The sequence below is a fragment of the Mytilus trossulus genome, chromosome 1 (genome assembly GCF_036588685.1).
Source record: "Mytilus trossulus isolate FHL-02 chromosome 1, PNRI_Mtr1.1.1.hap1, whole genome shotgun sequence".
Taxonomy (NCBI): domain Eukaryota; kingdom Metazoa; phylum Mollusca; class Bivalvia; order Mytilida; family Mytilidae; genus Mytilus; species Mytilus trossulus.
Window position 1 is genome coordinate 59646791 of NC_086373.1, and position 130949 is coordinate 59777739.

The 130949-nt window shown below is 31.5% G+C and overlaps 1 protein-coding gene across 1 annotated transcript; it reads left to right on the plus strand.

Annotated features, from left to right (window-relative positions):
• The first annotated feature begins 23371 nt into the window (after positions 1 to 23371).
• On the plus strand, positions 23372 to 117520 carry LOC134680775 (receptor-type tyrosine-protein phosphatase epsilon-like). Its single transcript, XM_063540008.1, has 19 exons — positions 23372 to 23492; positions 26493 to 26610; positions 27795 to 27862; positions 28748 to 28989; positions 30461 to 30548; positions 32216 to 32283; positions 34095 to 34131; positions 35081 to 35178; positions 36071 to 36208; positions 36712 to 36857; positions 37094 to 37229; positions 39796 to 39945; positions 40612 to 40711; positions 41290 to 41363; positions 41817 to 41942; positions 44456 to 44566; positions 45594 to 45742; positions 115219 to 115354; positions 116767 to 117520. The coding sequence occupies exons 2-19, from the start codon at positions 26564 to 26566 to the stop codon at positions 116836 to 116838; spliced, it is 1986 nt and encodes a 661-aa protein (XP_063396078.1). The 5' UTR covers positions 23372 to 23492; positions 26493 to 26563; the 3' UTR covers positions 116839 to 117520.
• Positions 117521 to 130949: the final 13429 nt, after the last annotated feature.

The following is a 130949-nucleotide window of genomic DNA, read 5'->3' on the forward strand; positions in this document are numbered from 1 at the left end:
GATGGAATATGATAAAATAATTGTAAAGCAATGTTGAAACATAGTTAATGATTACATTCAATTTGGCATTTTAACGAACAAAAAATGTTTGAAACAAAAAAGATTTATATAACCACAATTTTAATAACAAAATGAAGTGTTTTTTGTGCAAAAAACAGCATTTTACAACTTTTACTGTAGTCAAACTTTACAATGTACAAAATTAATCTTAAGATGATTGTTCACATCATGCTAGATAGTTATACGCCAAAGAATAAGTTCTTTGTCATGTTTGTGCTCAGACTCAATTCAAACGGTTAACCGCCACTTAACGTCTTCTGATTCCTGCCATAAATCGACTAATTTGTTGCTAAGGTAGCAGCAATCATTTCTGATGAAGAGCATTGTTTATTTGACCACGTGTTTGGGCTGGGGTGTCCTTTCACGCACATTAATATGTCCAAAATATGCTAAATATTGTTCAAATCCGGGCTACGATCGGGCCAAGGAAAATAAACCGAACTTCATTGGAACAACGGATCTTTCTCCACGATGCTAATTTCAATCTTTGGCGAGCTCTGCACTACATTGGATACGGACAAAAAGCTCCTGTATTCCCACCAATCTGTTTTTAGGATTGTATTGTATGCAATAGGTTTCTTTCTGACCAAGCTTCATTATGCTTGATTTTCCCAAGCAGATGGCATAGGGGGTCTTTTTGATTTCGGATAGTCTTTAACATCGTTTATTGGCTGATTTTTATTCTCAAAACGACTAATAGTGGAATGGTGAATACGTGCGGTTGTCACAGAGACATTCCTGCTTCTCCCATGATGATAATCTGCCATATTGCTGCAGTTAAGAGTTGTAGAGAACCCATTAGAAGGTGTCAATCACATAACTTTATAAACTTGGTTATTTAAAGTGTTGAAAACAATGAGGATAAAAAAAAAACTGTTTTGCTGTTTACGGGTACAGTAGCTGCATGTGCAGATAAGAACTTATCGAGTCGATATTTATTGATCAAACTCAGGTGATATTTAAATAATGTTTAACTGGTTCTATTTGGACAAATCACATCACAAAAAATAGAGAGTGTTTTTTTAATTTCAATTTCAATTTGGTGTTGCAATACTTTTTTCCATGTGTATATATACCACGACTTCAGATTTTACCAATTTATAATGAACGAACAAACGTCACATGACTAATCAGTATAGTGGCTTTAGTTAGAGTTGCAAAGACAATCATTGAAAAAAAAGTTTATCAGGAAGAGAAGAAAGTGTTGCAGAGATACAGTAAAAATGAATACAAATAACAGTCGCATGTTGGTGAGCAGAAATGCTGCACGTAAAAAGTGTGCGGTAAAGATTACAAGATGAGGTCAGCAATGACGTTAGGTAAGGGGAATATAACTATTCCTTCAGTTTCAACGACAGAGGGCAAAGAGACAATCATTGAAAAAAAGTTTATCAGGAAGAGAAGAAAGTGTTGCAGAGATACAGTCAAAAACGAATACAAATAAAGGACAGCAAACCAGCATAGAAGAAACATAGAACGTTGTCTCGGCCAACTAATTGACTTTTTGGTTGGAACAAGGCGATTTATATGTAGGAGTATGATAAGTTAAAAGAAGCAAAATAAAAAGAAACATAGGTAGGAGAAAAGATGAGACGATAAAAACAAACGAAAAGAAGCATGAATTATCTACAGACGACAAAAAGAAAAAGAGCAGGGGAATTAATCACGGCTAACAAGAACAGAAAGAGAATATACAAGATGATTAAGGAAGGAGAATAAATTTGATAAAAAGGAAAGGAAAATGAAATACAAAGGAGAAAGAAGAAAGAGGACACGAAAGCTATGTGTATACTAAGAATTCTCTTCAAATAAGGTGGATGTAAGTAACTTAAGGCAAAATTACGGCCTTCGAGAATCATTTTTTAGAAAGAAAAACAAATTACGTCTGTATAGTCGGTTATAAAAGGCCCTGACATGAAAAATATGAAACAGTTCAAATGAGAAAAGTAACAACCTAATTTATATTATAATTTGTTTCATTAACCAATCATTGCTTGTCGATTGTATCAGATATAAAAGACGTGTGGTACACCTTACAATTTTAATTGAAGAGTAGGTTACTTTGTCGGGAGAGATCAACACTTTACCCTTACATTGAATGATCTTAGAAATTAAGTCATATGAATATATGTATATATTATTAATTCGTATATTTTAACAAAGGAGTAGGTCCGATTTTGGCCACACATTTCAGGTTCATCAACGAAAGTTTTTAAACACTTTTTAAACACTTACGTGTCTATTTCAAGTGATTCGATTAGTTTATGTGAAAGATTTTAACTAATTTAATCACTAAAAAAGCTCTGATTCAAGCTTAATTGTGAAAAATTTATCAAAAATGCCAAAAAAACGTCACTTTTCAGATGGTTTTTGTCAAAAATTAAAGTGGCCGCATCCGTGTTCATCCTCAACCCTTATATATGTTTTTTATGATCATCAAATACAATTTACATTTCAATATTAAGAATGAACACGAATGCGGCCACTTTCATTTTAGACGGAAACTGTCTAAAATTAACCAAAATGTTAAAATTTTGAAGATTTCAGTAATTTAGCATGACTTAATGATGCTAGAACGCGATAATTGTGCACTGTATTGTCAAAAACAACTCATATTTATGTAGCAGAACAATTTTACTTTCCAAAATATAGCTTAATGATAACATGTCCACAATTTTCCAAAACTGCTATATTTTGGGGCCAAAAAAGGGTCTTACTGAACCTACTCCTTTGATTCGTTTAGGGATCATAGTCAAAAGTAAAACTATATTTTCGAAAGTAGAAAGAAAACAGCTAAAAGCATATTGCAAGGATATTTAATAGTTATCCCACAAGGACGCGGTGCGTCAGTGTAAGATCATCCGATGGCCGGAGGCCAGAGGGTGATCTAACACTGACACACCAAGTCCGACTGGGATAACTATTTTACATCCCAGCTGTTTTAGATTAGACGAAAAACCATTTACAATTCATAAAATCTAGTTTAGAATGCCACAGAACCATAACAATATACTTTATATATTACTATATGACTATATGATGTATACCTTTTTTGACCCCCAAACACGATGAGTAGATATCAAACAATGTCAACTCGCCCCACTTGCCAATCGGCCCACACTATATCGCCACTTTATAAAAATATCGTCCCACACTATATCGCCACTTTATAAAAATATCGTCCCACTCTTGTTTACCAACTTGCTTCACTTTGAAAAAGTGTAAAATCAAATTGAACAATCAGTCTGAAAACTCACTAATTAACGAAAAAGGTTAAAACCCCACTAAAATTAAGGTCTGACAACTTGCCCCACTTATAAAAAGATCTTGCTTCCTTCAAGTATGTCAAATTACTATCATTTCGTATTGAGTCGTCCTGGTGTAGTGGTATAAGTCGTGGCTTGATATACTAAAGGTTTTGAGTTCGAATCCCAGCATATACACTGGATTTTTTCTACGTGAATTTTGATAGATAGTCTTTTCCGTGTAATAAATTGTAAGTTTTTAGTGGATTTGACATTCCCGCCAAAATGTTACAGAACAAAGGAACGCATGCACAACAAAGAAACTCAAACTGGGGTGATCTGGTAGGGGTCCTGTTAGAACAAAGGAGCTGGGGTGTAATTATAGAATATCTAAAAACCGATATATTTGTGACGTCATGTAATGAATGTCATGATAGCCGTGTTAAACGATCTTAAAAAATTTAAAACAACACGTGAAATAATAAATGCAGCATATATTTCCTTTTAAAGTAGTCACCCATGGGGGGTCTGTATTCGAGAAACATTTCACAAAGTTAAATTACTGTCAAAAGTTTTCTGAAAATAAAAAGCACAAACGAAACAAAAAATAGTGTCTGTTGTCTCTGTGTCCATTTTAAAAATTCGTGAGATTACGTTTACTTTTTTTAAGAGTTATCCTGAGATATTCAAATTAATGTCGGAGATTTTTAAATTGGCTAATCAAGAGACGGATTTTCGTTAAAAAATTTATTAATCATTTTTCTAAAAAATATTTTTTTATCGAAATATAATTGTTAGCGGCAATAAGTAAAATTAGACATTAAGCTTAAATCCTAGGCAATTAGCTAACGCCTAGGCATTAAGTTATTGCCTGAAATTTTTAGGCATTAAGCTTATTGCCTGAAATCTGATGATGATTATTCATCATATTGCCGAACATAATTTTAGGCAATAAGTAAACTCTGGAATTTATGCATGTTGGGTGATTTATTCTTGATAAAGAGTCGTTTATAAATATACATTCATTTGACAGATCTTCAAATTTAAGTTTATTTAGTAATTTTAGCAGTTGAAAAACAGAATTAACTCATACTTTTTTCATGTTTGTGCTCCGCAGGGCGCAGCTTTATACGACTGCAGAGGTTGAACCCTGAACGGTTGGGGCAAGTATGGACACAACATTCAAACTGGATTCAGCTCTAAATTTAGATTGTGATTAAATAGTTGACACAGCATAGGTTTCTGACACAGAATGAATGTGGTCTAATGAACTTAATTTTTTTTAGCCTTTGAGCAATTCACTATGACGTTACGCACGGTACTGGTGCCACTTAGCGTTACACGACGTTCCTAATAAAACAACGATTTTCACCGCGTTGTTCCACGGAAAGTTTCAAACGTTGACCGTAAATTCTACTCATGTGAAAGTGCCGTTTGAAGTAAAGAGATGTTTGAAGTTGCTTCTTTATATGGTTTTATTTTTTCAAGCCGGTGCAAATACAAAATTCCATCGAATTAAAACAAAATTTTAGATACATGAACACTTTTTATTTTTGCGAAGAATTGTCTGCAACAATAACACAAAATGACAATTTGATGTCTTGTAAAATGATTTAAATACATAAAAAGAAGATGTGGTATGTTTGCCAATCTCCACAACAGATCAAAATGACACAGAAATTGACAACTATAGGTCACTGTACGGCCTTCAACAATCATTTTCTTCTATTTTTTAGAATTAAGCAATGTTCTCTCTGTCAGAAGACGTCTCCTATCTTTGCTAGTGAAACTGTAAATATTTCGTTTCTTTTTTCTGTCTCTTTTCCCCAATTACATGTTGATATATGTTTCTTGTAATATGATAATTTCATTCCCTCAATTTACGTTAATGTTCAAATGCTCCTGATTTGTCTTTGATTATGTGAAAGATGTAGGTTGTATATTGCAAGCTAAAAAAAATTCATGATTTTATTTAATCAACTGTTACACTTTGATCCTAGGACTATTATACCAACGTTAATATAAAAGTCCTCGAATTTGGTTTTATTTAATTCTTATTAAACAGTGACTAATAATTAGATTATAATTCATATTATTCATTTTAACGTATAAGTAAGTCCACAATTTTAACATCAATCCCAATTTTATGGAAAATGTTAAATATATCATTATTTCAAAAATCTCTAACAAAAAACTTTATAAAATGTGCATCATGTTTGAAAAAGAAATACGCGCTCTTATGCTGCCGTTGCCAAATTTTAATTATTTAAAGTTGGTCGGGGTCTAAATTATATTTTTTAAAAAGAAAATGTTTTCATTGATTTTTTTTTTTTAATCAGGATTGTTTTACCAGGCAAATAATTAAGAAAATTCATGTGATGTAGGTATTTACAAATTTTGTACATAAATCGGACCGTTAGTTTTCTAGTTTTAACTGTTTTACATTTGTCATTTCGGGGCTTTTTATAGCTGACTAATTGTTGTTTGCATATAGAAATTATTAATTGGTCTTATACGGCGGCATCTTCTACTTTATTTTGAAAATGAGAACCGTGAATCTGTATTGTTTTGTTTTTGCTTTCGGAAACATATTTTACAAGCTATCATTTCATCTGATATTTTTTCACAAACTCAAACTTCAAAAAAAGGTCGGCAATCAATACTTTTTTAAAATGTTTGAAATTATAGAATTTGGCAAAGTATGGAAAACTCTCACACAGATCAATACTTACCTCACAAATTAACAGTAGGTCGAAATTCGATTTTGAATAATACACTTTTTTTACTAGATGTGATTTTTTGAGCAACTGCTATATGTGCATGTTTACATAGATCAGTGTTTTCTCAGGCGAACAACTATGGACCAGGAATGCATTTCATGCATTTTTTATACTATACAATATTTTTATTTCAGAGCTTCCATTTTCAACATATAACTGAGTATCGGTTTACACTAAATCTGACATTCATCTGATTATTCTTATGTTTTCGGTTTCAATCTTTTTGGTTTCGTTTTTACATTGTTTTAAAAGTATAATCAAAGTACTGAAGTACTGAACCTCGGATGACCGCAGTTCTTGTGGATGGTCACAAGCACTTGTCTAAAATCACATTTCTAAACCAGAAAACTGTGGTTTATGTACAGAGATATATTTTTTCTGAGACAAGTTCGTGTGTGGATGATGAATAAATGACAAGGAATGCAACTTCACTGCTTTAATATCTATTATATTGTAGTGATACAAAAACGTATACTCTGGTTTGTTGTTATATATTATATTAATAATTGTATATAGGAGTTAGTAATTAGGTCTTTCCACCTTTCTGTGGAAAGACCTATTGTATTTCTTTTTTTTTTTTTTCTTCCGCCTAATTTTGATATTGCGACAAATGTTTGTTTTCGCAATATGTCGCTTAGATATTTCCTATATTGTATCGTACAGTTTATGCGCTTTTACATTTCACCCTGCTAAGCCGAACACTTTTCTTTGTAAGAGTTATCTCCCTATTCACTGTTTATCATCAGAGTGCATCTCCTTCGTAACAAAAAAAGATAGCGACAAAATTCTTTTTACAAATTATTCGTTACATCCTAAGGAAAATTTGGCTTATTTGGATCGAAGCGATTCGATGAAATTTTATAGGAGTTATCTACCTTTACAAAATTATTTTCTCAATATGTGTTATTAACTAATAAACCGTCAACCGTATAACCCTGGAATGTATTTATTTGATATCCCTAGGCCCTTTATTAGAAAATGGGGTCAAGGTCAAAGGTCAAGGTCAAGTTCTAAATTCGGAATTTTCCATGTTTTTGCATTTTCTCCAACCCTTCAAAAGGTACATATTAAAGAACAAGTGCAAAATGATTGTTATATAGTTATGAAGATATTTTACATTTGGTCTGATACAATTAAATAGCATCTAATAGGAGTTAGTGCCCCTGAAATGTCTTGATATGAGGTTATTTAATTATAACTTCAACTAAGTCATTTTAATGGCATTTGACCTTGTGCAAAAGTTTGGATGACAGATGACCTTGAAAAATGACTATCGGAAGTGACCTTGAGAAAACCGGCAGTAACCTTTTTTGCAATTTTTTCGTATAAAAGTACTCAGAATCCATATATTTTGTCATATAGATACAACAACTGATTACTGAAGACTAAAAATGACTTCCAACAAACCGGAAGTGACCTTGTATCTCCCATTCTAAATACAAAAGTATATAGAAACTATATATTTTTGGAATCAGTGTGAAAGAAGCTATCATATTAGACCGGAAGTGACATTCATTTCACCGGAAGTAGCATATTATCTCCTTTATATCACTTAAAAATATGATTAAACCATTATTTATCGTATCAGTAGGAACAACTATCTTCTTATCAAAATTTCTTTGATATGGAAAGACCTTCAATTGTTCTCTGAACAATTGGTTTTTAATTTTATATCATTCTATTCTACGATTCTAATAAAAGTGCAGCACAAGTGCATGGATCACACTCTTTTATAACGATTTTTCTAATAGATTGGATTTGAGTAGACATTCATATTTTCCCAAACAACTTGTGATATTCTTCCGCATACGTTAACACAATTTTTCTGTACTTGTGCATATATTTTATTGCATATAAATATTTCTAATGACATAATATTTTCGTATTATCAATTTTTGTTATTATGAGTGTTAATTGAAGAAGTGAATTTATAACAAGCGATAAGAAATTTATTTTTTTACTCGATGATATCCGTGTATTTATACGATCATCGTGATGTAAAAATTAATATTCAAGCTATGTTTTGTGGCGTTCTGTGAAGATTAAAAAAAGATCTACTTTACATCGCAGGTTGATTTTTTTTCTAGAATGAGTTGGGAGTGTCTGTAAAATACCTTGGATCTAGCTGCTACATGTTTGTTTACAATCCGTCATATATGTCGGATAACTACTCTCTCACTCTCACTCTTTTGTTATTTCTCAAATTATGGTAAAAGAAAAGTTTCAATTTTAATATAATACTAGTTTCATCACATGCCTATGTACCAGGCATTTCTACCACACTACTTCTTAATGCCATAACCTTATTTTTCATACACATATTGCTAGGTAGATGACTAGGAATTGTTCTACTCAAAGGAGATAAAAAAAAATTATCGTTAGCTATACTGCAATGTTTATGACATACAAGTATTTCTCTGATAAAACTTTTTGTTAAATGAGTCGATGCGACAAAAAAAATTGATTGCACGTTTTACTGAAATATTCACGATTAAGGTGTAATTTTTCTCATCAAATTTTTGTGAGAATTTTCATTCATGTAATGTAGCTTCGAATCTTTTTATAGCAAAGCTAGGAACTACATATACTATCTGGCTTAGGAGGATAATAAAGACGATCTCACTTTTGATCGCATTTTCTTTTTCAATGTATCTTGCTTTTATAAAGTGGGAGTGTGGTCATTAGTAAGTTATCTCTTTGTTATACCTCCGAGGCCTTGTCTTTATGATATATCCGAGTTAAATATTTCGACATCTTATTTGCATGAATTAATGCATATCTGTATTTTTATGCATATTAAACGAGAACTTTATTTTATATAGATCAGACCATTTCATGAAATTATGTTTATAATAAATATGCAAGAAAATTCGTTTACAATTTAACGTTATGATAGCGCGAACGTTAAATTACGGTTACGGGGACATTTCATTGGACATCTTAGATCGTTTCGGATTTTCTACCTGCAACTCAAACAAAAGTTCGTATCATATCATATCAAAGGAAATCAAATGTATTTTCCATTCATATCAGTTAACAGTACGTGTTAAAAATTTGAGATATAGTAGAATTTCGTTTGATAAAAAGCCTCTGAATTATTTTTGGTGTTATTTTGTCCATCGGGACATTTGATTGGACACGGGAAAAATGACGATGTTTTTAAAATAAGACCGCACTTACATAATGATGACTTCAGATAGCTTCTTCGGGACATGTATAATTTTTCTGATATCATTAAAATCCATTTTCGTCCGTTCTATCTTATGAAAATGAAGACAGAAAGTTTTTTTACGAGTTGAGCAGCTAATTGGGACATTTTTTCACTTTTTTATTTAAACTCTTCTAACAATCTTCATTCTCTTTCAGTTAAAAACGTCTGTCACTTCAAATAACGTATAATGTAAACAATACATTTGTAAAATTCTAAACCATTCTACTTACTAATGAATCCGCACTGGGATTTCAAAGACGCACATAAAACAAAATTGTAACAGCGGGATACCCTTAAAATGATGTTATAGGCATCGAAATGAGCAAAGTTTTTCATTAGAAAATATCCGAAGCACAAAATCATCTATGTTATTGATTTCTATGGTTTATTTCCTTTCGAAGGATATGCATAACTTGGCTATTTGTTGTATATGATAAGAGATTTACTTTGATTAACCCGCCTTCTAATCCATATTTCCAAAGTGACACCAATATCGTGCGCAACGTCTATGCTGTTGAATATTAATCCTCTCAAAAAAATGTATGAAGAAATTTTCTTTTTATTTATGAAATCTGAAATGAGAAAAATTGAACCCCCCCCCCCCCCCCATTTTTTCACATCCCCCTTTCCCTTATTCCAAAACTGATCTCAATTCAAATTTCTAATGGAGTTTGCAACAATAACTGCTCATTTAAAAAAGTAATTGTATCCAATTGAAAAAGGGGTATGTATGTTATTTGCACTATATACTAATAAAATAAAATAGTTGAAGTAGTTCAATTCTAGTAATATAAAACGTAGTTATATTTTTTTTACTTATATTTTGTTTCAAAGAGTTTGGATCTACATTAATAATATAAAAATTATTTATAACCTTTCATTGAAAACTAATAATTATTTTCTAATGATTAATCGGCTTATGAATTAAAGTTTTTAGTTGAATTTGATACAATATTTCATTTTTTTTCATTTGCTATTTTCTTTTACGCCAATACTTAAAGACATCCTAGCTAATATAATCCTCAGATAGCTTCGATGTGCAGCATGCTGAGAAATGTCGTAAGTCGATCCTAACTAGATCATATTTTCTGTCCTAAGAATATTATCTTATAGGACTAATCTTAGGACAGTTTCGATAAACAGGCCACAGTTATCATAATGTTATTATGTAACAAATGTATTTTAATTTAAAAATGAATAAATGTCTTTTATTTACTTGCATTTACATGTTAGGTATTAAGCTTAATGCCTGCACACATTTTTCAGGATTTAAGCTTAAATCCTAGGATTTAAGACTAATGCCTGACATCATTTAGGCAATAGACTTACTGCCTAGGCGTTAGCTTATTGCCTAGGATTTAAGCTTAATGCCTAATTTCACTTATTGCCGCTAACATATATAACTCGTTAAGGTATTCGAATTTGTAAGGCATACCTTCCACTAAATACACAATAATTTAAATGTACTAAATTTAAAATTAGATTAATGAAATCTTTCCTCATAACGATAGATATCAGTTTACTACTAGGTTTGTGAAACTTTTAAAGTGTTTCTCAAAACTTAATTGATAAAAATCTTCCAGCTTCCCTTGAAATCAGTAATATTAAAAATATTTAGATGTTTGTCTGTAAATATAGAGATTTCCGTCAAAAAGTGACTCAAATGATGAAGTGGTTCTTGGTAGTAGTTAAAATACTTCCTTTTGTGATATTTATAATTAGTTGATGATAAAGTAACTAGTATTGATGCAAGGTAAATAATTATTTATATATCTTTGTTTAAGTCAAATTAATTCTCCAAATGAGAAAGAAAATGTGCCAAATTATGATATTTGTAAAATTTAGCGTTAATTGTATTTTTAGTAGTTTAGAATTCTTTCATGTTCCACTGTATAACAGAATTTTATATTGTTGCCTTTCATACACTGTGGGTCATATTTAGCTAAGTTCAATCACAGAGACCGGTTGTGGTCGTGGACAATCAAATTACAAACAGACCAAGCAAGTTTATTAACAGTGGTGGAGCTAAAGGTGGTACCGGTGATTTAACCCCCCTTTTGTCTGCCCAATCTCAAGAACCTGTAGTGAAGTAGTTGTCGCTGGTCCGTTGTCTGTCAAGATATTTGTTAAACGTATATCATTTTGTTATACATTAGGGCCTTAGTTCTTCACTTGAATTGTTTCATATTTTTATACGATTTTTTATCTTCATTGTTGCCTAATTTCTTACATCCATTGATCTGAATTTTGGTGGATAGTGGTCTCATTGGCGATCATACATCTTAATTGTCGAGTACTGGTATATCGAGCGATTGTATATTATCACTCACTTATTATAATAAGTTAAAAATATCTTTTTATTGATGACATCTTTTTTTCATCACATTTTATTTATTAGCAGATAGTAAGTTCTGTTTGCACGAGCGTTATCAGATTTGGTACTATGTTATGTGTGATACTTCAACACATGACAGTTGTATTGGCTGTCACAGCACAAAGTAAGTTTATCTAATTGTGAATTATATACCCTAATTTTTTTCAACATTTCACACAATCAAGCTTAACGAACGGAAACGAGGAGTTTGTTAATTTTAACCCAACCAAAAAAAAACAGATACATTTGTCTTCACCACAACATCCTTCTACCGCAGGCGGGCTTCATATTGCTCTAAACAAAATTGTGTACGTGTTCGGCGAAAATGAACGTCAAAATAAACTCCGTAATTCATAAATGAACCAAAATGATATAAAAAAAAACCCCAACGTAAAAGACATTATAGACTAACAATAGCAAGAGGCTGCTGACTTGGGACAGACGCAAAAATCCGGTTGGGTTAACAAAAAATATCTTCCGTTCTTTAGATTTTATGAGACACTGGTATGAATTTCTGTACATACTGATATACATCCGTTCAATGGGAAAATTATTTTATTTCTACTTACGTCTTATGTCCGGTTGATCTTTAATGTATGAATTACTGAAAACTGTTGTGTTTCTTGGATTATTGTATTTTGTATTTTCCCATTTGTTAGATGCGGTTAAATAACTGATGGATTTATTGGTGTTTGAGTAAAGTCCAGTGACAAATGTTTCATGTATTTTTAGGAAGAAAACAAATTAAATGACCGATAGGGGGTGTTGGTTTTGTGTTGTTTGTGATAACGTAAATGGCATCCTGTGTCCCAGTTCTTTTGCATATTTCTTTTCAATTAAATGAGAAAACTCTTTGTTAAAAAGGACTTTTATATATGAAAGTATCATGAGTATATGTATTTATAAATGTGTGATACATTTTGCCAATGAAAAAAAAGGGGGGGGACATTCCGTCATCACTGCCTATAAAGTATCTATCTCCCAGGCGATATGATACTCAAGTACTTGTCTTTGTATCTTTAATTATATTGATTGATTGAAAGCGTTTTGCACCAATAATTGTTTAATGGTTATTGTTGTGAAGTCAACCATTAAAATGTGTTACGGATCGGCGTTTTTTTTCCTATTCCGCAATTGCACTATGATGAAAACTATATATACACACAATTATATTTTCACTATTGTTAATTTTCAATCTTTTGACGGCAATGTACCTTTGGCCTTTCTTACGATGTTTTTATTACGCGACTTTCTCGCTTTGCCAATGTCCGTATATAAACAGGTGTGTCATGTACAAAGATCCGTTGTATTGTTTTGATTTAACATTTTTATATTTGTAAGATGTGACCATCTTTAAGATTGCTTGGTTGCTGTTTGGTTATTGTTAGATAAACGTCCAGTGACAAGTATTTCGTTCAAATTCAGAACGAAAACAACTTAACGAGATATTAGATAGATATAATATGTTATGTTCAGTGGAATGAGGGGCGGGAAATTTGAATTTGTCATTAGAAAAAAGCGGTATACATGTTGGGTATGGGAAAAAGTCGAACCTTTCAACACACTCGTCAGACATTTATTTAAAAGATTTTTTAACATCAAAAAGAAGATTGTAAACAAAAGGATGGACATTTGTAGTATATTATTTTGTAATAAAATTTCCAATGTTCCGTTCCATTTCGCTACATCTCATATCCCCAAATTCACTTGATAAAATTAAAATATTTTAAACAATTATTGATATCTCTTGTCTGAAAAAAAGCCCAAACACGTTAGAATTTGGGATAGTTTGTCCCTCATGAACGGGGTTTAATCCTATGCTTTTATAACATAGTAAGAAACCAGCATGCACTTCCACCAGAACCCTAGATCATTCGACTAATTAAGCTATATAAAATAAAGCTTTTGTTTGTCGATTGCGGTTTTTCCTCACGGCTTCACCTTTCAAAACGGCTTAAAGCCACAGTCCCACTAGACCACGATCGCACCACGCTCACCGCGATCTAAAATAAATTCAGATCGTGGTTCGGTCGCGGTATGAGCGGCATGAAAATGTTGATTTTCGTTGATTTCATGATGATACTACGTCCTCATTACGCTTTTACAACGATCCCGCTACGATTATACCACGTTCTCACCACGCTTTTTTTTACAATTATCGTGATCTTACAACGCTCACCACGTTCTCACTACGACTATACCACGAGTTATTCGATTGCAACACGATCTTACCACGCTTCTACTGCGATTATATCACGTTCTTACCACAAGTACACTACGTTGATACCGCGATCTTATTACGTTCTCATCAAAAACATTAATATCGTGTTCAATTTAGTGTTCAATTTAAATACTGTTCCATTCCTTACATGTTTATTTCTGATTAATACGTAGATTTCTCGGAAAAAAACACATTTATGCCACCAATCTACGAGAACACGTTGGCGTGGTTGTATGAGTAGATGTAGAGGCAGAGGGAGCTCTTAAAGTAACGAATCCTGATCTAGCAGAGATGTCGAACCGACCAATCCAACCTGGATCACAACCTCTTGCTGGTCGGTCAGGTTCAAATGACGATGGTGAACGATAGCAGGGATGACACAGATGTGTCAAGCACGGTTGATCCGTTGGAGAAAATGAACAAGAGGTCCAAATAACAAACAGACAAATAAAACCTTGAGAGTTTTTATAAATTTCATGTGAAAATGACATTGAGCATTATGAACGTAGTCAGTTTGTAAGAAGAGCGTGATGCGGACGGCATAGGCGTGCTAGAATCCTACTATGGTCTTGAAAAGCGTTGTGTAAACGTTGTGAAGTCGTAGTGGAAGCGTAGATGGCTCGTAGTGAGAACGTGATGGTCGTTATGTGGTCGTAGTAAGGTCGTTGTGAGATCGTGGAGCAGTCTCTCCGAATTGAATCACGCTTTCGCTACGCTCTCGCTACGATGGAACAGCGACCCTTGCGATCTTATCACGACCTTGCTGCGCTCTCACTACGCTTCTACTACTACCTGATTTCGCCACGACCGCATCACGATTGTTTTGAACATGTCCAAAGTTGGCCACGCTCATCACGATCTTGAAGGCCTCATCAAGACCGTATTACGACCTTACTGCGATCTACATGATCGCACCACGATCGTCACAATTTTCATTTTTTTCACAGATCGTAGTGCGCTCGTGGCCTATTGGGACTGCAGTATTACTATGTATATATATGCGGTGTGGGCTCTGCTCATAATTGAACGCCATACGGTGACCTATAGTTGTTGATTTCTGTGTCATTTTGTATATTGTAGAGAGTTGTCTCATTGGCAATCATACAACATCTTTTCATATATCTGAATGAGTGAATATGAATGTAAGGATCGAGTTGTGAGGTATACGTCAAAGAAACGGCCTTACGACTAATTAAAACATAATAAATTTTGAAAGGAACATACAGTCGTCAATAATGAACAGAAGTCAATATGTCGGACTCTAATACGTTCTGATTCGTTAGCAGTTGTAAACAAATTTACAAGAAACAATACAAATCATGCAACAACAAAAATAACGAAAATATTAAGATATGACATACGGGAACTACTAACGAGGTTCCTGGCTTTTGACAGCATGTATGTTATGCATTGCTAGATTCACAGTGAACTGCAACACTTTTCAGAAATTGCTCAGTTCTTCAATAAAACAAAGAATTGGTATAATTAAATACCCTCACATATGAGCTATTTTATTTTCATTATCAACAAAACATTCAAAACGATTATAATATTTTTGAAATTCACATGTTTTTGTTTTGTTTTAGAGAACCTTGCGCGATTTGGAAGTGCATCACAGAGTTCCCAATATAATAGTGCTGGTCCACAAAATGCAGTTAACCCACCTATATCAAATGAATGGGGTTTTACAAAATGTACACACACATCCCCTAATGAAACTCCAGCTTGGTGGATGTTCAATATTTCGTATGGAATTGTATTTATCGCAGATATAACTATATACTACAGAAAAAATTGTACGTATACATACAACTACATTATTTGGAAAGAACGTGTACGGATATTGTGTCATGAATTAATACACAATATCATCATGAACATTTATTTTCCATTCCAATTTATTTTTCCTAGTAATAGTATATTGGAGGAATTATATCGCTTGATTCAGATCTGTATATCTAGAAGAACTGATAATAATTACTACAACACATAGCATCTTTTTCCTTAAATAATGATTATTTACAGCTGTCACTCACCTCCAAACATATACATTGTTGTATCCATGCTACATACATCAATTCGCAAAAGCAAAAGTATGAAAATATTGACCGTCAATCAAAAGCGAATTTACAATCGGCAAACAATCGACGGTTTCGATTAAAGTTTTAAAATTTACGACTCGTGTTTTAAGTCATTATATCGAGGTAAACTGTTATTATCGAAACAATTCATATTTTCGATCATTAATGTCTTATCAAAAATATAAAATGATCGTATGTATACGTTACGCCGAGTATCTGTAATGATCGACCGTTAAACTATCACTACCCCTGTTAAACTGTTAGTATCTAATAATCTGATTTCCGCGTTCCATTATAATGGATTGTCGATCGTTAATACATTGATTTATGACTATGCGGTATTGACATAGTTCGTTGTTGAAGGCCATAATGTGACCTACAGACTGTTTATTTCTGTGTCATTTGGACTCTTGTGGAAAGTTGTTTATTAGTACATTGTAATCATACCACATCTTTTTTTTTTTATTGTACTGCATAATATTCTTCCAGATGCATCACGGATGAATGGATTTAAATTGTATATATCCAATACATCAATCACCCCTCCCTCTGCCTCTGATCAGTGCTACGAGGATCCCCTAGGTCGTCCTTATCCAGATAACACTCAAACTATTCCATGCTATCAACTTGGACAATATATCATCTATTATGACGATGTACCGAGACCAGTCGATCGTGGCAGTATTATTGAACTATGTTATGTTACTATTAACGGTAAGTTATATGTTACTGTACATATATTGAGAAATGTTCATCAACATAATGATATTATAAAAGTGGTGTAATCACAAATTGATAGAAAATATTGGTACCAGATACAAGAAGATGTGGTAAAGTGCCAATAAGACAACTTTTCATCCAAATCTGTAAAAGTAAACCATTATACGTCGAAGTAAGGTCTTTATCACAGATTTTTTTAGCTCCCAACGAACAGCAAGCTATACAGGGCCTTAAAATAACTAATGGAAAAACCAACAGTCTAATCTACATAAAAAAAGAGAAAGAGAAACACTTATGAACCCCATCAACGACGACTACTGAAGAGAAGATTCCTGACTTAGCACAGGGGCAAACAAATGCAGCGGTTAACCGTTTAAATAGGTACCAACCTTCACCCTTTTCTAAAACAATAGGGTTAAACCAGTATCAGAACATAGAACGACACACTATAAACTATCAACTAAAATGGCTTAACTCAGTCAAAAGACACAAGTTAACATACACTGAATGAATACAGCTGATGTATTCTACACTAATTCAATTTTGAATGTAACGCGACTTCTGATTGTCTGACGTTGTTTTGATTATCAGCTCATAGACATAGTTTTGTCATGTTACTGTGACGTCATCAACGTTTTTTTCATGGTTTACTCTGGTTTGAAATTGAATTTAGAATTTTTAAAAATTAAAAGAAATGACTGTAATATTTTTTCTGTCTATTCGAAATAAAACATAAAATATGTGGTGCACACTTTAAAATATTACACTTCGCTGGCTATTCACTATGCACCACATTATTTTATGTTATTTCTTCATAGACAGAACAAAATATTACAGTATTTCTTTAAATGTAATGAATAACAAAATCAATAAAACAAGGGGTGAAAATAAAGGTTACAGTAGTTCACCGCTGTGAGATATTAAGCAATTTAAAACAAACCGACAGTTATAAACAAAAGCCGCCCAATACAAAAATACACAGGTAAAACAAATGATTTTTGCTATAAAGCATACCGTTGAAATGGAGAAAGGAAATATTATATTCATAGAACGACAAATTGAACCTTGATAGTCATAAATAGTTATCAAAGCTACCAGGATTATAATTTGGTACGCCAGACGCGCGTTTCGTCTACATAAGACTCATCAGTGACAAACACTAATTAACGCAGTTATATAGACGAGTTATAACCCTAAATGAGTAAATATTTTATAACAAAAAGAATTACTTTTTGAGAGTACTTGCAGTTACTGATCGCTAGTTGAAATCCAAAAACAATTAATAATAAAAAAAAATCATGCCTTAACAACATAAAGCATTAAAAACACATCCCAGGGATTTAGAATATTAACGTCATGGACAGTCAAAGAAGACATGACATGTGCAATGACAAAACTAAATAAGTGTATCGACAGGCAGTAGAAGTTAATCTTTTTATAGAAAAAAATGTATCTTGTCCATTTGTTTGATGTGTTTTATCATTTGATTCCGGATTTTCCGTTTTGAATTGTTCTCCTTGTTCAGTATTTTTGTGATTTTACTTTTTTGTTATACATCTTATTTGAAAAGCATACATCACACCACATCTTCCTATATCTATATATTCACATATATCAGTTATGTTTTTATTTGTTGATGACAAAATTGGTCATTTAAAATTGATAGTTTAGCCGTATTGTTCAACGTCTTCTGTTTCCGACACAGTGCACATTTTAAGAATTTTCAGGCTTAAGTACATTTTTTGGTACTGTCACAAATAGAAACTGGGTGTGTCTGTCACTTGGAAGTGTGTTGCCCTGGAACAACACACACACACTAAACAATACGACAAGTCTGTACCGACTCTAACTCTGGGACTAGCTCTTGTAACGACTACATTACACAATGTATAAATTAATAAGTTCATGGCATACAATTGTACAGAGTTGGAACTGCTCAGTGTAATACTAATCTAATCTGCCACATTAAAATTATAACACAGTTAAATAACAAACAAAATACTACTTCAATTGACTTGACAAATATTTCTCTAAATGAATGAGTGAGAAATTCAATTAAGGGATTACAGAAAAATTAGCACATAGATAATAATAAACAATTGAACATACAGATTTATTTTTGGAATTAAAGTCTTGGCTTGTCATATACGAATAATAGATCATTTGAAGGAATTTCAAAATGTCGATAATTGAAAAACAAATTGAAACGTGAAATTAGATAAGCTGAATCCTCTACACTTGACCTAAACCTTCCACAATAAAAATAACAAAATCGCTTAGTAAAGTATTGCGAAATATAACAAGTACAGTGATTTTACAAAATCTTTTACAAAATTTCCGAAAAGTCTCAAAATCAATTTTGTCCATTTTTCTCGCTGTGACAGTACTTTGTGTTCTAAAAGAAGGCTGTTGAATAAAACATTCACAATACTCAACGTCATGTGTTCTCGCGTTATAAACGTTGAATCACTCATTTTTTAGGTTGTCAAAAGACTTTTTGGGGACATAATTGCATAAAGTCCTGTAGAGAAACATGTATAGACCAACATTGTTATCCTAAAAATGGTTCGTGCGTATGGGGATGTAATACTAAAAACTGCTTGAATGATACCTGCGATAAAAATACTGCAATTTGCACACATGGTTGTAAGGAAAAACGAACTGGACTATACTGCAACAAGTGTAAGTAATATTAAAAATAGACTTCGACAGAACATAGTACTTGTTACGAAACACGAGATGGTTTCAGCTGCCCAATTGTTAAATTTCCATTTCAATGTGGCAACATTTCAACAGCGGCTGCATACGGAGTTTATATATCTCCCAATTGATCCCATAAAATGGGACTTTTATTTCTTATCATGATTTCCTTGAACGAGTGTTTTTACACACAATGAAGCTATTTTAAACTAAGGGTTCCAAGTGGTGAACTTGAAATCATATCTTTGAAAGTTTTACAAACGCCATTATACAATTTTTGACTTTAGATGAGGTTGATACAATTCTTTAGCAACCTCAGACATATGACTTTCATTACGACCAACTGAAATCAAAAGTGAACAATTATTTAAATATTTTATTTTTTATTATTCTTAATTGTCTACAATTTTCTAGTATTTGCTCATTATCGCTTATTTGCGAAATTTTCCTGTGATCTTACTGACTGATAATTAATATAGATTATCATTGATAATCTCAACGAGATTGATTTCTTCGCTTGAGCCGGTACGGCACAAATGAGAAAAGTAATCGAGTTGAGACGACCAATGGTAATCTGTTTATCGCTATGCATTACCTGTGTCAACGTTGCTAGTTTCATTGACAATGGGCACATGCGCCTTTAGTCATTATATTTCATATTACTTTACTCTGTTGAAAAAGGAAATTACCAGTCAGTAAGATCAAAGGACAATTTTCGTAAAATGGCGATAATTTCCATCATCAGCATTATCGCTATTAATAACTAAGGGTGCATGTCATAATTAAAATAGCGATGAACATATCATTATTAGTCATCTCAACTCGATTGCTGTTGCTCTCCCAGCTCAAAAAATATTCTAATCGATTTGATGAAAACAAATATTTTGTTCAATAATGTTGATAAACAATTATCTGAATACTGATTTTTCCCATATCTTATAGTGTTCAATTTTGAAGAAAAAATATACTGTTCTATAAACCATAGTTTCTATATTATAGATAACATAGCAACAGACGCCTTAGTATCACAGAATCCTATTGGTAAAAAATCAGCAATTTTTTCTACAGATGGAGATAAGTCAACATGTTCCAAAACAAAGGGAACAGACGTATGGTTCCAGGTTGATATGACAGAAATAAGAATTGTAACAGAATTTTATATAACAGGCAAAGGTACGCCATTTGACAGAAGATTACGGATGTTTGCTACTCAATTTATAAAAAAAAACCAAGCTTTTAAATAAAACAAATAAGGGGTTATCGGGAAAATTTTCGTTTGTTTATACATAGATAAAACCAGATAATTCTAAATATCTGGCAAACATTGAAAAGCAAGAGGAGCAAGCATCTTTCAATATAAATTTAAGATAAAAAAAACCAATCAACTACCACTACAACATAGAAATCAACAACAATAGGTCACCGTACGGCCTCCAAGAATAAGCAAAGCTACTTCTTTAGTGATCTTTGACAGTAATGACACTTTTGAAGTATTATTGAATTGCTTTTAAAACAGCTAAGTGCATGTTTTTTTTTATTAAAATAATCGTTCAGATGTAAAGAAGTTACGACGGAAAGAAAAGGGTCCATCATACAGACTGTCAGCTTTAAATCTGATTTATTACTATAAAAATATTTGCCAACATATTATTTTTATATAATGTTTATTTAGAAGCAGAGTTTAAGTTACTTTAAATCACCTATAATGACATTTGTCTAGATAATTTTCTTTTAATTTTAATTATGTATCATGTTTTCAGTGAATACTACAACAAACGGCCTTGTGCATAAAATATACGCTTCAAATTCTAGTGCTGAACCGGAAAAGGGAACTGTTTTGTATCAAGGAATTTTTTTACCACATAATATCAAAACCGATGCCGCTTTCAGATACTTGACATATATGCCAGATATCAAGAGTGCATCGGTGGAACTTGACATGTGTGACATTGGGATCGTTGGTGAGTATCTAAATCGAGGTTGAACTCGTGAATATGTTACTAAAACATTCAACGTTTATATTCTTATGTTGTACGGTAACACCTCTGTCTCAGGTTAGGGGACGGTTGGGATCCTGCTAACATACTTACGCCCACCACATTCTGTATGCATGTGCCTGTCCCGAGTCAGGAGCATGTAATTCAGTGGTTGTTGATATGTTATACATATAAATGGTTTTTTTTTCGTTCATTTTTTGTACATAAATAAGGCCGTTAGTTTTCTCGTTTGAATTGTTTTACATTTGTCATTTCGGGACCTTTTATAGTTGACTATGCGAAGTTGGTTTTGCTCATTGTTGAAGGCCATATGGTAATCAAAGTCGTTTATTTCTGTGTCATTTGGTCTCTTGTGAAGATTGGCTCATTGACAATCAAACCATATCTTCTTTTTTATTTTTATAAATCAGACAAATAATTTAAAAACATATGAAATATACTATTTTGTGTAACCCATCGTGACAGTTTCAAAGAAAATCTTTTTTTTTTCTTTCTTGGAGTTCGGTATGATTTCGTATTCAACTTTTTGTTTCTCGACATCTTAAGTAGCTTAATATTTTGTAAGTCAAATATTTATTATCGAAACTAATGGACAAGAAATGCAAAAACTAATCGAAATATTGACGCTTTGATTCACACATACACAGTAGCTAGATGTACATGCACAAACCCCTTTGAATTTGTCCGAAAAAAGGTTGATATAAATGCTTATTATTAACACTGTTTGGCAGGAAAAAACGCGATGAGACACTTAAGACTATCTTAATTAGACGATATTTTTCTTTAAATAAGCATTTGTTTATATATATATGCGACACTATTATAACAGACGTAACCTTATGAGTAAATTGTATGTCATCAAACCAGTAGCCATATTAATTTAAACTTAATTTTGCCAAAATGTTAAATTTACTATTCTCGAAAAATATAAAAAATTACATTTTTAGATAATTTCGTACCTATCTCTAGGTTTTGTCAATTTTTATAAAGAAAATTTTCGATATATCGACCAAAAGAATTATATCGACTGCAGACTTTGTACTCAGTCGATATACTTGTACTACTTTCAGACTGATTAACCTCATATGAATGCTATTATTGTAAAGTATTGTCCTGAAAAGATTTGTATATACTCTTTCAATTCATTTCCATTCTATAGTTTCTAATTTTTGTATTTGTCTTTACATTGTATTTAAAAAAAACAAGATGTGTTTCTTTATCGAGCAACATTTATTGCGGATAAAGAACACTTTTTTACAACCTCTCATTTAAATGATCAAATGAATGATGCCATATGATACCATATTATGTCTGATTTTGTTAAAGGATGTCCTTCTACACAGCATGGTCCACTTTGTGAAAGACCATGTCCAGCACAATGTCGTGGACCGTGTCACCTGGATACTGGAAGATGCCTATCTGGCTGTGCAAATGGATGGGTTGGTGAAAAATGTGATCAAGGTATAATAGACATTACACATGATTGATTTTCTTTTGTAATTTAATTTTTTTTTTATTTTAAACTGTGAGAGTGTATATCGTAGACATAGTTTTAAAATTGGATACTTAAAGTAATGCCAACCTATAATACAGGATGAAAGACATCATTCTGATAACAATTTTACTTCTGTTTTGAACAACCGACGATATATATATCATATCGAACTAAAACATATCTAATATCTTAGATAAATTTAATGAACGGTTGCAGATGTAACAAATAAACTCATCATAGATACCAGGACTAAATTTAGTATACGCCAGACGCGCGTTTCGTCTACAACAGACTCATCAGTGAAGCTCGAATACTAAAAAGTTAAAAAGGCCAATTAAAGAACGAAGCAATTGTTAATAGGTCTACAGATCAGAAAAAAAAAGACAACACAGTTTTTTTCAAATTATTTTTACTGAAATAAACTTATTTTTGTGTCACTCGGTCAAACACTTTGTACTTAAATTTTACAGCTTGTAGTTCTGGCTTTTATGGAAGTGGATGTCTTCAAAACTGTTCATTAAATTGTGTAAGACCATCTTGTCATCATACGAATGGAAAATGCATTGATGGATGTAATAACGGATGGAAGGGATTCAATTGTACACAAGGTTTATATTTTTTTTTGTATATGTTTGTATAAGAATTGAACGATAAATAGACGCTTAGACAAATCAGTAACACATTTACCTTTCCAAAGCGATACCAGAAAACAGAATGCATTCCGCTTTCTTTTTAAAACTCTTACTGGTGAAAAGTTAGTCTTTAATTTATTTTTAATATAAACATGTTTGTAATTAGTAGGATTTTAGCTGATTATGCACATCACTCGAAACATGCACTTACATTGTTGAAAAATGAACTGTGTATAATAAGGGATTTTTTAGATTAGGCTTTCCTATGCAGAATAAACAGATGTAGAAACGTCATTATTGTATCTAATGAACAGAAAAAGACAGATAATGAAAATAGCCATGCTAATTTTTCAATTAATAATATATCCATGTGACTTTATCCTTTATATTCCGGCGTGAATTTATTTCAATTGCTGTTCATAATACTAAATAAAAAAGGCAAAATTTTCTTTTGATTTGCTGTTTTAAGCACAATTTACAAATAAATATAAGGAAAACATATCTATAATACTAAAATTACGAGGTCCAATTTGTCAGCCGTCATCACGTAAAAACGACGAATCAAAGAATTCAACTTTATATATAACTAATATAGAACAAAGGTGTGGATTAAAAATTACACCACTCCAGGCCCTTTTGTTTTCCACGTAACTAATATTGCCAATAATTAAGAAGTTCCGGGTCGAGTCCGATACCGATACCAATAGTATATTCATCTGTTACCTATTACCTTATCTGTACGTTCCGCATTTGACAGGCGCACCACCAAACGGTGTATTCAGGATATGCTATATACACGGGTCATACTCACAGGGTTGACACTACTAAATTGTCAAATTGTTACCTATTGTAGTATTTTAATCAGTAAGACTTTATCAGATAACAATACGAATACTAAAAATAAGGCGTATAGGTACAGTTTTCAATTTGTTAGCGGGCATGACGTAAAACAGCCAATCAAAGAATTCAACTTTATTTATAACTAATATGGGACAATGCTGTTGATTTAAAAAATACTCCATCCCAGGACCTTTTGTTTTCCAAATAATTAATATAACCAATAATTGATAAGTTCCAGTTAGACGGGTTCAAACAGAAAGATTTGAAAGTAGAGAAAACTGTGATAACTATCTTATAATCGGCATGACTTTATCAGATGACAATACTAATACAAAAATAAGTCTTGCGCATAGTTATATACTTTAATTCAATCACGGACCCGCGATATCACGGGTGTGTTCTAGTATATTTAAATATATATATAGTACCCTTCTACAAATAGTAAGTTAAATCTGCCTCATATCTTGACTTGAACACGTAACTTTATGACAAAATCGATGATTTCAGCTGGCCAAATGTCAATTTTTTTTTTATTTACCAACATTCCAGTAGCGCTTGTATACGGAGTATATATATCCCCGATTTCCTACGATACTCCAGGGGTTACAACGAGTATTTCCTATCAGGATTTCCTTGATAGAGGGTTGCTACTAACAAGAAAGCTATCAAAGTTTGGCCAAGAGTTCCAAGTGGTGAAGTTAAAATCATCATTTCGTACATTTATCGACAGTCATCACCAGCTGAATGACCGTAACGGAATATCCATTTCCCAGATGATGGCAAACATGTTCCTAATGTCGAACTATAACCCCGTTTATTTCCCCCGAAAGTCACCTACCGAATTAAAGTTATTACTGGGCTTGTATTTACATAAGCAACACGAAAGGTGTCTCATGTGGAGCTGGATCTACTAGTATTATTCTGGGTCACTGAGATCCCCAATGTTTTGTGTGGTTCGTGTTACTCAGTTCCTATGTTGTGTTTTGTTTACTTAACTGTTCGTCTTTTGGTTGTTTTCGTTCTTAGCAATGCAGTTTTATTTTCAACTTATGATGAGAGTTGGAATATCTCCTTGGTATCTTTCGCCTTTCTTAAATTCTCCCTCGCCCTGCTCGTCCGAATCTAAAGCATTTAATCTCTAAATTCAATTGGATATTAACAAGACAAACACAGATCTAGGATTAGTTGCTCGCAGTAACATCGTATTTTCACTTGCGATACAATATTTTATTTTACTTTATTGTACATATTTCTTCGATTGAACCAATATATAAACACATGACATATAACATTGTTCCTCTTTCGCATCGTTTCTTTTCCCCGGCTAATACCTCAAACGCATGTACGTACAATAAATATAGCAGCAACTGCAAACATACCTATGTGACCTCCTTCAATTCGAAGTAACTGCGAGCACATTCGACACTTATACATTTAAATCCCAAACTTTATATAGTGCCTTTAAACCCCACCCATAAAATCCGCCAAAACTTTTCTCGTGCCTCCTGCACCTAACATCAAACTTAAAGGTAGTACATACTGTTACAAAACCAGTATCCGAACTAGTTATACCAGTTCCCATCTATACATAATAACTACAAATAGTAAACGGCAAAAACCCTATTCCAAACGAAATAAAATACATTTACGTACTATGACTGTATATATCGAATTTTATTATTTTTTATAGAGCAATTTGCGTTCAAATGGAGGTAAAATTTAAAAGATAAGAAAATTGTGAAATGATATTTTAAACATGTCATTCTTAAATGAGGAGTTCTATCTTAAATTGGTAATGAAATAGATAAAAAACAAAACGAATCACAGTTATTTCTTATCTTTTCTTTATATAGTATCATAAGTTCTGGGTTGAAATCGCCTCACTATATCAGTTTTAATTGTGTGCGCATTTCGACAATTTACAAAATGTATTTACTTTTCAATATCGAAATTAAATTATGACATACAAGGTAATATATATCATTTGTCACAACTCGACCGATTCCGTGCCTTCTTTTAAATAGAAGTAGAGTTGCGGATTCATCCGGGGATTGCTGATTGATACATATATTTGCTTATTGATTCTCTTCTTTCATCACAAGTCGTATGGGTTGAATGATTATGCTTTTACTGTAGGTTTTGTTTCGGTAAGATCTGAGTTGCAGGGAGAATTTTACGGGACAGCAATAGGCGGAGGCGTTGGTGCCATGATTGCAGTTGTTTTAATTATGTTAGCAGGATTTGTTATTTACAAGTCAGTTTATTATTTATAGAGAATTCTATCTTAAATCACATTTCTTGTTACAGTAATAAGACCATTTGTTAAATTAAATAAAAGTTTAAGTAAGTCATTTATTTATAAATTTTATTTTAATGGGCATCATCTTGTTAAGTTATGTTGAATAACACTTTGAACTTTACATTGTCTCTTTGGAAAATGCGCAAGCTATATGAAATTTGATAGTATAAAACCATTTGATGCCATTATTTAACATAAACAAAAAAAAATTACTGAAGCATTGCTCTGATTAAGTTCCAGTATACTCATAAATATGAGTGGCCGTTCGTGTAATTGGCGGTATGAACATACCGTATGAAATTTTCAACGCGTTGGATTTTACTTTCAACGCGTTGGTATTTACTTTCAACGCGTTGGTTTTTACTTTCAACGCGTTGGTTTTACTTCCAACAAGTTGGTTTTTACTATCAACGGGTTTTACTTCCAACGCGTTGGTTTTCACTTTTAACGAGTTGATTCGTAATTCATACGGTTTGAAAAACGAACGCGTTTATGATAAAACTAACGCGTTGAAAACTTCATACGGTATGTTCATTCCGCAAATGACACGAACGGCCACTCATACATATACAATGAACATATATACCGCTGATCCTTTGCGTTATGCTGTAGACCTAAATGCTCCACTATTTTGGCCTCTGGCGTCACTAAAAGACACGCAATATGCCGAAATGTGCACACCAAGTGCATTCATGTTACTAAATTTCGATGTAATTTCAGATCATTTAAACGAATGATTTTTTTATAGACTTTTCTTTTCATTTGCGCCTTTGGAAGTTTTAATTACGGCCTATGAATAAAAAATAATAAATGGTATTATATATGATCACCATAAACACAATGATTCCAAGTATATTGGCGAGTTTTATTGGATATCATGAGAACTCTTGTCAACTCGCTTATCAGAATGAACTAACATTTACTTGTAAAAACTATGAAACAGTCTAAGATTCATAAGTTCGATTGACTTATTAAGTGTATGCCAAGAAATCAATTTCAAACACCATGGCAATTAATAAAATATTAAATCAGTTTTAAGACAATCCATGATATTCCGAAAGTTAACAAAATCAAATTTTGGGGAAAAAAGTTATGGTTGTTCTTGGACATGTTGTATTGTATTATTTCCGTTTTTGTAGAGAAAAGAAACAATTAAGAAAAGATAAATGTTCAGATCAGTCAAAATCAAGTCAACGAAGTACCTTAAGTAAGTTAAAGTCTCACTACAGATATTTATTACATTTTTTTTTTGCATTTTACACACATTTTAGAGATATCTGTAATGTATTATACAACGATCCAAGGAGTGGGTGTTATACCGTTAATTAATTCCTTTAATGTTTTCTTTCCAGTATAATTTTCTTTAAAAGTCATATTGTTCTGATTCAAGAACATTGCGGATTGGATCTGTAATTCTTATTTGTACCTTGTTACCGATTTGCAGCTCTACCTATCAGATGGGTACAGTTCTAACCTGTACAGCAAGTTGACTTGATAACCTGTCATTTGAACTGGTCAATGTTAACCAGTGACAGTATTTAAGACTGCTCTGACTAGTCATAGGATCTCAATATAGTTAACTTCAAAAGTAAACTTGGTTCTAGAACTGTTTTTATGTCTACCGAAACAGTTTAATTGGCATCAGGTCCGCTACTGATACAAATTAACTTAGGGCCAGTCTTGCCACAGGACCACACCTATTTGTATTTTGCGATAATTTGAATTTTTCTAACAAACTAGACATGAATAATTGTTGTATCAAAGTTTTTTTTTTAATGAATAAGTTTATATTAACTATTATGCTGTACCGTGTTACTGTATGCAAGTTATGAATTAGTCAAACAATTCTTCTTTGATGTTATATCCCTTTTCAAACGTTCAAAGATTAAGACGTTTCCTAAATGTCTCAAAACGTATGGCGGAATAGTTTGCACTTCTTATTAAAATAAACTTTTCCATGCAATTGTGTATTTCTTGAACAAATCCAATATACGTGTTTTTTTATGAAAATATACGTCAATAATTTGAAGAGGGAAAATATAAATACATTTTCTAAATATGTGCAACGAAACTATTTAAATGCTATATATAGATAGGAATAGAGAAAGTAGTCATGTCCACGGATATGTGAATGCAGCCATTACATCGGATACAGGGGCGAGAACTGTTCGCCTTGAAGCCACCACAGAAGAATTTGAATTATTACCTGACAGAGATACTTTTAGGCACAGACAAATACTAATTGAACATTCTGTCAACAAGATACACATTGAAAAATTGAAAGAGGCTATTATTGAAAAACAGAAAGATGAAGGTTTCGAAAAGGAATACCAGGTTAGACATGCAATATCATATTTGAAATTATTTCTCATATTGTCATCGGCTTTAGTAGCACAAAGGACATGTGGTTGCTGCAAATATATGTTTTATTGGTTTCTATTCCAAATTGGCATATTTTAACGTTGTTTTAATTGCAAATAAACTTATCATAGATATTAGGATTAAAATTTTATATAAACGCCAGACGCGCGTCTCGTCTACAAAAGATTCATCAGTGACGTTCGAATTAAAAAAATGTTTAAAAGGCCAAAAATGTACGAAGTTGTAGAGCATTGAGGAGCAAGTAACTGGAAGATTAATAATTATGCGTTTATTCAACAACAGGCCATTCGTTGATTATCTACATCGTCCCTTTGTTGAAGTATATACAGACGCATGTAGTTGTTGACTTATGCCAACAAATGAGCTGAGGTATCTGTAATAATACTGTTTAATGCGCGATTTCATTTTTATTAAATGCATTGTAACATAAAGCAACAAAAAATCACAATAACGAATTTTCGTGACATGGCAATAGAAAATTCGGAGAAAAGAAAAAAAACATTGGCTAATAACGGAATGAAAACAAACAAACCACTCTTCGCTTTCATTAAATACAAATCAACAAATCAGGAAAAAAATAAATCGACTAACATTAAGGGATATTTGATTACCAATCGGTAGGTAGATACGACAAAAATAGATATGCTAATGAGAATCGTCGAAATTTAAACGACCTTTGTAACGATATATGCATCTAGTAAATTAAAAAAAGGTTAAATGTCAGGGATGACTTTGAGTGTTTAGAAACAGCGAATTTTCGTTGCGAAACAGGAATTAGGAAAGGTTTCATTAGAGGACTGATGTATAATTATGCACTTCAAGTGTATTCTTAAATGTGTGATACTTTAGCGAAATTAACCATACCGGTGCAAACCCTAATCCACAATTATGACTCATGATGATGATCATCATATTCTGGAGTTTACATGTTTTTTTGTTCTTTTATGTTATTCATTTATGTATTTTTCTGTCTCAGGTGTTCTTGCGTTTATTTGTACTGTACAATCATGTATAAATGTGGTAATTTCAGCGGTATTTTCAACATTACAATATAAGCGGTAGGTTTCACTAGCCATTATATCTGGTGGACCCCGCAATTTATTTTGCTTTAACTGTCCTAAACAAAGTCGGAAATATGGCAGTTGTTATCAAATAGTCCGTTTATATGTATGTTGGCAAACTACGGTTCCTTTGTTGAAAAGATGTAATACATGTACGGCTTGTATCGCTTACAAATCAGGGATTGTTGACCCTTACAGAGCATATGAGCTAACACCATACTTTTTAGGTGGGTTCATGCATCTTTATAACTAGTCAACTTTTTTGTGAAAATAATGTTGTATTAGTAACCTATAAGCTTCCTATTTTTATTAACAGTTTTCAATTATATTTTGAAATACTAACACTTCTTTTTTTGTTGCAGACATTACCTAAAGGGCTTATTCACGCACACGCAGAAGGTTCAAAAGAAGTTAATAAAGACAAAAATCGTTTCCGCGACTTATGGCCTTGTATGTTAAAATACTTTAATTTAATTTAAAACATTTCAAATTGAAATAATTGCAATACTTAAACAATGTATGTCTAATCAGATATAAGGATACAATACATTTTATACATACACGTTTGTAAAATCTCCGGTGTGTGGTTTTATTTTGTGTTACCACACTTTTGTGAGATTATCCAATCTATGAAGTCGGTCAAAAAGCACAAATGAATAAAATTGAGAATGGAAATGGGGAATGTGTCAAAGAGACAACAACCCGACCAAATAAAAAAACAACAGCAGAAGGTCACCAACAGGTCTTCAATGTAGCGAGAAATTCCCGCACCCGGAGGCGTCCTTCAGCTGGCCCCTAAACAAATATATACTAGTTCAGTGATAATGAACGCCATACTAGTTTCCAAATTGTACACAAGAAACTAAAATTAAAATAATACAAGACTAACAAAAGCCAGAGGCTCCTGACTTGGGACAGGCGCAAACATGCGGCGGGGTTAAACATGTTTGTGAGATCTCAACCCTCCCCCTATACCTCTAAACAATGTAGAAAAGTAAACGCATAACAATACGCACATTAAAATTCAGTTCAAGAGAAGTCCGAGTCTGATGTCAGAAGATATAACCAAAGAAAATAAACAAAATGACAATCATACATAAATAACAACAGACTACTAGCAGTTAACTGACATGCCAGCTCCAGACTTCAATTAAACTGACTTCAAGATTATGATTTCATCATTTGAACATCAGGCACAATCCTTGCCGTTAGGGGTTTAGTTTCATACCATCATAACATTTATGAAAAGAACATAACCCGTGTCATGCCAACAACTGTTTTTAGAATAAATGTGTTTAGTTCAGACGCAAAGACCTTATCAGTGACTCAATATTAACGCCAAAATATGCAATCTTTAATGACTTGACAACAGTATCGTAATTATATCCCTTCTTCATAAGTCTATTCAAAGGTTTTGTAAGTTTCTGAGGTGAATACTGACACCTTTGTGCTTTATAAAGAATATTTCCATAAAAAATTGGATGTGAAATACCTGAACGTAAAAGAAGTCTGCATGTTGAGCTATATTTACGAATGATGTCTTTATACCGATGATAAAATTTAGTAAATGTTTTGACTAGTTTTTGATATCGAAAACCCTGGTGTAATAATTTTTCAGTAATACATAAATTTCTCTCGTTAAAATCTAAAACATTGTTACATACACCAGCGAATCGTACAAGTTGAGATATATAAACACCGTAAGATGGTGACAAGGGAACGTCACCATCTAAAAACGGATAATTAACGATAGCAAATGAAAAATCATTTTATCATAAATTTTAGTATTCAGCTTTCCGTTAGTGATATAGATATCAAGATCGAGGAAAGGGCAGTGGTCATTGTTAGTATTAGCTTTATTTGAAGTAAGTTCAGTGGAATAAATTTTATTAATATACATACTGAATTCATGAACATGAAACATGAATTCACACGAATTGAAACATGAATTCACAGTTTATATCAACTTAATGAAATATGTAACAAAACTCACAAATTATTTTGAAGATGATAACATATTATTTGATCTAGAGTTAATGACTCGAATGACATCGATTCAAACATATTAATTTGCGTTCCCTGTTTTATTAAACTTACTGTAATTGTCTTTCTTGTAGATGACCATTCACGTATTATATTGAAAGGAAACAAAAAGACGGATTATATTAATGCTAACTACATTGATGTAGGTTTACGATGTTTTAATTCTACAATGTTAATACATATATATTTATATATATGTAACATTGTATTATATATATTTTCATTAAATTAAATATTGAAATAAGTAAAAAGTTAGCAGTTGCATTCTATCGATTTCATCCTTCTATTGGGACTCTTCAGGATAATAGATGTAGTTTCGCTATGGGCGACGTCGTTAAGGAGGTTTGTGACGTTCCAGCATTGTTCGTTTTTAAGATGTCTCTGGATCTAATTTCAATTGGAACGTTGGTTTGAAATAACGTTCCATCTCTTTTCTATATGCTTCATCCCGTCTACATTTAAAAATAGGCATTATTTGAAAATGCGTTTTACCACAAGTTTCAAGATGGGCACTAATTGGCGAATTTCTGTATTGTTGGTGTTTTATTTGTTCTTTGTAAACTCGCACCCATTCACAGAGGCTACTCCTGAAGGTTAGTGACTTTGAAATAAAGTCTTGCGGAGATCCAAGATGCGGTGTTTGCGTTTAAGATATAAAATATTTAGAAACAGGTACAATGAAATCATTTAAAGATGGGAAAAATTTCATGTGAACGCCAATATGACTTGTAAGACAACATATCTTTTTTACTGAGTCACATGTCCTGGTTGCCACGAAAATTATATTAAACAGACCGGGAATAGCCTCTGTGAACGGGTGCGAGTTCACAAAGAACAAATAAAACACCAACATTACAGAAATTTGTCAATTAGTGCCCATCTTGACATTTGTGTTCAAAAACATTTTCAAATAATGCCTATTTTTAAATGTAGACGGAATGAAGCATATATAAAAGAGATGTAGAGTTATTTCATAACGTTCCGATCGAAATTAAATCCAAAGAATGTTTAATAATGAACAATGCCGGAACGTCACACACCTCCATTACGACGTCGCCTATAGCGAAACTACATCAGTAATCCTGAAGAGTCCCAATGGAAGAATGAAATCGATAGAATTATGTGAAAGTATTAATATATTCATAACATTATTAGTAAAATAAGTAACAAGTTAACAGTTCCAGTTCAATCGATTTCATTCTGTCATTGGGACTCTTCGGGATAACTGATTTGGCGTCGTTATGGGCAACATGGTTAAGGTGATTTGTGACGTTTGGGCATTGTTCGTTATCAAACATTCTCGGAATCTAAATTTGATCGGAACGTTGTGATGAAATAACGTTCCATCTCTTTTCGATAAGCTGAAGAGTCCAAATGGAAGGATGCAATCGATTGAACTGAAACTGTTAACTTGTTACTTATTTCACTCATTATTTTCTGAATATATATATCTGCACATGTGAACATTTTTGTTTACGCCTATATATACATATATAGGCATATACCTCTAACTGACATAAAGATATCGTAATAGCAAATATAATAAGTATATTTAAAATCAATCAAGAAAATACAACTTCTTTCTAAAAAATGAAGTTTTGTCACATATTTATGTTTCGATTTGGCTTTTAAATTAATTTTTATTTCTTCTTCATCTTTTTGAAACTAGTCCAACGGGTTTAAAAGCTTTGTGTTGGGTAATATAATCATCCAATTATTTCGTTATTCATCTTCAGATATTGGAATATTTCGTTTATTGATCACCGAATTAACGGTCGTCTATTATCAATTAAAAAGTAACTGGAGTTGAAATAATTAATGTTTATCCATAAAATAAATTTTCCGTTGAGTTCTGTTTATTTTGTTATGTTATTTTAGTTGTTACATTAAATATATTTAGATTTTAATAACCAACAACAACATGTTTGATACTTATGAAAATATCAATTTCAGAGTTATGACAAAGAAAAGGCCTACATAGCAACCCAAGGTTTGTAAAAATTTAGTTAAAAATGTATAAAAGTCTTTAAAAAGGGTTTATTACACAAAGATCAAATGATGCTATTATTTCAGAACGGAAAGATGTCTAAGAATTATCTTGGCATTTTTTTTTTTTGGTTTTGCTGCATAGACATTTATCACGGTTTTTTAATTATACTCTAACGTCTTTTGTGTGTTTCGATTTTATTTTACTTCAATCATCATATATGTTTACATATTAAATATATAAATATACAACCAGTTTTTAAGTGTAAAACATCACAAAAAATAACAATAAAATGATCGAATGTAACTATAAATATTTTAGATGACAGATAAACTTCATCAGTATGATCACGACGAAAATGAATCATATCAAACTATTCTGATTGTAAAACTATCACAATCTTGAATTCTTTACAGTAAACAGGTAAAACAGTTTTAGCCGAGCATCATATATAGAGAGACGCTAGAACAATTACAAAATTTTACAAAACAAGACGCAAAGATATACCTTAAATAAAATAGTAATTTGCGATATGAACTGGCAGAACTCTTAAATTCAAAAATATATTTTATGAAAAAAAATCACATGTAAAACCAAATACTCCAAGTATATTTTTAATTCTTAAAATAATTATTTCATTTCATTCAAAGTGAAACTTAAAAAAATCATTTTGATGTAGGATAATATTGTATAAAAATTTCATGTGCTCTCCAAAAGGGTAAGGAATCATTTTCCGCGGATGCTACCGGTCATGCGTTGTATAATCAAAGGAAGGCATATAATTGTGTATGCTCTTCATGTTAAACTGTTGTTTATACTGCAAATCATGAAAATAAACCAAACTATAAGGGTTTGAAAGTTTAAAACCAATATTTATAATGGTTATGATATGGTAGTCTTTCAATGCTTGTCTTTTATATTAAAACTATAATTCGCGTTATCTACTTTAAAGGTCCCAAGAAAAACACCATCATAGATTTCTGGCATATGATATACCAAGAACACGTTAGTACAATTGTAATGGTCACACAGCTGAAAGAGGGAAGAAAGGTATCCATTTGCATTACCACATAAACTATATCCAATCAATTAAATACACTGTTATATGATTTGATTATAATAAAGTATTTTCATAATAATCCAATTTAGAACACTCGGTTTTTAGGGTAGTATACAACATGATTTTGGTATGTGTTGTGCTTAAACAACTGTTTAATCATGTCGTTCTCTACAAAACATAAAGCCTCAATGATCTCATGATATCGTTTAGACTAGAGTGCAGGAAATTGCTGCTTGGATTCCCAGTCGTGTAAGACCAGACCATAAAATTGATATTTTCTACTTTTCTGTTACTCATGTGTTAAGAAATAAAGACTTGTTGGCGTTGGCATAATGTGTCCTGGTAGGATAATATCTATTTGCGTCCTAAAAGTGAATTAGTGTTTTTATCTAGTATAGGGCAGATATATCATGAACATGTTTTTGTCTTAATAAACATGTGTATTTGACAGTGTCTGTTTTTAAACACAAACTCACCATCGTTTTCTGTGGAACACTTCAGAGAATACTCATGACTGTTCGAATTAAAAAAAAAGTCATTATACAAAGAAAAATTAACTCGTTATTGATATCAAGCACAGTTGTATTGATATGTTGTTACTAAAATCCAGAAAAATATCAAATTCCTTTTTGAATATAAGACAGAACAATAATGATGATTATAGTTAAAATGCCGTCATTTTGTTAAGAATAGTCTTCTGATACTACTTTATCAACTTCGTCTAATGTTTTTACCACTTTAAAATATGTGAATAATAAAAAAAAAAAAAAAATGTAACAATGCCTGTTTAATGCAAAATGAAAAATGTATGTAAATGTATGATTCATTTGTTTTGTACCGTTATAAATGTTATGTATATTCAACTTTACCAATTTTCTTCAGAACAAATGCGTACAATATTGGCCTGATGCAGTCAATGAACAAATGGTAGCAGAAAATTACCGACTGACATTGACAAAAGAAAAAGAGCATACACTTTATGTTTACAGACTTATAACGATATTGAACCATAATGATACGGTAATGAATAATGTTAGTCATATTATCTTTCAACTCTTTTTAAAAGAGAAACATGCTTAATATACTTTTAAAATTGGCGTAGGTTTGATAAAAAAAAAAACTCAACAATTGACTTTCGTTTAATTTTCTTTTTTTCTTTTTACCAAAATCTTACAATGTACGCCAGTGGTCTTCCCATCCTCTAATTCGCCGAAAGCTATTCATCAAATAGTGACTTTAAAACCATACATTTGAATGAACCGAGTGACTGGTTTTGAATAATATTAATCCAATTCTTGAACCAATGCATTCATACAACATAAACTTCGTCTTCTGTGCACGATCTTATAAAGTTTTATCAATCCATATAGTATATTCGTCAAAAGAAACACGGTCAGTGATGTTCAATCGTCATTTTTCTGTTAAGTCTTTTCATAATTAGTGATTTATTATGGTGTAGTCTCTTATTTTTCTCTTTTAACATATTCCTGAATATATCCTTATAAAATCAACCTTTATTTCAGAATCGAACAGAAAGAAAAGTTCACCAATTTCATTTCACTCAATGGCCAGATCATGGTGTTCCTGACAGCATCAAATTGGTTCATTTTTACAGGAATGTAAAAAGTGAGCATTGTGATCAAAATGGACCAATGGTTGTCCACTGCAGGTACGAATGTGACATTAAGTTTGAAGGATTCAGACCTGCGTAAAATATACTGCAATACTGAAATAGAAGCTAACGATTACACCATCATTTGTTCACGGCCTTTTTGAGTATCTAATACATCATTTTGGTAAATGAGTTTGATAAATTTGTAGAACAAGTATACGATGAGTAAATATTTGTACTTTTATCACTAACAGTTATTTCAATTTACTCATGTGTTTCAATAAATTTTTTAGCGCTGGAATTGGAAGGACGGGGACATTTATTGCTATTGATGCACTCTATGAGAACGGAAAGAAAACCAAATATGTTAATATTATGGAGTACGTTCAGATTATGAGGAAGGATAGAATGAATATGATTCAAACACATGTAAGTTGCCTTGTTTCTAGCCATACATATGTTGAGTATCTGTGTAAAAAATAAACAATAACACTTTGTACAGATTGCGGAAATCAGAAATTGTTTTCTATCTGAAGCTTACGTGTTTGTGTGTGTTGCATTATCGTTTTGTTGTTGTTGCACTCTAGTGTGTCTGTTATTTCGTTGTTTTCCACTTATATTTGATGTGATTCCAATGGTTTTAGTTTTAACCTGGATTTGTTTTCTTTCAATCGATTTATGATTTTCGAACAACTATATATTAGTGTTGCCTTTATTCCTCACATTACTTGAAAATAATGAGTAAAATGCACGATATGATAATGGAAAGAAGAACACAAAAGTCATTTAATAATATTGTGGAATACGTTGATGGAATGACAAACCCAGTGTTTTTCTTTTTTTCAGTTCTTGATTAACTTTTAACAAGACCCGTATATCCGCATATGAATTTGTAGACCGGGTATTTTATTTTTAATCTATTGGCCTCGACCATATCTACAGGATCAACAAGTGTTCACAAGCTAGCATGTACAAGTACTATTGTAAACATTGGGGACGCCTCCGGGTGCGGGAATATCTCGCTGCATTGAAGACCTGTTGGTGACCTTCTGTTGTTGTTTGCTCTATGGTCGGGTTGTTGTCTCTTTGACAAATGCCCCATTTCCATTCTCAATTTTATTAAATTAAATATTTTAACTCGATCGATAACTCTGCGAGAAAGCTGTTAGTTCATTATGTTATAAACAGCTATGCAATTAGTTTGGTAGTGCCTTTGGCGAACGATAGTGTTTAGTAAATATTTGCTATTATTTAAATCATCGCATATAATGTAATGTTTCACACACATGTCTTATTCTGATTGCCTTTCGGTATCTTATGAAAAAAATGTTAGAGACGAAAGAGACAAAAACTGTCAGTATGTGCATCTGTAGTAGTCAAATTGGTACTGTGAGGCCAGCATTGCAAAACATAACATTAATAATTTCAGATGTGTAATTCCTTATAAAATGTTTATCTCAAATGATTTCGTTTTTCGTGAGTGGTTAATGATTTGCAATGATATATGGTGACATAAACATTACTTTGACAATCAATATTCCGAGCTGATTAGAAGAAGGAGGGTACGGTTTTCGATCAATGCTTCTGGATTGAGAGATATTTTTTGAATTACAAACATTGTTTTTGTCAATTTTGCGACAATAGCGAGAATTAACGTCTTGTGAATATTTTTGTTTGATTTCATTTTAAAAAAGCAATGATTCAAGAAGTATTTAGATAATTTCCGTGATTAAGTGCATGTTTCCAAAATCTTAATCCTTAATGTTTCTTTGGTTGGATTGTAAGAGGGAAGTCGACGGCCAAAAATTCAACATTTACATGCATATCATACTGATAGTTAATAAATGGTTAAATGTAAAATATATATATGTATATTGATTGTATGTAATATACATTGGACATTTATAATTGTTTTTATTCTGATTTCTTATTATTTATCTATTCGTAACGTTCGCTATATCAGATACTACCCTAATTATGTCATAGGATTTATATCAGTAAAAAAAACTTTATACTTGCTTGGCTTTATAAATATTTTGACCTGAGCGTCACTGATGAGTCTTATGTAGACGAAACGCGAGTTAGAGACGAAAGAGACAAAAACTGTCAGTATGTGCATCTGTAGTAGTCAAATTGGTACTGTGAGGCCAGCATTGCAAAACATAACATTAATAATTTCAGATGTGTAATTCCTTATAAAATGTTTATCTCAAATGATTTCGTTTTTCGTGAGTGGTTAATGATTTGCAATGATATATGGTGACATAAACATTACTTTGACAATCAATATTCCGAGCTGATTAGAAGAAGGAGGGTACGGTTTTCGATCAATGCTTCTGGATTGAGAGATATTTTTTGAATTACAAACATTGTTTTTGTCAATTTTGCGACAATAGCGAGAATTAACGTCTTGTGAATATTTTTGTTTGATTTCATTTTAAAAAAGCAATGATTCAAGAAGTATTTAGATAATTTCCGTGATTAAGTGCATGTTTCCAAAATCTTAATCCTTAATGTTTCTTTGGTTGGATTGTAAGAGGGAAGTCGACGGCCAAAAATTCAACATTTACATGCATATCATACTGATAGTTAATAAATGGTTAAATGTAAAATATATATATGTATATTGATTGTATGTAATATACATTGGACATTTATAATTGTTTTTATTCTGATTTCTTATTATTTATCTATTCGTAACGTTCGCTATATCAGATACTACCCTAATTATGTCATAGGATTTATATCATTAAAAAAAAACTTTATACTTGCTTGGCTTTATAAATATTTTGACTTGAGCGTCACTGATGAGTCTTATGTAGACGAAACGCGAGTTTGGCGTATTAAATTATAATCATGGTACCTTTGATAACTATTAGATAATGGCTAACTTTATATCACGTTTGTCATTTCTGTACTGTAAATGCATTATACAGCGGCATACTACTGTTGCCTTTATTTACTACACGTATTAAGGCTGATTAAAATGTTGCAGGAACAATATGCGACAGTTTTCGAAGCACTGCTAGAATTATTTACAGTACCAAATACCTCAATTCAAAAAAGTGTTTTCTGTAAACATGTTGGTGAACAGGAATGTACGACTTTACCAAAAAACCGAAAAATGTTCAAATTAGAGTTTCAGGTAAGCGAAATAACCAACTCAATACTTTTGTAGCAGCAGTCTTGCATACTACTAAATGTGCATTCTAAGACAATAATCGATTCATATCAGTACTCACATTTGGTGAATACCAAATACAATAAATGATATTATATAACCGCTTACATGCAAACATGAACATGCAGTGTTAGAATATCGCGTTTGAGCAATTACTCTTCACACCAAGAAATAAATGAAGCTGTAAAAACCAATATAAAGAAAATTATGTCGGTATATATGTGTTTAAGACCAAATCTAAAACCTTTAAAACCAGCTTACCAATACTTCATCTATAAGCGGAAGATACCAAAAGACATTAGAAAGAGTACATAAGTTGACATCACCATGGCATCATAGGGAAAAACAAAGAATTAGAGACTGAGCAAAATAAACCCTACCGAAAATTGGTGTTCTTTGCCAGTACACCAAAAGGGTTATATGAATCTGCTAAAGTGACACTATAAGGTTCAACATCAAATCTTCTCCGTCGTACGGAAGTTTCGATCCATACACATTTTAATGGACATGAACAAATGAAGTTGTACCATTACGTTAAATTTAACACTCTTTACATGTGGTCTACGAAATATTCAAGTTCTTTTAAATATTATTATTTAATGTTTTATTCAGTATTATCTTCTGATTTAGACACTCGAAACTCTGCGGCCAGCGTATCATGAATCTAAATTTTCCGCTGCAAAATTGAAAGAAAACATATCGAAAAATTGGGTAGTGAATATACTTCCACGTAAGTACATGTCGATTGACTTTATATGGGTATCCGTATAAATTAAGGCTGTTTTTTTATGTCAACAGTTTACTCATTTTAGTTTTTAGTTTATTAGGTATAAAGTATTCAACACATTTTGGGCAATCAAAGGACTTCACCACAAAACATTTATATCGAATGCATATTTTGTAGAAGGAAATTTCGATTTGCTCGACTTTCATTGTATACCGCCGTTGTTATTCGCACTATACATAGTTGCTTCTGTTGGCATTCTGGTAAGCATTATAAAAAAAAGTATTTGACAAATTGTATATTGTACGATAGGACAGGATCTTAATTATATCTTCGAAAGTTAACAAGCAAAATTTTTAAAACTGTGACACCAATTACTTTCTTTTGCATTGGAAATGAAACAATTAATAAGACAAACAGATTATCAAAAAAAAAATGAATGAAGTACTGGATTTCGGAAAACAAATCATAAATTCTACTTTGTTTTTGCCTTGCTTATAAACGAACAACTTGTTGTACGACCCTAATTATTAAATCAATCAATTATTCATTTCTTAACTATAAACTTTTACATTTTATTGAAGATGACAACTTTCGACCATACCTTATGTCATACGGACGAGCAAGAACTGATTACATAAACGCAGTAATAATACCTGTGAGTCTATATTTCATTCATTTTTAGAACGTTTCAAGCTAAAAGAAAGTAAATCATGTTGGCGATTTTATATATTAGTTAGATTCCAAACTAAGTCATTGTATAGCTGACTATGTGGTAGGAACTTAATCATTGATGACGAATGAAAATTGGAATATAGCTGTTTACATCCTTGTCATTATATCTCTGATGGATAGTTGAATCATTGGTCATACCACATCTTCTTGAATTGAAATTACAAATTATATGTTATCTTTTGCATACCGTGTGAATGATATCTGGGTGTCGCCTTAAACATTGAATTGCTACATTGTAATCGAATGGTGCTAATATAAGAGCGAACTTGAACATTGTCGTTCTATAGGTACATTTTAACTGTAATCGATATCAAAACAAATTATATCAATTTCCTAGCACTGTTTTATTTTTATTCTGCTTTTTAATAATTTTTAGGGACACAGAGAAGAAAGCACCTTTCTCGTAACACAATCTCCCTTGAAAGACACTATTGTGGATTTCTGGACAATGATATACGACCATAATTCCAGAATCGTAGTCTTATTGGATCAAGTCTTTAAAGTAAGATGATATTTTCAATGGTTAAACGTTTTTTTTTTCAGTACACGTTCGTTCTTTGCTTAAGCTTGTTTTGTAAGTGTGAGGAGAGATATTTGGGTTTCTTGCTTAACGTCTTCCGTTGTATACTTTCTACATTTGTTGTAAGGACAGATATTATATGTGTCTGCAATTGTATAAAGAACTTAAAATCTAACGATTATTGTAACCAAGAATCCATTTTCAATTCCAAAAAAACACTTTTATAGTTTTACTTACAACGTCTGGTTTTTATCCAATCAGAATACCATCGTTCTTTTTTCTCACCTTAAAACGATAGTTGAACTTATAACAACGTATGTGCTTAGTATTCCGGTTAAAGGTTTTGATTCACATTTCTACTATGGATTCTAACATTGATAAAAGGCAATAAAAAACAAATGAAAGATTCTACTGTAAACTGTATGTAGACGATATTCCCTATGGCGTAATATATTTCAAGCCCAGAAGTTTTTATGAGTTTTTATAAGTCATATTACTGTTTAACAACCTATATTGATACACTGTACGGATTGTCAATTATGTTAAGGCTTTATTGTGTTATAATACACAGCAACGTTGTATATATGATAATTCCTCACGTTTGGTCTCGTACAAACACGATAAATATAAAAAAAGAAGATGTGGTATGATTGTCAATGAGACAACTATCCACTATCCACAAAAGACCAAAATGACACAAACATTAACAATTATAGGTCATCGTACGGCCTTCAACAATGAGCAAAGCCCAACCCGCATATAGTCAGCTATGAAAGGCCCCGATAAGACAATGTAAAACAATTAAAAGAAGAAAACTAACGGCCTTATTTGTTAAAAAAAATGAAAAATGTAAAGGTTATCGAGAACAACATGTGTTAAGTTATTTTCCGACTTGGTGTCAATTAAATGGTAAAGTAATAAATAAATTCAATATCAGGTGGAATTTTAATAACATAACAATTACAACAACATTGATTTCGATGTAGTGAATTAAGAGCATCTTTAATTTGAGATTGCCTTATATCAGATAAAAGGTATCGCATACTCGTCTTTAAGTCTAGTTTGGGTTCTTGATCTAACTAATAACAGTTTTAATATATTTTATTCAACTCTAAATGCTCTTCAACTTTGTATTGATTTGGCTTTTTAACTATTTTGATCGGAGCGTCACTGATGAGTCTTATGTAGACGAAACGCGCGTCTGGCGTATAAAATTATACTTTTGATAACTAATTATAAGTTTTTCCCGGAAATCACATGTTTGTCACATGTTTGTCAAATTAACACAAAACAGGATGTCATAATATTTATAATATCTATACTATTATATAAATTCTAAACTAGTTTGCAAGAAAGAATCTTTAAATGAATCACACTGAGCAAAATAAACAAAATGGTTTTCGAAAGATACCAAAAGTGACATCGAAGTTTGTAAGTCGAGAACAAACTGATAATGTAATGGCATGAATGATATTATAACTGTGGCCATATCAATGATAACCAATGACAACACAAAAGAGCTGACTATTGGGCTGGTGATAACCTCGGGGAATGTATAATTACATGCCACAAATAAAATGAACCTTTTGCCTATTTATCATTTTGTAGAAAATGTGGATAGTATTTTCGAAATTTTGAAATTTAATCCATTTTTGCTATCTTTTAATTTTAGTTTTAATCAAGAATGAATCGGGTTGTATATATGTACAAATTATAATCTGTTCTTTTCCATTTGTAATGTAATAAAAGGAAGAGAATAATTAAAATTCATTTGTTTGTATTGAACACCTTAATGAAGTAAATATGTACATGTAGCAATTAATTTACACTATATATATCAACTTGAAATTTAGAAGAGTACTTTCAACCTGGTGTCTAGAACCTTAACTTTTAATTGACGATGATGACTGGCAGCAAACAATTTAATTCTGTCTTAATAAGAATGGATATGTTCTACTTGTTAAAGCTACCCTGTCCTCTTTATTTGATTAATAAAAGTATTCACGAACTGCAATTATTCCAGGAATTTTCAACTAGCTATGAGCATCATGACGGATTCCACTTTCCACGTTTAGGTTGTTTGGTCCTCTTTCCTTTCGTATATACAAGAGGTCACTTTGAATAGTATTAGGACTATCGTTGCTAAATTATTTAAACAATAAATCCATGTGCACACTTGTGTTTCTTTCTTTACCTTTTCGTCTTCCATACTTTGGTCAGTCTTGGGTTTTTGGTAATTTGGTTTACAATAATCTCCATACAGTCTCTGTCATTTGTGACACGATTTGACTTTTTAATCGCTTCATTGGTTGCGATATATATTGTATGCATCATAACATATGTTCATCCTTTCAACTTATTTTGTCTTAATTTTGAGTGAAAAGATTACAAATGTTAAAACAAATCCCATGTTTGACTATTTATATCGGAAAGTTTGTATGATTATTCTACTGAACATTGCTTGTAATCTTATTTGTTTAATCTTCTTTTATCAGAACGCACAGTTATGGTTAGAAAGATCGGAATCGCTAGAGTTTGACAACTTTCGCATAACGCAAGAAGGAATGTCCAATAAGGATGAACTGAAAATTGCTTTGTTTCATAAGGTGAGTAAAATTGGACTGTAGTTTTGCATTCATATGCATATTCATATTTTCTATTTCATGTAATGAAATATTGCCAAATAAAAATGTATGGAGTGTTATCTAATTTGAAATCCGTCAGTCTTGTTTTTTTTAATTTTTTGCCTGAAATGGGTCGAATCCAATCCTTGTATTTTTTTCTGATAATCAGCTTGCTAATTGCCAGTGGATTTTAAGAAATCAAGAACGTACGATTAGCTTAATAACGGGATTTCCTTTGAACGAATATGTTTGAAAGAAGAAAAAAGATATCAAAAGAACTTTAAAACTTATAAGTCAAAGACAAACTGACAACTCTAGTCATGATAGCATATATCATATCTACTACATCTATTTTGATAACATGAACCACAATATATAACTTTACCAAGAATACCGGGTATGTTGACTGGGTAAGCTATACCATTATCATTACGATCTGAACACAGAAATAACACGGCGGGTGCTGTATACCATGCAGGTAATGCTTACCCTTCCGGAGCACCTGATTTCACTTCCGGTTTTAAGTGGAGTTCGTGTTGTTTCTCAATTATTAGTTATAACTGTTGATGTAAATGTCCTTTGGTTTTATGAGTCTTTGTTCACTCCTTGGTTTTTATTGGTATTGTCTATACATGGATCGACAACCATGAGAAGTTGACTCACTAAAAAATGAAATATGGAAAATGGCTGACAGAGTATAAGACTTTAAGCATTTACATATAAGACCGCGAATACATATCTCAAGTGAATTCAACCGTAAGCGTTCACTTGGCTTTTTCAGTCCTTCTTCGTTTAGTATATGTGAGATATGTGTATGTAAGGATCAAATCAATGTTATCAAAGATTATATATATAATGTAATAAACCTTTTATCCTTTGTCCAGGCTTTAAGTTCGGTCGTTTATAAATGTTCACACAGAAGAAAATTGTTATTGTATAAGCAAGTCACAAACATACATAAATATAACACCATGATTTTAATTCGAGATCTTTTTTTTTGTTCTTGCAGAAACAACACGATAAAAGAATAATACAAGTATTTAAGACGAGTGACTGGCATAGTCCAACAATACCTTCTACTCGAATTATTTTGGATCTTCTAAAAAGTGTTGTTATTTGCTCGAAATCACAGAATGGTCCAATTACGGTCGTATGCAGGTACACATTTTTTTATATTTTATATATGAAGTTGCCAAGAGTTTATCGAGATTCAGATCTATTAAATACATTTTGAAGATAAAAATCAAGTTATTAAACAACAAACAAAAACCCACGTGAACAAGAGGAGTAAGACAGGGTGCTTCGACAGATAATCGTCTTCTGCTAACCATACATCAACTGCCATGCGAATCCAATTCAGTTAATTATTTTTATCAGAAGTCGGACGAATTTGGCAACGTAGCTGATTGCATGTACTGATTGTATTTAAGAAAACGAACGCAAAAACATGTCGTTACTGAAATAAAACACCGAAACATAGTATTGGTCAACCAATTCGTGTAAAACATTGTTGTTTAAAACTTTGACTTCAGGGAAATTTTTGTCATGCCGAGAAGATAGAACTTCTTCGACCGTCATGAAAATTGCATTAACCTCGACGATTTTGAATGCATTTCTGTATCATAATCGATCAACTTTAATTCACTCAGATAAAGCGTCCATTGTTGGTTCACCTGCTAAGCGCTTAAAACAATTTCTGGCATTACATGCATCTCTCTGTAGCCTGAAGCCATTTTAAAAGTTGAATATATACGAAAAAATAAAATCACAAAAATGCTGAACTCAGAGGAAAATCCTATCGAAAAGTCCATAATCTCATGGAAAAATCAAATGACAAAACACATAAAAAAAACGAATGGACACGAACTGTCATATTCCTAAACCATGTTAACAGACATCATATAGGAAACAGTATAAAGTTATAGAGTTTTTTTATTCCTTGGGTCCGTGGTATGGTTGAACTATGAATCTAAGTGATTGTTTTGATTTTTCATTACCATAAGACTAGAATACATATGTTTAACACCGAAATAAAAAATCACGGAAAATCAATTTTTCCTCAAATCAATAAAATTGGTATTCAATCAAGACAATCCGTAGTATTCAAACGTATAAAACAGGATCACATATTTAGCCATTCATGTATTACACCAGAAGTTGATCGAGGCCAATGCCTTCAAGTATTGTAATGCATATTCTCACGGTACATCTAGCATTTTTTTAGTGTTCATAAGGGTATATATAAATAGGAAACGACAGCGTTCATATTTATCTCATTATGTAGTCATTCCTTCTTATTATTTCATGATTTATTATATTTTTGTAACATTTCAGAGATGGTTGCACCAAAAGTGGGTTGTTTGTTGCACTGTATCTTATTTTGGATAAAATGAACATTGACGAAGAAGTCGATATATTTCAAGTAGTTAGAAATATTCAAACTAGACGTCCAGAATTTTTGAAGATGTGTGTAAGTTACGGTTTCATACATTATAGCATTTTTTTTTAAACACTTCACTTTGACGTTTAATTATCAGTTAATAGTGTTTTTGTTGTTCTTATTCAACATAACTACACTTCAGTATATTTATAAACAAATATATTTCGGTTTCACTATTTATTTTGTACTATAGCAACATTTAGTAGAATCTGGATATTAATAGGGTATGTATCTTCCCTTTGATACGATATTCCAAAGCTTTTGTTTCATTTGTGATTACATTTCTACAAAGTTGCTGATACCTAAGACGCAATTTGACAAAAGGTTCCAATTTGTTTAGTTAAACTTATCACTTTAAAATTTTACGGATATTATTTGGTTTTCGTTGATCTTTATGGAATATCGGTGACGTACATGACTACATATGTACCAATAGTCCTTAAAACAAACCCGTCCTCTAAACTTCGATTCTAACATTTCCGAATAAGACAAATCAACCAATTTGTACATACATTTGTACTTTGAGCATCATTACAGGAAAAACAAATGAACCACGATATATTTGAGTATTTATCCTTCTCGAACACTTTTGATCTCTCTAGCTTGAGTGTTACTGATGTTTTTCTTGGAAAAGAGTGACTAAAGATTCTAAAGGGACAGTCAAACTCTTAAATCTAAAATAAACTGAAACGAGCTAATCATGAACCCATACTTGATACCTAATAAAATGACTTGATAAATCTTTCCAATAAAATAACATACGTACGTGATTCGATGTATGTAATGTGAATGTTTTTTTCCAACACAGCTAGTGATGCTTTTGCTTTAGGTGTGTTGTATCTCTTTGTGTTTTTCTGTTTGTAACAGTATACGAAGTAGTTCTTCTAAATAAATGAGTTTATATTTCCGTTCCTTATGGGAATGGCTATTGCCAACTTATGCCTTTTGTTGAATACGTTGTAAATGTGCCAAGGCTTAAAAAACATACACTAGAATTTTATCCATAGAAAAGTTGTTCAACAAAATGATATGAATCGTGTCCTATTATTAATAATTTTGTCTTCAAAATGGTTTAATTAAGTTTTTCTTTTATTTAACTTGGCATATATATATATTAGCAAGCTTCAGATCTTATTAATTTTATTTTTATACTTAATTTGGATTAGATAGTTTTTAAAATTTATCCTTTGTTTATGTCAAGTGAAATGACAAAGTAATGATGAGTACATTTGAATACCTGGGTCAATGATAACTTTTAAAGGTAATCAGCCAATAAACGATCGATAATTTAATGAAAGATACAACTGAAGGACGACTCCGGGTGCGGGAATTTCTCGTTACATTGAAGCCAGCTGAAGGACGCCTCCGGGTGCGGTAATTTCTCGTTAAATTGAAAACTTGTTGGTGACCTTCTGCTGAAGTTTTTTCTATGGTTGGGTTGTTGTCTCTTTGATACATTCCCCATTTCCATTCTCAATTTAAAAAAAAGTCGAGATGCCTAAAGATAGATTAATAATGTCAAGTTATACAATTTTATTGGAATTCTCTAACAAGACTTATCAACTTATTCTAGTTTTTGGATTTTGGTGGGGTTCAGATTGCTTAGTCTTAAGTTATCTATGTTGTGTCTTGTGTACTGTTATTTGTCGGATTGTCTTTTTCTTTGTTAGCCCTGGCGTTGTCAGTTTTCGATCTGTGAGTTTTTCTGTCCCTCTTGTACCTTTCGCAACTCTATTATAAAACTAACATGACGGTCGTAAAATATTGAGTACAGTCTGTTAACCATGCTGGACCACCTGCACCACCTTCACTACCTGCACCACCTGGAATTACACCCAGATGTTGGTGAACCTCATTTATTACCTTTCTATGTAGTGTTTTGTAAAACTGTTGTTTTACTTATTGTCATATAAATATGGTTGTCATCACGTTTTGAATTTTTCTCCGACATATCTTCCACATTATTTTATATCATGTTAACTTCAAGAACACATGGCAAGTGCATTTAAAATAAACTCTGAATGATTCTAGTTCATTTATATGGAAAAAAAAGTAAAAACACAAAAATACTGAACTCCGAGGAAAATTCAAAAAGGAAAATCAAAAATCAAAAGGCAAAATCAGAAGTCCAAACACATCAAAGGAATGGATAACAACTGTCATATTCCTGACTTGTAACAGGCAGATTTAGAGGTTAGTATGACGTCGATTTTCAATGAACTAATACAGATTTTGTTACCTTAAAGGTCCATATGAAGCTCATCAAAAGTTACAGGAATTTCTAGCTGGTTTGAAGGCCCATAGGTGATCTTCGTTGTTTTCTTTCTTTTGGTCGGGTTGGTGTCTCTTTGACATAATTATCATTTCCATTTTATTTTCCTGTCTCGTATATTTCCATCGCAGCAACAATGGAAGGCAAACATCCGTTTTATAAAAATCACTTTAGGAAGGAATATTTTTTATAATTCTCTTTATCAAATTGTCCATAGGTAAGCCAAGAACGTATAGTCAACGTCTTTAACCAGTGACATATAACTAATGTGTGTTGGTAAACATTTCAATTTGTGATCTATGCTTATTGTTTAAATGTGTTGTAACATGTACTTTCACTTGAACTTTTTTATTTTAGGATCAGTATGAATTCTGCTACCGGTGTATCAAAGAATATCTGGAAGGAGAATCATTGTATGCAAATACTTGATGATGCAATATTTACTTGGCTATAGAAACATTTTAATTGTAATACACAAGCAGGCTGTCTTTGATATAGCTATCGACTTTTAATTTTTTTACATTTTAATACACCATTTTGGTATATAACACGGCTACGAATTTTTTATAACAAGATTGTATACGATATGTGTATGCTTTTTGAATTTGGTATGAGGCTACTAAAATCAACAGAGTTAAACCCAAGCTAACTTTACAATAAAAGAGAATAATACTTAATGATAGGTTGATGTACATAACTTATGTTCTTTGCTATTGACAATTAAACCCTGTTTATATTAACGCGTCGACATGCTTGTATAACTGAATAAAAAAGGGGGTGTCGCAATTATTGTAATTTGTGCAAACAGTGTTAGACAAATACAAAATAAAATTAAAAAAAACATTAAAACAAATGAACAATATTTTAGGTTTTTTTTTACAAATAAGCAAAAGTTAAAACAAATAAACATATTTGATGTCGTTATGTTGATGTTTTATTGGCGTTTACAATGCTCTTCAATTTTGTACTTGTTTTGTATTTGAACTTTTTTCATCTGAGCGTCCCTGGTTAGTCTTGTGTGGGGGAAACGCACGTTTGGCCTATTAAAATTTAAACCTGCTACTTTTTGTTACCGATTATTCGTCTGTTTTTCTGTCCTATATGTTCTCTATTTATTTGTATTGTAGTCCTGTCATGAAATTTGTCATTGTAATGTTATATATTACATTGCCCTTATAGTGGGAGGCTTGGCATTCCACAAAACCAGGAACAACGAACTTAACCAACCATTATTTTCTTAAAATGTCCTCTACCGATTCAGGAAAATGGCTATTGTTATATTATAGTCCGTTTCTGTGTGTGTTACATTTAAATGTTGTGTTTCTGTTGTGTCGTAGTTCTCCTCTTATATTCGATGTGTTTCTCACCGTTTTTTGTTTGTAACCCGGATTTGCTTTTTTTCTCAATCGATTTATAAATTTCGACCAGTGGTATACTACTGCTGCCTTTATTTACATTTACTATCATTGGTTAAGGTAACCGATATACCTTCAACAATGTGCAAAAGCTTAATCCTTACCGCAAAACAATCTTAGAATGCCCACATTAACAAATAAACAATACAATAAATAGCGACAAACGACAGCCACTGACTTTAGGCATAAGGCACATGCAGAACCTGACGTGGTTAAACCTGTTTGCGTGTCCCCAATCCTCCTATAAAGCAAGACAGTGCTGTAACAGCACAACTTAAAGACAATCTTTTCAAATATTTAAAAAAAGGCATTACTAAACAGATCGATAAAAACAAAAACAACTGAAAAATGTTTCAAATACAGATCTGAGAGTACTCGCAATTACTTAAGGGGGTTCGCGGGTTTAAATTATTTATATAGGATTTCTCTATATTTTTCTATATATGAACTTTGTCTTATAGTTAATAGAAAAATAAAAAGTGGGGTCACCGTTCATTTTCGTTCACAATCTGCCTTCGAAAGAAGCATACAATTTTGAAAAGTGGGTTTTTTCTGTTAAAGTAATAGGAGAAATAAAGTTAATATCGAAACAAAAAACGAAATTTGTTACAGAAATCGCTCAAATTTTACAATAATTTAGCTTGAGTACAGCTTATATGGAAATTATATGAAAAAATATAGGTCACCGATGAGTTGAAAAAGATATTTCAATTTTAAAGCCAAAAAATGGCATTTTTCCACCAAAGGGAGATAATTTTGAACTTTTTCAATGATGTATACATTTTAAAAGTCATCTGGGGCCAACCCGAATTGATTGTTTTGAATATTTTTTGTACCATATGATAAAGTAACAACTACAAAAGGTAACAAATAAAATTTGTAATGAAAAACAAATGTTCAATTTTTTTCTGAAATTTTTATACCCTCGATCCTCCTTAAAGCTAGTTCAAAGACAATAACAACTAATGAATAAATTATGTTTCTAAGATTAAAACGAACACATTAAATTGCGTTTTACCTAATTTGCATCATTTGAACATCTAATGGATTCTATGTTTTTTTTAATGGTATTTAAACATTGATTTAAAAGCTTTATTTAAAGCATCAAGGACATAATATACTGAAAGACTATAGAAACGCAACAGTTTATAAGTTTGATTTTTTGTATATACTTCATATTACGCATGAAATACCAAATTGAATGTAATACTTGCGTTACACATCAGCATATCGACGTAAAAACCATGTACCCTCAAATACGCTAGTAATTTTGGACGTATTCAACTTGTCAATCATATCTTATCGTGTTTATAAGGGGCCAGCTGAAGCCCACCTCCGGGTGCAGGATTTGTTCGCTGCATTGAGGATCAAAAAGTTGGTCTTCGGCTGTTATCTTCTCTTTGGTCGAGTTGTGTTCTCTTTGTCCATATATCCAGTCACTTCTCAGTCATTTTAGCTGAACGGACTTGCTGGGTCAGCTCACTTCTACCCGCTATCTACAATGAGGGTTTACTGTAAGTTGGGTCAACGACTTACAACTTTCGAGGACAGAAACCTATGCAACAATGTACAGTGAAGATACATCTTGTTCATTTAAATACCCACGTCAACATACACTCCAAAACCCATTTTGGATAGGGAAGTATTATGATGACTGACTTCCGAGGGATGTATTCTAGATGTTAGATAATGGACCACAATTTCAATGGCTCAGGACTGTGGTCCTGATATTGCTTCCTGTCATCGTTAATACTAGTACTACGTCCGAGACTCATCAACCAGTACTCCGTCATCGTGGTTGCCAAAATGACTAAACTGGCTCTGAAATCAGCCGTTGTGGAGCCCAGACTTTGAAGAAACATCAAAAAAGTTAAACAAAAACAAAAAATCTCCAAAACTTTTATGGATGCCTACCAAAATGACGCCTTCCACCTGTTCCTGACCCACTGATGAAATTATTTAAAGCTCACCAAACGCATTCGGGAACCGAGCCAACCGTGCGAGGGCTGAATACTTCCAGTTGTCTCTTTGACATATTCTTCATTTCCATTCTCAATTTTATTGTTTGAACTACTTCTAGAAACACATGGTCTTGTCAATTTAAGTACATAAACCATTATATAAATGTCAGATCAATTTCATTGAATGTAAGAAAACGTTTTTGATACGCCACGGGTGCGTTTATATAATTTACGGAGCGCTGAAACTATGCAAGACGTATGTTGCTAACAGGTCCCGCAAACGTCCAATTAATAGTCTCAATAAAAGTCGAACGATCTTGAAGCGTATACAACGTGTATATATACTACGAGCATACACTTTTCCGACCGTGCGAGGGATGCATAGCCAGTCAAGCACAAGGTCGTTAAAAACTCCCATTTGTTGTTGTTGAACACTTTTGGAGCCAGAACCATTTAGTCAACTTTTACGTCTCTATAGACTTGTATACAATAATGTTTTACAGATAAAAAATACAGTTAACAAAGATGTCAGTTTGTATGCGTGTAAATTGGTAACTTGCAGATGTTTAATTATATAAACCACACGACGCTCATTCAAAAATGTGTAGAATAATATATATATGTATGCGATCTTTAGCAGCAGTATATGTACAGAACATGTTCAGTATTGATATAGTACCAAAAACTAGCTATTACATGTCCTCCTGCTAAAGATACCGGTTTTCAAAATTCAACTATCTCCCATAAGAGCAAATATTAATATAAATAAAAACCCTGACCACATGCACACCATTAGTACTTGTAAAAAACAGACAGCAAAGTGAAATCTTCCTAGGATTCAAACTGTATGAGGAGTTATGCGGAAAAACTATACATCAATAATAAGACGGAAGGAGAGACGTACAGACGGACAATAGTTACACAATATACTTCCAACTTTCAGTTATAAAAGAATATTGCTTCAATTTGATCTTTTATTAAATCAAGACATAATACTTTTTTTTTTTTAGGATAATTTCTGTTTTTTCTGTTTTTACTATTTTTGCGTGTGTATTTACAAAGTATTGTTGTCTGAATAAATATTTATCTTAAGATGAACATATTGATAATGAACATATTAGTTATTGACATTTTTTTTCTTTAAAATACATTTCCATAAAATAGGGTCTGATTGGGGTTTACCGATGACAAAATAACAGTCAAAATTGCAGAATAAATGGCAAAAATGTTGAGTTTGCGTCGCTTCCACCATGTCCACAGGGAAAACGAAGTCGGTGACCATATTTTTTTTTACATCATCAAATTTGATAGACCAGAGGAAGAACGTATTATTTTTTTAAAAATTCTATGGAGTGGTTCACGTGATTTATTCAAGAAACCGAAAAAAAATTAAAAAAAATTATTGATTTTTCCTAAATACTCAATGTATAATCCTTTCTGGATTAAAATTTAGTACCTTATCAAACCATTAAAAATGTCTGTTTCTCGAAAACGAAGTCGGTGACATATACTTTTTTTTTTTACATTTTCTGATGTATGTTTTCAATATCTAATTGAGTTCTAAATTAAATAAAAAATATATGGACAGCTCATTTAGGTTCGACGTTTGAATCATGTGACATGCACTTAAATCCTATTTATCTTTTCTGTATTGCTCGTGTCATCGTCAAAGGTAAATTATGCATGATCAACAGTTGGAAAGTTCAGAATTAAAGTGGTATTCTAACAAAATGATTTGATAAGTTTTATATTTCAGGGTTTTGTTTAATTGTTAAAGAAATCATATCGATTTCATCAATCAATTCCTCTTATTGCAATAAATATGTTTTATTTTGGCTAAATCCACAATGTTGTCAGCTTTTTTTACTGTGCTTGCCGTTTTTGAAACTAATTTTACTTGTTAGTTGATAGGTGTGTACTGAGCTTTTTTAAGAAAGACTTTGAAATCTGTTCTTTCAGAATATTCTTATATTATGCACATTTTACCCAGGTTTATGTTGATAAATTTAATTGAAATTTCGATGTTTTTGTGTTATTTTACATATATATTTCGTGTAGAAGTTTTCATCGGATGAACATAACGAAAGAACATTGTAATATATTTTTATATACAAATTGTATACTGGATGTTAAAAAGATAAATACTCTTCTAGGAAAACAGGAAACACAACTTACAAATCAGTTTTGTCAATCTACAGTCGTATATATTAGTCCATAGTTCATACACAAAATTGTGTTAGGTTGATTACTTCAAAATCAGATATTATTTCCATGATTTCGAGGTTTTGATTAATTCTAATAATGCGACATCTCGAGTATCGAAACAAATACAACTCGCATTCTGATATTAAAAACATATATCTATATGTAGTTTTTCGTCAAATCGAAAAAAGTAAAATCGCATTAATGTCAAATCTTTAAGAATCACAATTCTAGATGCACGAAATAATCTATGCATTTCCAGTAGCTAGTGTATTTTTTAATAGAGTGAGGAATTCTCTGTCTCTTTATAAATGAAAAACCAAATGATTTCTATGGTTGATCAACTGTGGTTTTTTTTTCTAAATAAATTAATTTCTAACAACTTTTGTTCTTCTTCTTGAAACATATTAGACGAAAAATGTATTGCTTTTAATTTAAGTTCTTGTTGTTAAGTTTTTGATTTTCTGTGCTATGTTTTGGGATTGTTGTTTGTCGTTTGTGGTTTGTCGTCCGTCGTTTTTTTTAATTTTGACCATAATGTTGTCTTTTTATATTCTTCTTTTTATATATTTGATAGTTACAATGTATATGTTACTTTATGGTCACCTTATTATTGCCAAGCGCACAGTAGCTCGTTTCTGTTAGAAGTTTGCTGCATAATTATTGTTTTAGGAATACGCATGTTATAAATTAGGAACACATATTAAGGACGAATATTCTATGAAGGTTTACGGGGGTAGAATCAGGAACAATATATAACACATAAGTTTAAGAAAATATACGAGAAAGAATCAGACCAAGTATAACAATGTACCTAAATATGAAACATTGTTTTAATATAACGTATATGAGTAGAATCAGCAACAAGTATGCTATTTGAGTAAACGATACGTAGAAGAATCAGAGACAAGTATAAAAGACACCATTTTAGAAAGTGTTAAGGGTTAGACTAAAGAAACAAGTTTATAAAATACTGTTTTAAGAAAACAAAAACAACAAAAACAACAAAAAAATAGAGAAAATAAACAAATTCAAATATATCAAACACTGTTTTAAGAAAACTAACGGGTAGTACATAACAAAAATATGGAGGGTGATGATTTGGATTGTCTTTAGCAATTCATTGTATTGGTCTCATTTTCAAAACTAATACTTTGATGAATTTTCCATGAGAATAACAAACTTAATTGATGAAAAAACTGAACTTTTCTGTTTCAATTAATATGCTACATCTACAATTATTTAAACAAAAATTATAGCATTCATTTTTAAAACAATTGTTATACACCACCTACGATAGTAGAGGCCTAATTATGCTTGTTGGTCTGTGCGTCCGTTCGTTCTTTCGTCCGTCTGTCTGTCCCGCTTCAAGTTAAAGTTTTTGGTCAGGGTATATTTTTTTGACGATGAAATCTAATTGATCTGAAACTTAGTACATATGTTCCTTATGATATAATCGTACTCATTCAAATGCCAAATTAGAGTTATTACCCCAATTTCACAGTGACGAAAGATAGAAAATACTAGTGCGAGTGGGGCATCTGTGAACTGGGGACACTTTCTTTTTTTTATTAGTTTCATTACACTTATCATGCTTATTTGTTACACGTCTATGAAATTTACTATAAACTGAATTCTTTTTTAAAACAATAAGTATATTCGAGTACTTATTTTTACTTTTGTTTTGCTGCTTTCAAAAACTGTCCATGCAGAGGTCTATAGTCTACCCTCCTTAAAAAATGTGTGTTTATAAATTGTAAATTAATATTGATAATTAAGGAATAACAGTACTGTAGTTGAAGAGTTGCCACCGCCAATTGTAGATTTGACGGTCGCAAATGCAGTTTTACTGGCGACGCGTAGCGGAGACAGTAAAACGGAGATTTGCGACCGTCAAATCAAAATTGACGGTGGCAACTCTTCAACTACAGTACTGTTATTCCGATTCTAATGCATTACAAAAAGAAATAATACGATAAAACTTTGAAAAATGTCTAAATTTGACAAATAAAAAAAAATCCGCGTAACGTCATGAACGATTTTGGCGCAAAGCCGTCATTGGTAAACGTGACGTCATACAAATGAAAACTTACAAACTGGATGGTATTAAGTTACCTGTACGCTTCAAATTCGGATAAAATTACATTAAAACGGCGAATTCGAGGTACATGTAGGTGTTGTTTTCTTTTCGTTTATATAGTAGTAATCGAACATTTGTTGATTCAATCATTTCAAAATGGTTGTCCCTCCTTAGTAACGCCTGGTCAACTGTGGATTTGACGGCAACTTTTAGCCAATGAAAATAATTGTTACATACAAATTGCATTAGAATATACAGTTTAATGTGTTTGATGGTTACTTCATCTGTTTTACTTTAAAATGTAAGCACTACCTTTCAAAAACCGTATTTTCACCCCAAAATTCGAAAATCAATATTTCAACTTTAAACTTTTAACTTATACAAAGTCTGCTTAAACTTTTGAATGCCTTTCATATATTTCAATACACTATTTTCATCTTAGAAATTAAGGGCCGAGTTTTATGAAGTTTTTAAACCATCCATGAAACGGTAGTTTCTCCTTGTCCAGTTTCGTCACATTCCTTGAATAATTATACATCTGCTGTGAAAATGAATGTGTTTCATTGAATAATTTAACAGTGTTTTCTATTTATTATGTTTCATGATAAATGAGAGTTCTAAATTGTGTATCGGTACTTATGGATACAGTGTAAGCCTTTCTCAAATAGATACATGCATATATGTATATATATAAATTTTTTATAAACGTATCGCTATTAAGTATTTTCTCTCTCAAGCAAAAGGATTGGACTTAATCGATAATTCTGTGTTGGCAAACTTCTTATCATTATGAAGTATCGACATCAGTCTTTTTTTTTTTAATTCTCTGTTTATATGAGAGAACAAAACCAAAATGTATGTTATCTTCTCAAACATTTTTAAAATCAAAAATGTTATTCTAAACCCTAAAAGTATCACCATGATATAAGAAAACATAATTGTACAAGTTCATAAAGTCTCATAAAGTGTTTTATCAAGAATTTGATTTAAGTAGAACGTCTACATCTTGTACATCTTTCCACAAGAATACGATTTTGTTTTTAGAAAACCTACGTTCATTAAACTTTTCAAGTGTTTATCAATAATTTGATTGATAAAAATCTCACAGCTTCCTTTCAATTCAAATCAAACATTTCAGGTTTGGTTTAATTATATTTACGTCAAAAAAGGAGGCGAATAATCACGTTTTTCTTGGTATTCGTTAAATAAATATTTCCTTGTGTGACTTTTATCATTGATGGTTTAGTATCTATTCTTATCATAAGGTAAGATAAGGTGTTTATATTTTGTGAAGTCAATAGAACACTCAGCAATTCATTTCAAAACAAATGTTCTGAATTCTAATATTTTTAAAAGTTAGCCTTAATTCAGATACACAGTATTTATTCAATATAACAAGGAAAAATGACTGGTTACAGTTTAATTACTTATATATTAATATTGATTTGCTCGCTTAAGCCGGTGCGGCGAAAGTGAGAAAAGCAATCGAGTTGAGATGACCAATGGTAATCTGTTTGTCGCATCTATAAGGACGTTTTTAATTCGTGCGCCCTTAATTTCTAGCGATGATTCTTCATATCACTCTTTTGTGCTGCGAAAGAAATCATCAGTAATTAAGATTAAGGGAAAACTTCGTAAAATTTTGATGATGTCTATTTTCTTTAGATATCGATATAATTATACTTGATATGTTTTGGTATATCATTTTGATAAATAAGCTTACATATCACAGAGGCCGGCTTTGGTTTAGAAAATTTATAAAACCAATACCATTGTAACTGAAAACGAAATATATCATTGCAATAAAGTTTTGAATAGTCAAATTAATCGAACAACATTATAGATCAGAAGATTCCGGGTTTTCTTTAATCTTTTTAAGACAACATCTTATATTTTATCGTGCGTGCCAAACTTTGTATTTCATCTTATAATAATAGAATAACTAATCGGAGAATTCACATAGCAAAAAATGAATAATCGGAGAATTCAAATAGCCACAAAATGAATAGATAAAAACATTCAACAAGTGACCGAACAACTAATTTAATTCACGATCAGTGCTGTTCAGTCACGAGTTTAATAATATTCGATATTCGAATTCATTGATTAGTTATTCTTTTTATTACGTGGGCAAGTGGATTTTTAGTGAAACTAAAGTAGAAAATGCAAGGTACTATATATTTTCTATGAATTCACAATTTGTTTTGAACCGACGTAATCGACATCTTGGCAACGCCTTTTGTTGTATGAAGTAAGATAGGTGCAATAACCACGTTTTCACATTTGAAATTATCAGTTTTTATTTCACAAATAAATTCATGTAATTCATTGCGACCATTGTAATAATACAAGTCAAAGGCAGTAGGCAAATTATACTGTTTTCATGATTTATTATACATGTGTTATTAATGTTTGTATTTCTAGATATCAAGTTATGTTATATGAGTTACTTATCCACGTGACTGTTGCCTTGACTGTTGCAGCACAACGTAAGTTTTGTTTATTGTCAATTATGTTTTCTGAAACATTTTAATGTCAATATTTCACTCCTATATACAGTATCGTTGAATGAAAATTCAAAAACAGTATTCGCATGTTAAACGGGCAGAGAAGTTTACACACATACCTTTTAAAGACAATTTATTGAACAGGATTTTAATAAATGTGAAGGGAACGACCGTTAGACTTCAAAACGGGTGTTCGTTTCTTTCTTACAAATAAATTTTACTTCCGAATGCAATGGAAAAAATATTTTGGTCAACCAGTTGGCAGAAAACAATATTTTGAATTTATGAGGTCTCTACCACATCTAAGTCAAAAGTTGCTGAATTTTTTAAAAATAATGAATAAGTGAGTTCTATACATGTAAAGTAATAATTTATGGATACTTGTTTGTTATATATCTCAGAAAATAACAAAGTTATATAGTAAGTATTCAAACCCTAGTAGTGTGCAAAGGTAAATTAAATTCCGCGAGATCTTTCTCATTACCAATGTGTTAACAACTGATTTGGCGGAACTTATGTTTCAATTTGCATTAAGATTGTCTGTTTGAAGATGTTCGTGGTAAAAAATGAGTGTAATGATCCTTCTGTTCTGGATATTCTATAATTTAAAAAAGCAAAGGCTAGTTGTGTTTCATTATTCACTTTGCGAATACACATATAGTCAGATAATGTTTAAGAAATAATTCCTTCATGTCATGTTCTGTGGTCATTTTAACATGAGTAGGCATTATATTTGTCGATATTTTACACTGAGCGTCAGCGAGGTGTAAAATGTGGTCAAATATAATGCCTACCCATTGAATATTAAATCAATAGATAGACTTAAAAAAAATCCGATTTTTATTTACAAGTAATTTATAATTTAATTTTGTGTAAACAGGAGGACTCCAAGGTTTAGCAACAGTTTCCGATCACAGATTTTTTGGGGAAATTAATACATTAAATATCGCAACAAACGGGGTTAAAAGTGGATTGGTGTATATTGACAACATATTGGACCGTGAAAAAAATGTACAGCCCGTAACAGAGTAGTGATCGAATTCGCGTTTCTTTACCGTCAGAATAAGTTACGTTATCGACAAACTTATTTCAGAAGTGACATAATTTAATTTTCTTCATCGACAAAATATTTCATGTCCAACGTGTAAGTTTTCATTGTTTAAGTCGAAGTTTTTTTAACACAGTAAAACATGTTTTATAATCAACCTCTGTCATTGGCATTTTCATTTTAACGGTAAAGGATCAAATACGGGATCTCCGAAATTTCTATCATTTTTTACGAGGAAATCATTATTTAATCGAACATATGTCTTTGTTCATGACACATATTATGAAATACAAAGGAGTTGAAATGATCAAATACTTTCGAACTGACGAAAACAAAAATACATAATCTAGAATGTGTGTTCTGTCATAAACAATGGCTTCGTCGTGCGAATCGACGAGATCATGTTACATGTAACTGATCTTAGCTGTAGAAACACTGACAGTTGGTGCGACCTCGATAAAATCTTTATCAATTTAATATAAGCGATAAATATTCATGACTACAATGATAATGAATTTATTGGAGTCACATCCACTGTTTCTACTGGAAACATGAACTCGTCGGTTAGTGCAATGAAGACACTTTTAAAGATTGAGTTTGTTGGTTTATTCTTTACACCTTCGAGGTATTAAAATTATTTCAGTGTTTATTTAAAGTTAAATTTATTTTCAAATATCTTCTGTTTAATATTGTCGAAACTTCCGTTTAAGATTTCTGTGGTAAACTATCTATTCTATAGTTAGGTCCATTTTAAAATAAATACCCTTTTGAAAAGAATACTTTCTTTATAGAAGTATAATAGATCTGCTGGTTGTAGATTTTTGTTTATAACTTTCATTATTGTGACGACGCGCTATGAATTCAGATTAATTTATAAATGAAGTTGTATATATCCGAAAGTTTTATTTAAACAAAGTTAATTAATAAAAAAGCTGAATTTAAGATGTTTAAGAGTTTAAAATGTTATAATCATGCATCCCAAAAGAATGGATGCAAGTTTAAAAAAAAAAGAAAACTCCGTTAAGAGTATAATCAATATATGTAAGGTTAAATTAAGATGGCAAACTAAACAAATTGAAACAAAAGATATCAACAATAAAATACTCTATAAAACTCTAATTGACAAAATATGCAAAGCCAATCGATATCAACATTTGGATATGATATTCAAAATTAGAATACGTTCCACATATGTCATTTTTGTACGATTTTATGTTAAAATTTTTAATAGAAAATAAGTTAAAAAATTTCAGAGGGAAACTGCTTCTATATTATTATAATGTATATTATTCCTACAAAGACTACTATTGAAGTGAAAAAATATCTGAGAACGATAAATGCAATTTTAACAAAAGAAAAAAGATTATTTGCATTTCTTTATTACATGATCATTTGTGAAAGATTTTTGGGAAAAAGAACTTTAACTTCTAGCAAAAATGAATTTTCAAAACAAGATATTAGAAAAACATATAGTATTTGGATACAAAATATCAGATCACGGGTATAACGGTTTTGTTGAAGGCCGTACTTTAACCTATAATGGTTTAATTTTTAAATTGTTATTTGGATGGAGAGTTGTCTCATTGGCACTCACACCACATCTTCCTATATCTATTAATTATTTCTTGACAATTATAGGTTTTCGTATTTACAAGTCGTACTATGTATCATACCAAAAACTGAAATTTTTAGATGTTTATGCTATGTTTATAAAGGAGCTACGAAGGTTAATGAATGAGAACAAAAAACAGTGTCTCAAAATGTTAAAAAGATTGATTTAGTTGATGGAAAAAAATATGGTTAGATTTTATTATATTTTGTGTATTTTCCTGGATACTCACAAATATACTCAAAAAATTTCACAGGGATACTTTATTGAGGCTTGGACAATGAAGTAAAGTTGTAACAATCAATTTGAAGAATAAAGAATATTTATTTGTTGTAAAAAAATAGGAAAGAAATAAAACGTCTCATTCATGTCATTTGTATGACAAATATGTCGTTAGTCCAGCAGATAAAGCCTCTAAAAATATTGTCTTCAGATGTAAGAACCATTATTTGCAATGTATTACAACAGAGCTTTGAATAAATAGAACAACTGGTAATACTATATATTCCTTATCATAATTTACCAAGGACGAAATTTTACCAAATCACAAATCTGTCCTCCTTTCTTTTGGTATCTACATCAAAGAAAACGAAGAAAATTTACCATCATTACACTAGATACCAAAACCACACAAAACTCTATATAAAGAACGATACATAGCTAGATCGTCAAAGTGTTCAACTAAACACCTTTCTAAAATAATGACTACTATTCTTTCTACAGTTAAAGATGGGCTTCAAAAATATTGTGATGAGATATATTCTACCAGTGGTGTTAACCAGATGTTGATTATCAAAATTTCGAAAGATCTACTGCTTAATCTTCGATCACCATCTTAGCAATTTTGCAGCAACATAAAGACTTTTGATTTTAAGAGCCTTTACACTACTATTCCCCATTCTCAGTGGAAAGATCGACTCCACCGTCTCATTAAACAGAGCCTTTTCTATAAAAATTGAAATCATAGATACAAATTTCTTTTTTTGGGTTACAATTTTTCATATTTTGTGAAGAACCACACAAATATACTTAAGATGATATTATTAAAATGCTGGACTGTTTGATCGACAATATATTTGTTGAGTTTTGAGGATTCATATTTCAACAGGCAATCGGTATTCCAATGGGTACTTATTGTGCATACCTACTAGCCGATTTGTTTTTGTACTCGTATGAAGCAGAATTCATTCAAACCCTTCTAAGAGACAAACAGAAAAAACACCTTGCGAAATTCTTTAATTTGACTTTCCGATATATTGATGATGTCCTATCACTGAATAACCCATATTCAGCCAATACTTGCATCTCATATATCCCAGCGAACCTGATATTCGAAGGACTACTTCATACCTTGATTTTTTCCTCAATATTGACACAGATTGACGACTTCACACGAAAATCTATGATAAACGGGACGATTTAAATTTCCCAATTATCAATTTCTCATTTCTCAGCAGTAACTTATCCTCTGCTCCTTCGTATGGTGTTTACATATCTCAATTAATACGTTATTCTCGTGCATGTTCACACTATATTGTCTTCATATACAGGAGTATGCTTCTTACGCAGAAACTGCTCTAACAAAGCTATGAGGAGGACAGACTAAAAATGACATTACGTAAATTTTAAGGACAACTTCACGAATTGGTTGATCCATACGATGAATCTTTGTCCAAACTAACTATGGACATTTTTACCACGTGTTAGATTATGGTTTGTCATTACGTTGTCTTATCTTTTTATTACCGAACGTGACTTATTCCCGAATGTGACTGTTTTTCTGAGTGTGAATTAGGGTAGGCAAAAACCCCGGGTTTTATTAGTATTGCCAAGCCCAGTGGGAAATACTGGGGAAACCCGGGTTTTACTGGGTTTTAGTGGGTAATACTGGGCATTACTGGGTAATGTAAAATACTAGTCTGAATTTTATAGAGGATTCAGTAATCAAACACAAATTTTATACATTTAAGATATATTTAACCCTTTTTGTTTGTCTAGATTGGAAAAACTGTAAATCATTAAGCCAAATTAAAAAAAAAAAATATCATTCACTCCTTTTAAGAATTTCCAATTACATGTAAGAAAAATTACATTTAAATAATGTATATATTTACTGTCACTAATTAGTAAGCAATTATTTTGATTAGAATGCAGAATTATTTATGTAACAATAATCAGCCCTTTAAATTTCATAAGTGTTAATAGTGGAGCGGCGGAGAGGACAATTTTCAAAATTTAAAATAACCTAAATACCTCATCGGATTTTAGTAGCTTATTGGAAAGCTAAAGTCCTGCCCTTTTTGAAAATATGTGTCGTAAATATCACATCTGGTACAATTATATCGAAAATCAAGGTCAAAGGTCATCACTTAAACAAATCCTATTTTCATCTAGAGAAACAATTCCATTGATACTTTTTTCATGATAATCTATTCAATACATTATATGACTAGTGTTATGTATAAATGCGTTAGTTCATACAAAATCTTTTTCATATTTGCACATGACGTCAGAAAAAGGTTTTATTCAACTTTTTTTAAGGTCGTCCGTGGTATACACATTTTAAAGCCTAATGAAACAGTAATAGAATAACCTTGATATTTGACCTCGACAAATAGCATATCTGAATACTTTAAGAGTTGAAAAGATTTTTAGAAAGTATCTAAAATGCATAGTTAATAAATAAAACAAAATGTGTAGTCATGTAAAATTTCGTTTCAGTTTACAAGATTTCGACGTGTCACCGAGTTTTCTTAAAATGAATTCAAACTATTTCAATATAAGATACCTTTTTATATAATATAATTATAAGTTTGTGATATATTACTCAATAAGTGCAAGCGTGTTGTAGAACAAATTCAAAAATATAGACACGACCGTCCTGGTATATATGATGAGTTTATTTTCATACCAAATGAAACGTCGAAAAAATTATAGCAACTTAAAAAAAAAGCTACCAAATATTACAACAAGAACTATTTTCATAACATTTCATCTGTGTCATCAGCTATATCGGCTGGTACTGCCTGGACATTGTAACAAGTATTTACGTTTTGACAAAAACACAAATCAGTGCAAGGAAGACACTGCTCCTTACAAACACATGCTTCCTGGCATGTTTAGTTTCCCCTTACATGAACAAATAAGAGCTTGTAAAAAGTCTGATGTCATTTGTCACTTAAAGAAAACTAGCTCTAACTTGCCATTTTGCGCAGTTTTCCAACAAAGGCGAATGGGGAGTCATTATTTGGGTTGGCTAGATTTGACGACATCCAAACTTTGGTTTGCCACATTGTACGTAGTACGTGTTGCTTAAAATACGGATTCACATGGCGGAAGCTTTATAAGACTTTTATCTTTATTGATAGCTAACTGATGTCTCAGCAAATTAAAATCGTTGCGATATCTCTTCAATTTGTATTTCGAGTCATTTAAAGCAGCCAAAAACACCCTTACAGTAACTACAACACTATCAACATCATCATGCGTTAAGGCTACAAGATTACCGAAACGGCTTGGTTTTGTCTTAAGGAGGTTGAATACCGACTTTTAACCAATTTCAAAAAAACATTGAAGAGGAGTCACACCCACCCTGAGCATGAACGACCGGCATAATAAGACTAAAAAGAGTAATAATGTTATTACAATTTGACACTAGTTACTCTGCGAGAGCATCACATTTTCTTTTTTTGTTAAGAAGCCAAGTAACAAAACTTATCAAACAGGTTGGCATAATTGCTTCTGATATTTCCAACGATACTTTGTTATTTTCAGGATAATAATCTCCAGATATATAAACATTTTCCATTTTTTGTCTTAATATTGAGGCTGCTTCATAAAGTACGTACATACCGATTTGTTTCTTGGATTTGGTGGAGCTACATGTACTTTTAAAAATAAAAGTTGGCGTTTATCTCAAGCATTTGTAATTTATCAGGTAAAAAAGACTGATACATACTTATTTTATCAGATAAAAAAGACTACTACATTGTCAAGAGTGATGACAATACAAGAGATTTTTTGTCACGAATAAGGTAGTATCTGTCTATAATTTCAACTACTCCTAAATGCCACATCACACGCAGGTTGATCAGTTGCTGTTGGTATGTATGCCAAGGATGTGGTCTGACATGCAGGCTGCGTGATACACTTCATTATGGAGCAAATTATCTTGCTCTATTTGGATTAATCATTTCATCGTCGTATGCTCTAAAAGCATCATCTTTAAGATTGACAACCTTTCAGCAGATGAAATTGTATGTAATTGTTTTACCCTTTTATGAGACATTTGTGTTTGCAAATAATACACTTTTATGTATCGTGATCATTATTTTCAGGCACCAATTAATTAGATAAAGCGGTATTTATATCTGGTGTTTCCTTTTCGGCTAAAGAACATAATTTGAAATTTTGCTAATTACTTGTGTAGCTTTTGTAAAATGAACTATGATACCTAAATACTGATAATTCACTTGATGTTTCATTGCAGAATACATTCAAATAACTGAACAAATCATCACGTTCTTTTCTGCAACAGAATCGCCTATAATGCGTTTGTCAACACACACTTCCACTCTGCTTTTTTTTTGCATCTGTCGGGACAAGTTTTAACAGATTGTTAAATTGTCCATTTGCTTGAATAAAAAACATATCAAACACACCTGAATACCAAACGAACCCTCCAATGAAATTCACTTTCCCAGTTAAATTCAACAAAAACGAATAAACAACAATACCAAACAATATAAATTAATTACAAGGCTACGAAAATTATAAAATGAAAAAGAAATATGCTTGAAAATGACTACGTATGACCTTTGCTAAATCGCTGAATGTGGGACTTCTTCTTCTTCTTACGTAAATCCCTCCAATATTGGAGCACTTGGAAATAAATCCAATATAATTATATTGTTAAAATCACTAAAATGTACGGTAGTCGAATAATCCTCCACCAGTAGAATAGTGTATTTACATCCACAAGTGCAAAAGTTTAAAATTCTGTACACAGGAAATAACGTATTCAAATGTCCATTTAAGATAGTTAAAATCTAAAAAAACATATTATCTGTAAAATCATAGAATTTAACTTGTTTTTATATCACACAGCGATCGACAGACTCACAATAGACTATAAGCATTGAGCCTTCTAACATGCACAGCATAGCAATAGTCTCTAGAGATAACTTCAATTGTTCGAAGAAATTTCTTGTCATTTGGCAATACGTGTTTCTGAACGAGGCATTGACAGTCAATAATTAGTTGGCATATTATTTGGCTATTAGTAAACTGACTTTTCCATTTTTCCTGACCAATTTTAGATATAATAAGGTTCTTCAGTATTTGAAATTGTGATTTTCTTATATCATTAAATGCCGAACATCTAGTAAGTACATGTAGAAGAGTCTCATCTTCCAATCTGCATATAGGGCAAGTTGGATCCAGCTCAGACTGGTTGAATTTCACTTTATGGATCTGTAGAGTATATGTTCCTGTTGCCATTCGAGCTTTTGTTACTGCCTGTTTAACTTGTTTAACAGAGTTAGTAATGGTATCCCATATATTATGTGTTTTTCCTATTTCCATAATGTCAAATGCGAGTTTATCCAAAGTTGTTTTTAAATTGCAGTCCTCTCTTAATTTTGAGGTCCAATATGAATTGATTGATGTTCTGACAATTTTTTTCCAATCTAGTTTATTGAAATGGCCGTTCATTATTTCACTGAATGAAGGTAGTTGGTACATAGTGAGTACGTCTTGTATTTTAACAAAGAAGCTAGTTGGTTTTCCACTTATATGTTGTCTACGAGCTATTTCTTTGATATACATGTTATCACTCATAGCAATCGAATGTAAGAGACTTAACTGTCTTTTTTGGATTTCTGCGGCAATTGGAAGAGCACCAACTAAGAGATATACTGCTGAAGTAGCTGTTCTATTTGGCAAGGATTGGAGGTGTTTTAGTGTGCTTAGATGGAAGCTGCAGAGTGAGACCATGTCCTTGTTTTGAATGTGTATAGTTTCAAGTCCATACAATAATCTTGGGATGACATATATTTGGTAAATTTTGACGGAGGTTCTAGGATTTAGTCCATTTGTTCCATGGACTCCACTTTTAATCAATGAGTATAAAGTTCTCCTAGCCAATGTTATTCTTTCGTCAACATTAATTTTACTGTCATCAGAAGTAGTTCTCTTCAGACCAAGGTGTGTGGTTTCAGACTTGATATCTATATCATTTTGTCCAAGTTTAAGACTGTCTAAATTATTATGGAAGTTCTCTGATTTTTGCTTAGTAATATTTTTGATAATGGTATTACTCTTTACAGGATGTATTTGAAATCTATGGTCTCCAGCATATGTATACACGGTGTCCAACATTTCTTGCATTTCTGTATGATCATATGAGAGTAAGACGATATCGTCAGCACATGTAGGGCATCCTGCATAGGTGTTCCCAATCGATATACCAATTCCATGTTTTTCTAGATTGCATAGTAGTTCGTTAATATATTGTTTATAGAGATGTGTTGACAATACTCCTCCTTGTCTTACGCCCTGTTCAATCCGAAAGCTAAAGCTTTGATCTCCTTGCCATTTCACAGTAGATGTTATATCTTCATATAGATCTTCAATTATGTCCCAGAACTGAATATCCATGCCAAGAAAATACATTTTGTCCAATAATATTTGATGGTTAACAACATCGAATGCTTTTTGGCTATCAAGAGTCGAGATAAAAAGTAATTTATTCTTTCCTGAGATTTCAGAGCACACTTCAGATACAATAAGTGAGGCCATATTTGGGGAGAGCCCTTCAGTAAATCCAAACTGCATATTAGATTGATTCATTTTGAGTATTTTAGCTTTTTCTATAAGTACATATTCAAAAACTTTGCCATGGATAGACGTGACAGTGATGCCTCTGTAGTTTTCTGTATACATTGCATTTTTTCCTTTCTTCAGGACAGGTGTAATTACTCCAGTTTTAAATGACTTTGCTACTTTGCCTTCTTCCAGTATTTGTTTAAAAATGGTTTGGTAAGCAATTAGTGCTTCATCTCCAGTATGTTTCATATGTTCTGCTCTTATCCCATATTCATCTGCTGTCTTGCCGTTTTTGAGTTTTAGTATAGCTTTCTTTATTTCATCCTTGGATACATCAATTTTCCTTTTTCTTTCGGACTTTGAGACTTTCTTGATAATATCATATCTTCTTTGGCTATTTTGCATTAATTGATCATTAAATTCTGGTTGGTTTTGTGGGGTGGCTAGTTCCTTAAAATATTCAGCAAAGATTTGTCTTTGTTCATTTGAGGTTGAAGCTGTTTGTTCCTTTTTCATAATATATTCAGGTACAGAGGATTTTACCGTTGACTATAACTAAAAACCACACAATGTCGGTAAATCTGTGACAAATATTCGGACTTGAAACCTGGATAAAAAGCAGATATTTAGCCAAATATTTATCTTATTAGCAATTAACTTCAGAAAGTAAATCGGGTCGATTGAAGTATAATATGGCGGCTTCAATGTTGTGCACGTGCAAATAATACTAGACAAAAAACGAAGATTTTTTTAGTGTTATTTTCAACCATTTTCAGATACATTAAGCATTGTATTTAGTGCTATTTGGAAATGCCCTTACATTGTATGAAGTTCAAGAATAACTGTATTTACCGATTTCGTTCACAAATTATCTTTTAGAACGGGTTTGTTGTGAAATTTGACTACCGAATCAGCAGTGGGGTATTCGATGCAAAGAGGGTAACGTCAGTTAAGGCTTTTTCTAACGTCATTTGTACCACATTTGATATTTACGACAAACATTTTTCTAAAGATGAATAGTCGATAGACAACTTAAGACCTTACGATTCCATGAGGTATTTAGGTAATTTAAAATCGTTAACTAAGCGACATTTTCAACATTCGCCGCTCCACTATAATGACATGAACCCTTAGGATGTTTATTTAGCAATATGATAAATGTATGAATGTATAACATTTGAATTAACAATTCAGTTAACCATTGCAATAATTGTTTTTAATGTGAATTTTTGAAACAATGCTTGGTAATTAACAAGGTTTCCTTAAATGTGCAAATTTTGTATTCCGGTTACATAGAAGGGAATGAAATGGAATTTTTCATTCTTTTAGAAATGACTGTCAATGGTTATCTGTATAAAAAGTATATATTTAGCTGTAATACTATGAAACTACACCAAGACTTTACTATTTTATTTTAAAGTAAGCTAAAAAATATCATATTGCCCAGTAATGCCCAGTATTCCCCAATTCTTGGAGTATTGCCCAACCCTGGAAAACTCGGGTTTTCCCACCCGGGTTTTCCCGGGAGTGTAATACTTTGCCAACCCTGGAGTGAATTCGTATTGCTTTAAGACGTGGCACGGTACTTGTTCATCCTAAACTAATTTGTTGAGTTTTGATGTTGTGTTTGCTGTTTTCGTCGGATTTTTTTCAAATGTTTTAACGTTTGTAGTTGTAAATCGTATTTTTTTCTGTTGTATTATTGTGTTGTATTGGAGGATAACTACTCATCTAGTTAATTTGGTAGATTTAATTTTGGATCAACGAAATTTACACAATATATTGGTTTGCAGTTTGATCAGAAGTAACAACCACAAAGCTAGATATTACAAATAAATATCTAATTACTACTTCAGTTGAATATTAATTAGTATTATAATTTTCACTGTTGTTAATAGAAGTTAGATGAGGCATACATTTCTAATCTTGACTTTCATCCAAATTCTCTTAATTTTCCGAACACGTTTCAGAAATTTATATTTGACGTCACTTTGGGTGTTGCATTGACTATGGCTAACATGGCTGTGATTTTGCAATTTATTCGTTTTTTATTCTATAGTAAGTCACCACTTCAGTTTGATCATGTATATCTATTACAGTTTGATATAGTCATTTTATGAAATTTACTAATTTGATAATGATGTTATGTCCCAGGCGGATAACCCTGGCCTCACAACTTTTTGGAACTTTTAGTCGTCGGCGATCTTTAACTTGGTAGTTGTTATGGCTTTCAAACTTTTTACATCTGAGCATAGTTTTGTGTGGACGTAGCGCGCGTCAGGTGTATACAAATATTTGTTTACCTGTTTCCTTTGGATGGCTATTATTCGTTTGATTCTCTGTCCTATATTTTTTCCCATGTATCTGTTTATTATATGTAACCCTGTCGTGTAATGTTATAATTAACACTGCCGTTAAAGCGGGATGTTTGGCATGCCGAAAAATCAGATTCATAAAATTGAGAATGGAAATGGGGAATGTGTCAAAGAGACAACCACCCGACCAAAATAAAAAAACACAACAGCGGAAGGTCACCAACAGGTCTTCAATGTAGCGAGAAATTCCCGCACCCGGAGGCGTCCTTCAGCTGGCCCCTAAATAAATATATACTAGTTCAGTGATAATGAACGCCATACTAATTTCCAAATTGTACACAAGAAACTAAAATTTAAATAATACAAGACTAACAAAGGCCAGAGGCTCCTGACTTGGGACAGGCGCAAAAATGCGGCGGGGTTAAACATGTTTGTGAGATCTCAACCCTCCCCCTATACCTCTAACCAGTGTAGAAAAGTAAAAGCATAACAATACGCACATTAAAATTCAGTTCAAGAGAAGTCCGAGTCTGATGTCAGAAGATGTAACCAAAGAAAATAAACAAAATGACAATAATACATAAATAACAACAGACTACTAGCAGTTAACTGACATGCCAGCTCCAGACTTCAATTAAACTGACTGAAAGATTATGATTTCATCATATGAACATCAGGCACAATCCTTCCCGTAAGGGGTTTAGTATCATACCATCATAACATATATGAGAAGAACATAACCCGTGTCATGCCAACAACCCACCATTTTTCATAAAATGTCCTGTACCAAGTCAGGAAAATGGCCATTGTTACATTATAGTTCGTTTCTCTGTGTGTTACGTTTCGGTGTTGTGTCGTAGTTCTCTTATGTTTGATACGTTTCCCTCAGTTTTAGTTTGTAACCCGGATTTGTTTTTTTCTCTATCGATTTATGAATTTTGAACAGCGGTATACTACTGTTGCCTTTAATTATAAACTTTTTTCTCTCTCCGCAATTGGAAATTAAAAATAAAACCTATCTTCCGTGTATATCAGTGAGATTTTTGAAAAATAGAGGATTAGCAAGTCTTACCTTTCATACCTATACTTTCAATGATAAAACATAACATGGACTAATCCAGTGTTCCGTTTAAAGGTCATTTTAGTTACTATTAAATTCATTGCACGTTCTATTTAATCAATAGTCATGTATGAAAAGCATGAACAGTTTGAAGGTTAACTAAAAATATCTTAATCCAATCAAATTGCGTTATATTCATAGCAATGACCGGTTTTCATCATTATAAGTAATAGGGGTAAACTGTGTAGGGAGAACATGAAATATATTCTAAGTTAGAACATACTCACCCCTTCTCGTCCAATGAAAAGTCAGCTTTTTGGCCTCTAATTTTCATAGTACATGGTTTTCCATGCACTATGAAATGTTATACATGAATGACTTTTCATTGTCAGTTAATTATGAAAGTGAACTCTTAATAACTTCAATAATGAAGTGTACAACCACCTGAGGCATTTTCCCTTGGAAAACAGCCTACTGATTAAAGATGAAAGAGCAAACATTAGAACAAATTATTTTGAATTTTGCATATTTTCATAAATTTTCTAATGGTAAACATAATATAGAATAAACAAAAACAATAGGAGTAAGGATGTAGGTAAAATAATATTTTAATTGTTACAAACCGGGCATTTGAGAGATTTTTTTTTCTTGCAAGAAACAATTTCCGACTGCTTATATATAAAGCAAAGGGATTATTTATATGGAGAATCACAATACATATTAAGTTAACAAATAAAAAAAGTAAGCATTTAACGTTGAATGGTCTGAATTTAAATGCTCATACAGAGTTTTATATTTATAAAAAAAAATCAAATTTTTAAAAAGGGGATTTAAATAACATTTAAAATTAAAAATCTCAAACTTTATTAGTATTAAATTTTACCTGAAGCAGAAGAAAAACAATTTATCCATTCGGTCCTCAATATGTCAGTGCTATTTCATTCCATCCATTGAAATGATTGCCTATGTTTTACATTTGGTTCATTATAAAATGTGATCTCTTTTAAAGGTTTGAATATTACAATGGGAAAGGCTAATTTTGTAAGGTCACTCGAAAGTGTGAATATGTTCTAAATTGGTCAGACAATACTTGGTCATGTTTTATGAAGATTTAAGCCCTCGGCTTCGCCTTGGGCTTAAATCTAAGCCGAGGGCTTAAATCTTCATAAAACATGACCAAGTATTGTTTAACCTATAAGTCTTTTGTTTTTGCAATAACGAATAAATATATGTCAACCAAACTTTTTGCTATCATTTCATAAACAAGTCGTTCTGTATTGCTACAGTTTTTTTTATCTTTCATTTATTTTTTTAAGGCAATACAATGTTTTCAAAAAGTCCACACAATCATTGACCATTTAAACAGAAATTTTGTCCTTTTAAAATATAAAATGTTTTACAAACAATACGTGATTATAAAGTAAAACCATTTTCTCAAAACACTTAAAAAAATCATTTCAATTGGTATAGTGGTATTGTCATCAAGTGCGTTTAAATGAACAGTGGTATAGAGAACATCAAATTCCCTCACAAAATCTTTTTAGGCACTATAGAATCAAAACTTACTTTTGACGTTTATTGTAATGACCTAATTTGTCCTTTAAAAATTAATGGTCAGAAGATATTGTGATATCAATTAACGTTGTGTCTTTACAACAGATAAACATGATTATACATGAAGTCTTATAATATTTAAAATTCGAATTATCTAGAGTCTACTTTTCAATAATTATATATAAACTATAATGTTGATGTCAAAGTATCATTATCTAGATACTAGTTGTGAAAAATGTAGTGTCAACAACTTCAGATCGTGTTTGACTCGTGATTAATTAAAAGCGTAGATTCAGATAAAGCATACTTATTAAGCTCAGTTAACAACAACTTCTTTTGTTTTAAAACTTTAGTTCACGTGCTTATCTTACTTTTTAAAGAAAATTGGCGTCAACAATATGAATATAGTTTTTAAAAGAAAAGTAATTCTGTATAAAATGATGCGATAGAGTTTTCCGAGATAGTTTTTAATTCCGAACGCTAAATCCAAAAACCTTGAAAGGCAATACATGACTATTATATATTACATAGTTACTCTTGATATCAGCACAACACATTGTTAAATCAAAATTGAAAACTTATGACTGTTTGGATAAAAAAAACGCAATTTTTATACGTGTGCATGCAAAACAAATTTCTTGGTAGAGCGGTTTAGATACAGCACAATCAATATTTTCCAAGCAAAAGAAAATTGTAAAGTACATTAAAACAAACATTTGACTAGCAGGTTGAACAACGGAAGTTCTTAATCCTGCTGACTGACATTTGCAATTGCCAAATAAACGGATCACCAGATGCAAAAAAAATCTTAATTATTAGTTAAACAGAAAATAATAAATTTGTGGAAAAGATGGTATAACTGGACAAAAACTGCAATACTTATACAGCTAGATATATATAAATGATGTTTTGTTTGAAATTGAGCCACACCTAGTTGGATATGAAACGCGTTGTAGCAAGATTACATGTATACAGCTACCTCATTATAATTCTAACCCATGGGTTTGACACATATGGGGAATCAAATAATTTTTTTTTATAACTAAACATGTTGTTTTCAGAAAATCTTGCACTCTTTGGTGAGGCTACACAAAGTTCCAACTACGGAAGGGCTAGAGCAGAAAATGTTATTAAACCACCATTATCAAATATATGGAATTACGACAGATGTACACATACAGATGACTCACCATCTATAACATCAGCTTGGTGGATGTTCAATATTTCGTATGGAATTGTATTCATCACAGATATAAAGATATACTACAGAGAACATTGTAAGTATACATCAAGGGTTTAAGGGATCAGATCACAAATTTACAACCTCCAATTTAGAACGTATGAAAAAAGTCCTACTATGACCACATGCTAACATCAAATGGTGCTTTTGATGTCATATTTTACCCAAACTTACCATCTGATTTGCAGGAATAAAACTTTTGACGTAAAAAAAATATATGTAGATTCTGTCAGCCAAAATTAACTTGTCTATGAGTTTGCATTCAAAATTGAAAGTGAACGCGCTTCATAGTATACTAATTTAAGATTTCCCGAAAATCTGGGCTTATTGTTTGTAGTACTTATGTTTCGAAGGTCAGTTTTCCTTACAAGACTTAACAGTTCGGTTGAAAATTAAATTGGCTGATAGAAAGATGATACGTGTACAATTAAGAATATACCTGTTTTTACTGTTTTAAATGAATTTTTTCTACCTTAACTTGTTGGACTGATAATACATTAAAATTTTCATGACCAGACGTGCATTCTTAATCAACTAATAGTCCATAGCTGATGAAAAAATATGGGGGAAAGGGGGGGGGGGCAATATTTCTTGACAATTCAAAACCTTTAAATATTTACTAAACTCATTGTAAAAATTGTGCAAAGTCTTTAAAGCAGTAGGACTAGCAAGTAATCAACTAAAATTGATCTCGATATTGCGAGCGTATCTTCTTGTAGTTTGAAATACATCAATTTCTGACATCTGATATTTTTTTGGGGGGGGGGGGGGTGCTCAAAATTCCTTGACACTTCAAAATCTATGAAATTTTAATGGTCCAAGTCTTTAGTGTAGATGAGTTTGCATTAACAATTGAGGATTAATGCGCTCCATAGTATACGTATTTAAGATTTCCAGAAAACAAGGCCTGGGGTTATTTAAAGTAGTTGTGGTGTTCCGAAGGTAGGTTGAAAATTGCCATGTAGAAAGAGGATACATTTATAGCTATGAACAATTTGGTGGAAAAGAAATGGATTTTAAGTGGTGGTCCGACAATATGTCTATGGTGTAACTGAATTAGTTTTAGGACAAATTGAACAAATCCGTCCATGTCTTTAACAAGTAGTGATGATTGATTTTATTTGCTCTGCTTAAAACACCAATATGAAGTAAAGCTTTCGATGATAAAGTATAAAACGGTATGATTTCACAAAGCAGGTGAAGAAGATATGAACAGTGAGTTTGCTTTCAACAACGGCAAACTTTCTGTAATATGTACACTTTTCTTATTATTTGGATGGTTGTGATCTTTATTCCATTATTTTAGCTGTCGTTGCTTTTTGATTACTGATATCTACTGTTTGTTCTTCGTGAACTGGTCAAATATAAAGAAGGAAAGAAGGGGGAATTGATATGTCAAAGACCTATAAAACTCCACAAGACATGCATGTGCTTTATCATATTTAGCAAACTCGTCGTATGTACTAGTATACGTCAGATCTTACCTTTTTATTTTGGATTTGGAAAACGATCTTTTTAATGACAGACATTCCATTATTTCAGTTATAGCTGTTCCCAATTCTATAAGCCATTGACGACTAAGACTTATTGTACACAGTAACTAAACACTATACGTTGTGCTATAGATGTCATTGTGAATTTTGGGTTCGATTGCTTTAAAATCGATATACTCCCCAACATCTCCATTTGTTCTTTCTCAAATATTAATCCAATTTTTTGTTTTGTATTATTGTGTAATGACCTTTTCAGCCATAATGTGTCATGCTTAAAGCAGAAATGACACTTGTTTTAAAACTCATAAGTGTTTCTCGTTAAATGAAGACTTCTGACACTGTTTTGTCTTTTAAGGTGACAGACCACCGATTCACTCTCTTTAATTTAGAACGTTAAAATACTCTGACACAATAGTGATTTTGATGTCTTTGTTTACTTACACTAACTGTCATTTTAAGAAATGATTTTTTTGTGAAAAAGAAATATATACAGACAATTTTGGGCCAAAATCTACTTGTCTATGATATAGTTTGTAACCTGTAACCTTCTCTATCGAATTATGAATTTCGAACAGCGGTATACTACTGTTGCCTTTATTTCCTATATCAATTGCCGTTTAGCAATGTTTTGTTTGAAAAATAAATCTGCAAAAAGTCTCTAAACTATATTTTGACTCGTGTTTGTTTTGGTTAATTTTACATTTTGAACTTTAATTCCGTATTCGTATTACCGGTACAACTATACTGTAATTCAGACTTCATGTGTTAATTGGTTTCAATTTATCCTTCGATGATTTGTTTGATTTTAAAAATGTGTTCTTAAGCACAAAGTATGCCAAACGAACAAAGAAGACTTAATATAATACCTCGTTGTACGATCCACTGTGTTCTATAGAAGTGACCATAACATATGTTTAATATCCATTTACACCAAGATGTCATTGTAATGTACTTGTAATTGGATATCCTGCATTTATCATGGTAATCTAAAAAAAAAAAAAAAGTGAAATTGTTGAACTTCCTTGATTATTGGAACCGATCATGTTGCATTAATCATATTAATATATTGGCATACAATAGACAGATACTATGAGGCTTATGAGTTTTTCTTATACTTAGATAGTTATTACATTCACCGCTTCTTACTTGATTTACACTGAACCATTTAATTACTGATGACGTGTTGACTAGGAACTTTTTCACATTCTTTTTTGCTGTGGTCCGTTTTTCTTTCTCACTTAATCAGTCGAATCTGACAAGCATGATATATTGCGATCCTTCATATTTATTTCAGTAAGTTTTGTCAGCGTACTTCAGAAAAGTTGCTTGTATTCGTTAGTTCTTAATCGGGGAGTAAAAAAAGTTAGAAAAAACATTTTTTTACATATATCTGCTGACAAATCGAAAAAAAAAGAAGGAAAATGTGTTCAATATTTTTTAAAAGGTTTTATGTCTGGGGAATTTTAGAAAAGGTTATCAAATTTCATAGGTAATTGGAGACAGGACAATTTTATAAAGCCTTATTTCTTTTTTCCAAAGTCCGTTATTTTTTATTTTTCTGTTAAATTCCATTATTTTCGTGTTTTTTGTACATTAGGATATTATAAATAAAGCGTAGTTTTGTGTAAAGCAACCAACAATCAATCAATCAATCATGTGGACCCTTTGGCTAAAATAGCTGCATTTTGAATTTCAACTAAAAATTTACTCGAGTACAGACATGCCTGTGCATCTTGAAAATATTTTAGGCAAAGCAAAAGCCACAAATAAGTTGACAATTGTTTAAATATATTTTGAAATATTTTCTTTTTATTTCATATATTTATTTTTAAGTTGAGGAAATTCCTCATAATCTTGATAAATAAAAATATATTTCGTTTTAATCATGCAAAGAATATACATGTATTTCTTTCCCAACTTAGTTTGCTTTGGCACCTTCTGGAGGAATGAAAAAAAAGTGCACTGCAAATCCGGTCATCTTTTTATTTTGCTTAAACAAAACCTATTTGAAACTGTTATATCTAGGACATGCTATACCTTAAATATTTTATACAGATGCACAGGTTTGTCTGTACTTAAGAGTAAATTTTGAGGTGGGAATATAGCCATTTTAGCCAAAGGGTCTGCATGAACCATAACTATCAATTTTAAGTTTCTTCTTCACGGCGATCACTGCTATATTATAAAGAGAGTCTCTATCAACATGAAAATTATTGTCCTGTCCCTGCGAACTCTTGTGAAAATGTTCAAATTAGGTGTATTTGCTATTAACTATCAATTTCAAGTTTCCTCTCCACGGCGATCACTGCTATATTATATAGAGAGTCTCTATCAAGCCGAAAATTATTATGCTGTCCCCGAGTACTCTTATGAAAAATTTAGCATTTAAGCATATTACCTATAGAATATAGAGGCATACTGATTAATTTACTGTGGAAGGAAGAGAAGCGATACACAAATGAGGTCTCCTCGGGTAATAGTATAGTATAGACGGCTCGGTTAGAAATTTTGCAGGCCTTCCTAATTTAGAAATATTGGCCTGGAAATGGTAGTTCATGTGTAGAAAACCAATATCAAAATTAAGGAAGCAAACTTGGAACTATTAGGAAGTTTCCTAGATCCGATGAATTTAATTTAACACTAGTATGACTAAGACAGCGTTGCCTGTTGCACTAGGCCTTTAAAGATGGTACAGAAACACATACACATACCGCTAATACATCCAAAAACACTTTTAAATTCTTAGTCATCAGTACAACTACGGGTGCCTTTATCTTTATTTCAGACATCTGTGTTGTATTTTCGTCTGATAGCTATATCATTGAACATCGTGTGTTTCTAGACTTTGTCTCCTGGTGATACTATCTCGGTCAAAGGGGTTTCGCTATAAGAGAATGTCTTCCAAAAGAAGGCTTATCTCACAACTCCGCTATATGCTCGCAAATATATTCAGGGGAATTGTAAATGCGTGAGGGTAGATGAAATTAAAAACAAACCCAGGAAAATTGCCACCCAGATAATTTCATGTTTGAGATAGCCAATCAGTGTATAAACCCTCTAAACACATTTCAAAAACAAAAGCATGGAACAGGAAATCATATATTCAAGCATTCTTCCTACTGGCATCCTTATTCTACATTTTAAAGCAACATTCATTAACCCTAGACAGTCAGGATCCAACTTCGTCAAAATTATCTCCCCATTACGCCAGTTCATTTTCACAATCGTAAAAACGGAAGCCATTGTAGGGATGACGCGCTACCAATTTTGCTCTTGGAAACCGATTAATTTATTTACATTGCACCATTACGATTCTTATATGTCAGTTGTATTTTTAAAGACAAATGTATCAACTAGCTAATGAGCATCAGTTAATAATCTTGTCTGCATTAATTAAACTTAAAATTATTGTCTGATCGGTTGTCAGGTGGAATTTTCGAAAATTCATAAACATTAAAAAAAATTCTAATTAAATATTTCGTGGCAGGGCAGACTAGATTTTTTTAGTGTATGAAGACTATACACTCTAGTTATCACACACAAAAAAATAGAATTTTTCGAAGATATGCATTTTCATCATCCAACTTGAAAGACTGTCGTCAAGTACTTTCAGTAAAATAGCTATTCGAATACACCTTCTCTGTTTTTGTGACTCATCAGATAGGTATTTCAATTGACCCATATATTTCATCTTTTAGTACTATGATTTTTTTGTGTTATAACGTCAACCTGTAACTTTAATATATAAAAATGATAGAATCTGAAGCGAGACGATTGATGAAATATTCTTACTTTGTACGATATCAAGACAAAATACTCAACTCAAACACGCCCTAACATAAAAAGGTGCACTCGATTTTCTCTTTTCGATACAATTGTTACCCATTTTTTGGATATTTTTCTTCAATCACATAATGGAAGGGCAGACACGAAAATTACTGAACCTATAAATTGATTAGTTTTCCGTCCGTGGTAATTTTTTCAAAAAAATCGGAGGTTATGCGTTTTTGTCATCCAACTTGAATGATACCCATGTCGTCGACTTGATATCTAATTGTTCTGCTTAACTGTGAAATAGATAAATTGAAAACTTATGCAAGTGGTGTTTTTAAAATAAAACACCTCGTAATTGAGAAGAAAATTGCAACTTTGTTTGTTTCTATTAACTTTTAAAAAATTTGTCAATATAGTAAACAATACAGTAAACATTTATCGCCTTCTCTAACAAAGAACTTCGATTCTTTTGTTCTATTTCAACCTGGTTTCCGACTTCAGAGATTAAAACACTGTTCACTTCATCATGTAACCTTTTACTAAAATAAAAAAACTAACCATCGAACATTTTCTGGTGCGGTTTAAGTTATGAATGCTTTATTTTAAAAGGTATGTTGAACTTCTTTTAAAAATATATGTGTGTATAATATGGATAACCAGAAATAACTGACTGAATGAAGTATTTGTTTTTTAAATTAATAATTTTTATTTTAAGATATGTTAATAAATTATTTAGCAATTTTCAAACAGAGCATACAGTTTTGAAATAAGTCAGTTTTACATATTTTTCTATTTTTTATACCGTTGCCTAGGTGAAAGAGCAGTATCTTGTTCACAATTTTCATTGGCTTAACAAAACAACATCCGATTTCAGTATTCACACAGTGCGATTTCTTGCCTGTTTTAAAATGGGTTTCTCAATCTTGAGTTTTGTGTAAATCAATAAGTTATCAGTGTTTTCTTACTTATCGTTTTTCCTTTTTAAGGATATTTTTCAACATTGGTTTGACTGATATCTTATTTGTATTAAAATATTAAAATTATCTTGCGATTTGTTTAAACCGAAATCATAGGTAAAAGATTGCATGACAATCTAATGGAAATTGTACCTTCTTTATGGCGATAGCTACAAATATATAAACCTTTCTATTGGCTAACTAAACTTATTTAAAACTAACGAAAATAATGTATTTATACAATAATGATACTTTTTTCAATATTCTGCTTCGGACGTAATGCATCGTAAGTAATCAGCCGCATCTTTTGTGTACATATTTAGGTTTTATAGGAATATTCTGTTCAGACGTAATGTATCGTCTGTTATTAAGTATTTCCCGAACAGGCACATCTTTTGTTTTTCATTTTTTGTCAATACCTTATTTTGCCTTTGTCATTATGGTAAACTTCACGCAAACACGCATCCAAAAACATGTACATTATCTATCTATGTTTGTATTACGTAATGTAAAATAAATTGATACACAATATATTGTAGATGCAAGGCGAATGGATGGATTTAAGTTGTATATAACTAATACCTCGACTATTACTCCTACTAGTTATCTGTGTTACGAAGATCCGGATCATGGTCTTCCAAATATCACGCAGACTATTTTCTGCAATCGACTAGGACAATATGTTATTTATCATGATGATAAGGTGGACGACGTAGACAAAAAGGCCAATAAAGGCAGTATTATTGAATTATGTTATGTTTCAATTAATGGTAAGTAAAATACTTGTGTTTATAAAGTTTTCCCCATAATAATGTTACAATAGAGATTGTTCAATATTAAACAAAAATTATAACACAAGATAGTGAACTAAATCATTTTGACTATAATTGATTGATTTGCTACATTGTGGATATAAGTATGTCAACATGGCGGCTCATTCCTTAGTTACGACATGCCAACTGTGAATATCACAGCAAATTGTTGCCAACGAAAAAAAAAAATGGGTCGAAAATCACAAAAATGAAACACATATTTCTATAGGTTATTAACGAGCTAAATTGTATTGAAATGTTACAGGGTGTTCAATAGAACAGTCACATGCACGCGCAATTTTTCTTAGAATTTTATTTCAAAATTACTGAGTCTATTTGTTAACATTTCACATTGTCTAGGCCTTTATATTAATTCACTATCTACTTTGATACAATTCGAATATAATGGCCAAGCCCTTGTGAAAATGTCCAACAAATCAATGGCTTGCATGAATTATTTCTTGATTACTTTATATTACTTTCAGTTTTAATTTTTTTTATTCATAAGGATGTAAGAAGAACTTTTGGGGAAGAGGTTGCACTAACTCCTGTTCAAAAAGATGTGTAGACCAACATTGCTTTCCTGCAAATGGTTCGTGTGTATGGGGTTGTAACACTAAACATTGTTTGAATGATATGTGTAATAAACACACTGCAGAATGTACACACGGTTGTAGTAAAAGACGAACTGGAACATTTTGCAACAAGTGTAAGTATTTTTGCACATACACTTTGACAAAATATGACAATATTTATTGCAGTCATTGAATTGATTGAAATATCGTGAATGTTATTATCACAGTCAGATAGATAGACGTATAATGGGCAGCACGTGCAATCATTAATCATGTTGCATTTTATTCAAAAATAAATCTTGTTTTTGTACATGCCATCCAATTGTTTTCTTTCAATCAAATTACAGATTTTAAAATGTAATGTTGGTATATTGAATTAAAGAAATAGATTGATGCAAAGTAAAAACATTGTACTGAATGGGAATGCTCTTTTTTAAGCATTGCAGTTTTATATTCAAATTGTAAGACGAAATTAGACAGAACAGGTCCGTTATAGTTATCTTACCTCTGACGTTTTTACACAGAAACAATGATATACAAAACGGATTTGATACACATACTGCTTGTTTTTTTTCCTTAACAAGATAATAATTCTCTACTCTAGATAACATTGCAACTGATGCTATAGTCCGAATCCCAAGGCAAACCAAACCGGCTTATCTAGCAAATGATGGAAATAACACATCGTGTTTCAAAACACAAGGAACTGACGTACAAATTCAGGTTGACATGACAGAAATTAGAATTGTAACAGAAATCTATCTTACAGGCAAAGGTATGTGTGAGTTCCAGTCATTGTATGAGCCAAGAAATTTTGAAAAAAAATTCGAACATGGTCGACAATCAACACTAACCTAACCATCATATTTTGAAGTTACCTATACCTGTGAAGTGGTAGATATTAAATTAATTGGGACTTGAACAGGGTTTTGATTCTTTGTAAGACTGACACTTTTAAGTTGCCAGTTCCGTATATTCATCTTTTCAATAAAATAAAAATCATCATCTATAAAATTATTATTACAACATGAGTTGTTTCATGTTTTATGGCATAACAAGATATTTACGTAATTTCTTACATAACAGTGCTTAACAAATACACATGGTTTTAAAGTTTGCCAGTTGTGCGTGTTTTGGAGGAAAAGTATCGACGTTCCATATACATTGTAACTTTAGCAAACTCCAACACGTTGTACACAAGCATTCTGACGTCACTAAAAGAATTAGAAGAAAACACTTGATGACTTTATCTTTTAATCAGTGGTATACATTCATAAACTTATTTCAGTGTAGTCGTGACTTTAAGAATGCCTTATCCGAAGGGAAAGGGCGAAAAACCTGCGAAACGAACAAATATGCATTGATCTTCGTGCGTATTTTATTTTTAAATGATTATATCATTAAAAATATTAATTTTAGACAAATTGGGCCATCAGTAATGCACAAAGGATCATAAAAACTTCTTCAAAACTTTAAAGTAAATGTTCATTAAATTCTTTACCTTTACCCTTAAAATAATTATAAAATTGAAGAATCTAAAAAATTGCTCTTGAATATATATTATATTTTATTTTTGTTTATTATTTTCATATTTACTGAAATCAGGTGGTTTGTTTCGGGACATTTTATACATGTTATAGCTGACTGCGTTATTGGGTTTTCTTATTGTTAACGACCATACGGTGAAATGCAGTTGTTAATTCTCAGATCTGCTGTGACATCACAACATGTAACTGACCAATCAATGATTAGCATTTTTGTTATGTAAACAATGTTGAGAGGTGATGCGGATAAGATTCCTCTAGATTTTCCATAGACTTATTGCAAATTAATTTAATTGATATATATCGTAACCAGTTGAATATAGTAAGTTTACTCTTTTAATACTGTTAAAGACACTATATAATATCTCTATTTTGATTTTTAACATACTATAACCTCTGGTTAAAAAATAATCGGCAATATAAATAATCAGTAATCCCCTTCAAATAGATGAAAAATCTAGAGGATTCCGGATGGCATCACCTCCTGACAAATGTAAATGCCAGGATGTCCGAATCTGAGAATATCTGTGACATTTGGTCCCTTATAAAGAGTTGTCTCATTGGCAATCGTACCACATCTTATTTTTTATTTTTAACATCATGATAAATCCCAACTCTAAATCATATATACATTGTATTTCATGCCATCTGCATCACCTATAAATTGACTACGTTCAAATATCTTGTAAATTGTCAAGATGCTCGACACCAATCATATATTTTCTGGTTTGACACGAAGAGGTAGATTTAATGAAATATATAAGAAGTACCAAGGAATCATCACAATCTTCTATCACAATAGAATGTTCTTCTATTTTGTAAATGTTAAGATACCAACCTTAAAGAGGAATTTGTTAAATAAAAGAGGGAATCCTTAGGAACATATTCTTGTGAAGACTTTATTTGGAAGACAATCATTTCTCGTTCGGAAATTAAATTACCACACGAACAAATGGATTTTAGATATCTATACTAACGGTTTATTACTTAGTTTAAATTCACTTGTTAATTGCAATTATCTATAAAAGACCATCTACTTGTCAATATTTATTGTGTCCATGTTTAAATTATTTATCATGATTTCAGTGAATAGTACGTCAGACAGCCTGGGACATACAATTTACGCTTCAAATTCTAGTCTTAACCCAGACAAAGGAAATGTTTTATATCGAGGAGCAATATTTCCATTTAATATCACCAATAATTCCGCTTTCAGATACTTAACATATATACCATCTATAAAAAGTAAATTAATGGAACTTGAAATTTGTGAAATTGGGATCGTTGGTGAGTATTTAACTCGAAACGAATTATATACAACCTTAAGTATTACAAATATAATTGGTTGAAGCTACAAACCGATAAATACATGTACTTACCAAAAAGATGTTCACATCTAAAAAGCACTAGAAAGCTGAATTTCTTTTTTTTTTAAATACGTTTAAAACGAGCCATGGTACTTTGAAATCTATGCTAGTGGTTCATTAAATGTAAAACTGATCGGGGAAAAAGACAAGGATATTAACTACGATTAAATAAAATTACTTTTTTTAAACATCGGTAACACTTCATGCTATTTCATTTTAAGACTTTAGAAATACTATTATTTCTATTGTTTAATTAATCATGATCATAGTGATTTGCTTATTAATGATGTTATTATATTGCATACTGCTATTTTACTCTATAAATTTGATAAATAATAGTAAAGTTAGATACTGCACTAATCAATTCTGAGTAATGGCGCAATTAAGATTGTTTAGGTATCTTTTTTTTTTATCATGTCTCATTTTCTTCGTTTTCCCTTGTTGCAATATAATGACGTCTATCGTCATTGCATTGCTGATTGTCATAAGGTAAATGTGTATTGATAACTGTAATGAGCACACATCTAAAAAGTATTTTGTTATATAATCAATATGTTTTATCCATTATAGTTAACCAAATAGTTTAAGACTTTCCAATCAAAATACAGTGAGCAGTAGCTTTGTCTTAACGATGATACCGTTCATTTAACATACATGGGATTTTGAATAAAAACATAAACACTTTATTTTTTTAGTACTTTTACCTAGACTTTGTTTTAATGTTGAAGTAATCATAATGTATGAACTTGCAATTGTCATCATCTAAAATTTGTGTCTTATTACACAAACTTTAAGGAAAAACTTTGGTAACATCTCAAAGATATCAAAATAATTATGTCAGAAAAAGCATTTTATATCGGGTTGTTTGATTTAAAGGTTGTCCTTCTTCAAATTATGGTAAACTTTGTGCAAAGAATTGTTCCAAAAACTGTGATGGACCGTGTAACCTTGAAACCGGACGCTGCATATCTGGCTGTTCAAATGGATGGATTGGTGAAAAATGTTTAGAGGGTATCGAATATCAAATATATTACTTATTATAAACATATTTTGCTATCATTTGACAAATTGAGAGTTAACATTGTAGAGATGTTAAGAGTACATAAAGTAAGCCCAACTAGTGTTAAATGAATCTGTTATAAGATCTAAGATAGAAAAAACAATGATATTGTGATCGATATGTTAACCATATGTTTAACATGTTTATCATGTTTATTGATATGACCAAAGTAAAAACATTTTTTTTTCTACATGTTTCTCACTCAAACGATGTTACTATATACAATGTATATTCAAATCAAGTTTTTTTTTCTGTATCATAGATCACGCAAGGAACTGGTACATAAGAAGATACTATTAATATGTATATCCACCAGAAAATATCCACTCATCACTGAGGTTGTGAGTTCGTACCCCACTCGTTCGGGTGCACTCAACTCCAATATTAATTAAATAGGATTTTCAGTTTTCCTATCGAAGGTCGGTGGAATTGTTTTTCATAGCACTACGGCTTCCTCTACCAAACAAAACTTGCCGCCACGGAATCGCCTAAATGTGGTGCTAAAAAGGGGGCGTTAAAACACCAAAAATCAAATCAAATCATCAGAAAATAAATAAAACAGATGACTAAAATATTCTATTTTGACTGATACCTTGATTTTACAGCGTGCAGTTCTGGTTTTTATGGAAAGGAGTGTCTTCAAAATTGTTCAATGAACTGTTTAACGCAAACATGTGATCATACGACTGGGAAATGCACTTATGGATGTACTAGCGGATGGAAGGGATTTAATTGTACACATGGTGGGTAGCTTTCTTTTGTATAATTTTGTAAATTTGTAGATCTATACATATACCCATTTAGAATATCAATTGTATGGTTGTTTTTATAAATTTATTGTTTTCAGAAGCATGAATTTTTCGTAATACTAATTAATTGAAAGATTTACCATACCCAAGGCATAGATTATCTTTTGGCATTTGGCACTTTTTTTTAAATTTTGGGTCCTCAATGCTCTTCAATTTTGTAATTGTTTTTACTTTCTAAATATTTTGATCTGAGCGTCACTGATGAGTCTTATTTAGACGAAACTCGCGCCTGGCGTATCAAACTATAAGCCTGGTACCTTTGATAACTAATTGTACAAATTAAACAAACACATTTTATGAAGATATATGTTCATGATCTAATAAATGACAGAACGATAAGAGTATTCTGATTTTAACATTTGATTATGCACAAGTCTTTTTTTTAAAGAAACAACATATGTATAATATTAATATATCTATATATATTAATATGGATAAAGTCTATAAACCAGCTTTGATTATTTGGAATATCTACTAATTTTCACTTCTTCATACTACATTTGTATGAACATCAAGATTATTAGGTCTTTCCACTTTTCTGTGAAAAGACCCATTGTTTTTCTTCTGATTATTTTTTCTTTCTTCTGCCCAATTTTGTTCTTGCGATAAACATTTGTTTCGCAATATGTCGCTTAGATATTTGGTATATGATATCGAACAATTAATGCGCTTTTGAAATTTACCCTGCGTAAACAAATACTTTTCTTTGTAGGAGTTATCTCCCCAAACACTGTTTTCCTTGTTAGCGCAACTCCTTCGCAACCGTAAAATATTATGACAAATTTATTTTACAAAATTGCTCGTTATAACCTTCGCATGATTTGTCCTATTTTGACCGAAGTGATATGAACGCTCCATATGAGAGTTATTTCCCCTTATGCATTTGATATAAGTGATATGCATTTCTTTCTTGTAAACCATAAGTGCTAGTGACCTAGGATCTTTTGATTTGAAATCCTTGGTCCAAAAAAATGAAAATTAGGTCAAGGTCAAAGGTCAAGGTCATATTCTAATTTTTGAATTTGGCTTATTATCTCTTATTTTCAGAAACTGTATAAGATAACGACAAGTTATTTTACCTAAATTGTTTGTTGCGACATGTCGTTACACGTAAATTTTGATTGCAAGGGTACGTTGAACGTAAAAGGAGTTTTCTCCCCTCTTGTATTAAAAAATACGCGTATGGTGATATAACTCATTAAACAACTATATATAAGACCTATAGTCTTTTGATTTGAGTTCCTTGGTTTGTGACCTTGAAATTGAGGTCAATGTCATAGGTTAATAGGACGTTCTAGATTTTGACCTTCGCTTTAAATTCATATAAATACATCATAAAGCCATAAGACCTAACATTATTAACTGAATTTTCCTATATCAATATCAAAATAGATCTTTACTAGTGGAAAGACCTTCAATTGTTCTCTGAACAACTGGTTTTTAATTCTCCTTAAATCTGTTCAGGGAAGTTTTAGCTAGCTCTAATTGTATAGTTTTATTGTTGATATTCACCACTTATGTATCTCGTGTTAAATTAGGTATTTATATGACAGATCTTTCTTGGTATGAAACCCGTTTTGTTTTCAAGAGGGATTATTTTCTAAGGGTTAACTATTTTGCGGTGGTGTCTTGCCATGGGTTTCTTTGGACTTGTTTGTTTTTTGGCCTTGAATGTGTGTCCCTAATATTTTATTAACTTTGTATTTTCCTTCTGGTATCGCAGATCAAATATATTTGTTCATAGTGTGTTAATTTAAGTTTTTTAATTGAGTTTAGCCTTTCAATTAATCAAAGGGAGAAGGTTAAAACGTTTAATCCCGCTCCAAATGTTTGCACCTGTCCTAAGTCAGGAATCTGACGTACAGTAATTGTCGTTTGTTTATGTAATTTATACGTGTTCTCGTTCTCGTTTTTTTTTATTTAGACTAAACCGCTGGTTTCTCCGTTTGAATGGTTATACACTAATGTTGGGCCCTTTATAGCTTGTTGTTCGGTGTGAGCCAAGGCTCCGTGTTGAAGACCTTACATTGACCTATAATGGTTTACTTTTATAAGTTGCATGAAGAGTTGTCTCATTGGCACTCACGTCACATCTTCATATATCTATAGTATCATTAGATAAGTATTAGGGATCAGACGAGTTTCTTTCCGTTTTGAATTTTCCTCGGAGTTTAGTATTTTTTGTGATTATACTTGTTTTTATCAAACACAGCAAGAACTTACTAATTATAATTGATTAATCTTAGAATATGTTTCAATGGGAACTGATAAACAAGAAGATACTAACGGAGCAAAGATAGGTGGAATCATTGGTGCTATCATTGGATCTATCATGTTTATTTTGATAATCTTAGTAGTATATGTTATTTACAAGTAAGTTCATTATTCGTAGAAAGTATCAACTTGATTATAGAATTGCTTTTAATGCTTATTTACTACGGTTAAGGAAACCTGACCATTTTTGAAATACAAATAACCACAATGGTAAAGTAAATGTAATGCCTATATGCTGTTTGCATTTATACGTATATATTACATTACTATTTGACCAACTACTCTAAGTCGATTGTTTTGTCACACCAGCAAAACAAAAATAAAATAAAGTTGTATTAGATGAAAAAAGACATATAACTATGATTGGTTCTTGTAATGGACAACTTTTCATATATTAAAAAATGCCTTACAATTTATATTGATAGAGTTTGAGTATGTAGTATCGGCAGCCTAGTTGTATTTTGCTACGGTAATGACATGAAAATATGAACTATCCTTAATTTCATGCCATTATCGTGGTTTTGATACAATGTAATATTTGCAATAATAAGTTTAAGGACATCATTTATTTGAAACATGGAATATTGTTATGAGTTACATATTATGTCTATTTTGTTCATGCAGCGTTGTAAATATAATGGAATTTGATGCGAAAGTCATACATGTGAGTGGTCTGGCGCTATAAAACCTGGTTCAATCCACAATTTTCTACATTTGAAAATGTCTGTTCCAGGTCAGGAATATGACAATTGTTGTCCATGCGTTTTTTGTGTTTTATAATTTGATTATTGCATGTGATTAGGGACTTTCCGTTTTGAATTTTCCTCATAGTTCAGTATTTTTGTGGTTTACTTTTTACATAATTTGTCGAAATTTATTTGAGAATACAATATTTAATCGACACCATTATAACTCCAGGTCAATAATCAATTAAGTTATTAAGTTACACATTTTTAAAAACTTTTAGGGGCCTAGGCAGCCGAGTCGTCTAAGTGGTCAAACTGCTGAATTCTAGCCTGTCAATACTACGATTGTGAATATAAATCTTGCACGTGACATGCGTGCATCGTAATTGACTACGTTTATCAGTTGGTAGTGAAAACCGGAATATTTCTGCAGCTTTACTTTGTTTGCTTTCACTTTTTACATGAAAATATTGATCAACAGTGATTCTTATAAACAAACAGTTTACCAACGTTTGTTACCAATCACTGGATTGTCTTAAAAATGTAATTTGTTTTCCTAATGATTACGGCAAAAAAATCGTCTTTCAAACAGGATTTAGAACGAGGTATTTTATTCAAATCCTCTTAAAAATAAGTTTGAATAAACATGATACCTCATATATATTGACGACTGAAAGAACCCAATTAATATCACTTATACGATACTTCGAAATTGAGTTTTACATATATTCTGAGATACAGAATTATGATGAAACATTTCACACGTCAATTCGCTTAACAATTGAAACATCAAACTAACTTTCAAAATTGAGACAACTACCCCAATATCAAACTCTTAAGGAAAGAAAATTTGTGCTTAACCATGATATAATGTGTTTGGTTTTTTTAAATTTTCAGACGCAAATCAAAATCAACAAATGATAAATACTCAGACAAATCAAAATCAAGTCAAAGGACTGCCTCTAGTGAGTTTTAGTATCATCTATCTATTACAAGAACATGTTCTTATACGCAAACAACAAAGGCATATCTTAAAAACATCAGATACCTAATCAAAATGTGAGAAGTATTATGTAACTGCATTCAATTTATATGCTCTTCTATTCATCAGTTTCGTTTTATCAGTATGTGGTCTGTAATTTAATTTGTCCCTTGTGAGTGATTTTAATTTTTCCCGAGCAGCTCATTCCTGTCTGACGATACCTTACATTTTGATTACTTTATCGGAATTGAATTGTTTCGTTACGTAATACTCTCCTTCCGTGTTTTAAAATAATTTTATACTCGATTTGTAATTCTAGAGCCATTGTTTTGTTGTATCCAATTTATTAATCAACCGATTACTGGGATATATAAATGAAGTCAGCTCTTGCTCTTCAAACTAGCAACTTCACCCTTGATAAAGTAGTGTCCATGTAGCAGTGTTGCATATATAAGTTCCAAGTCACCTTCGGTCTCCATAGTATCGTGTCTCTGAACGTAAAAAACACTTACAACAACTATTTGCTGTGTCGTCTGATGCAGTGCTTTAAAATGTCTCTATCCAATGTGCCATTAGTTGACTGTGGTTCTCAAAATTTATGTGAATGATCACGGAAAACTTTAACTTGTTTTTTGTTCACTGACAGTAGGACAACCGGATGTGCCTTTTTGGCCAAAATGTGATTTGGCGGCGCTCAGTAGTCCTACGCCGAAAATTGGACTATTTTGCGTCGGCCGACGTCAGCTGAAAAATGGCGCGCTTTTGTACAAAATATTCATTCGTTTACAGCAAAGTACCGGCGGTCAATGCTGTTGATTGTAAGCACATTTATAAGAGAAAAATATATGAGTTTACTTATTATTTTCATGTTTGAACAAAAAATTAAAGAAAATCTTATTTTTTCACATCTGAACATAGAATTTCGGATTTCGATTTTCTGCACTATAGAATAAAATAGCGATATTAAAAAGGGGTACAAAAAAAAGCATATCCTCCAATTACCTAGAATTTTTTACATCGTAATTTCGCTAGTTTTTCACATCGAAATCCGTAAAGAAAATGGGTGTCCAAAGTAGGGCAAAAAATTGAACCCATTTTAAAGTAGGGGTCTCAATTTTTTATAGGTTTTTCCTAGCATGGCCGGTAGAATTAGAAATTGGGAAAGATTCTGTTTTTAAAGTAAATATTCATTCAACTATCAAGAATAGCTGACTCCTTATATATGTAACCCCTATAAAAATATCAATATGTGTCAATAAATTGTAAAATTATAGATTTTTTTTCGAAATTGAAGAAGGCGCCATTTTCGCCTATTTGTCTATTACGTTTATTGGTCCGCTATAATTATTAGCTGATTCTAAAAAAATCTCCGCCTCGATTTTTTTTATACTTGCATTTTATAATCTTTGGTACATAATACAGATGTTATAAAAAAAATGGGCACTTCTATCGAGTAGAAATGGAGAACGGTCATCTTTATTTTGTATGTCCCCACTATGGGGGCGTGGTCCTCCTTTCCCCTTGTTTCTGAAGTACACGATAGCTATTCATCTCTCTAAATTAATTATCAACTAAATATCATTGAAACAAAATGAATATATTTTAAAACATCATTAAATGATCTTAAATTTTAAGTGCTACTGATTTTTTTTAACAGAATATGCCGGAATCGACCCCATCCGATGTTGTGTCAATACATAGATCAACGTTGTCAATTTCCGGCGCCGAAAATTTCAACGTAAAATGTCAGTAAAAGTTGGAATCTTTTCTTCTTTGTAGACTTTGTATAAATTTTGTTTATCTTAATGTCAGGAAAGTCAGGCAGTATGTTGAAACCATATCAACGTTATACCAAACCAGGCTTTACTTGGTAAACTAACAGTTTAAGGCCTGCATCAACATCATGAGATTGTTGACATCGTACTTTAAAAAAGTTGAGAAAAGATTCATTTCGTGCATATTGTTACCTAGGCCGCTGAGTTTTTGAAATGAACAACTTATCTGTTTGGTCATATCGATTTCTTTCATAATTTTCCTTTCATTTATTAATACAGTTATCGTTATGTGTTTTGTTTCTTTTTTTGTCAAAAGGGGGAGGGGGCTTGCTCTTTTAATTTTATCAAAGGCATTTAAGGCATGCGTAATTTTAAGAACTTATGGTTCTCAATTTCTGATTTGCAGTGAAGGTTCAGCCTCTTCATGACTTTACATATATATTTCAAATCTGCAGTTTCTTAGGAAAATGATTATTTATGATTACTATATTAGTATTACATATACATGTATCTATGCATAGGGGGGAAAGGGGGCGACCATTTGCTATTCTAGGTGGTGGGAATTCGAAGGTGTCTGTCCTAGGTGCTCTACCTTTATATCCATTCAACAGTAGGCCTATATGGTCATCTTTTTTTTTTATTTTGTTTAAAGTAAATTATTTGAATGAAGTATGTAAAAGTTTGTTGCCAACTTTTTTTGATAATCCACATAAACTATAACATTGGAGATATATAGTAGGATTTTTTTCTGGATTGACTATTAATCTGCATCCATTGCATTATATGCTTTAATTTTTAATTAAACATATTTCACTTTTGCACACAGACACAGAATATTCTTTTTCATGTAGTTTTGTGTCATGTTATTTAGGGGTCTTTTATATACATGTCATGTAGCTTACTATACTTTATTGGTTCTGCTATAATAAATGTTGAAGGCTGTCAGAGATCTATATTAAGTCATTTAGTAACTGTCGAGGAGTTGTCTCATTGGCAATCATACTCTTATTTTCATATTAGAACTGTAATCAAGCCTTAAGCAGGCAAACTGAAAGGGAACTGTAGTACCTATAGTAAATAACTTATTACAAAAAACAGTTCCACTTTTTAAAAAAAATCAATGAAGTATTTTAAATGATATAATGTAGCTAGCCATATGGAATATGTTTTATATGTAACATATAAAACATATTCCATATGGCTAGCTACATTATATCATTTAAAATACTTCATTGATTTTTTTTTAAAAGATTGTTGTGCATCTCTTTTCTCCTTTCAGTCACAGGGGCTATGTTCAAAGCATGGTTGTGTATATCATACATTTGTATTAAACTGGTGGTAGGATATATACATGTAGTAATGCAGTGTTGAATACTGATTCCCCTCTCACTAAATTGATAGGGATAAAAGAATTAAAATTCTTTCACTATATCTCAATAATAGGGCAAAAGTGAAGGAAATCAATCTAAGTTCACTATTGTTTCTGCTCTGACAGACATGTTTTCTGCTCTTTGATAGGGTTGTCTCTTTAACACCTTGCTCATTTCCATTTTCAATTAATAGATAATTTAAGTATGTGATATGTGATAAGTATCCAAAAGTGAGCTTATTTGATCAAAGTCATCCTTGTGATTCAATTCTTGAAAATAGAGTTTTACAACATATGTGTAAAAAGTAAGAGTCTTTTTTAACATGAAAATAGTCAAATAATTCTGGAATGGTAAAACTTGAAATAGCCAAAAGGTAAAAGTGAGATTTCTTTAAATTACATGCATGCAAAATAAAAGGGAAACACTTGAGTCCAGAGGGATGATATATTCGTTTTTCAGAAGTATACAATACAAGAGTGCACACGCTGAAATGTCTCGCTTTTTCTTTACTTATCATTGATATTATGTTGATGGTCCTAAATATAAAGCTTTATTACAACTTTCACACAAACTTAACATTAAACAAGTAAACAAAACATTGACCAATGAACCATGAAAATGAGATAAAGGTCAGATGAACTGTTACAGGCAGTCATGTACAGAAAACAAATCTTCCATACACCAAATATATTTGACCTATTGCTCATTGTTTAAGAAAACAGACCAAAAAAAAACAAAAAACTTAACATTGGACAATAAACTGTCAAAATGAGTTCAAGTTCAAATAAAACCTGTGTGATTGACATATAGATCATAAAGTATTTCCATACACCAAATATAGTTGACCAATTGCATATAGTATTAGAAAAAAAGACCAAAAATCAAAAACTTTACTTTTACCACTGAACCATCAAAATGAGGTCAAGGTTAGATGCCACCTGCCAGCTAGACATGAACACCTTACAATCGTTCCATACACCAAATACAGTAGACCAATTGTATACAATATAAGAAAAACAGACCAAAACACAAAAACTTAACTACATGTACATGTAACCACTGAACCATGAAAATAAGGTCAAGGTCAGATGACACCTGCGAGTTGGACATTTGCACCTTACAGTCCTTCCATACACCAACTATCCTAGACCTATTTCTTATACATGTTGTATCTGAGATATGGACTTGACCACAAAAACTTAACCTTGTTCACTGATCCATGAAAAGATGACAAGTGAAAACTGTCTGACGGGCATCAGGACCTTGCCAGGTATGACATTCCAAATATAGTTATCCTATTACTTATAATGAGAGAGAATTTAACATTATAAAAAATCTTAACTTTCTTTACAAGAAGTCACTGAACCATGAATATCAGGTCAAGGACATTGGACATGTGCCTGAGAGAAACTTCTTAACATGAGGCATCTATATACCAAAGATGAAGCATCCAGGTCTTCAACCCTTTAAAATATAAGTCTTTTGAGTAGTTACCTAACCCCACTTCCATAGTGGCCAGATCACTATCTCTTTGTAGAGCTTTCTGCAACAAAAGTTGCAGGTTCAAGAAAAATGAGGAATCTTATTAAGTACATGTATACAACAGTGATATTGCTTTGAAACTTTTTTTTCATGAAAACAACTGAGTCAATAATCTGATTTTTTTTTTACTAAATAAGGTGATATTTCACTTGTGCACATTCTAATGTTGATGAATCTTGCATATATTTCAAAATCCTCTTTTTACTACACATTGAGCCCATAGTCAGCTTAAGTTTCATTTATTCAATCCTGCATAAGTTCAACAAAAATGTCTGCTAATAAACAATTGAACCACCTCGGTTACCATTCTGTACATGAATATATCTTATTTTCTATTTTAAACAAAATAATTTGACATTCCATTTGATTACTGTTTTCTTGCTGTATCATGTATGTATATCATACCTTTTATACATGTATATGTGCATGTACTGCAATTGTTTTTGTTGATATATAAAAGTTCTCTGTTTTGAATTTTTGATTCATAGTGAACATCTTTCTCCATCCTGTAAATATAAAGCAAATGTACATACAATTACTAAATCTATAATACTAAATTATTCAAAGCAAAATTTAATTAATTTTGCATTGTTATTATCAACACATGAATACAAATTTGCCAAATAAATTACCAAAAAACCCCACATTTTCTTGATCCAATGAAGACCCATTGGTGGCTATAGACTGGTGTCTGCTCTTTGGTTGGGTTGCTGTTTCTTTGACACATAAACCATTTCCATTCGCAATTTTATATATCTATTATTATAAATTTCTACTCAATTCATAAAAGTTACAGGCAAAGAAAACATGTATTATAATAGTGTACAGTGTACATAAATATATGCAAGCTGATTTTTTTTTAAATTTTCAGGGCACTCACAACCTTGTTTTAATTTGAATCAATGAACCACCACTGTCATAACACCATTATTTTGATAATATTATGATATCAATCAAGTTGGAGTACATTTTTTGAAAGAAATTAATATTGTCAATGGATTAGCATGATAATTAGCATGATTAGTTGTAAAAATATATATGACTATAGCCTATAGGAAGAATATAACATAATGGATATAAAGAATATGTACAGGCATATCAAATTTGTAATAATTCCTGGTCATGAGATACATGTACATGTATAAGCTCTGAAATGGGTGGGTGATTCAGTGGTTAATTTCAATGTGTAAATTTCTTTTAAAATATGAGATATGAATTTAGAGGATGCATGGCTATCTATTATTTTTTTGTGTATGGGAAAGAGGAGCCTGTGCCTGTATCGCTTTCCTTTTGTATTTTATGTTAATGAAAGATTTAATTTTTATGAATTTTACATTTTGGTGTACATATGTACACGACATATATATATATGAAATCAGGGACACAAATATTTTTTTCCGAATGAAATATTATACCTGGTATACATAAAACATCCAACAGTAAAAGTGGGTCTAGTGGCGGATCTTCATAGGTGGGGGCCCACTGCCTGACCTAAGAGGGCTCTAGACACGCTTCATTGATTCCCTATATAAGCAACCAAATTTTTTCCCAAAAAGAGGGAGCCTGCACCCCCCCCCCCCCCCCCCCCTAAATCCGCCTATGGGCCCAGTATGGGGTCCACTTTTGAGTTGAACCCGAGACGTTCATCAAAGACAAAATTCGTGGTGCCTCAGTAGCCTATATTTTGCAATTTATGAGGCATTGAAATTACATGTGTACCCCCCTTTTTCGAGAACTTGCAATCGGCATGAAACGTGATCATACGTGCTTTCGAATTCATTTGGGTCCGTATTTTCAGTTAGAGATTTACAATGTTCTATTATCTGAGCAAAAAGTGAAAGCGTGAATATTTTCCATGGAGATCGTGAAGAACACCTTGACCAGTTTAAAAACGGATGTTGACAACTTGTGTGGGTATAATATTTCCGGAGACAAGTGCGGATACCTTAGACCGAAATCCGAAAGTAATTCACCAGTATATCGTTGATTCAATACTAGTATATTATAAGGAAATGATGATATATTGGATTTCAATTTTCATGTTTGATTTTATTTTTGCCGTTTAAATCATTTCTTTGGATCCGACTTATTTGATAGTAATTAACTAAAATATCTGGTATAAACCATTACCTTTTGTGTTATTCAGCATAAAGATTAAGCATACAAGAATGTCATAAATGCAACTTTTCAGCATGGAATGCCAAATCCAACGTCAAATAATGGCCGCCATTACGTGTTGACAACGTCGACTAGTGAACCGTATCACTGAGCGGCGAAATCCTTACTCAGGCGCTTCCGGTTGCCCTACTGTGATCATGAAATTATCAGTATCTATACCGAGTGGAGGTGTACTTGACATTAAAGTTCTTGTTTAATTTTAAATGAAAAATTGTCAATACAAACGAATGGCTGTCATTAAGTTTGTTTAATGTTTACTTTATGTATACGTCAAATAGTGTAGCTTAAGGTACTCAACAACAAGCAGTAATGTAAAAAAAACAACATCTTAGTAACACTTTTTGAAGTATTTCTATACTTGTTTTGATTAAAAAAAAATCAATAATTGATATACTAGGGTGCCTCGTGAAAATTTTGTATGAATCTTATTTGTCTTTTTTTTTACAAAAATTAACAACAATAATTCCATGTTAGAGGAAACCCACTGAAAAATTTGGTTAAATTTGCGTCATAAGAGTGTTAGAATATTATTTATAGATCAGAAAAACGAAAGCAGAAATAAACACGAATATGTGAATGCAGCCATTACATCAGATACAAGGGAGGTAACTGTTAATCTTCAAGAAACAGATGAAACTGAACTATCATCTGGAAGGAATGATAGCGTGTTAAAACAATTGCATACTGATCTTTCTGTCTACAAGATAAACGTTCAAAATTTGAAGAAAGTTATTAAAGGAAAACAGGTAGAAGGAGGTTACAAGAACGAATACGAGGTTAGACACTCATAATATGTCTTGTAACTGAAATCAAAAATGTTCTTTTTATATTCACATGTTTTACCTCAATCAAATGCAATTGTTGCTCAATTATTGTTGTGCACGGATAATTTACAGTGGACTGACGACTGCACTTTATTTATTTATCCTAAATAAAAGGCCGAGGTTCTGATATCTCTCGCGAAATACTTATCTTACATGCAGGGTTATGTTTTCAATTCAAGGTAGAGTATTATAATCGGATTTATGACCAAAAAAATCAGTTATGCGTATAAGGCGCGAGTAATTACAGGTAGAAAATCAGAAAATGTTTACACTTAGGGACCTACCATTTGATTTTTATGGGGGGGCTAGGATGAAATTTGAAAAAAATAGGCAGGACAGGAGTTTTGAGTAAAAAAAAAAGGCAGGATGACTTTCTTGGTAAAAAAAAAGGCAGGATGACAATTTGGGTAAAAAAAGTCAGGATAAACTAGTAAAAAAAAAGGCAGGACCGAATAGAGTAAAAAATAAAAAGGCAGGACAGAGATTACAACTAAAAAAAAAAGCAGGACAAAATTTTTCATCCTAGCCCCCCCCATAAAAATCAAATGGTAGCTCCCTTACAGAGCACGCACGGATGTAAATTTCAATCGTATGTTGATTCAACTTGCGTTTGATTTGAAATGATTTTTATGCAGTACTTAGCTTTTTTTCAACTTGTAAATGATTATGCACTTTTAGTATCGTCTCCGCTTATTTAATACGTCGTTCAAGTAGTCATTGATAAAATTCCTTTATATATCACCTAAAGTTTATTTCATTAAAATTTTAAACATTTATAACCATAACAATTAAGGGTATTTTTATTTTTATTTTTGTAGATTTTACCTAAAGGTCTTGTTCATCCACATGTTGAGGGCTCAAAAGAAGAAAATAAAGTTAAAAACCGTTTCCTAACAACATGGCCATGTATGTTATAATAACTCAAAATAGGAGATCTGGCAAATTTGCAATTAATACTTCACGACATATTCAGACATTCTTTATGTAGACAAATACTTTTGAATTTAATATATGCACTTTGAAAAATATAATGTACGGTGATCAACTCTTTAAAACATTTACTTTTCAATCTGTTAGGTTAAGCAATATTGAAAAAAAATATTTCACAACTAATGATTAATATTTCTTAATAAGAAAACCTCAATCACTGGAATTTTGTTTTTGGAAATCGATAACAAATCATTGATTTTGAGTGTACACTGTATATGAAATTGACACACACTTATCAATATACGTTATCAGTTTTGTTGAATTTTAGTATGTTATACACTATTTAAGCAATGCAATATCTGGTTTATATACGTGTTTTTTTTCCCTTTCTTTTAGATGACCATTCACGTATTGTACTGAAGGGAAACAAAAAGACGGATTATATTAATGCTAATTACATTGATGTAGGTGATGAAATTATAATATTTTAATTTTACAGTGGGAATTGACCTATGCCTTAAACTTTATATTTTCTGATTCTTTTTTTAGCTCACCGGGGCTTGAAGGGCCCTATGTGAGCTTGCGCAAACAATTGGCGTCCGTCATCTTCCGTTGTCTGTCGTCGTCGTCATAGTATGTCGTCGTAAACTGTTTAAAAACACTTCTCCTCTGAAACTACTGAACCAAAAACCTTCAAACTTCAACTTAATGTTTCTTCTGGTATCTATATAGTTTACAAATTGCATCGACAAACATGGCCGCCATGGCTAAAAATAGATCATAGGGGAAAAATGCAGTGTTTAGCTTATATCTCAGAAACTGAAGCATTTAGACCAAATCTGACAGGCATAGAAATTTTCAGAAGGTTAAGATCTCTCGGCCCTGAAATTTTCAGACAAACCGAACATTCCATTGTTGGGTTGCTGCCACAAAATTGGTTGTTTTAAGGACATTTTTCAGTTTTTGGTTATTACCTTGAATACCAATGAAGATAAACTATAAACTGTAACAGCAAAAATGTTTAGCTAAGTAAGATCTACAAAACGGTTCAATCGACAGAAATTGTCAATTATCCCCTCAAGGAGTTATTGCCCTTTAAGGACAGTATTACGTACGTAAGTTTTTCTCTCAAATGAATCTAGTACAAAATTTGAATTTAATTTCCTTGTATGTCATGAAACATAGACACTATAACTAAAATGGAACATATTGATAAAAAACAAAATAATCATTGATGAAAGATTAAGCAAAAAAAATAACTGGTGAGTGATTCAGGCTCTTGAGAGCCTCTTGTTTTAGCTCTGATTTGCTTAAGCTTAATAAAATATTTGTTATTTTAAGAGCTTTGTATCTAATAAAAGTAACTGTTGTTTATTGTCTTTTATTATTTTGTCATTTAAATCTTTACGTAAAAAATATCACATAATTATCAGTTATACACGTATGTTTTCATTTATAATGTGAATTGTTTTAAAACATTAATATCTTTACACTACATTACTATCGAATATTTTAGCTATTTTAATACTTAGGAGCATGTTAATTTCAGAATTATGACAAAGAAAAGGCTTACATAGCAGCCCAAGGTATGTGGATACTTTATCTAAAAAAAAGCTTATTCATTTGAAACTTGCATGCTACAAAAGTTTAAACATTATATAACTAAAATGAAAAGGAATCATGTTTATGAAATCAGAATTGTCCGTATGTTTTATAGGGTTGACTGCATAGACGTTAAGATAGTTTAAAATTATACTCTTGTTTTAAAGTGCATCTGATATCTTGAGGGCTTTTAAAAACAAAACTTTTTTTTATTTTTGGAACCTTAAGCTTTGTTTAATGATTTTGATGACCTCAATATATTTTGTTTTAACTACTATGTATTGATGGGTTGCTGTCATATACATCTTATATTTATTGTAGAAATACCTTCCCTAATCAAAAATTCTAATTTCAAATACTTTTGACTTTATTTTGGAATAGTAATGATGATTTTATTTTCATTAAAATGTAGTTTAAAATATGTGAATATGCAATATACGAAGATACGAAAGACATTTTAGAGGACAGAACATATTTTTTCGAGATTTTATAAGCTCCAAACGGCAATAATTCCTGTCCAAACTATAGAAAAGACCATAGGTCATATATGACTTATCATGGGGACCGAAATGTACATTATTTTCTTATGTCTCTCTAAGTTACAAAAAAAATCTGTTACATGTATTGAAATTGTGCCAACGCTTATTTTGTAATTCTTTATTTTGTAATCTGATTCAAGGTCCCAAGAAAAATACCGTCAGAGATTTCTGGCATATGATATGGCAGGAAAATGTTGGCAAAATTGTAATGGTTACACAGCTGAGAGAGGGAAGCAGGGTATCTTATTACTTTATCACATTGAATAAAATAAATCAGTTACATGATATTATATTATTAAAAAAAATACTGAGCATTACATAACAACCAAATCAAGAATTCGGCTTTAGAGGTGACAAACAATATTGTAAAACAAAAATGATGTGGTATGAATGTAAATGCGACAACATTTAATAAGAGACCAAATGATAAAGATGTATCTAAAAAAAATGTTGTGAAAGTATGCCCCTACATTCATTGCTCTACGGGAATATTGTCATGGTTATATCGTGGCACTATGCCTACCTTTAAAGATTTAAACAATAAGGAGGTTTCTACACCACGCTAGTGATATTTTACATTTAAGACAGCATGGCGAAGGTAAAAAGTAAACTGTTCCATTCTCAATTTTAAGTGTTCAAGTAGGAAGCGAATAACACTAGTAACCATCCGGTTTGGTATTCCTAAAAGACTCTTCCTGAGTTATTGTTCAAAGCAGAGCTAATATTGAACATTTATATCACATAAATCCAAGTACATATGTTTGTGTAATATTTGCCACAGGACGTCAATTTACCATCCTTATCTTAGGAGCTTTGCAATCTGTGATTGTTCTAATATCAAACGCGTCGAGAAATATAGAGTTAGGACATAGGTTTACTTGCGGATAATATGAATGTAGATATAAGAAGGTGTGGTATGAGTGCTAATGAAACAACTCTCAATCCAAGTCACAATGAATAAAAGTAAACTATTATAGGTAAGAAAACGGTCTCCAACAAGGAGCCTCGCCTCACATCGAACATCAAGTTATAAAGGGCTCCCAAAATGACTAGTGTAGAATCATTGAAACGGGGAAACGAACGGTCTACTCAATATAAATAAACCGAGAAACGAGAACCACATCAACAAACGATGTGCATATTAACAGTTTCTTTTTTTAAATTTGTTTCCTAAGAGAGAAAAAAAAACCAACACTTCGAACTAGTACTGGATATAGAACAAAACAATTATCATAATAACTGCTTTAAAGACCTTGATAGGCATTAAACACGCACTGCTTTTAACTAAAACTTGCAACAGATCAAGATATAAGAAAAAGAAATTTAGAAACGTTATTTAAAACATAAAAGATGTGGTATGATTTATAGATTATCGTTGATCATCTCAACGAGATTGATTTTCTCGCTTGAGCTGGTACAGCGAAAGTGAGAAAAGCAAGCGAGTTGAGATGACCAATGATAATCTGTTTATCGCTATTTTACCTATGACTACGTTGTCAATTTCATGTCAATTTCGTTAGCAACGCCACGTGGCCTCCTTAGTTTCTAGCAATAATTTTTCCATCTCAAACGAGAAGCATGATATGAAAATTATCACTAAAATAAATAAAAGGAAAAAAGCACAAAATAGCGATAATACCAGTTATCACACAACTCTCCACAATGAAATAAATGAAACAGAGATTAGCAACTACAGTTCTTCGACAATGAGTAAAACCAATTATGCATAGTCACCAATATCATCAGATCGGTACAAAGCGCAAAATAGTAGCACAAATATAGTAGACGTGGCAGGCTACTTACACATGTTTCAGTTACTGAAAGATGTTTCTGGATCGATATTTGAAATCTTCTTTTTTTCCGAAGAGTGATTTAATGTTAGTATATCACATGTTTATAAATTTTCTTCAGGAAAAATGTGTACAATACTGGCCTGATGCAGTTAATGACCCAATGGTAGTGCACAATTATCAACTTACAATGACAAAAGAAAAAGAAAACACTCTCTATGTATATAGACTGATAACTATATCCAACAATAAAGATACGGTAATGAACACAATTTTCTTATCATTTCGATAAATTAAATAGTTCAGTTGTAGGTAAAACGGTAATAAGAAATACTATTTATGTAATACAATATATCATGGTGTATTGTTTATTTCATAGCCTTTAGGTAAGTTTTACTGCAGTTTATGGCCAATTCAGGGGAATTATGTTTTCTGGTCTGTGTGTCCGTTCGTCCGTCCGTCTGTTCGTTTGTCACATTTTCCCCGTGGTATGATATTTCTAATAAGATATTTAAAAAAAAAAAAAATATAAAAGTTTTGATCCCAATTTCACGGTCAACTGAACATTGAAACTGATAGTACGAAGTTCAGGTTAAAGTTTTGGTTAAAATTTTGGGTCAAGGTAGTTTTTGACGACGTTGAAGTCACAGCAACTTGAAACTTAATACACATGTTCCCTATTATATGATCTTTCTTATTTTCATCCTAAATAAGAGATGTTCCCCAATTTTCACGGTTCACTGAACATAGAAATTATAGTGCGGATGGGACATCTGTGTACTGGTGACACATTCTTGTTTTACTTATTTTTTCTAATAATAACCCTTTATTTAGAGCCAAAAGGAAAGAACCATTCACCATTTTCATTTTACTCAATGGCCAGACCACGGTGTTCCTGACAGCATCCAATTAGTACATTTTTACAGGAAAGTCAAACTCGAAGATTGTGATCAGTATGGACCTATGGTTGTACACTGCAGGTATGCATGTAATATTAAGAACAGCTGTTTTCACTTGTCGATTCCTATCATATTATTCCATACTGAAACATTAAATACCAAAAAAACAACTTTTTCGAATATCCTCTAGTATATATATGTAGCATAAATTGCAGTATTGTATTGTTAAGTCTTGTTAGTCAAGGCAGGTTACTATTCTTAACAAAAAGGAAGATACTGGGGTATATGAAACAGAAAATAAAAGATATAAAAAAGAAGATGTGGGGTGATTGCCAATGAGTAAACTCTCTACAAGAGACCAAATTAACACAGAAATTACCAACTATAGGTCACCGTACGGCCTCCAACAATGAGCAAAGCCAAAACCGCATAGTCAGCTATAAAAGGCCCCAAAATGACAAGGTATAACATTTCAAACGAGAAAACTAACGGCCTTATTTATGTAACGTGAGGGTACCCAAATTGCACCTATTTGCCTTTTTTTAACCTACGTTCATTTATGCCTCAGACAAAAGTAATTATGTGTTTATTTTGTAGATGTATTATTATTTACCATATGGTTTCACCAATTTAATTTTGAATCCATAAATAATCATAGACAACTTGATCTGAACTGACCTCCAAACCATCAATTATTCGGTAATTAGGATCAATTAGGAGTACCCAAATTGCATATTGGTCCATGCTTACTCTTCGTTTTTTTTTTAAGAAATGGATACTTGTAACATATTGTATTTGCTAATGTTATAACGATGACGTTTTGATGATGTCGCATGGCGACGTTTCCGTACATTTTGCTTTTTCAGTAAACATTTCATCTCTTGATAACTACCGTGAACATTTTGTGTATATCTAAATAAGTTTACCTATATGTTGAAAGACGTGCATAGTATCAAATCATTACTAATACAAATTGTTAAGTCTAGGAAATGATGAAAGATTTCCGCTGCTATTTTTGCTAATTAGGTGCAATTTGGGTACTCGGTGCAATTTGGGTACCGTGACGTTAATGTTCATTGATTTGAGTTGCATATTTATAATTTCATTGATTTGAATGTTAAGGAGGCAGACGTCAACAAGCCTTTTACAAGTTCTTATTCTATATTGATTATATCATTCGATACATAATTTTCAGCGCTGGTGTAGGAAGAACAGGGACATTTATTGCAATAGATGCTTTGTATGAGCATGGAAAGAAAGTCAACTACGTTAATGTTATGGAATATGTTCAGATGATGAGAAAAGATCGAATGAACATGATTCAAACACCGGTAGGTAACTTTTGTACTGATAACTTTTTAAAGTGACTATTTATAAATGAAGAAATCTATCACGAGCCAAAGAAATTCTTTTTAAAAGGAATGCAATGTTTAAATTTTGCTGTCTATCAGTCTCAGAGTGTATTATCGGAAAGGTTACAGAGATTTGATTATGGTGCTCATATTGGTCTAGATCGTGTTATGAAAGTAGATGTTTTCAGGAACGAACACACATATTTTATTTTATCTTAAGACAATTAAATAATACGATGAACAGTGTTATATTAATGTTCACACATATGGACAACACCATCAATATAGAATTTAGACAAAGGTGATGATTGATTGCACCTTTCCAATTGTCAACTTCTCATTTTGCAGTAGACACCTACCAACTGTTTCCTCGTAATGCGTTAGCATATCAAAATAAACGCTACGATCGCGCATGTTCCCGTTACATGATCTTTATCATCAAGGGAGTGCTCCAACAGAGGTATAATAGAGAGCCGTGGTGTAGTGATTAGTGCATCAGACTACTAATACAAAAGTTCCTGGTTCGATCCAAGTTCTGGAGTGAAATTCTCAGGGACTTAATTTAAGGCTCTCCCTTGACACCATTTGCGAGTATTGTCTTGAGGAAACGATGATCGTCCGTCGGAAGGGAACGATAAATGGCTGACCCGTGTTAAGAGAGAGCTATATCTTTTGCACGTAAAATATACCCTTGTAGATTTCGAAAAAGAGCAGGCTAAAGCCGCTACAAGGCAGTAGTCGCATCTGCAAGTTGGAAAAGGATTAATGTAAGTTGCAATAATTTGTTTCCCAATCCACTATAAATAAATATGTTTTAACTAACAGAGGTACGCGGATGAACAACTATAATCGACACGACATTATATGTTTTGTTTCTATCACGAATTGATTAACAAGTACGATATATCTGTGTCGCAACTCACTAGCAATATACTCTTCCAGTCTTAGAATCTGGGTACACGATAAGACGTCTAAAACTTTAATTTGACCGATTGTGTCCGATATTCGATTTTCATGTTTTGAACAAATTCGGATTCGTATGGCAGTTGATACATTCATAGCAGAAGACGCTTACCATGTCGACGTAGCCGGCCGTCTCGCTTCTTTTTGCAGTTAATGCGATTTTCCCAGATTATGTGTGTTGATTTTATTTGTCTTCTGAATCGATTTATGTAATTAAGTAACCTAATGTTGGCCAAAATGTATGCCTTATTCTACCTGTAGTATACATGTATCTTTATACCTAATACGAAAGATAGTGAAGAAATTTGTTTGGGAAAGGCCTAGTGCACTTTTTAATTTTTGTTCAAGCCCTTCAGTATTATATCTTATCGTAACTTTTTTCAACACGTAGGCAGCTGAAGTATATGGATATATATTTGTTGTAATGAACATTGCAAATTGTTATATTTTTTTCCCAAACTTTTTGTTTGTTGAGGTATACACATTTTGAAGATTTACTTGTAACAAAAACAGACATGAATTATAGTTTTAAAATACCTTGATCTAAGCTTAAAGATAATGGAAATAGGTTTTATTTAATATACTGCCGATGCTTATGCTCTTTAAATTTTTATTGATTGTTCTTTGGTGAAGATCAAGGGGGCAATTTATTAATAAATCATTGAACGCATACTTAACATTATATAGGAACAATATGAAACCGTATTTGATGCACTGCTAGAACTGTTTACCGTACACGAAACGAATATTCAAAAGAATGATTTTAGTAAATATATGGAGGTTCAGGAAAAGACGACATCTCCAACAAACCAGAAAGCGTTCAAACAGCAGTTTGAGGTAAGACGTTTAACCAAACATTAATCATCATCACACATCAGCAAGTTACCGAAAGTCTTCAACCAAGGATGCATGAAACCAAAAATTCAATAGAACGTGACATATTCTGTCAACTCTGACCTTAAATAACATCAATAAAATGAAACCACAAAACATCACATTGCTATTATCAATATGCATACATATTTGGGAAACAACATGAAAACAACGACGACTGATGGTTACATATACACCGTTAATTAGTATAAGGGTCTTCAATATCAATCAATACACATTTTTACTGACAAAATTCACATCAACCAAAACTGATGGAATTTGAGTCATCTATTTTAGCTAATCTCTATATAAACGTTGGAAATTTGATACAAAGGACAAAACAACTTTTTTATTGATGTTTCGTTAAATGCCATTGTATTTTGAACTAGACATTACAAACTCTGCGGCCTTCGTATGCTGCATCTGAATATACCGCTGCCAACTTGAGGGAAAACATATCAAAGAATTCGGTAAAGAATATTCTTCCACGTAAGTACATATTATTCGTTATGTTTAGAAATCTTTCTGAACAATGTCTATTTTAGATTTGAAATTCATTGAAATTTATTTATTCTGTTTTTTTTGGATAAAATAGGTATAAGTACATTCAAATGTGTTGGGTAAGATTTACCGTTTATTTTTAACCTCATTTTCATTTATTGTTTCCTGAGAATAAAAGTTAATTAACGTTGGATCATTGGCCAATATTAGGTGTTCTACCAATTGATCGTTCCATTCTGAGCAATCGCATATTACATTTTATTGCAGACGACAACTTTAGGCCATACCTTATGTCATTTGGGAAAAAAAGAACTAATTACATCAACGCAGTGATAATACCTGTAAGTGTTGTTATACTGCAGTCAGCTATTTTACTATACAGATAAAGCTATACGTATAGACGTTAGCTTTATACGTCAATGACCTCAACTTAACTATAAGGTAGCAATACACAGTTAGGAGTTTAGTTTCACATTTTGGCCCCTTTGGATTTTTCAAATAGGAAAGTTATTGTGTAATAAAATTCATGTTTAGACAGATGAGTGCTAATTTAGCCTACAAAAATGGTTTATAAGAGCATCAAGATTATTTTTTACATGTTTTATGTGCTGTTTTCTGTTTGACAATCCGTATTTTCATAGCTAGACCGGCCATCGGTCCAGAAATTAATGTACTGTTTACAAACACTCTTTTTCTACACGAAGTTTTTGACGCAATTTTACAAAAAAATGAGATGAAAGACATATGATTTTCGTTGGATTTGCTGAATGATATATGTACACAGTTTCAGAAAAGGTATTACTTCAATCGATTGAAATTCTACTTTTAGCCAAATTTTGGGGAAATATGTGACATCTTCCCCCCCCCCCCCTTTTTGCAATATTTTATAACAAATAAATGCAGATTGTTGCCATTGATACACCAAAAAGAAATTATATTTTACCATTTTATATACTGGATATAAATTCTATGGAAGATTCTGACTACCTACATTTGTGACACAAACAGTAAGCTTGCTATTGCAAGAAAGCAATGAAAAGGGGATGGTAAAATTCATAAGGGCAAATTCTAGTATTTTTTCCTAACTGTTTATTGCTACCTAAACCCCGCCTACTTATTAGAACTATCAACAACGTAACGTCACAACCATTACAACGTGTGGTAACAATGGACAAACTTTTATAAATTTACAGTTGGAAAGCAGGTCACGGTTTGACTTCAAGTTTATCAGCAACAATAGAGTCAAGTGACCATGAAACTTCAGTAAAAAAACGGACGAGACAAGCCTCATTTTAACTCACTAAATGATATTGTCGTAATGAAAACTTATTGACCTAACTAATCTTGAGTATCCATAGTTTATTCTTGTCAAAGCTCACATATCAAATCAAAGTCCTTTATTCTTTATTTTATCTGCAAACTTGGCGTTTGGGTGAAAATTGTCTAGTCTCACTATCGAAAAATGTAAATATTTACGAGGGAACTAAAAATGGTGGGCTGAATTTAAATTTAATTAAACATCTCATTAAAACAAACACTCGATATGAATATCTCGGCAATATAATGTTGGATACGCAAACTTCAAATTGATTTCAAAACGAAACGATGGTTCTTATGCCAATTTGTGCAAGTGGTTATCTCCCCTTAATATCACCATTCAAAAATAAAAACCCAGCACAATGCATTTAAATTAAAAAAGGTGTTTACTCTACAAAAAATAGAAAGAAAATAAACGAAACTCGATTTATAACTATCTTATGATAATATAAAGAAGAGATACGTCCCTATTTTTCAGAGAAGGACTAAAATGTAAAAAAATAAAAGACAAAATATTGCTGAAGTGTAGTAAAAAAAAAAGCAATTCAGAAATGTGGATGATGCCACCTACATGTATAAAATTAAAAACCTAACTATATTGAAAGAAATTAAATCTGGCGGATAAAATATACTACATGTAATTTTTATATGTGGGATCATTCCTAGCAGAATTTTTTTAAACACTTCTGATTATATTTAATGCAATAAAACATAGTTTATACAATTTCAATAATCTTTCTGAAAATTGATCTAATTATTAAATAAATAGTACTGATCATATATATTTTATATTCTATAAAGTGTGACCAAGAGTCACAAAAAATTTCTTCAAATTAAGAGAGCCTTTAAACTGAAGCCTATGTTTCTTAGTTGAACAGTAAAATACAAAAAAGGGATTTGTACGTTTTATACCAAAAATATTGACAGAAATTCTGTAAAAAAATATGCTTTAAATTAGAGGTGAAATTGACACAATTTTGAATTTCAGAATCATTATTATTGTAAAATTAAACTATTAGATCAGCTTGCACAGTAGCCCTTTGTCTTATTTCTCAGGGTATTTTACCTCAGCCGTATTTGGCACAACTTTTTGGAATTTTGGGTCCTCAATGCTCCTCAACTTTGTATTTGTTTTGGCTCTTTAACTATTTTGATCTGAGCGTCACTGATGAGTCTTATGTAGACGAAACGCGCGTCTGGCGTATAAAATTATAATCCTGGTACTTTTGATAACTATTAATAGATTATGAAAGTGAACTTTTTGGAAAAAATGGGGGCTTCTTCTCTTGAACAGGTTGCTTTATCAGCTGCTTTAATTAAATATTTGTAAACAAAGTATTGTATATATACTTGACCTGAATACTAGTAATAGGAAATGAAATGAAACTGGTGGGACAAATTTTGTGCATTTTACTTCAATATAAATTATCAATGATGCTTAAATTTGACAAGAATTTGCCATATGAATAAATTCAATTTTGTAAGAACACATCTCTATGAATTAACTTCTTGTTTGGCTGACTTGGCTTGATAAGCTAGTTTTTGCTCTTATTACTATAAAATCGAGAAAGGAAATATAGCTTACTAAGTAAAGAGATAATAATATAAGCAAGAATTTATTAACTGACCTTTATTTTCCTACCGAATTTTCTTTGCAATGCATTTTCTATTGCTTTTTTTTGTGCTTTTGTCCATCCATACAGTGGGCTTTCAATAATTTGTCAGATCTGTCAGAATTTTTCAAGACGTTTACCTTTAACGCAATTAAGAAGATCTTTGTTTGTTGTTTCACTTTTTCCTATGTGTAAATGCTTTCTATGCACATGACCCTGACACATATTTTGTTATAAACGTTACATGACGTATGTTGAAAAAGAAAACAATGTCACCGTCAATTTGTGTAGGGGGTCAAAAGGGGTTTTAGTTACTTTAAAATACAAGTATCGAATGGAATTGTGAAAAGCCACAATTTTTAATCAAAATTTCATTCATGTCTTTAATAAAATCAGTATTTTAGAGCACTTTGAAACAGATACAATGAAAAGAAGCTAAACTTCACTGTTTTGAAGTAGAAACGTAGCTAAAACCAGATACAAATTGACATGGCTGGTGGTCACTAAAATTGATGTATAAAAGTAAAAAATTATGGCTTCAAAACAGTATATAAATTTGAAATAGGTTTCCCGGTTTCATTTGAGATTATAACCGTTCTTTTCTGTATTTGGATACGCAAACGTCAAAATGGCGAACAAAAAAGAGGGCTATTTTTTTTTAGAACGGACGGGATAAAGGAATAGCAATAACAAGCTATTTTTGTAATGTTTGTATGTCGTAAAGAAATTATAGTGGTCACAAAACCTACAAAGTTTTAAATTTAATTATAATAAAACTATGACAAGTTGCAAAAATTACTTTAAACGTCAATCTTTTAGCCGATTGATTTGGCGGACTTTTTGACGTTACGGACGACTGTAGCGCCACCTAATTAATTCCCCCTGCTATTGTTGATGGTAGAGCTTGACGACAACGGCCATATCGAAGGACTTGCTTTCCAACTGTTTAACCTTGTTATGTCTTCAAATTGGTAATTTATATACCATGTTTATAAAATGTTATTAATTAAATTCATTGTACAATGTACTTGTAATATAAGCTTTTGTTTTTGTTTGGGTTTATTTCTTTTATCTGATTTTGTTTATTTTTGTTTTCGTTTTGTTGTATGTTGCGGTTTTTTCTTGGCCACGTATATTATACAACTTGTAATTTAAATAAATTTGGATGGATTTTGTGCAATTGTTCGTTTGAGTTATTATTATTTTTATACAACTTCAGGGATATAGAGAGGAAAGCCGATTCTTCGTAACACAATGTCCAATGAAAAACACTGTTGTGGATTTCTATACTATGATATATGACCACAATTCCAGAATCATTGTGTTATTGGACCAACTTAACCCAGTAAGTTTGTTTTAAATGTCTTGTCACTGGACGTGTGTTTTGTTAGACCTTCTTCAGAATTTTTATATCTATTTGAAAGTACGATGCTTAAAAATGTCTGATATTTAAGAATTGAGGAGACCTTACAAATATAGCGATTATTTGTAAAACAATACCACGTTTTCAAATTTTTTGGCTTAAAGCATTCTTGGTGAAGGTAAATGCAGACAAATGCTTAGAACAATAAACAGACAGTGTCTTCGAGGTTAAAATATTTCTGAATATTACATTTGTATGTCAACTGTTCTATCATGTTCATATTGGAAATTGCTTAGAACTGTATTTGTATGCTCATTTTTATATTAGAATGCAAAACTGTGGTTAGGAAAAACTGAAACGCTAGTAATTGATGATATTAGCATACAGCAGGAAGAGGACAATAGTATGGATAAACTTAAGATTGCTCTGAAATATAAGGTATAAAACGATAATAATTAATATGTAGTTTTAACTTGAGCGACAGTTCAATTCGAAATGTATTATGTACATTTTTGTATTATAAGCTCACATGTTTCCGTTTATTTCAAAATTATCGTTGGATATCAAAATATGTATATGTGCAGTACAATAAAAAAATTATCAGACTCAAAATGACGTGTACGAACGCCACTTCTTAATAAAAAAATCACGATTTGTAAGTGAGCGCTGTCGTATAACAGAGGACTTGAGTACGAACATGATTATCATCAAACTGTTGTCTGAATAAAATAGTAACCAACCTTTTGTTCATATGAAATAATTTATAATGTTTGATAAAATTCTTACAATATAAATCAATGAATATTTTGACATCAATGCGATGATTGGATTTTTGAGGACTGCATTTAGGTTATTTCGTAGCGGCCAGTTATAATTAGTAAAACTAGCTGGAGTGCCTGGAGAAAAACCACCGACCATGACTTCAATTATATTAAAGGTGTGGTAAAACCTTTTCTATCGATACTTATATATCGATATCGTCAATGATAGCAGTGATAGCAGACACAACATTATTGCCGTTAACAGTATTGCACATATACAATGTATCTGTAGTAACTACTAATTATACAATAAATAGTTCTTAAATCATGATATGGTCGGGTTGTTGTCTCTTTGTCACATTCTTCATTTCCATTCTCAATTGTATCTCTTTCTTCCCAGAAACAACAGGATAAAGGGATAATAAATGTGTTTACGACAAGTGAGTGGCAAGGTTCTGCGCTTCCTTCAACAAAGCTGATGGTTGATCTTCTGAAAAGTGTAGTTAATTGTTGGAAATCACTGAAATGTCCTATCACGGTCGTATGCAGGTACCCAAATTTAAGATTTAAAAAACATCTCAATTCCACAATAAGATTGAACATAACATAATCTTCTATGCTAAATACAAGAACTCCACGTATGGAAGAAATCACAACATTTGCGTCGATGCTATAATGTTTGCTATACAAGCATCATATGTAAAGCGATACCAAAGTACAAATAAAAGTGTCTACGAGATTGGACCGTTGATAATGACATATGCGGAACCTTATACACATTCGAATTTTTCTAATAAGCAAAGAAACAGAGACTAAATGACTATCCAATACGTGCTAGCAAAAGGAAAAGTGCATTCGTTTTTCTAAATTCCATTGTATATTTTTGCAAGTCTGACTATACCACTGTTTCAAAATAAAAAGAGCGTATTGTAGTTTATTGTCGATATTAATTTGAAATTGTTGTATCAATTTTGAGATTTAGTAGATTCCATTGCCTTTAAGTTTCTCATTTGCAAGATGAATTTGAATATCAGGGAGAAAATGCATCACAAAATATATCATACTTGTAGGAGAGGTCACTACTATCTAGTAATTAGTATTATTCCACTGCATGTTGATTTTGATTGTGAAATCAACATTTGATTGGTTGAAACTATCACACGTGACGTCGAACAAAACTTCATATTCCCCTCTGAATATCATATTCCCCTCTGTAGATCGGAACCTTGAGAAAACAAACGTATACAAATTAATATAGTATACTCAGTAAGGAAACGAAGCATAGGCAGTGGAATAAAACATTCATTTCCCTAAGCTTGGAGAGATATGAAGATTTGTTCACCCTCGAAAAATCACATTTCCCTCGGGCAAAGCCCTCGTGAAATATGAATATTCTTGGGTGAACAAATCTTCATATCTCCCTCAAGAACGGGAAATAAATGTATAATATTCAACCTAGGCAGCCGGAATATTAGATTTGTACACGTTGGTAGAAAAAAACCTCTAAAAACCAGCGTAGCTAAATTCTACTGAACCAGTTTTAGTACTAAATTATGTAACACATTTTCCGTAACAATTTTAGAGACGGATGCACCAAAAGTGGGTTGTTTGTAGCACTTTATCTACTTTTGGATAAAATAGAAATAGATGAGGAAGTCGATGTCTTTCAAGTTGTAAGAAAAATTCAAACCAGACGCCCAGAATTCTTGAAAACCAGTGTAAGTGAATTATCAACACATTATCATGAAATGTTTAAATGCATATATCTAAAAGAGATATGTCCCAAAAATGAGGTTGTTTGAAAACATAATCACTCGGCAGTACATTCATAGGAAAATGTCCAGTTTCAATGTATATTTCAGTAGAATATAGTATCGCATTGCTGGTCTGTGATTCCTATTGTCATTCCTGCAGCCCTTGTGTCCGAATCAAAGGTTGTATGGCGGGTGATGTGTGTAAGAATACATTGATCAAAATCAAACTAATTTTATATATATAATACAGATTGAAATCAAAAGTACAGGAAATACATGTAATTCTATCGATACTTGTGCCAAATAGGTAAAAAAATAAGGTCTAATATTAGAAATAGTACTTTATAGGAAGGGATTCTTGATTTTCTCCTTGATAGATTGAAATCGCACTTAAACAGAAGAGGTATAAGTAGGATGATGCTTAAGATAGACATAAGTAGGATGTGGTTAATCGTCTAATAGTTCAAGCTAACAAGTCACTGATACCAGAAATAGTATTTTACTAATTGTTTCCTGGATCGAAACTTGAGGTCTTTATTTTAATTGGAATGAAACATAAAAATGAAATACTTCAGATCTCTTTTACATAAAGACATTTACTTAAGGATAGCTGCATTGAAATGTAAAACAGAGAAAAAAGGTGTCAAAACGATAATCAACTCATAAGTCGTAAACAACCTGACAGTGTTATGTCCTAAAACAAAATAATTACCAAATGACAAATAACAGTATGAAACAGAACACATGTAAACTGCGTTTTTTTTTAGTAATGGTCATAATTTCTTACAGCTGGTGTACAAGCGAGTGTTAAAATAAAAAAAAGCTTAACTTAATTAGTATTGAAGACTAAAACAATAATATGTTTTTTTTTGTATACGGGTCTATCGAGAAAGTATATGTAAGAATTTTGGTTTCAAGATACATGAGTTGTGTGCATCTGTTTGAAGGGAAAACTTTACACGTGTCAATTATGGTATAATCAAGTGGAAAGAAAAGGATTGACTGTAATAGCGTTAATTATGATACATTCACAACCAAAGTGCACATTAATGCAAACTACAGATTGTAAGACGTAGCGTTGTCAGTTTATTTTCGATTTATGAATTTGACTGTCCCTCTGGTTAATTTCATCCCTCTTTTAGAGCATAACGAAAATAATAATCCTTATAAAATTATATCAATTTATAATAAGTATAAACAAATAAGATTGATTTAAAAAAAAGGATTTGGATAGAAAGGTATATATTTTTCAAACTTTACAGATGTTAATGAAAAGTAAAATAAAAACTCGTATGTAAAGTTTCTAAGTTGTTATATTTACTGTCGGTGCAACATTGTTGTATCTTGCAATTCATTTTATATTCCTTTGTTTACAGGATCAGTATGAATACTGCTACCAGTGTATCAAAGAACTACTTGAAGGAGAATCAATGTATGCAAATACTTAATGATGCATACATATGCCGTTTAACTTTTTCTTTTAAAAATTGATTGAATTAATTTTTGTACATATAATATAAATATTAGATTTGGTAGCAATGAATATAGTTAAAACTGATACATTTTCAAATTATCAGGACTAATTAGGAAGAGTTAGAGCTTGTTATTGCATAAATCATGCATTGTCGAAATAAAAAAAGAAGAATATTTCATAAAGACACAAGTAAAGGAACATCAACTGTCAGATGACGTGCCCATGCAGACAGGCGTGGGCAACGGTTTACCATAAAACCTCCATTTCTGAGTATATACAATAAGTTATTTGAAAAATTAATGAAAACAGTTATATAACTTCTAATTCAACATAGCTATGAACAACGGACACGACAATGAAAGAAAATCTATTTCCATATTACCTCAAATGACATATATGTATAATTAAATTACTCCATTGTGCTGTTATATTCGTTGACGGGTTTTGTATTATATGAGTTTTATTAATTTTTAGTATCAATAGCTATATCTTTACTGTTATTCTATATATATAGATAAATTGTATGTATACTGCAATATTTCAATATTCTTTGATGTGATATATAGTCACTGCTCGTATATTGTGCTAGGCCACATTTACCACAAGTACTTCATTAGAGATAAAATGCGCAAATGTTTTTGAGGCGGTAACCGACAAAACCATTTTTCCACATTTATCACCAAAATAATATAAAAAAATAATTTCTTGTTCTTTCTTTAATAAAGTTGTATAATTTTTGTTATTCCATATGTCTTAAACTTTAGTAGGGTTTTCTATAAAAATGTGATTTTGAATAAATAATCATATTCACCTACGGAAAAGTATCTTCACCGCGCAAAACGTCGCGTGCTTTAAAGTGTATAATTTTGGTACAAAACGGACAATTGGTTTTTGTTAATATTTTCCATTACATAAATTTCTCTCGGTATATTGAATAAAACAATAACTGTCTTTTGCTTTGGTAAATATGGGGGTTAATTGACTTTTGAAAAACTAATATTCACTTCGGCCGTTAGCCTCAGTGAATATCACTTTTTCAAAAGTCAATAAAACCACACATTTACCTTTAAGTTATCAAAAGATAGTTATTGTTTATTATTCAATATTGATTGAACTGTGGCAGTTTATTTTTTGAATGACTGAGATTTGAATAAATTAGCATATTCACCTGCGGAAAGGTTTATTCACCGCACAAAAAGTGACAATCTTTTTATGCATAATAATGTAAATATCATTTGTTCTAAAATTGTTTTCTTGTAAATAAGTGCCATTACATGCATTTCTCTCGGTACTCTTTCGGAATACGCGATAAAATAATTACTGTTATTTTTGGTAAATATTATTTTATTTGAATTAAAAAAAAAATTAAAAGAAACTCATCAAAAGACATTAACTTTTATTATTTGACCGTCCCCATAATAGGCTAAAACACAAGAATTGTTCTTTCAAAAACAATATATGCATACCGGGAAAAATCATGAGCAATACATGTTTAATTTGAACCAGCTAACGTGTAACTAAAATATAATTATTCCAAGGCAACATAAATGACTTAGGTTTGTTACGTCTTTTTTCTTCTTGTCTCTTTTGTCGAGCCTTCGACTTTTGTCGAAAAAGCGAGACTAAGCGATGCTACATTCCGTCGTCGTCGTCGTCGTCGGCGGCGTCCACAAATGTTCACTCTGTGGTTAAAGTTTTTAAAATTCTAATAACTTTCTTATATATATACTGGATTACTTCCAAACGTGGACAGAAGCTTGTTTATGATCATAAGATAGTATCCAGAAGTAAATTTTGTAAAAATAAATTTCCATTTTTTCCGTATTTTACTTATATATATACTTAGTTTTTATGCAGGGAGACATTACATTCACTCTGTGGTTAAAAGTTTTTGAAATTTTAATAATTTTCTTAAACTATCCTGGGTTTATACCAAACATGGACAGAAGCTTGTTTATGATCAAAAGATAATATACAGAAGTAAATTTTGTAAAAAACTAAATCCATTTTTTTTTCCGTATTTTACTTATAAATGGACTAAGTTTTTCTGGGGGGAAACATTACATTTACTCTGTGGTTAAAGTTTTTGAAATTTTAATAACTTTCTTAAACTATCCTGGGTTTGTACCAAACATGGACAGAAGCTTGTTTATGATCAAAAGATATATACAGTACTAAACTTTGTAAAAAAAAATCATTTTTTTCCGTATTTTCCTTTTAAATGAACTTAGATTTTCTGCCAGGAAACAACACATTCACTCTGTGGTTAAATTAAAAAAACAATTGATAACTTTCTTGTACTACTTTTAATTTGTACCAAACTCAGACAGAAGCTTGTTTCTGATCAAAAGCTAGTATTTAGAAGGAAATTTTGTTAATATTTTTTACCTGGATATCTGTATTTTACTTATAAATGGGCTTAGTTTTTCTTACAATCAAAAGATAGTATCAAGAGGAATATTTTTATTGATTTTTTTCTCATTTTTGTTGAGCCTGTGATTTTCAGCAAAAGTAGGCGAGACACTGGGTTCCGCGGAACCCTAACAAATTTTTTCAGTAAATCTTATTGAATTATAACTAATAAAGTTAGCAACTGCAAAAGTAGATTATATGTTTGGTAATAATGAGGAGCAATTAAATATATAGATACGATACTGGCTACTGAAGGGGAAATAAATGCTGATATATATATGTGTAATAATAATATTTGAAATTAAAAACGACGACCAATACTTGAGTGGAAATTACAAATGTAAAATTTAGATTTTCTTAGAATGTCAAAAACATTTCCATGGAACAAATGTTCAACTACTTAACACAGTGCCATGAAAAGAAATATAAGAAAGTATTGAAAATTGATGCAAGTAATAATCATATTCTTAAAACATTAAAATAGACCCATTCTTTTTTTACCTGAAAAAATAGATATAACTTATAAGCTTGATTCTTATTGAAGGCAGTATGGTGACCTATAGTTCTTAATTTCTGTGTCATTTATGTCTCTTGTGAAGAGTTGTCTCATTGGTAATCATACATGTACCACATCTTCGTTTTTTATAATTATTCATATATGTTTTGTGTATACATGTATTTCATGAACAACTTGGTTAAAAAAAATTGTATACACACAATGTGGTATGTGAATAGATTTTATATAACATATAGATCATGTTTATATCTGATGATTTTTTGTTTGACAAGTTTGTTGTATGTAATTTTTTTGGTTGCCTTGTAATATATATCTTGTATGCAATTTATAAATTAAAATATTTTCTTCGCTTGTGCAATTTAGTTTTGTGCATTATAAGTATATTATAAATGACGTGAATATGAAATGTAACGATGATCGGACAACAGAAGAAAAAAATCTATTGACATATATATAGACATACACTTTAAAGTCGTATGAAACGAGTGATAGTTGAAAAGTAGAATAGTTATCAAAGGTACCAGGATTATAATTTACTACATAAGACTCATCAGTGACGCTCATATCAAAATATTTATAAAGCCAAATAAGTACAAAGTTGAAGGGCATTGAGAATCTAAAAAAAATGCCAAATACGGCTAAGGTAATCTATGCCTAGGATAGGAAAATCATTAGTTTTCGAAAAATTCAAAGTTTGAACAAATTCTTTAACCAATGCATGCGTATATCATATATATCTTCTGTGCTCAACTTTATTATTTTCTACGCATCCGATTTTTATAATCGTCAAAACAATATTTTACTCAATCAGCGTTAATTTGAAAAAAAAGCAGCTTAATAATTGTCTTTTTTTTGTGGCCGAAGTTTACCGATTGTCATTTTTGTAAAAAAATTAACTAAAAAAGCATAGTTAATAAGGTAAGCACATGTTTAATATATACAATAAGAAAAAAATATTCGATGATGGAGAAATGTTTACCTTTCTTGACTCTCTCTGGCAGGTTGGTTTCTCCTGTCACTTGTGTAATGCCATCAACGGATTTTTTTTTAAGAGAAAGGTCACATTGAAGTTTCTGCGAAAAACATGTCGCCACGGTAAATTACTGTCTGGAAAGCTAAACAAAATGTTTTCTCCTTATTTCAACTTTTAACAAATTAAAGAACTTTAATCAGAAAAATAATATACGTACATAATTGTTATAACATCAACTAGCCATTGAGTTATATAAAACATATATATATTAATGTATATTTTGTTTTTAACTTGAAGTTTCAAATGACTTTAAAGGCATACTAGTCTAGCTGTAAAATCCATGTACACTGAATTGACTAAAATTCTCATTATTGATTTAAAATCTTGTAAAACATGTATCCACCTATATAGTTTAAAATAAACAATTTACTGGGAATGGGCTCTATAATACGTAGCTCCGTTTCGTGAGTATTTTAGTATTGATGCCATCTAAATACCTGTCGAAATAACCTCATATATCATATGATGGTCATATAAGTAAATAAACCTAAATAAAATTAAAAAGCGAAATCGTACAGTTGCATTTATATAAGTCTGTTTGATTTCATATAATAGATTAAAACTATTTGTTATTCTGTATAAGAACGAATGTTTGTTTAATTTCAACGTTGACACGCTTTTCATTTAAATAACCAAATACGCACGATGCATGGAGTATTCATAGCTATCTGACAAGTTGTGAACGTCTTATTTACAAATCGATACGAATGAAGAAATTAAACGCAAACATCGCACTCACATCCATAGTATTGTTCCATTTGGACTGTCCACTCAAAACCAAATCGGTAAAATTCGGCGACAAAAAAACAATGCAGAGTTCACTGCAGACAAAGTTCGCAATCAACAATCACCGATTTTTGTTCAATATGCAGATATTATTCATCTCGGTATGAAACAACTGAAGTATACGGAACAAACAGTTATCAATAGCGGAATATTAATGAGTGAATCGGCATTATAGTCAATGGCAAATACAGTCACATGGACACATCGACATATCGACAGATCGACACATTGACACATCGACACATTGACACTGGTGTATGGTTAATGATGTTTAAATGCAATATAACGCCTAAGTCTGTGTCAAATTGTAATAAAGCTCCGTGGGCTGCGTCGAAAATCATTGTAATGTTAGGGTAAGGGTAAGGATTAGAGTTAGGGTTAGGTTTCATGTTAAGGTTTAGGGTTATCTTGCCCCATAGTTTTTGTCAAAGTTCATTATAGCTTAGTAGGCAGAGTCAATTGAAATTCTAGCGCCGTAGGCTGTGTCATTACGAAGTCTAGCGCCGTAGGCTGTGTCAATTCGAAGTCCAGCGCCGTAGCCTGTGACAATCGTTAATTTAACGCCATAGGCTGTGTTCAATAGCAATATATCACCGTTAGACTGTGTCAAAGAGCAGTATACTACTTTATATATCTAATCAAACAGACCTTTTTTTAAATGGCATAAACACATGTTACTTACCAAACCTAACAAACTAGCATCGATATATGTACAACTTTGATAAATATGAATATGAAATAAAAGCGTTTATCGTTTGCTTTTGTGTGTTTTTAATTCGTAACCTCAACTGAACTAAAAGTATTTATCAATATAATACAAAACTCTCACATGGAAGTAGCCACTTGCAAATGTCCAGTGCATTTTTTTCAGGTAATAAGTTCACGTAATTTATTTTATATTAATGAGAATTATGAGAATTGTCTGTCTCTAACTTGCACTGCCACACCAATATTTGCGACTCCTCTTGGACTATCAACCTGTAAATAAATATTATTTCTAATAATTTATTTGGAAAAAAGCATCTAAAGCAATTGACTGCAATTACTCCAATGACTTCAACTACCATCAAACCACCCGTGCATAAAATTCTTCCCGCATACTTTATATATGCAATCAAACAGACTTTCTTTACATAGCATAAACACATGTTACTTACCAAACATAACAAATTAGCATCGATATATGTACAACTTTGATAATATAAATATGAAATAAAATCGTTTTTCCTTTGCTTTTCTGTGTTTTTTGTTGTTGTTGTTGTTGTTGTGCATGATCTTATACTTCGTAATGATAGTATACTCCATATTCTTTGTTGTTTTATTATACATTAATTCATAACATATATATAAATTTATTGTTTCCAGATTAGTTCTAAACTTCCTTAATATAATAATCATCAGAAATTCCTTTCATATGACTTTGAATAAAATCAAGGTTTCTTTCTACCTTTTTTTATAATTCTGCAAAACGAGCCCAATAAATACCGAACAGGTGATCTAAAAATCTAAAAATCGCAGATCATCGAGTTCTAAATATATACCCAAATTACATGTAATACAAATCTAAAATAAAACCAATTCCTGGTTTAAGACCCCGGCTTTTATTTTAAAATCTTTTATTTTTAGATTGAAACAGTTATCATTAAATAACCTTTACATGACCAAATCTGTGAAAATACTTTTACATTCTTAATTATAATTTATTTATTATCTTTTTCGTAGAAATAAGCAGCAACAATATGACGATATTCCCATTGAAAACGAAAATACATACATGTCACATCCTACATCAAATGAAGACGATCGGACAAATACCTCCTACGTAAATTGTAAAGAAAATACCATTTAATTTATGTATTTTAATTGCATATTACATGCAGATGGTAAAATGAAATACAATTTGATAACTATCAGCCAAACAAAAACAAGATAGTTCTATCGCAATTATAATGTATGTATTTATGTTACTCCTACGAGGAAGGAAAACAGTCTGACAACTTTGCATAGGAAACCGATCTATACTTCTCTTCCTATTTGTGATTATAAATACAGATTATAATTATAAATGGTTGCTCGGCTTTTCTCCAGATTGTTATCGTAAAATATCATCCGCAATTACACATAGCTATTTGAGATAATAGTTTCCAACTTCTCAGCGGCTTTTGCATACTTTTATATAAAAATCGAATAGTATTGCACTGTTAGTCAAATTGAGGTTATCAGTTCACATTTTTTCTTATTGATCAAATTATATTCAAATGGCCAACAAAGTTTCAATATATAACACTTAGTAAGATAGACAGGAAGATGAATTATTATCAAAACTTTTCGATGGAAATAATATTGTTCAAACCACTGCCAATTCGTCAATGTATTCATGTACAATTCTTAAGTTATTATTATGCTAAGTTACAGTGCCAAAATTTATTTATAAAATCATAATTGAACGTTTCTGGTTAAATGATTTAAATTTAAATACGAATGTTTAAACTTACGTTAATCATGTTAATGACATATATTTCATGTTTCAAATACATTATTTTAACAGACAGTTAAATCACACACCTGATTTAGCCTCCGTAAACAATGTGTTTACTCCCTCCAAAATTAGCACCTCGTACTTGAGATCACCCCTGGTGTTTGGTTAGGTTCGTGTTGTATAATCTTTAATTGTATATTAAGTTATGTGTTGCGTTTTGTATAACAACGATCATCTTGGTCTTTTTTTAAATATATTTTGCTATGGCGTTGTTAATTTTCGACCGATAATTTTGAATGTCCCTTTGGTATCTTTTGTCTTTCCCCCTTAGCAATAAAAGGTACAAAATAAATAAGTATTGAACAATTTAAACAGTAAATATAAGAAAACCCTATGTACACTTTATGGACCATTCAGGTCGTAGTTAAGCACACACAATATATCAAACACTCCAATTACCGATCAAAAAGTCCACACAGTAACTGCAACATAGCACAGTGTCGACCAAACGCGCTTCTGGCGTACTAATGTTGATATCGGTATCTATGATGAGTTTATTTTAAGTACAATGACGATATATATAAGTGGTCTGAAGAAACCTTGGCACAACTAAAGGCATACTGTTATGACAAATATGAGAGAATTACAAGTTATCCAATGCTGCATCACTCATCAAAATATCCTAACTGTGTGCTAGATTAATTTTCATACTTAAATAAGGGTATAATTGTACCGCATGATAAAACTTATGTGTACATATCAGGAATCTGATGTGCAGAAGTTGTCGTTTGTTTATGTTATGTATACGTGTTTCTCGTTTTTCGACTTTTTTTATATAGATTAGACCGTTGGTTTTCCCTTTTGAATAGTTTAACACTAGTAATTTTGGGGTCCTGAATAATTTTTTGTTCGGTGTGAGCCAAGGCTCCGTGTTCAAGGCCGTACATTGACCCATAAATTGTTATTTGGATGGAGAGTTGTCTTATTGGCAATCACACCACATCTTCCTATTTTTATAGAGTTGTTACTGAAATATTGTTTAGGATGATATTGACACCAGTGAAGAAGAGTTAAAATAAAGCAAACACAATTGTGCAGTTAGCGATTTTTCATCTTAATTCAAAAGGTTTATTAGTTTAAGTATTTTAAGGTCTGCACTTTGTACAACAGTCTTTAAAGTGTGAATTTAAACTAGTAACATGATAAACAAACAAAAAAAAACATATATTATATACAAAGTGCAAATGCAAAGACAACAATGGACAAGGATAGCATTACTTGCATCGAAACTCATCATAATAAAATGTTTCCAGATGAATGCTCTGATAAATAGTAAAAAGTGTTATTTCCGTTTACAATTACAGAAGTATATATAAGGTAGTATATATGGGAAATTACTAAAATACATGCAAGTGGCTACTAATATATTAGATTATCCACTTCAATAATGAGGATAGGCTAATTGTAGAATAGGTCCTTGGATATATTCTTTGATAAGTTCCTATGTGTTTTGCACATTGTAAAATGAGTTGCGGTCCTATTTCGTCGTTAATGTGAAGGAATATTCGTTGTTGTAATGCAGTTTGCATGTTGTGTCGACTTTTGTATTATTTGTTTGTACGTTTCTTTGTTATGTATGTCTTGTGTGTGTTTCTGTGTATTCCTGACAATTAGAGTTTCTGCGATATTTTTTAACATTGTCCTAAAGCGGGATGTTTGTCTTGCCATCAAACTACTGTTGATTTTATATTTATGATATCTGACCTAAGATTCTCTCACTGGCAAACATTACACATTTCTTTATATTCTTTTATTTTCAGAGTGTTGTGAAATAAACTTTTAAAACTCCTGACTTTTTTACGCTTACTAACTAGGTTATATTTTTACAATCGGTAACATACATAATAATGTGTCAGGTTCCGATTCAGAGATATAGTATACCATGTAATTTGTGAATTTAAATCTTATTGCAGCTTCTAACAATATTGATATCAGTACACTTTAAAAAGTGTTATTGTGAAAAGCTTCGCACAAGTCATATATTTAAAGAGAGTAATTTGATATAACTGCGATTTAAACATAAAATAAAAAATGTCAAAATACCTTTAACAACTAGTAATCGCAACTCTTTTTATGATCCGTTTTCTTTAAATTGTTTTCACGTGTTTAAAACTTCCTGTTTCATTTCTTCAGCTTTGTGAACCTTTTTAATCATGTTCACGTGAGTATGTTTTCCTCTTATAGTTGTGTGTTTCCATCGGGTTTATTCTGTAAAACAGATTTGTTTTCTTTCAATCGATTTATGACTTTTGAACACTTGTATACTACTGTTGCCTTTATTTAGGAAATATTTTAAACGAAGTACTGATTAATAGTGATATCTTAAATGAAAAATTGTATTCATAATTGGTTCAACAAAAATAACGAAACAAATTTTAAACGAAAAGTCATTAATGAAATGACAAAATCAAAAGCCTGAACACATCAAATAAATGGATAACAAATTTCGTTTTCCTTACTTGGTACCGGCATTTTCTCATGTAGAAAATGGTGGATTAAACCGGTTTTATAGCTAGCTCAATCTCTCAATTGTATTACAGTCGTATAAAATTCCATTATATTGACAACCATCTGTAAACAAAACAAACAGACAAAAAAGGTAAACATGTCAAAATTAGTAGCAAGTGTTTAATAATCTTCATTAATGAAACAAATGATATAAACAAAGCGCATAAGCACAAAAATTGAAAATTGGTTGTACTGAACACTGATTAATCAACAATTCTAAACAGTTTGTTATAATGCTGTGACATGTTTTACACAGCTACTTGCCTCTTGGACAAACAGTGTAGAAAAAAATGCCAAATAAATGTCTTACATGATCCAAACATGCAAAACATAAACATTCTTCCATTAGAGAAATAAATTTTAAAATGGAAATGGTGAATATGTTAAAGAGACAACAACCCAACCAAAGAGCAGACGTCTTACTTTAAACATAATTTAGAAAGGTTATTTACAGTTACTCATGTGTAATGCGGAGGAGTAATGATTTCGAGTTTATCAATCCTCGGCATATGCATGAAAGAAATAAAAACCGCTAACGTTCGGCCGACACCTTTATTTATAGAACCTTGTTTTGTTTTGTCTGCGTCCAATTTCTTTTGTTTCTATACATATAAAAATAATATGATAAATATTAATTCACGCTCATTTAATTTATTTAATAAAAAAAAAGCTAAAAGCATGTCATTAATTTCGCCGTTAAAGTTTTAGTTTTCCACGATAATGAAATAACATCTGTATATATAGAAGATAATTCTTTTTTAACATTACATATTAAGTCTTACTTACAAAAAAATAATAGCGGGGAAAAATATGATAAAAGTGTCTATTTGTGTGAATGTGGGGATGATGGATGACTTTAGCTTAATTTATAGATGCTACTATTTTAGCTAAATCTCACTTTCACATTATGCAATGTAACAGTAGTCATTCAAATGCACACTTGAATGGTTTACGCTAGAAAGATTTTCCGATTTACATTTTGTACGTCCGCTTATTATGTGTGTACATGGTGTGGAAGAATTTATAACAAAAGGTACGTATTTCTTACAATCGCTGTATCTATCATTTGCATAAATCATAACATTTTGATGGTAAATAGTTTGTAAAATTGTGGTTGTATTAAAACCAAACTAAAAATCCGTTTTGTATAGAAATTAAAAGATATGACTGTGTTAAAATTAGATACTAAAATTCGTAATGAAAATAAACTCCTAACGTATCGAATGGCAGATTTGTCTTACGTTTCCTGGTGTTATACGATCGAGAAATAATGTAAAATTAGAAATCAGTTGTATATAATTTACAACAAATTTTTCTTTTGGAGGAAAACTTTAAAGTGAAGGAATTTAAAAGTCTTCCGCAATGAAAAAAAATATCAAATTCATTGTCGATTGAATCACTGTTAACTTATCATGTTATATAGTCCGATTTTTTTCTTTGAAATATGATGGGTATTTTTATCTTTATCTTCTTTATACTGCGCATGAACTTTTTTTCATTCATATTTATATTGCCGTAAAAATGATATTGTACATAGCATGTACATGTAGGAGTTTTTTCTTAAAAAATAAAAGGAAATCAGCATCGTGGTAAAGTTGTATTAATTTTTCTTAGACTTATTCATCAAGGTGATGGCTAAATATTCTAGACCAATTAAATAACAAGAAGTATTCGGAGAGGCATCAACTCTTTGCTAATACTTCAGCCTAAAGTAGAAACCAACTCAAATTGCACAATCATGTCTTCATATTATTTAATATACTAGTGTTGGTAAGTGTTTGAAACTGCATATATATACACTTTAAACTATTTCTGTAACACTTTCACGGGCGAGGATACAGCTTTTGTTTTTAGAATTTCAATATAGATATATCTTAACATTTGAATGGTTTTACCTTACACATTTTGGGGCACTTTATAGCTTGCTGTTCTGTGTGAGCCAATGCTCCGTGTTGAGGGACATACTTTGACCTAGAGGGATTAACTTGACAACTTGTGACTTGAATGGAAATTTGTCTCATTAGCAATCATACCACACCTTCTTATATCTGTGGAATGTCTTTTAATTTAGATCTTTACTGATTTTATCTTGAAAGTTTGAACGATAAATGTCTTACTTCCGGTATCAATGAACTTAAAATTGTCGGCAATGCCTGAGAATAATGTCCTGAACAGACTGCATGAATTTTTATCTACCAATCATTCCATACACAGTATATACTTGATCTCGACTGATTGATACAAAAATCTAACGTGCATGTACATCACTAATGTAAATACACATGAACATGGAATGTGACCAATCACCCGTAGTCCATGGAAGAAAGTCCCACCGTCTTCTTCACTGTACTCATTACAATTTAAAATAAATCGGGCATTTAGCTTTAGTATATGAGAAACAAAAAGCATTCACCAAATCTGTGCTCTTTGCATTTTTGTTGTAGGAATGTAAAAGTACCCTGTCACGTCCACTCAAAATGTTTGTAAGCTATATTTCTATTTTGAAAACGACATGAGAAATAAACTATAAATATCTGATATTCATAGCTTTTTTTCTTATGTTGTATTGTTACACCACCGACATATGTTAGGTTTAGTGTTAGTGTGCCTTCCACTTATTTTAAGCACGTGTCTGTCCAAAGTCAGAATCCTGTGATTAAGCATTTTGTCGTTTGTTTGCTGTATATAATATTTCTTTTTCGAGCATTAATTGTACGTAAATCAGACTGTTAGCTTTTCGTTTCAATTGTTTAACATGTGTCATTCCTATGCCTTTTATTGCCGACTATTTTGATAAATATCGAATTCTTCAAAATCTTATAAAGCTATAAAGCAGTTTGTCTGCTTCTTTTCAAGTGAAACTGTTATTTTTTGTATATTTATATAAAAAAACACCGCTAAAGTTAAATACTGCTTGTTAAAAAAGAAAACACAATAAAACAATAACCTTCTCCTTTAATATATAACTAGATGATTATCTTAATTATAAACATTTATTTGTATAATTACCAGGAATTTTTCTTTGATGGAAAATGTTAACTGACATTGAAATGATAGTAAAGTTACACCACGCACTTGCTAATTTTAAATCATGTCGTTCTGTCCGATATCTACTAAAGAAAATGGTTACTTTTATATCAAATGGTCTTTGATGTTTTCTCACTGACAATTATATTTTCATATCTATCCAAATACTGTTATACATATTAATCAGTGAAATATATCTTTTTTTAAATTATGAATTGAGGTACATGATTCTTTAGCACTTTTTAGTTTTAAGGATCGACATATCTGAAAGTTGCACTTATACATGATTGGCAGAACTAGTTATAGTTATTGTTGTTCAGGTTTGCATAGCTCTTTCCAAGCTCGATGACAATTCTGAGACACTTAATCCTTTAATTGTATAACTGCGCAGATTTATATTACTCTTTAAGAACATTTGGGCTTTTTTCAAGGTTATTTTTTCTTAATTGGTAAAGTGTTGCGTTCAAAATAATTTACATTCCAGATTGCAAATTATATTCATATTAATATTTCTTTATTTTGATCTCCATATATAATTTAGATGCATTCAATTATCGCCATTTCATTCATTTCAGTATAAAATTAGTTCCTGGTGTTTTTACAAGACACAAAACCAGTTGATATGTTGTTAGTACTTCTATTACACACAACTGTGCCATTGATCGTTATAGCACAACGTAAGTTGTTGTTATGTAATGTTTTACATATTTGTTAACTTTATATGCCATACTCAACATTTGTATATAAAATAAGGAAAAGTGATATGATTTCCAACTATAGTCATTTATCAACCAGCGTCAATTGAAGCGGATTTAAGCAACTATTTTAAACCGTTTTCTGTTCGGTCCTCAACAATGAGAGAAATCCATATAACAGGGTACACAGTAATAGGCCATTCATGGCAAAATGTGAAACAACTCAACAAAGAAAAGTATCGCCTTACTGTATGGCAAAATAATAACTGAAATTATAGAGATATGAAAAACCAAAAACAACGTCAATCGCTCAATTACAGGTTCTTTGGTTTATTAGTTTTGTTAGAGTTCAATCTTCGACAATGGTGTATCAGCATAACAATTACAAAGAACTGTAAAAACAATTTGGAAATTGTTTAACTTGTCAGATTCGAAGCATACAAACAACTAATTTTAAAAACTGAACGTAGATTATTCGCATTATCTAAACACTAAATGAAAGTCCAAACAGTTTTAATGTTATTTTTTTTTTAGTTTCAAATAGTTTACAAAATGAACATAATTTTAT

Coding starts and splice junctions, on each gene's coding strand:
- LOC134680775 (XM_063540008.1), top strand. CDS start 26,564: ATGATTGCAGTTGTTTTAATTATGTTAGCAGGATTTGTTATTTACAA. Junction 30,549..32,215: donor TTTCCGCGACTTATGGCCTT/GTATGTTAAAAT, acceptor TCTTTCTTGTAG/ATGACCATTCACGTATTATA. Junction 41,943..44,455: donor TATTGGATCAAGTCTTTAAA/GTAAGATGATAT, acceptor TTCTTTTATCAG/AACGCACAGTTATGGTTAGA.